Here is a 144,179-nt window from a genome sequence, read left to right on the forward strand (position 1 = left end):
CACAAAATGCCAATGTGTGCAGGTAAGTGTGTTCTCTGGTGCCCGTGTCCTAATCCCTGGTGGTAAGGTGTGTGGGGTACTGACTTATTGCTACATCACTGAGTCACCTTAGGAGCTCTCCAAAACAAGGAGCCCAGAAACTGACAGGCATATATTGTTTTCCTTTAGTTCTCCTACAGAGATCAAAGTGGGAAATGTTGTGGTACCCTCAGAAGACTGATTTGATTTTTGACTTTAGCTATTGGTAACCTGGATTTTACAGAGTAGATTACTACTCCCTCTCCCTGAGAGAGATATAAAGACATTCCATTGGTTGTAACATCTGATTTATATTCCAGGCATAATAAGGACCAGAGATGGTCTGTTTCAATAGTAAAGAACCCTCTTTTCTGAAGGCATCAGCTGTGAGCTACCCTGCAGTTACCAGGGAGAGAAGAGCCTTAGGGTGCAGAAAGGGAAGAGGCAGACAGAAAGAGAAGGAAAAAAAGAGACTTTCTCAGTAGTGTTGCAGTCCAAATTTCTCTCCCTTCCACCATACCAAGCTGTTGTTAGTTAATTATTTGTTGGGAAATACTGCATTCCCATAGGCCCTGTCAGTGTCATCTTTGTCCCTTGTAGTTTTCTAGTAGCTGCTTTTGAGGTTTCTCCAGTTGTTGCTTGCCTCTCAATTTTATAGATGAGAGAGCTGCAACCTGAAACATTAGATATTTTCCTCTTCACTCCTGTTGCTCTGCTGTGTAGAACTCTGCTCCTAATAATGTACATCATACTAGGAGGCATCTTGCAGGTGTTGAGGGCCCTGCCAATGACGTTTGTCATCCCCAGGGAAGTGCTGCCCAGCCTTGTGCATCCTTACAGATTTTGGGGAGAAAATATACTGCAAGTGAAAGGTCAAGAAGGAGCAGCTGCAGCAGGCTGATAGCCAGCTGTGATAAGAGATCAAACTCAGCTGAACAAATGCCAACATCCAAACAATGTGCAAGCAGCAGTTCATGGTAAGCCATGTCAAGTAGAGGGAACTCCTTTTGTCCTGAAAGTTCACTTGATCTTGACACTAGTCTTTAATTCTTTTCCCAAAATTGTCAAGTTTCAGGTCTGTCATTTTCTATAATGAACATATTCTTTTCCGAGCAGATTCCAAGGAACAGGAAGGTGAAATTACTGTGTCAGGAGGGGACTTGAGAATCATATGAAAGAAAAATCAAACCAACAACCAAGGAACCTCCAAGCTGATGATTCCAGTGAAAAAGCAGCTCTAAGTTGTGCCAAAGCTTAGCGTAGAGTTGTAAATTTCAAATGTACCTTGAAATCTCCTTGCTTCCTCTGTTTGGAACATGGCCACTACATTTGCTTTGGAACCTTTCATTTCCTTTAAAACTGTTTTCAAAAAGTGACCATATAGAATCACAGCTTTTATAAAGTGGTATGGAAATGGAAACTCAGTGCTGTTTTGTCTTCACAATGCTTGTCTTTCCTTGTTATTCCCACAGAAATACTCAGAGCTAAATTTCAAAACAGACCTTATTGTCATAAGATAATGTATGTAATTTCTAGCAGCCTGCTAGCTGTGTCTTTTCTCAAATATCTCAAACAGCTGGTTAAAGACTCTGGCTAGCAAATTAGAGTTGGGGATGCGACCACACTGTTCCTGGCTGCACAGCTTCTGAGAGGCAGGAGTCCAGCCTTAATCTGTGTCCCCAAGGGGTCTTTTGGCAAAGTGCACATTTTTGGTGTGATCCTTCCTTACTGGGTATGAGAGAATTGATTATTATTTTATTTAGTGAAATTTTAAAGGTGTGAACACATTGTTTGGTTTTTGTATTCTCATTCCACATAAAAACAGCTTCAGAATGAAAGAACTGGTGCCTCAAGCCAAAGTTGAGGTGAAACTGGAAACCTCCTGAAGAGCAGACAGCAGTACAGTTTAACACCTAATGGTGACAAGTAAGGAGCCTTGGTTTCACAAGGCTTTTCCCCCCATTTTTTCCTACTTATGTCTATATGAGCAGGTAAGGGGAGTCCTGGGGTAGAAGTTAGGGAATTGTCCTTTGATCATTGGACTGCCAGCATGCTCTCAGGCATGATTTTGGTCACTAGTGACCAACATGTGTCTCAGTAGTACTCTGATATGATCCAGGCATGTTATGGCCCAGGATAATTCCCGATAAATAATTTGAACAGGAATACTCTTTTGTGGGAGACAAGAGAGGCAGATGGGGTATGGAAGGGAGGTGCAAAGTGTGGTATAAAATCTGAGTCAGAAAATCCAACTTTTGTGTAGCCTTTGATTACCAGGTTTATGTAAAAACATCTTGTTTGCTTTAGTAAGGGACAGGTCTGACTCTTAGCTGCATCTTCACCTAAAGTGACTTCATCAATCAACTCTGTTATTTGCAATGACTTTTCTTTACTTTCATTTCACTTTTTTTAGAGCTCTAGTTTCTTTTCATGACCTCCTTTCCTTGAAGTGCTGTGCAGTGTTTGCCTCCATGTCCTGAACAGCAATCAGCTGGTTTACAAAATTTGTAGAGACCTGCAGTGAGGGCTGGTCCCCTTCTCAGCAGCCATGGCAAACCATTAGCACAAGCAACAGTTTATTAGTCAAGACTTGCCAAAAAGGAAACTGGGCTGTTTCTTAAAACCAGTGTAGTCACAGAGACCAAGAAGTTTCACCATCTCTTTCTCAGGGTGTGATGGTCAACATCTGTTGACATCAATGGAAAGATTCTTCATTTTGAAAGAACCACTGAATTGGACCATTACTCAGAAGGAAAAGTCACAGTTATTAAGTCACCCACGCCTTTTCTTATGTTTTCCTTGGAAATCTGAACTGTCAGACCTTCTGAGAGTGATCGTGTCTTAGGCTGATGCATAGACAGTGTCTGGTTGGTTGGTACACCCCTGGTCTGCTGCTCTTGTTGCTTAATTCTGTGTTGGTGCATTCATGACAGAGTGCTAGCAAAGAAGTTGCACAGTTTTCATGTGAAAGTCCCAGTATGCAGTATTGTTTGCACTTGGGACACATGCAGATGTAATTTGGAGATAGTTATAAAATTACTAATTCTTTTCCAAAGATGAAGTTTCTTCTGAGGTGGCAACTGTGATCTGCTACCCACCTACATCTCTAGCAACTAGTTTTCAAGTGCTAATCTGTTTTGCTGGATGCCATCCAGGCGTGGCAGTTGTGGTGAGAACTGAGTCAGAATCTCTGGTGGCTCTGAATTGTGAGATGTGTCAGAGCTATACCACAATATCCCTCACTTCTCAGAAAAAGCTTATGATGATCTCTATAAGGGTCAAGTCCCCATTTGAATCCCAGCAGTCAGGCCTCCACTCCACATTTGTGCAACTTTAGATCTCATGCTAGATTTCCATTATTTTCCCACAAGGAGAGCATGAGGAAAGAATATGAAACTGAGAATGATACTGTTGAAATGTTTTGTGTCTTAGTTGTGTGAATTTCCATCAACTTCACTGAGATGTGGGAGAGGTGATTGGTAAAAGCTGTTAAAATGCAAAGATAAGATGAGCTGTAACCACCTCTGAGTCACTGAGCAGCAGGGTCAGCAGCAGAGCTCTGTTTTTCCAGCCAGTTTAATTAAAAAACATAAACTATCTCGGTTCACTTACTTCACCCCAAAGCCTTTGCTATAAAATCACATAGCCTAGGCTTCCCAGAAGCAGAATTTTTCCTCTTTACTAGTTCTCTGTTGGGAAAAAGACCATAACAGATTTTTACTGAAGGAAGAAGGCAGAGATGCTACAGTGCAATTTGAAAAAGCCTGACTAACCTGTGCCCTACCCTTTTCTACTCAGCTAGAATGTGCTGGCCTCCTCTAAGGGCTGTGGGGTCCTGCTGGAGGAGTCAGTTGTTACTCTCCATGCCCAAATGATCCCCACTTGGAGTACGTGAGCTCCAGAGGATTTTGATATGTAAGAAGGGCTGAGAAATTCTGGAGTCTCTATAGCTCCCATTGGAAAAGAGCCACTGTTCTCCACTGGGGAAAAAGGGCCTTCTGAGTTATTGTTGAACTGCAGTGGCATTGGAAGAGATTTGCTTGCACAGCTCTTTTCACTGGGCTGTGCTCTTCCTCATCTTGCAGTGTATTTAGTGAGTTTCAGCTCCTTGGATGAAGTGGAATAACAAATGGGATTTGCAGTCTGTCACAGAAAGGTTACTTCCAAGACAGCTTTTTTATTCTCTTACGGAAAAGGGAAAAAAAAAAAAAAAAAGAAAGAGTTTATTTTTCTCAACTTTGGTTGAATTGGTACCCACCATTTGAGCATTCAGTCTTCCAGGGTTGCCTTTATATTTTTACTAATTTCACAGCCCCCTCCTTTCTCTTAAGTTTTTAGCAACCAGGTTCTCCTCCTAAGAATGTGACTGCAGGGAGTTTTGAACTTGAAAAGGCAAAGATCTATGATGATTCACTATAGTCTTTAGAAAATGAGACATCAGTGGGAGCTTTTGATTTTGGCAAGTCTTTAAAATTAGATGCTTTTTCCATCAGTAACCCAGATGCTACCCTTAATCTAACTGCTCTGGGATGCTCAGTGAGCCAGTCCCTGCTGTCTGAGAACCAGGACGGGATTTTTAATAGTAAAATCTCTCCCAAGGGCCTATGTCATGGGACAATTTTGCAATTGCACTTGAATTTAGTGTAACAGCAGAATTTCTACTGAGAGTGTTTTTACATTGTGTTGAAGGTATCCTCACTGTTGGTTCAGTTTCCCAGTGAAAATCAAAGTCAGGCATGTCTCTTTATTTTAAAATATGTATCTGAATTTGTTTAGGGAGCATACACCTACTCATACCTCAGCTATGAAGCTGATAGTACCTTCATCAGCTTTTAAAACCAGGTAAACATTTCTGCACCATGACAAATTATGGCAGTGTAATAGTAATAATTTGAGGTGGTGGAAAATCCTAGGAGATTGCTACTGGCTTGTATTTGGAACAAGATGGAATCCATTTTATTGCCAGAATTGTGTTTAGCAGCATCAGGTAAAATCAAAAGAATACAGATGTGGCTGTTGAAGATGTACCAGGGGAAGATGAGTGGTTGGATGGGTGCTTGATGCAACGGACATGGGAAAATCCATGGCAACTAATTTGACCAAAATCTGAGTAACCTTTTGCCCCATATAATGGCAAGACTGATGACAACATCAATAAGTCAAAGAGTTCCTTGTTGTTTTTTTATTAGTGATAAGAAGAAGCAATAATAACCAAACAATTATATGCAGGACATGTATGAACTAGAGAATATGTGTGCGTACACCAACACGGATGCACAAATTAGGGTGACAGATTAGTTAGCAACTCTCTGGCAAATGTAGGTCAGTGTCCAGAAGCCTTGGTCTGTGAGTCCTCCTGAGAGAATATTCTGTTCTGAATCACCAGCCAGGCCTTTTGCTTCATCAGGGTTAGTCAGCTCTCTCAGCTGGTGCTCTGTGTCAGGCCTTGATCATCTGTTTGTGATAAGAGGGATGGAAACGCCAGAAGGCACTGATGAACTCCTCAGAAGCAAGCATTCTATTTCTGTATAAATAGCCCTTGCAATAAAGGGAAAAGGAGGAGAAAATAAAGCAAATCTGTTATACAGTATCAGCAAAACTGTTGCTAAATAGAATGTTTTTGTGAGCAGTCAGCAGATGCTGAGGCTCAGATATCAGCTTACTGACTGTGTAACAAATTACAGTCATAAGACTCAGTTCACTTTCACCACCTTCCACTTGTTTTGATGGCAAATAAGGATCTAGTTTTCAGGGGGTCGTTTTAGGGATTTTTGTTTGTTTTGAGGTTGACTTTTTTCAGTGAAAATTCATATTCCCTTCTGTCATTCACCAGACTGCAACTTAAGTCAACAACAGAGATCTTTGCAAAGACCTCATTATCTTTTTCTCATTTATTGGTGTGACTTTGCCCTCTCTCTACACAGGTAAGTTCCTTAAACCTCTTTGCAGGCTTTTGTGTTTAGACTCTTGCAAGGGCAGCAGCTTAGTCAATGTAGCATATAGCTAGACTAAATTTTACAATAAATATCTTTTTAGGATTATTTTCTTTCTACCCAATGTAATTTTGGGGCTCTGTGGATGTGTGTGACAGTCTTAACTAATAAATTCAGAAAGTGATGGTTATGCCTGAGGTCCAATGAATTCCTGTTGTCCAATTGATGTTTAAGCAAGTTAGTAGAAAAAAAACTTCCATTGGGCCCAGCAGAATTAGACCAGGCCCTACACCTTTGACAAAATTCACATGGCTTGAAGAGCAGTGAATAAAATTATAATTTGCATTTTCTTGCAAAGCTGGAAAAGGAAAGCATACTCTCTGCAGCTACTAAATGGAGTTTATGCTGAATTGTTTCTGGTTTGAACTGTCAAGGGAGAACACAGCACACTGGCTACACATGGATCTAGTCAGTGTCTGCAATAATCAAGATAGACAAGATTTTACTCTTTCAGATAATTACACTTCTCTCCAGACATCTAAAAGAGATAAAATAAGATTAGAGAGACATTTTTCAAGGAGACCTTTTATCCTTTGTAGCTCTAATTTTAGGACAACAGCTCTTTCTGATGAAGGTTCTAGGTACCGCTGCTGTCAGCTGAGAGATGCTCTTATTGAGCAGAGTTTTTACTGTGCTCTGGGTTATCTTCTATTTTAAAATGATCTGGACCAATGACATTTGTGGCAAACTAAAGCAACCTGCAGAATCCAGCCTACAAAGAATAAGTAGAAGTTAGCTCACAGAGGTCTGAAGTAGATCACATTTATATATATTGCATGCCCTGCCCAAGTATATAGTTTAATGTTAATAGAAATATTTATTAGCATGGTAAAATGAGTTGAATTAAATAAGTTTGGAGGTTCAACTTGCTGTTTTCACATACAAGACACAACCAAATGGGAAACATTCTGCTAATTTTGTGGCTGACACCAAGCTGGCTGGTGCAGTATGCTAGAGGGAAGGGATGACATCCAGAGGGACCTGATAGCCTTGAGAGGTGGGGCTGTGTGAACCTCATTAAGGCAAACAGGGCAAAGTGCAAGATCCTACACCTGGGCTGGGTAATCCCCAGTATCAATACAGAATGGAGGTGATCAAACTGAGAGCAGCCCTGATGAGAAACACTTAGGGATATTTGTGGAAGAAAAATTGAAGGTTAATCAGCACTAAGCACTTGCAGTCCAGAAAGTCAAGCCATTCCTGGGCTGCATAAAGGGAGGTGTAACCAGCTGGCTGAGAGAGAGGATTTTCCCACTCCTGTTTTATTCTTGTGAGGTGCTACAAGACAGAGCAAAGGAGAGCCACAAAGTAGGTATAAATATATAAATCAGAGGGCTAGATCATTAGAAGGTTACAGGGAGAACTTATATCATCCTTCCACTTCCTGAAGGGAGCTTTTGAGCAAGACAGAGACTTTTTATAAGGGCCAGTAGTGATAGCACATGGGGCAATGGTATTAAACTGAAAGAGAGTGGGCTTAGATTGGACACAAGGAAAATATTTTTTTATGATGAAGGTAGTGAGGGACTGGCAAAGGTTTGCCCAGAGAAGTGGTACTGGAAGTATTCAAAGTCATGTTGAATACTAGATGATTTCTAAAGGTCTTTTCCAACCTAAACCATTCTATGATCCCAAGTTTCTCAAGTTCTTGTTGCATGTCATTGGTCCAGAGCATTTTAAAATAGAACTGCAGGCAGTAAATGGTTGGGAGGTTTTTGTGAGCTCCATGCTCTTGTCACACCTTAGAAAACACTGAATACTTGAACAGCATTCATCTTCTTTTGTAAGGCTGCATTTAATTTGTAACATCTGGTGGAAATAAGTAAATTCCTTTTAGATGCTTTTGAAACACTTTGCAAATTTTCCAATATTGTATTATTTTCCTCACTTGTGGCATATGTGTGACTGCAGTAAATGAATATTGTGTGTTTGGGATAGAAACACTTTCCTGTTTTATCTGAATGGAAATTACTCCTATGTCCATGTGCCTTTTCAACATGAGGTAGTTTATGTCTAAACAGCCCACTTCCATAAAGTGTCTTATTAACTGTTTTCCTATTTGAATTTTAATTATGAATTACATTACACTCCAAATGTACTTAAATAGATTCTTTCAAATGTATGGATGAATGGATGAGAGCTGCCCTGTTCCCTCCTGAGCCAGGGAGCTCACCACCCTGCAACCATGTGGGGCAGCTCTCCAAATGCAGGGCCTGTTCCTCATGTTTGCATGGCCACAGGCTTGACTGACCTGTTTGTTCAGTGGAACAGAAAATCCCCTGAAGCACACAGAAATACTTGCACTCTGTTTGCACTTTGCTGCACTATGAAAACTAAGGGAGAGAGCATGGGGATGCATTCTCAGCAGGTGAAAACAGGCAGGGCTCAGGTGAAAAGAGGGGTGTTTTGCTCTGCAGCTGCTGTGGGGTTGCCACTGTCCACTAGGATACTGAACATTAAACAAAATCTCAGAGTAAATGTAAGGGCGAGTTTTTAGGGAAAGCTATCATCTTACCTCTATTTGTTACTAGTGAAAGACTTGTGGAAAACAGATAAACATTTAGGGCACTTTCAGAGAAATGTTTTTGTGCTTGAAAACTTATCTATTATCCAGTGGCTACAGTAACTCCAATTAAATATATTATTTCTCTTAAAAGAATTACTTGCTATTATATGCTACAGCAAGTAAAGTGATGTTTGCTTTAAAACAAGTGTGTTGAGAGCCAAAGATGAATTATCAGTTATGCCTCTTTCTCTTCTGCTTTGTATGTGGGAGCAAACTTGCAGGCAACATTATCTCTAAATTAAAAAAAATGTAAAGTGACAGGTGGAAATCAGGGCTGTACAATTAAATCCTCATTGGAGATCATGCTTTTTACGTGAACTTGTATGAAAACAGGTTTGGGATCCTCATTTCAGATTTTTAATCAAGAATGAATTGCAAGTGGTACTTGCTCAATTGGACAGAAACAATATTCTTGGTTGTCTGACAAAGGCCTCGGTTAAGCAAAGTGTGTAGAGTAAATTACTGACTGCATAATGCACAAAAATATTCAGCAATATTCAACACAGCCAATGTTTTGACTCCTGTTTTAGTTTGATCTGATCCTGTGAGATACTGAGCACAATGAGGATCAGGTGCCCAGCAGACAGAAGTTCACCATATCAATGGGCTGAGGGTTTTATATTGCTTTTGTCTCAGTGATACTGAGAAGAGCTTTCAGCATCTTTGATGCACCACATCATGCTGAATGGTAGTGGTGAGTCAAGATTCTTCTGTCTCCAACAATATTTGAGCAAACCTGGATAAAATTAACAGGTTCCAGCTGCTGGCTCAGCTGTGGCCTGCAGGGAGTCTGCTGGAGCCCCCACTGCCAGCTCCTCCCTGTTTATACCTAATGCCTTCCTATCTTCCCTTTGCCCTGCCTTCCTGGTTTTTAGATCACAAATGTTGTCTTCCAAGGTCTGTTTTGCAGAAATATTTCTCTGTACAGGAAAGTGTACTAAATAAAGTTGCCACTCCAGCAGGGGACATTAATTTAGTAATAGCTTGTTACCCATCTCCATTTGGATTCTATCTAGGACTTTGAGACCTACCCTCCCACTGAGAAATCAAAAGCAGCTGTGATCTTTCTTGACACTCCTGGTGTATAAATTTTGTCAAAAGTGGCAATAAGTGAAGGTGAGCAGGGCTGGAGTTCATCTATCCCTTTGTCTTTCTCACTGGAGGGACATCTGCTCCCAGGAGTTCTCCATCACCACCTAAGTTTCGTCTGCAGTTTGCCAGGCAGTTCTGGAACATGCAGCAGGGACAAGGGCTGAGGCAGAGCAGATCTGCTGTCCTTCAGCACAGTTAGTAAGTGCCAGAATTAGTTTACACACTGTGATTCCAGCAGAGGAAAGAACAGATCTGAAAGGGCTATGGATGCAAACAAAAATGAAGACCAACATTTTCAAACACAGCCACTGCATGCCCATGGACTTACAGCAGATTTTTGGAAGTATTCCATGTTTCATAATCTCCAAAGGGAGCAATGTTTATTGAATGAAACCACTCTTTTCAGCAGTTTTGTTCTGTAGCAGAAGATGTAACTTTTATGCCTGTATTTGTAAAGGCTGGAGAATAAGTTTAGCTGCACTAAATTCAGTAAGGTTTTCCAACATAGGAGTTAGAACCAAAGAGGGGTACCAGCCAAAGGACCCTCCTTGGTCCGTGTCTTCACACTAAGGACTTTGGAATCCAGAAAGCTACAGGATGCGTGGCTGCAAAAAACTTAAAAATTGTAGTAGCTTTTGATTCTTTCAAACCCAAATTTTACCCAGGACTGAACCACAAGATAAGAAGACACTAGGATATATATAAAGGTGAGATGTGAGGGAAAAATATACTTGAACTGCTGGCTTTTCTGAAGAATTCATGTGACAGGCTCAAGATGTTGCTAAGAATACAATAGGAATTTAAGGCAACTCAAGAATCATATGAAAACCTGAAATTCAAATTAATTAATGCAATACTAGATCTTATTTTAAAAAATCTTTCAAATGAAAAGGTCTGCAAAAACATCCTCAAGTTACTGCAGTGTAAGTTCCTTTCCCAGATAAGTTTGATCTGGTTCACAGCAAATATGAATGTTAATCAGGACACTAAAACATATCTGCTTAAAAAATTTATTTTTACTTTGTCTTTGAGCCTTTCCATGAAATAAGTAAAAAGGGAGCAGGAGGACAGATCTCTTACAGAGGTCTGAAGGTCATTCTAACACAAAATCTGCATGGTTTTGTATAATTTGCAGCATTTGAGCATCTTCCAGATAATTGCTTTTTATTTTGATTTCCCATGTTCTAGGAAATAAATACCTTTGTGTGTTTTCAGGTGGTTTTTAATATTCTTTTCTTTTAATGTGAATGTGCAGTAAATTCAAGTCCAGTAGAGGTTACATTTAGACGTGAGACATCAGTTAAGAGGCTGCCCAAGGTGGAAGGTGAGTCTGTGGCCCTGGTACACAGTTTTTTTGCTGAGCTGAGAATGCAACGTCATGGCAAAGGTGGTTTGGGATAGGTAGGTAATTCCTTTATCAGAAAACTTAAGCCAATCTCTTGAAGTGCTTTGCGTAACAGGACCTGAACTTAAAGTGAACTTTGATTCCTGTTAAGAAGCTGCTGCATTGAGAAGATAGATCCCTGGGAAATTGCATCCGTACTAACCTAAGTTTTCCAGATGACTCAGTTAATTTCTGCTCTAAATCTTTCAAAAGCTGTTTCTTCAGTAAGCTGATGAAGTCTTGTTCTGGAGGTATGCTGGACTCACTACTAGAACATGATCCAGACTCATATATTCACATTAATAGTGAATACTCTTTATCTGAAGTTCTCCCTACTGCTTTCTTGTGGCTTCAGTTTGACATCTGAGAGCAAAACACACAGAAAGCCTTTAGTCTCCCTATTCTTATATAATGGATGACAGGTAAGCTTTCAGTGTAGCATATATTACTTTGGGGGGAAGCTTACATTAAATGATTATGGCTCCTGAAAATTGAAACAAAACCTCTCAGTACCTGAGGAAATAACATGCCTAGCCCTGAAACAGGAAATAAGAGACTATCCAAATGCAGATATTTTTCAGTGAAGTACAACATTATATTCATCATTTGAAAGAAATAATCCAGTATTTTTTCTTTCAACATGTTCTTTTCAACATGTACTTTTGTTACTTTTTGCTTGGCCCGCTGTGTATATTGGTTTCAAGAGTTTTCGTAGAGGCATGATTGTGCAAAACCTGGACTGTTGAAAGCTGTTACTTCTGGAGCAGACCATTAATATTCCTAATGGATGTGAACAAACTGATTATGGGAGAAATTCTAACACAGCAGAACTTCTTCTTGAAGATGTTGTTCTTTTATACATATGGATGCTATAGTCGACTCTTTATCAAGGGGGATAACTAGATTGATTTTATATAACTTGCAGCTCTAAGACAGCAAATATTCATTTTTAAAAATTCTCTGATGCTTTTTGCCTGCAGTGGGTGAACATGACAGAAAAATAATCAATCTTCACATAATTTCTATGAAGTGATCAATTTGAATGTTTAGCTTTAAGCAAGAGAGCAAAAACATTGAAAACTTGAATGATATGCTCAAAATCACAGAGTGGCCAAGTCTGAAATCAAGACCTAATCTAGGTTAACTGACTGTGCTGAGACCCCACTAGTCCTCTAAGAGAGGAGAGATGGAAAAGATTTGCAGACTTGGTGGATATTCAAAATGAGTTTTGATCCCAAGTTCCCAAGTTTGACATCTCAAAAAATTTCCAGGTTTGAGACTTGTGCCTTGCAGTGTGAAGAAATAATGAACTGGGATCGGTATGAACAGAAATGATGTTGTTGTAGGATCTATCTGTTGCTCTGCTGGACTATAATAACTTTTGTGTGATCTGTGTTTCAGTGCCCTACTGACAAGTGAAAACGTGCACAAATCGTGAAGGTTATTGCAAGTACAAATGAGCAACTGTAGAGAGATTATTCGTTGCACCCTGCCACAGCTCAAGCACAGAATTAATTGGGTGCAGATGCTGAACAAATGGTTTGAGTTTTGTTGCAGAGGATGATGCTAGTGACTGCTGACATGGGGAGTAACCACTGTGTCTGCTGGACTGAACATTGCTTGAACAAAAGTTCAGACTGATGGGTTTTTTGCCATTTTTGATCCACTTCATTAGCAAGGTAGCTAGGCAAGGGGATCTTTTATGCCTGGGGCTGTGCCACAGTCACTTTGCTTATATCCTCTAGCTATGAAAACTTGAAAGAGAAAAAGAAAATGGCTTTTGTTCAGCAGTATGTGAAGTGCTATTTGTCCTGGAGGGCTTCTCTGGTGTTGAAATACTGGCTTGAGACTTTCATCAAGACACAATGTAAGTTATTGCAAAAATATCCATAGGCTTTGAAATACTCAAAGGATTTGTAAAGATAATATATTGATATCAAAGATTCTTTCAAGCCTAGCTTCCAAAATAATCAGGTATTGTTGTTTATATGTTATAAATACTGTAGAAGAATATTATATGTTTGCCAAAAATAGCAGTGTTTAGGAAGCAAACCTTTTCCTTACATGTACACTTGATAACATTAGCCTGAAAAGTTAATTTCAAGATAACATCACGATGATAATTCCTATTGGACAAAGCATATCAGAGGGAGAGAAATAGAAGCTGGGAAAACAACTGGGAAGGAATCAAACTAGAAAACTTTCTCAGCATCTTCTGGATTGGGCAAGTTCAAGGCTGTGGTGAGAGAGAGAAAAATGGAGAAAGAGTAGCAATGACAAATGTCCTTCTGACAGAGCCAGGATTTTACTTGGCACAACCAAACCTGCTTCATCCCACAGATGGGGGCTGTGGAAAGCATCTCTCATGCTGGCAAAAGAAATTTCCTTCATGGTATGTCTCTCCTTTGTGTAGAGGCATATGAGATATCCTATGCCTCAGCCTACATCAGGTGGAGGAACTACAACTTACAAAGTCTCTACTGAATTAGTGTAACTATATGCAACATGCAAACCAGGAAAGGAGTATAATGGGAGAAACAAAATAGTTACAAATGTTAAGGGATATGAACACTGGAAGAAGTTAATTGAAAACTGGAAGGACCTGATACAATCATGAGAAAAGAAAGAATAAGTGAATTAAATGGAAACATCAGGGTAAAACCAGAAAATATTTCAGAAGAAATGTACAAGTATAGATAAATATATCAAAAGGACACTTACTGCTTCTCATTAGAAATGTGTTCTGGAGTACAACTATGAGCTAGTGATGCTTTTAATTCTTTCTAAGGCATTGAAAATTCTGTGGGATGAAGAGACATGGTGAATTGTTGAAATACTACCTAATGTTTATTCTGCACTGATTCAAAACAAGCCTTCCAAGCTTAAAGGAAAAGACTGCTCATCACTGGAAGCTGTAAGTGGCCACATGTGCACTCATCTAATGGAAGGAGAGAAGTGTGTCCCATGCTTCTGTAGGATGCATGGCCAAGAGTAATCCTAAGTGTTGTAGTAAGCAAACTCCTACTATGATTGCGGTGGTGCTCCGGCATTTTAATGGCAACTAAAGGAGTAACCTCATTTAGGACCCATGGCTCAGGACCCATTCCTAGGAACAAAAACAGGACAATACCCATCATTGTTGGTTATTTTTTCTCCCCATTTTATCAGCCTCTGGAGACTAAACTGCTGAAAGTGCTGTTGGTCAAGCTGGCAGACAAGGGGGCTAATGGCCTTCAGCCGTGGTAGCTGGTGGGATCCAAATGAGCATATGATGATGGCATGGCAATGGTTTCCAGCTCTGTGAAGGAAAGCTCCTGCTGATTTGGAAGTTCTCCTTGATGAACACCACATGTCTATACTGAACTTTCTCTTCTATTTATTTTAAATTTCCTATGAAAGTAATTTCTATGTGAAGGAATAAAGAAACTACGTGCTTAAAAAGAAAATTGAACCGTAGTGCTCAGAAGTATGTTTATTCAACTGTGAAGTTCACTGCTGAAATGGGGATTGACAGACGTTAGCCATATTTTATCGCTACTCTCATGAATGCCAGGACTAGAAAGGCTCAGGAGAAGCTGATGCCAACAGTAATCTGAGCCATCAGCCCTCAGCTGAACATGTACTGAGAAGATTTATTCTTGCTTTTCTTTCATTGTGCTTATTCCAGACTTCCCACAGCAGGCCTTAATGAAAAATATTCCAAAGTTCAGTGACAGTTCCAAGTAACTGACAGATGGAACAAAGTTCACCAATAACTTTATTAAGGAAGAGGACACCTGAGGTAGGGTTTAGGAGAGATGCAGGTGATTCTCTCTGATACTGCAATCCTCAAGACCTTCTCTCAGCTTGCAGCCAAAGCTGGACATGTTTACTCTGTGTTGGCAATCCAGTCTCTGACTTTCTAAGCACCCAAAATTTGACTTCTTCCCTGTCCAGAACAACTTTCTTTGTGCTAATAGTACTTATGGAGCAAGCATTCCATGCCTAAAACCTAAGGAGATGCCAAACTTGAGCAGCTTCCTTCTGTCTGCCTTGTAAGTGTGGCTGCAGAACCTGGTGGGAAAAGGGCACATCTGTCCCAGGGTGGTCTCAGGCACAGCGTGCAGCAGCAATGGGCTTTGCCCTCAGGCTGCCACTGTGTTCCTTTAATACAGCAGTCCAGCCCATGTGCTTCTCTCTCTGCTTGTGAGATACTTTGTCTGACAAGGGTGAGAATTGCAAGGCAAACTTATTTCAGGTCAGGAGAAAGCTTTCCCTCTGTTACTATGTCCCTTTGCCTATAAATAATTAGACATTCATTTTAGCATGTGAACTGTAAAATGCTCTTTAATCTCACCAGATGAGGATTAGCTGAACAACCTACTAGCTCAGGGTAAGGAAAGTATCCAGGAGTGGTTCTTAATAGAAGGGACTTTTCAGTTTGATGTCTCTTCACGACCTATCCCTGCTATCTTCACATGAACACGCACACACAGCCATCTGATCAATACTCTTGATTATTACTTTGATTAAAATCTTGAGAAAAGTAGAAAGACTTAAAGATTCCCAGTCAATGTTGTGTTTAGCTGCATAGTCTGTCCATGTTCTCATCACATAATGTTCTGCCTCTGATAAAGAAGTAGATACAACCCATCTGATTGATTAATGGGATGTAGTTACATATAATGTTGCTATAAATGTGTACACTGAAGCAGTCACAAACAGCATAATATACAAACAAGTTTTTGTTAAAGGAATTTACAAATAACTTCTGTTAATAGACAGCAAATGCAGGTAAAATTCATTGAAATAGTGATTTATTGCAATTACTTGATTTGCTTTTGAATATATTTATATGCATATGCAGAGAGAATGTGGGATGTTATGAAAGAGGGAGAAATAATTCAGAGGGTTTTTTTGTTTCTATAAAAACAAAGTCTGTATGCAAGCTTTGGCGGCAGGGAAAAAAAGAGAAACAAAGAGCAGAACTTCTATGTTTTCCAGAAGTGCCTTGACATATCAGACCTGATTTACTGCACCTTACAAGAACTTATAGGGAAGGTTGGAGACATTCTTTTCCCACTGGGGAGTGCTGAATGGAATTGCTGTGGAGTACTGCTTTCATCAGTACTCAGAAGAGTGATGTTCACTACCACTGGCTGAGAGATGCTGCTTCTGCTTGAGAGGTAAGGTTGCATGCTTCTCCACCTCTCTGGGAATCTTTCTACTCTGGAACATTAGCTGTGATCCAGATTTTATGAAAATCTGTTTAATGGCAGTGCAGAGAATGAGTTGCCGAGCCATTTATAACAGCCAAAATAATTCAGTTGTGACCTCTTTGTGTTCCCATAAAACTGTTTTTCCCTCAGCATCAGGAGATGAGTCAGCAGTAGTGATAACAAGACTTAGAGAAATACTGGAAAAAACAAGTGTCCCAAGTACTTTGGCAGTGAAAAATTAAGCTTCAAAGTGATTTCTTCATGGAACATTTTTTCTCTCTCCAGGACACCAAATTGACTGAGTATATTAAAGAAAGAAGAAAAAGAGGGAGAGAGAGAATGAAAACAGGACTTGGATGATATTTCTCAGTGTCTGCCAATATCTAACATGCTTTTGGAAAAGTTGTGTAACACAACCTACCAAGAGAGCCCTGTTTGAATAGAGGCTAGTAATCCTTTCTATTTAGTGCTGTTTGTGGTTTTGCAGGACTGACCCACAGGGCCTCATTTTTTGACTCGTGAAACAGGCTGTATTTTTTCTTAAGCCTATAGGGATCAGGAAGTTGTCCTCTGAATACATGCCTGACTAGAATTTGCCATCAGTTTACCAGCAGCTCTATTATTCTTAAGCCTATAGGACACTTTGAATGATGGAAAACCTTGAATGTTCTCTTTTGTGAAGGAGAGTGTTTGCCTCCAGTGATCAAACATACGGGTAGAATGTCAGGGAACTTGCAATATAAAGTGTTATGTTTGAAATAATTTAAGTGAGGACTGTTGCAAAGGGTTTCTTTTCTGTTTTGCAGTGTTTTCAGTTAGAAAACACTGAAAAACACTATAGTTTCTTTAGATATTTTAATCTACTCTGCATGACAAATTAAAAGTAGTGTTGCACAATGCTTTTCATTACAGAAAAGTGTCAAAAATGTAAATTTTCAAATGAAGGAATATGAATTCTAATATTGAACTACTTTTGTTTTCATGGCCTTTAGGTAATGGCTGTGAAGAAAAATACAAGGAAAATCGTTGAAAAATATTTGTTTTGGGTCTTCTTCATGACAATGAGACACAAAACTGAGGAGGCAGGTTCCTATGTGTTTGGAAGTTTGTGTCCAGGGACTCTCCAATACTGATACCAACACTGAAAACTGCTGCCCGAGTCTGAAGCAGGCAATCTGCCTTCTGAACAACAGTTTGGCATGGGATGGGTAGTGGTAGTGGGTGACTCCCTTCTGAGGGGAGCAGAGGGCCCCATGTGTCGGCTGGATCCATCCCACAGGGAGCTCTGCTGCCTCCCTGGGGCCCGGGTATGGGATATCACCAGGAGACTCCCTGGGTTGATTCAACCCTCTGATTATTACCCACTGCTGATACTCCAGGCTGGCAGTGATGAGATTGAAAAGAGGAGTGCCAGGGCAATTAAAAGGGACTTTAGGGCACTGGGTCAAGTGGTTGATAGGGCAGGAGCACAAGTAGTGTTCTGCTCAGTCCCTTTGGTGGCAGAGAAAAAATGAAAGGAATAGAGGACCCCACATTATCAACAAGTGGCTCAAGAGTTAGTGTCATCAGCAGAATTTTGGGTTCTTTGATCTTGGGGCAACTTTTACAGCACCTGGCCTGCTGGAACTGGATGGGCTCTATCTCTCTGTTAAGGGCAGAAGGATTTTTGCTCAAGAACTGGCAGAACTCATTGAAAGGGCTTTAAACTAGGTTTGAGGAAGGATGCAGCTGTGCTCTCTGGGAACAGGCCCAAGAGTGATAAGGCTGAGTTAGGGGTGAAATCAGTAGCCCAGTTGAGGTGAATGTATGCATGCATTCAGTATGGGTAACAAACAAGAAGAGCTGGAAGCCCTGGTGCAACAGCAAAACTATGATGTAATTGCCATCATGGAAATGTTGTGGGATGACTCAGATGGCTGGAGTGCTGCACTGGATGGCTACAAGCTCTTCAGGAGAGACAGGAAAAGAGGAAAAAGTGGAGAGCTGGCCCTTTATATTAGGAAGGCTTTAGATGCCATGGGTATTGAATCTAATGAAGACATAGTTGAATGCCTATGGGTAAGAATTAAGGGGAAGGCCAACAAGGCTGACATCCTACTGAGAGTCTGTTATTGTCCACCTAACAAGGGAGAAGTGGTGGACAACTTATTCTATAAGCAGCTGGAGAATGTTTCAGGATCACCAGCTCTTGTTCTTGTAGGTGACTTTAACTTACCAGACACCTGCTGGGAACTTAACACAGCAGAAAAAGAGGCAGTCCAAGAAGTTCTTAGAGTGTGTGGAGGACAACTTTGCGTCACAGGTGGTGAGTGAGCCCACCAGCGGAGGGGCTATGTTAGAACTGTTGTTTACAAATAGAGATGGGCTGGTGGGAGATGTGGTGGTTGGAGGCTGCTTGGGGCACAGTGATCATGAAAATACAGAATTCTTGATATTTGGTGAAATGAGGAGGAATATCAATGAGACTTTTACATTGGACTTCCAGAGGGCAGACTTTGGCCTATTTAGGAGAGTTCCTTGGGAAGCAGTCCTTTAAAATGAAGGGGTCCAGGAAAGGTAGGTGTGCTTCAAAACAGAAACCTTGAGGACACAGGAACAGACTGTCCCTGTGTGCCGGAAGATGAGTTAAAAACACAAACATCCAGCCTGGATGGGCAATGAGGTTTTGAAGGAACTTAGGAATAAAAAGAGGATGTATCATCTTTGGAAGGAGGGTCAGGTCTCTCAGGAAGTATTTGAGGGGCTTACTAGGGCATGTAGGGAAAAAACTAGGGAGGCCAAAGCTCAGTTCGAACTTCATTTGGCAACTTCCATAAAGGATAATGAAAAATGTCTTTACAAATATATCAATGGCAAAAGGAAGGGTAAGACCAATGTTTTTTCTCTACTAGGTGCAGGAGGGAACTTAGTAACTGCAGATGAGGTGCTTAACAGAAGGTGGAGGTGCTTAATGCCATCTTAGTCTCAGTCTTTAGTAGAAAGACAGCTTGTTCTCAGGACAGCTGTCCTCCTGGGTTGGTAGATGGTGTCAGGGAGCAGAATGGTCCCGCTGTTACCCAGAAAGAGGTAGTCAGAGAACTGCTGAGCCACTTGGATGTTCATAAATCCATGGGACCAGATGGGATCCCTCCCAGGGTGATGAGGGAACTGACAGATGAGCTTGTGAAACCACTCTCCATCATTTACCAGCAGTCTTGGCTCACTGGTGAGGTTCCAGATGGCTGGAAGCTGGCCAGTGTGACGCCCATTCGTGAAAAGGGTAGGAAGGAGGATCCTGGTAATTATAGACCAATCAGCCAACCTCAGTACCCGAAAAGGTTATGGAACAGTTTTTACTGAGTGCCATTACACAGCACTTGCAGGATGGCCAGGGTATCAGACCCAGCCAGCATGGGTTTGGGGGGTAGGTTGTGTTTGACAAACCTGGTCTCCTTTTATGACCAGGTGACTCACCTGCTGGATGCAGGAAAGGCTGTGGATGTTTGTTTGGACTTCAGCAAGGCCTTTGACCCTGTCTCCCACAGCACACTCCTGGGATAGCTGGCAGCCCATGGCTTGGACAGGAGCACTCCTTGCTGGGTTAGGAACTGGCTGGATGGCTGGGCCCAGAGAATGGTGGTGAATGGTGCTGCATCCAGCTGGGGCCAGTCACCTGTGGTGTCCCTCAGGGGTCTGTGCTATAGCCAGTTCTGTTCAATATTTTTATTGATGACATGGATGAGGGGATTGAGTCTTTCACTGGTAAATTTGTGGACATCAGTAATCTGGGAACATGTGTCGATCTGTTGGAGAGTAGGGTGGCTCTGCAGAGAGACCTGAAATGATTGAATGTATGGGCAGACTCCAATAGGATGAAGTTTAATAAATCCAAGTGCCAAGTCCTGCATTTTGGCCACAATAACCCCCTGCAGTGCTACAGGCTGGGGATGGTGAGGCTGGACAGTGCCCAGGCAGAAAGGGACCTGGGGGTACTGACAGCCTGCTGAACATGAGCCAGCAGTGTGCCCAGGTGGCCAAGAAAGCCAAGGGCATCCTGGCCTGTATCAGGAATGGTGTGGCCAGCAGGAGCAGGGAGGTCATCCTTCCCCTGTACTCGGCACTGGTGAGGCCACACCTTGGGTGCTGTGTCCAGTTCTGGCCCCTCAGTTTGGGAAGGACCTTGAGATGCTTGAGCAAGTCCAGAGGAGACAACGAGGCTGTGAGGGGCTGGGAACACAAGCCCTGTGAGGAATGACTGAGGGAGCTGGGAGTGTTTACCCTGGAGAAAAGGAGGCTGAGGGGTGACCTTATCACTCTCTACAACTCCCTGAAAGGCGGCTGTAGTCAGGTGGGGGTTGGTCTCTTTCTCCACGCAACCACTGACAGAACCAGAGGACACAGTCTGAAGCTGTGCCAAGAGAAATATAGGTTGGATATTAGGAAAAAGTTTTTTACAAAAAGAGTGATAAAGTACTGGAATAGTCTGGCCAGGGAGGTGGTGGAGTCATAATCCCTGGATGTGTTTAAAAAAAGATTGGATGTGGCACTCAGTGCTGTGGTTTAGTTGAGGTGTTAGGGCATGGGTTGGACTTGATGATCCTGAAGCTCTCTTGCAACCTAGTGATCCTGTGATCTCTGTCCTGAGGTTTGGGGCCTACCTGCCACCCAAAGCTACTGTCTTTACAGTTTCGCTCATGTGATTGACCCACCAGAATCCCCTTGCACAGGCATAGGTTGGGCATGGTCATATCACACCTCTGACAAAAATCTTGTCAGGTCTTTTGTTGGCTGGTTTATGCATGTTTGAATCTGGAAAATTGTGCATCCAGTTGCTTCTGGAGCAGGTGACAAAGGATGACAAAGGTAATTAAGGGACTGAAACATCTTTCTTACAAGTGCTGAGGGATCTGAGCCTGTTTAGCCTTGAGAGAAAATGGCTGGGAGGCATCGCATCAATGTCTCTGAGTATCTGAAAGGAGGGTGCCAGAGGATGTTTCCAGGCCCTTCTCAGTGGTGCCAAGCAGTAGGCCAAGATGCAACAGGCAGACACTGAAGCACAGGAAGTTCCATCTGAATATGAAGAAAAGTTTCTTTACTCTGTGTGTGACCAAGTACTAGAACAGGTTGCCCAAAGGGGCTGTGGAACCTACCTCTCTGGAGATGACCCACTCTGGTTCCTTTCAACCTGACCCATTCAGCGATTCTGTAATCTCTGCTCTAAGGTCCCTCTGGTGCAGAATTTGCCTATGCTGGTGCTCTGTGTAGTTGGGATAAAGGAAGCTGTGTGGTACCTATTTACAGAAATTTAACCATCCAGTAGACTTTCTTGGGATACACAGAAGAAAGAAGAGGCTTGGGGCATTCTTGAAGGTAGGTGGCAGCTGAAATGGGGAGTTGAGACTCCCTCTAAGGGTGAAAAATTGACTATTTTTAACAGACTGCAGAAATTATTTGTTGCTGTGACTCTAAAAGGTTGTTTATTGTAGTAATGAGTCTAAAAGAAGATAAGTGTTTCATTCCCCTCAGTATTTGCTACTTGAAAATAGTAAGTGAAAAAGAAGAGCGACCATTGGTGTCTTGTTTTATTGTTCTGGCTGGCACTGTCCTGTGCATAATGCTCCAGAATCTGACTGGACACCAAGCAAGTCTTTGCCTTGAACCATTCTCCTCCTAGTCAGGAGGTTGTCTGTCAAAGTAGCTGGGCTTTGGATGAAACCTGCTGAGAGGAGTATAACATTCCAGCTTTATTCAACCTAGAGCTGTGAGAAATATTCACCACAAAACCTAAAACTTTTCAAGGAAGCTTATGTTTAATATCAAGTGCAGAGAGGGATTTACTGTTGGGTCGGATTCATGTAAAACTCTACTTTTGACATACTTTTGACCTGAAACCTGACAATGCTCAGATGTTTTGACTGAAGTTACTTTGAGGCTACAAAGCCAAAAGTTAAAGAAAAACTCAGAAACTGTAAAGGTGGCATGAAGGGCTCAAACTTAACCCCAAATCTGCTTCAGATTTTGTGCTAGATTGAGCTAGGTGCTGCTTAGCCTTTCTGCTTCCAAGTAAACAGCAGGCACATCATTAAGGTATTGCAATCTGTTGCAAACATGAATAAAGACTAGAATATTGTGAAACTTGAAAATAATTAAATAATTTTGTATTCTCAGAAAAAAGTCATGAACTATGAGGAAAGGAGTGTTACTGGTGGTTTCCCCAAAGGTTTGCTCAAGGGCATGGTTTAGAATCCCAGCTGAGATGGAGCTTTGTTGGATATTTAATCTGAGTTGTTAATTGCTTGGTGTTGCCTTAGCACTGTCCAGCCATCTCAACCTTTGATGGTGAGCACCAACTTGGAAATAATCCCATGCAGTGTATTTTTGTCCCCTATTTTAAAAATATTTTTTTTTCATCTTGTATTGCATTAGGAATGACTAAAAAAGATCAGCACACAGCAACAGGTAGTAGGATTTGCTTAGTTATTTTGCTCAGATTGAATTTAGTGGAAAACCTCTATCAGATGGAGAAGAGGCTGTGTTGCATTTGCAGATGAAAATATTCTTGGGAGAAGAAAGCTTTTCTCTATAAAAGTGTTACTGCAGAGGATCAAACAAACATTCCCAACTCTTTGAATAGTCCAAGTTCTGAGAGCTGTAGTTCCAACAGGCTCTAGGAAAGAAGTCAGTCATGCACATGTATGTGAATTCTCTCACATGACTAGAAGCAAAGGAACTTTGACATGCCGAATCCTAACCTTTTTTCAGCAAGGAATTTTCTGTCTGATGACAAAGAACCTCTTATTCTCTCCCCTGCTGACTCTTGCTGCTTATATTCCTCCCTAATTGGAAGTTGCAGTGTAGATGTGCAAAAAAGGATATGCTTAGAGCATACCTCAAGGGTGAGCTGTCTAACCAAGGAAACGATTTCATCCTGTCTGTTGTGAAAAGAGCCTGGTGCTACAGAACACCTATTTCATTGCTCAGCAGGGCAAAATACAGCAAGGAGAAAAGACTCTGAGTGCTGAAACTGCAATACATTAATATTCATAGTTTCTGTTGCAGCATTTTGTAGTCTGGTAGGGAATTATTTGCCTTTAAATTGGATAGCTGAAGTTCCAGCATTCTGTTTTCGTCACTGCTTCAGATAGCACTGTAATTGAATCACTGAAGAAAGAAGACATGAAATTCCAGACTAGATCCATTGCTTGCTGCAGAGTGGGCTATGTTTTCACAAGGTTTCTATCATATACCTTGCATTTTGGACTCACAGGTGCACAAAGGGAATTACCAGCTTTCAAAGGCAAGAGTGGCAGTCTTAGCAGTGCTCTCTGCAGGGGGACAGTGTGGTTTGTCCAAAAACCTAGCCATCCGGGTATAGGTGGCACCTTCAGCATAAGTAGTTATGTTAAATCCTGAATGTCATGGTGCTCCCAGAAGAGCATGTCTAAACGAAAGAATTTCAAGGTCTGTCTTGCTGCCATGAATGCCACATTACTACCACAAATGTGGCACAGGTTCAATAAGTATGATGGACTTCATTCAGCGAATTTTAGTGTTAGAATCATCCCAGCTAAAGCCAGTGGAGGTATTCAAGTGTCCAAAATTAACCATATGCATATTTATTATGTAGCATTTTGGAAAGGTAGAAGCATAACTGAACAAGCTCCAGATGCTCTGTTTTCTTGCTGACATTGTTTGTAAGTTGAGAGTAATATTTGTCATCAAAGACAAACAAATGGAGGATGACTCACTCTCACCCTTGCTCAGAGGGGAAGAATCCAAAGGGAATTTGATTTCCCTGTTTAGAGAATCCACACAAAGTGAGGTGAATTCACGTTTTTTTCTGAAGCTGTGAAATGCAATCCTGTTTAAAAACTGTTTTTCTGCAACTATTATTATTTAAGTCTGAGGTTTCTACGTGAAACACTGTTGAATTTTCTCTCACAGTGAGAATCTGAAGGAAAGGTTTGATATTATGATTTTTTTTGAGGAAATACACAATGATTGCAGTCTCCATATATGTTCTTTCTCAGATCAATAAAAAGTACTTTTCAGATAGTGGTAGCACCTCAACCACAACTTTCTGTGACTTAAGCCAAGAGCAAAAGATAGGTCCCTTGTAAAGTCAGTGAATACAGTGCAGATTAAACAACTTCTTTACCAGCCCCACCTCCTCCTATCAAAACCACTGGTATAATAATAATGACGGCTTATTTTTTTATGTTCTTGGTGTCTTAGACTGTTTTTACAGATAGTGAAATATGTGAGAAAACTATATATTGAGCAAAATGAATAAAGGAAAATGGAAGATTGCATTAAATGGTCATCTGGGTAAATAAATGCAAGTTGAAAGATTCAAGTACTGAGCTCCTCAGAGTGTCTAAGAAATAGCTTTCATTATTTTGTATTAACTCACCTTCCCTGATAGTTAAAGCCTTGCTCATTTTGTTGAATACATGAGTGAACCAAGCTTGATGGATGGGGACAAATTAGCCATAAAGAACCTCATAAGTAGCAAAGGGCCATTAATCCTTCACAGTTTGAACTTCACTTTCGGCATAGTGAGTAGGAGAAATTAGCTCCAATTAATATCACAGATCTTTTGATCATTGTCAAATAACTATTAGGACCTGAGTATCTCATGATACTGAAACAACACCTTTCCTAAGATATGTGAGCACTGAGCCTCTCCTGTGTTAATCATTGATTTTCCCTGAGCAGAGAAAGAAGTGTTGCTGGTAGTTCTCAGTACAAGATTTGTCATGGGGTTTCACCAGGAAGGAAAAATAGCTGGATTGAGGAACTAAATGCTGAAGGGATTAAAAAAAATGTGGGGATGATCCTCATGAACTTCTGGCCAGCAAGAGAGAGTGAAGGAGGGAAATGCTTTACAAGAAAACTTTTGAGTCACATTTTCTGAACTGCACAGCTGCACACAGTTTGTGAAAGGATGAGATTTTGCTGCAGAAAACTCCAGTGTGAAATAAGTCTGGATCAGGGGGCTGGCCCACTGAGTACAGTGCCCACTTCAGTCATGTAAAACCTCATGGTGGGTTCCTATTTTCAGTGAAAATTTGGTTTTGATACTTTCATCATAAGCAGCACATAGGGAGGTTCAAAGAAAAGTTAAGCATTACAATATTCAAACCAAATCTAAGAAAACATGCTTCAGTTAAATAACATATTTGAAATATATTTGACTCTTATTTCTGATTTTCCTCAGGGCAGTATTAGTGCAATAACAAAACAGGTGAGGCTGAATGTTTGATTGAAAAAGTTTGGGCCTTCAAGGGCTGATTTACTGTCCAGTGAGGTTCTGCAGGCTGGTCTTCCCAGGCACAGCAGCTCCCAGGTTTGGAATGCTGAGGAAAGAGCCTTGGAGTGCAAAGCAGTCCAACTGCAGCCCAACATAAGGTCACAACCAGGAACATATGAGATGAATAAATCTTTATTGGGCAGGACTGCAAAACATTAGGTAATGGGGCCAGTGACAAAAAAAAGAACTTAGTCTGAATCATACTCTAAAATGTTCACAAGAAGAGTTCAGGCCTCTAGCAAGGGGCGAAACTCCGAAACTTGTGTTTCTGGTGCTGAGAGGAAAAAAAAAAAAAAAAAAAGAAAAACCAAGCTAAGGGTTTCTTTGGCTTGTGTAAGTGCATGCATTGTACACATCTACAGCATTTCAGTCCACAGGAGCTCATGATATTTTCTGTAGTTGAGACTGGATGCAAGTGCTAACACAATCCTTCTTACTTCTTTTCCAGCTTCCATCACCATATCTGTGTTCTGCTGCCTTCTCACCATCTTTCTCACCTACAGATGGAAAAATCAAGTTGAGAAAAAAAAACAGAAGAAAGAAAAACCCCAACCTATCACTTCTGGGGAAGTGTTTCAGTGCTTATTTTGCCCCAAACTGTGGTTGATAGTTAAAATATCCCTTCTCCCTCTCCCTATGGGAACTGAAATTCTGAGAACTCTTTGCTCACAACAAATGAAACACTTAGTTGTGAATCATGTTGGAATTTATTTTAGTGTTAAATTGGTTTGTGCCCAAGGGAGATGATTACACAGTTTGAGGGGCTTGCAGTCCCATTTATTCAGGTCAGATACCCAAGAGCCTGTGGGCTAGAAGGTTGTGCTCCTTTTGGAATTCATTACTTGAAACGTATACTATGAGCTATTTCCTCAGAAGAAGGACCTACCTCCTGTAAGGGAGGAGAACTGCTAAGAGGTAGTGAGACTTTGAAGAGAAGGCAAGGATGTCAGAAGGAATTACTCCTGCAAAGTGGATCCAGACCTTAGGGCCACAGTTGATCCATTTTAATGATCTGTGTTGTGACTGCTGCTCTGCCCAGGGTAGGGACTGATCCAGAAAAACTATAACTGTAGCTACAGTACGACAAGTATTGAACAGGTTTTACATGTTAGAAACCAAGAAAAGTAATTTAGTGCACATAAAATTTATGGGATTCAATACTAGCTGATGAGATGGATACCCCTGGATGGGGATTGCTGTCTTCCACTTACTTATCAAATATGAATGACATTTAATACAAAGAGCTCTGATTATGAAAATCTTTATGTACCCAGAAGTAAATTTAAAGTACTGTTTGACTTCTATAGACCAGCAATTCAGGATGTCTGAATGACATTAATGGTTAGAAATTTGGATGCAGAGGAAATGATTTTGTACTGTACAGATATTAAGCCTAGATGTTAAGATATAAGCTCATGTACATAACCTGAACACTGAGATTTCATAGCAATCTGTTCTACCTATTTTACTATGCATTATTGCTGTATAAACTACTGTGTTTGGATCAAACTGAGCAGAAGCTCCCACTGAGTCTAATATGATTTGTACACTTTTATTCAGGTAGCCTCACTTTTAGTGTTCTTTAACAAATTATAGCAATATGACTGACAAGAATGTCCACATACACATCCGAACTTAATGTAGACTTAAACTAAAAGTAAGCCAAGGAGTATCTAGATGAGCTGGGGAATATCCTTCAGGACAAAACAAAGGAGACCCACATGTATCAGACTGGTGCTATAGATGCCTGCTTTTGAAATGATAGAATACAATTAAATTCTTGTCTCTAACTGAATTTCTAAGCTCTTCTCCACCAATAATATTTTATCCACTATTCCTTGTACTGTTAATTATCCATTTGGACAGCTTCTGTAGCTTCCCTCTGCACAATACTTTTAGTCTCTGGAATATTTTATTTTAACTTGGCCAAGATTAACTCATCTTTCTGTGAAGTTAGCTGTAGTTCAAGGAACAATCATTCATGTGAGTGTGATATGTCTCTTTTCTGTGCAAGATGACCTTGAATACCTTCACTGGCAACATTCCTGGGAAGAAGCAGCAAGTTCATGTCATGTAGCAACATATTAGTTCGTGGATTCATCCTCCTTTCTGTGCACATTGGATGGGTGTGTAGTGTTCTCCTCTGGCATGTAGTTTGCACATTAAAATCTCTTGGGATTAAGACAGTGAACTCCTTCTCAGGAGGAGGGGACATGCAAGAGAGATGCTGGATTTCATAGTCTGCACAACGCATTATTTCAGCTGGAATCTGGAAGACTAACCCTTTATTTCCAGGCATGAGGAACGAGTTTGTAAAAGGGACTGAAGGCTCCCAAGGAAGGCTGGAGGAATAGGTGAGAGAACTGTCTGCCTCCTGACATGATGCAATACATGCAGTTGAGACCAGGGGAAAGACATATTTATGACAGCGAGTTGCTTCCACTGACTGAACTTCTGCTCTGTGGATCACTAGAGACAAGAAATACTGGACGTCTCTCAGCTGTAGCCCAGATTCACTCACTACAGGCAAAACACCCCAAATTTTAATATTAAGGAGACTTTAAACAGGCTGGTCCTGCAACATTTAAGCAAAAACTATAATTGAAGTTTGAAAACTAAGCCCATCATCAATTAATACACCATCCCCTTTGGATAGCTAATATCAAAATGAGCAGGACAACACATCATCTGTACAGGGACAGGGAGGCCCAGCAAATTTACCAGGAAAACCCTAGAGGAGCTTTGTGACAACAGAATTCCCCTCCAGAAAGAGCTGTTAAGGTGCTAACAGAGGAATCAGATTAAAACTGAAACAACACAATTTAAATACTTCTATTCATGTTTTACTCCATAGTGTTGCATCAGTAAAATGTGAATGCAAGATAGGGATTTAGGAGTGCAGAGGTAGAGATTTTTTGAAACTGGTCTGGAAAGTTTAAAAAACAAACTGTATTTTCCATTTAAATAAGCCTATTTTATTTCTTTATATAAAAATGTTTCCCCTGCATTTACAACAAAGCCAAGAATTACTAAACTGCATAAATCCTAGCAAAAAGCAGCCAGTGTCTTCCATTTCCCTCCTTATTTTAGAAGAAAGCACAGCCCTGCATTCCTATCTCCAGACAGTGTGACATGAATCACAGAATTGTTAGGGTTGGAGACAACCTCTGGAGATCATCCAGTACCTGGCAAGGCAGGGTAACCTAGAGCAGGTTACATAGGAACCTGTCCAGGTGGGTTTGGAATTCTCCAGAGAGCAAGATCCATGAACTCCCTGGGCAGCCTCTTCCAGGGCTCTGACACCCTCAATGTAAAGAAATTCTTCCTCATGTTGAGGTGGAACTGCTTGTGTTTTATTTTATGGTCATTGCTCCTCATCTTGTCACTGGGCACCATTGAAAAGAATCTGTCACCATCCTCTTGGCACCCACCTTTAAGGTGTTTGTATGTTTTGATGAGATTGCCTCTCAGTCTTCTCTAGACTAAACAGGCCCAGCTCCTGTTGTCTCTCCTCATAAGAAAAGGATACTCGTCCTCATGAAGACACATGATCCATTTCTCCTTCCACCTTCTCTAAGGCCTGATTTGCTTTGTGAGAAATTCTGACTCATATTCAGTCTGAGAGAAAACTTAACGATGTAATGATGATACATGCAGCTATATCTTCTGCATTGTAAGGCAGATGAGGGGAAAAAGTTGAGAACTAACAGACTGTCCTCTGGGGTTTCACATCTTTGCTAATTTTCTAGGGATTGATAAAACTGTTAATGACCTTCTAGGCTCTGCTTTTTGACATTTACCCGTATTCCTGAGCTTTGCTCCTTTTTTTTTCTACTTGACAAAAGTATTTGCTGTATTATTTCAGTTGTTAGGCTAAAATCTCTAGAACAGGTGGGTAGAAGACTGACTAGGATTTGCACCCTTGCATCTTGCTGATGTAATAAGGGCAAAATCCCTGTTTAGCTCTGTCACAGATCAGGTATATGTCATCTGTAAAATGTTTAGATTGTTTCTGTGTCATGGGATAGCTCCTCTTTGAAACAATCTGGTCTTCATAAAGCATGTTTAAGAGAGGTTGCACATTAAAATCTTCTTCCCCAGGCATTTGTTCCTTCCTCTGGAGTGCTGCTCACAGCTGCCTCAGTTTTGTTGGTGCAACTGTGTTTAGGGTTGGAACAGAAATGGGGTTGGGGATGGAAGGAATGGCTAATGAAATGAAAGGCAGTAAGGATAGGAATGAGTGCCTGTAGGGAGTCTCCTGTAAGTGGAACTACTAACAAAAATGCTTATGGACACTGGCATTTGTTTTGTTGAGCATGGCACTTAGTAATTTGAATCCTTTTAACCAGGTTAGGAAAATGACAGATATGTGGAATATGGATGCTTAGGTGGTGGGAGGAAATGCTTTTGGCAGCTTTGTTCTGCAAAGGTCCTGTAACTTGACATTCAACACATCTGTGAATGAAAGGTTTCCAAGAAAGATATATGGCAGTCCTGTGAAAAGGAAGTTAAAACATCTGCTGGTAGAGGTCAGCATTGGCCCTGGTAATTTGGCCTCTATCAGCTGGATGTTTGTTTCAGTCCTGTTGCAAATACTACCTGTGGAAACAGAGTCTGAATCATGCAGTGTAAGCTGGTCCTTGCAAGCCTTAGTTTGGATGGTCCTACATGTTTTCAGTCAGTTTACTAGACTGTCAGACACAAAATTATTACGTTTTACAATAATGTTCACTTCAACTGCAAGGCTCTATAATATTCTCATCTGCCAATGTTTTAATTACAGGGTCTCATTCACTAAGGGAAACTAAAATTAGAAGTGGATGAATGGATTTTGATATGAAGGGGAAGATTTGCTTTCTTTTTTTTAATTTTGCTTCTTCCTTTTCCCAAGGAAATTATATTCTTGGGAGAACTGCAAAACCAGAAAGACCAAAATGGCCTCTCCTCAGCCATAGGGCGGAGAAGGCTTTGCAAACCAAGGTCAGACACAAAGAGATGTCTATTTATAAGTGACAAAACACAACATGAAAACTGAGAAATGGTTGATGTACATCTAGAGAAAGGATTCAGGAGAGAAAGGCAAGGAGAGAAAGGAAACTGCGATTTGTAGTTTTGTCAGTGAGGAGTGAATGAATATTTGTGCAAAGTAGGTCAAGAACAGAAGAAAACTGTGGTGGTGGAAGGATTGGGTGATGGGGAAGGGTCTCTCAGTCTGTAACTGATGGGGTTGAGGGATGCCAGTGTTTCCACAGAGCTGAGCGTTCAGGGAGGTCCCATCATGCCAGAGTCTTCAACTGCTCCTTTTGAGAGCTCTTCTTAAGTGTGCACTGAGTCTCACCTTAGGTTACAGGGTGAGGGTTGTAGCTGCCAAACCACAAGCACAGAAAGAGCTGTGAGAGAAGGGAGGCCTGAGCAATCGTGAGTTCATCAAGATGGGGACTCAACACTGTTGCCGAGTACACCTCCAAAATGGGAAGAAGAATGTTCCTTGTACACAGCTCGTAAGTAATCTCTGGTCTCTGTCTTTTTGGCAGATTAATCTTGGAGTAAGGATTGATAATTTTTTTCTTTTTTTTCTAGATATGTATAGCTGTTCTGAGAAAGGTTATTCTATATGAGACAGTTCGGTATCATTGATATAAATTGCTTCTGTGTACTGAATTACTATAGATATTAACCAGAAACTGAGTGATTCTGCTGATGACAAAATCAGCTCCCAGAATAGTTTTCCAAAAGCAATCTTTCTCTGCAGACTCTTGTCTGCAGCAGCACCAGGGGTCACTGGGAGTTTTGTGTGTGTGTGTGAAATGTCAACTTGGATACCATGTTCACAACAAGTTTTGTCACTTGAAGATGAAAAAGGTTCAAAATATTGCTTTTGTTGGGCATCTCTCAAGTAGGTTAACATAACAATTTGCAATATGCCACGTTCATCCAGACATTTGATACCTCACCAAGTTTAAATGAAGAGAGGCATGAATCCAGTCCCTGGAGCTATCCTGTCCCCCAGACTGAGGGAAACTGAGCTTACGCAGAGTATTCACCTGAAAATCAACCTGCCATGAGGCTTTGGGGTTTGAGAAATTAATGGCATTGGTCCTTATGCTTAGTATTTTAAACTTAGGCATGCATAGCACTCTACAAAAACAAGTAAAGACAAATGTGAGAGAAGCAAATGGTTCGTACCTTGGAGAGTTTATCTATTCAGTTTCACAGAAATATTGAATGAATTTCTGCATAAATCTGAGTGCTCACTGAAGAGGTAGGCCACAAAGAACCAAACAGAACTAACCTCGACCAGAAAAGCATGAAACAAAAGGTAGATAAAGGTAAAGGTAGATAATGTAGTTACACTGGAAATCAATGCAAATACCTATGTGTATGTGCAGCTTGGCGTTTATGTTTGTCTACTTTTAGAAATTATACAAGACAACGATATTAAGAAAGGACACTAGAGGAAGGGAAAGTGTGAGAATTGTAATCTCAGAAAGCAGATGGAGGCAGAAAGGTAAAAGGCACACAGAATTATGTTAAGAAAAATTTAGGGAAAATCAAAAGAACTGAGGGAAAAAAATAATTGCAGTTATATAGGTGTCAAAAGTAAGAGAAGGCCTGTGTTTGATGGAAATGGTAGAAGCCGCTTATGACAAAAAAAGTCCATTTGGATACCAGACAGCCACAGCTTGTGATTTACACAAACTTGGAAGGAATACAGAAACTTAACCCAAACACAGTAGCTGTCGTAAGCGATGCACGGCTCTGGAAAGACAGCAAAACTTAAATATAAATGAACTGAAATGAGGTTAAATGCTGGCATAATTGTAACAGCAATTCTGCCTGCGGTTTGCTCGAAAGCAGCGCCCGCAGTCAGAAACTCAGATGACGAACGTGTGATACGGCTCACGTGATTCACACACATGGGATGCACGATGTAGTGGTCAGCACACACGGATCTAGGGTACCTGCAGCTCTACCTTGACAATTTCTCAGCAAATCTGGGTGGATGAATGTCTGCTAGTTATGGTTAGAGTCTAACTTCCAGTCCAAATATTTTTTTTAATTGCTTATAGCATTCACAAATAAATTGTTTTCAGCTGCAACTTCCTCCACTGAATGCTTATTTTGCCAGATACTTTAAATTAAATCCATGAGTCTACTTAAGGATTTTTCAGTAATGGGGGAAAGAAGTGCCTTTTCTTTTACGATCTGCTAAGACCAGTTCAGCTTTAGAAGCAGAAGGACACATACTGAGCCTTGCAAGTGAATTGAACGAGTTGACTAATACCTGCACTGCACTAATACAATGAGACTCCTGTGGATTTTCATTCAGTGGGATTTGCCAATTCTCAAAGAAACCCCTGGATTTTGTATGTTTTTCTTCATAAAAATGTCAGTGACAAAATCTTATCTTTTAACTGGGAGATCTTTATTCTATAATTTAAGATAGAGCATAGCTTAAGGTTAAAAATTAAATGTTCAATGTTTTTCTGCACTATTGTACTAGCTTCTTTTTCTGACACTTCCTTTATACAAATTATAATTAAAAACCCCCAACCAATGAAAAAACTTCAAAAAATCCCCAGAAATAAACCTGAAAAAAAGAAACAAGGAAATATAAAGGATAAAGAAGAACTATGATTTTCATTAACACTGTTTTTGTGAGCTCATGAGATTATCCTTATATTCACGCTTGCTGTAATACCCGTATCTATGAAAGGGAAAGCAAAAATTTCATGTCCATTGGTCTGACTTGAGTAGTTTGAGAGTACTAGAAAAAAGAGTGAAAGCTGTTGGTGTGAAAGATAAAAAATGCAACGTATCTTTCAAAGGATGGCTGTGCCAAGCTGTTCTGTATCTGAACGAGATAACCGAACGAGATAACCTCTTGTCGAAAATAAGTGTTAAGTTATTGAGGGTTTGCCATTAACAGTGCAAAGAACTTTTGGTTCTTTGGATTTTGTTTGTCCCAAGTCTGAGAGTGGGAAGGCCTTGTCTCTGTGAACATAAGGGGGGTGCACAAAGATTTCAGCAATGACAATGAGGAGCAATGGTGCTGTGAGTAACTTCAGGTTTCTGACTGTCAGAGAGTTAAAATTCAGGAACATCTCTGTCTTGGAGGCTAATGACCTAGTTATGAAGATGGAGCTTCATAAATATCTGGAACCATTTGGCATGGTCAGCTGCAGTCGCAGACAGCTGAGCCCAGGGGAATCCTTTCCACACTCAAGTTTCTGTACACTGGTTATTGTCATGTGAAGTGCCACTGTCCTGTGGGTTTACATGTGTGCTGATAAGTGAAGAAGACAACTATATTTTTGATTGTTTCAGAAAATGCCTTTGGTTATTACAGAAGCCATCCACTATCCCATTTCCTAGGACAAACTACAAAAAAGAAGAAATGGGGTTTTGAAAGCATCTTGTGTTCTGGTATATCAATGAATGTTGATTCTGAAAAACATTCACATTTATAGAAACTTCTATTTCAGTTTCTTAGCATTCAAGCTAGAATAAATGGGAAAATATGATTTTTTTTTTTGCCCATCTTACTTTGTTTAAAATGGCTACAGGGTACATAGTTGGAATGAAGAACCTTTAAAGCCTCTCTTTTTTTTCTTTCCCTTTATTTGTAAGTGGTCTCCTCACAAATCTGAGAAAACCAAAGGAGTGAAAACCATGTCACGACTATGGATGTGATATTCCAACATCCTGAAAGCTGTTTGGCTTTAAGTTCCTTAGCTGAATGCTTTTATGTCTTTGCTCATGCAAGCCTGTTCCTCTGCATACCCCTTGGCTTGCCTGCGCTCCTCTTGAGCTCTGCCCACTTGTATTGAACATACAGAGACAAATATTACAAATGGATCTTTCCTGTATCAGTTCATTATTATACATTCAAGTATTCAATCTGCAGTGTTTCCAGGATACAGTTTGACTTCCAGAAATCTTTTGATCTCTGAAGACACTCTTAACATGCAGTAGATTTGAAGTACTTTATGCCAGTCAGAGAGAAGTGTGCCCCATGAAGGAATCGGCCTTTTCCTTGCACTTGCAGGCTCTGCTAATACTGGAAATTACACAGTGCCGGAAGACAGACCCAGGCACTAACTCCATTGTCTACACTGTTAAATTGTTTGAGCAGTCCCTGGAATGGTTTGTCCCTGGGCAGTCAGCCCAGGCCTCTTCCAAACAGTTCCTGGGCATGTTTTGAGAATTAGCATGGGCCAGGCACCATGCCTAACATGTAGTTTGGATGTGGGCACCCTTATTTGGATGGTAATAGACTTCACTAGTGCCAGATGGCCTCAGAGCCAGAGGGAATAAACACAGCCTGATTGCATATGCTATGTGCTCGTGCAGAGGATCTCTTGTGCTGTAAAATGATAGCTTGAGTTGTGTGTACGTGCGCATCTCCATGTTAAGAAACTGTAACCTGAAAGACTGGATTTTACAAGGGGCAGCCTCCGGCTGGGACTTTGTGGCATCCAGGAAGACAGAGTGGGCATTATGCAATCCCTGTATTGCTGAAAACATCACAGGCACAGATCAGACCCTGGGACCATATGTCCAATGCACCATCTCAAATGGGCGCTAAGTATAAACTGGCTTTAAGGTCTCCTGGGCACCCTCTGGCCTTAAGACATGTTTATGTCTCTTAGCTGTTCAGACTGCCTGAAATAATACAGGGTCTGTGTTACAACCCACCAGACGAATGTTTTTAGCATACAAATTAGAAGGTGTATGTTTTATGCTTTAGGATGTGGTGTGTTCAAAGATGCAGCATCTACTAGGATGCTGTTACAAGGCTGCATTGCTGGGAGAGAGCCAAAACAAATGTACCCTTGACCATCATGAACTGAGAGCAGCTCCTATGATGCCCAGGCACTGCCCAGCAGAATGCTTGTAAAGTAGTCCAAACCAGAGGTGAGAAGTGACTTCATGGGGAAACTGATCAGGGGTCCAGTGTGTGGTTCCCACACTGGCCCTCTCTTACTGAAAAGTACAACCATACCCCTTGGTGCTGGGTTCATGGACATGAGATCTTAATCTCTTGAAAAGTCCTGCAGGTTTTAGGTTCTCTATGAAATCTCTGAGCTGAATTACTTTCTTATATGCAGAGCAAACTCAGATAGCAGAATAGAGATCTGTGCATTGGATTCCTTTGTTGTTTTGTATCATTACCAGGGGCTCAAGTAATAAAAATTGTCAAATGCTGAACAGTTTAAATCTGCTGAAAAACACATGGATGTCCAGGCCTGTAAGGGTGTCTGCTGAGTTATAACTGTTCCAGTTCCACTGCAGGGTACCAATAAACTCTGCTGAGATTTGCTTTATCCCCAGTCTTTAAGTTATACAGTAGATCATATAAATATAGGCTTTTATGTTCAAACCCTTCTACCATTTTGAAATTTTGGGTTTATATATAATGTTATGTCTCCCTTTCTTTTTTTTTTCTTTTCTTTCAAAATCACAAATGTGTGTGGAATAAGAAACCCTGCTACAGTATGTTCACATTAAATAAAGAACACTTCAGGAAAACCTTCTAATTAAGGAAAATTGAGAGGATAGAACCTATTCTGGATGTGAAAAAATTAATGTTAATAATTATTATAATTAGCAATGATTAGTCCTATTAGCCCTTTTTTTAATCAGTAGTTTTGGAGAATATTCAGGGATAGGCATACAAACAGTGACAGAGCACAGAGAGTATGTATATGAGAGAAGCTTTTTGTGATTAGAGGCCACTGTAGTACATTGCAGTATTGTGCATTGAGCAGCTTGTTTTAACTTCAGCTATTGAAGATGTCTCTGGGAATGGGCAAATCCTTTGCTGCTCTGAATTTTTGTCTTGTTTTTCAGGTTAATCTCAATATGTTATTTGAGAGCTGATTTGTGAGGTACACATCTCAATTTGGTGGGGGAAAGGGAGGTGCCTGGAGACAGTATCTTCTCCAGCTACAAATCAAGACATGACAGGGCCAGCCAGTGTCTACAGACAGATGTGGACAAAGAGGAAAACATAGTTAATCATCATGTCAGAAAGAGGTGTATTAATAATATGAGATACATTTTCAGTACTTGTTTGGCAGGGAAAGGTGACAGGTGGTGTGTGTGTGTTATCTGTCAGCAAGAAAATAATATTGATACCTTTTCTGATAACAGAAGTGGTCTTTTGGGCTTTTTCCCCCAACTTTTCAGTATGGCTCATCAGTATTCAACTTATTCTTGCTTCATAGAGGGGATTGTGAAGAGTGAAGTCTGAAGTTCAAAGAAAAGAAGATCTTTTTTACTGAAACAGGATAGGTCAGGCTACCTTGAAAAGAATCTGGATTTTCAGTTCAGAACAAGTTGGACAGTCTTGGCGGTACCAGAATGAAATATTGCAGTCTTCAACTGTATTTATTTGGCTAAAGAAGGTTTACACGGTTTCAAGACAACTATATAACAGAGGGAATGTGAATACCTCTTCCATGTCATATACAGCAATTGCCAAATTTCCACCACTTCTGCAGGAGTGCTAGCAGTGCCTTGGAAATACTTTTTAGAAATTTCTGATGTTGCTCAAGAATAACACAGCATATATTAACTTGGGCAGTTTTTCATAGTCAAAGTCACCTGTAGATGCCAAATGCAGACATTTATAGAAATGCTGGAGAAAAGAAATGGCTTCATGACCTAAATATATCTAACCTGTCAAGACTCCTTCTTATACACCTTTTTTTGCTATAAAAAGCTGTCAGGAAAATAGCCTTTGTCATCTTCTTAAACAGTGTGTTTATTTCTGTTTCCATGGAAAAATAGTATTAGACTGGTATAATGGGCACTTGAGGGTATGTACAGGAGTTATACTGCAGGCATACAGAAGTATTTGCTGGTGTGCTCTGAGACAACTCTTAGTTGAGTATTTATATTAAGCACTGCTATATAAAAAGAAGGCACCAGGCATTCCACTGAGAATGGTGCAGGACTCATTTCAGATGCATATTTTACCCTCTAAATGCCTGCAATCCGTGGTGGCCACCAGAAATAACTGCCCCAGTGGGCAGTTGAGATGTAATCGCATTATTTCCCAAGAACAATTTCAGTTTCACAGCCTGCACAGTCCTTTGGTCATGTGAAAGCTGTAGACCTAAGTATTATCATTTTACAATGTTTCATGTGCAATGAAGTCACCACTTTCTCATGATTCACAGACAAATAAGCAACCATCTTGTACTCACACTATCTGTATTATCTCATTTTCTGTTTTACTACTCTCTATTTTCACACTGATCATGCATCAGCTCTGTCTGTGGTGATGGATCATAGATTTCAATCACTCTTTGGCTTACCACTTCCTTCTTGTCCAACAAATTGAAGTCTTTAAAACAGAAGGCAGTTACTTATGAAATCAAGTGGTTTAGCTTTGTGGATAGTCTCAGTTTTATGTTGGTGCATACTGCAGTTGGCTTGTGAAAGATTAGCCTAACTGTGACTTGACACATTTTATTTGTGATGTTTCAAACAAAGAATAACACGCATATTTTAAACAATATATATGCATTTCTACTTCTGTGTTTGGTTTCAACTTCTGAGACTTCATTATGTTTATAAAATTCAGAACTTTTTTTCTCTAAAATGATCCTCCTTTAAAAAAGTTAAAAAACCCTTCCCTTCCCTTCCCTTCCCTTCCCTTCCCTTCCCTTCCCTTCCCTTCCCTTCCCTTCCCTTCCCTTCCCTTCCCTTCCCTTCCCTTCCCTTCCCTTCCCTTCCCTTCCCTTCCCTTCCCTTCCCTTCCCTTCCCTTCCCTTCCCTTCCCTTCCCTTCCCTCCTTTTTTTTCTGAATAAGGAGAATAAATTTGGACAGTAAGATTATATAGTGACAGATGATAGAAAAAAATAAATACATTCATTTGCAATGTAACCCAACTTCAATCATGATAGTTACAAAGAGCAAGAAAAAAATTGTAAACAGAAGCTCTTCTTTCCTTAATGATTCTCTAGATATGTTTAGAAGGTGCAAAAGAAGGCTTTTCTGACTGCAGCTTCCCAAAAACTTATTTTGCTTGAAACTAATATATCTAAGAGGAAGAGTGCACAGAGAAGGGTAAAAAAAGCATTTTTCATAACTTTAGCTAAGGTTCATGCCCACCGTCGCATGAACTGTCATGTTCCACACGCATGCAGTGACATCCACAGTCACTGCACCCCACTTCCTGTGCTTTGAGTACTGCCAGTCCTGATAACCAGTGTGAAACCCATAAGTGGTGGGAGGACTCAGAGCTGACTTCAGTGAGAAGAAAAATAAGGGGAGGTATTAAAAAAAAAATTAAAATAAGCTGCTGGTAGGAAACTGCTGATAATTTACAGGTCCGCTATAAAATGCTGGCTATGGCTCTGGCAGTAGCAAGCAGTCCTATACAACACTCCCTATACTGGGAGGTGTTTGATAATATGCAGTCAAGTGTTAATAATTGTAAGCATAAGACGCATTTCAGTCACAAAACAGACCCTGTTATACTTTAACTCTTCTTCCTCTTTTCTCCAAATGAGATAATGATCAGAATTACTCTTCAACAAGAAAACCAGGCAACTTGGTGGCCAGACTTGGCCAGAAGTACTGGGGGAAATCTGTTGTTGAAAGGATGAGTGTAACAGAAGTGCTGCCCAGGGTGCATGGGGCCATGCTGGGGGACATGAGGTGATCAAAAGGGAGATAATCATTAGGTTTTTGTAATCTTGGTACAAGGTGGGAATGATCCTTAAGGAGATGATGAAAATGACAAATGTAGAAATGGGGAAATTAAAGTGACAGAAATACTATTTCAGACGGGTATACTTTCATAAACTGTCAGTGGAGGTGGTTGTGAATTTGGCCCAGCACTTCCCCAGACTGGTTTGTTGTACTGTATACGCTTTGTGCCAGATCTGTCTCTTCTTCATGCCTGTGTTTTCGATGTTTGATTGGCACTCAAAGGGTGCTTGCATGAAGTTGATAAAGCTTGTTCTTTCTAAAACTCACTCCAGTATTACATTGCACTGGTAGCTACCTAAAGTAAATCTTTCTAATAAATAAATAGACAGCTCTCAACAAGGAGCTAGAGGTATGGTTCAGGTGGGCAGAAAGGAGTACTGACAATTTGGCATTTCCTCCCCTTTTGGCATGGAGGTGGATTCCTTGATCTGAAGCTGCGCACCTGTTTCCAAACAGACTTAAAAGAGGGCATGAAGATCTGTCCCCCCTGACTGCTTGCCAGCACCTCTGGTACAGTGCAGAAAGGTGAGAAGGGGTGAGTTAGACCCACGTGACTGAGTTTAAGTTACTTCTGGGCAAAGAGCTGCAGACAGCTCTCTCTCCCTGCAGACATGCACCTCCTGTGAAGCAAGCCCAAGTGCGACCGTTCCCTGTAACACCACTTGCTACAGCTCTGCAAAACCTGTGGCTAACCTCCAAGCTTCAAGAGCTGTGTGTTTTCATCATAACCTCCAAGCTACAAGAGCTGTGTGTTTTCATCATAACCTCCAAGCTTCAAGAGTTGTGTGTTTTCATCATACATTGTTGTAAGGCAAGATTTGCCTTTGTCTGTCAGAGCCATTGCAGCCCATTCTGCAATTTGGGCTGATTTGCTGCAGATGAATTTCTGGGAATACTCAAGCTTCTTTTTGGACCCTGACCTTTTTTTCAGTTAAATTACTAGAAACCCCCCTGGCTAATTTGGTCTTTCTAATTTCAATAATCAGTTCTCAACAATTTGTTAACACAGTCATGGTTAACAAGTTTAATTTACCAATATATGTGTAACTAACATGTATAGCTCAGCATCATTTAAAAGTGCTAAGTACAAAGGAGTACCTAAGTAGTGATGGTGGTGTTATTTGTCTGGAGAGATATGCAGCTGCCTTCATTGATATAAGAATTATTTCTTTCAATTTTTTTTCATAATTAGACAGATTAGTTTGTAAACTTCTTATGTTATTTATGCCATGTTATGTATATCCTGAGGTTTTAATAGAAGTGAATTGAGGGGTGTTTCTTGGTTGATGTGCTTATTCATTTGTTTGTGTTTTGTGTGTGTGGTATGCTTTTTTTTTGTTTTGTTTTGGTTTTTTTAATCTTCCTAGATGTTAAGGTGTGAGGCAGAATAGCCAAATTATACAGGAGTAGTATGTCTCCCTGAGTAGCATGTGTGCTGGTAGGGCACAGAACATCAGGAGTGGGAGGAGAACAGGAACAATGCTTCAGGAACAGTTTTTCACCTTAGCAGTGGATATAAAAAAAGGCACTCCTGCTGAGCTTAGATCTATTCATTTCACACTCTGTATCTTTCTGGGTTGAGCCTATTAACAGTATTATGCCTTTTCAAAGTGAGATTCTTATTTACTGGCAGATATTTAGGCTTAAGTAATTTGTGCTGTCTTTATGTATGTGTCTACATGGGTGACACAGTCTATAACCAATTCCACAGTCCATAAGTAATTGTCACTGATTTGGCTACTAGTCTAGCAGTTAGAATTAAAAAGGACCTAATGAAAATAAATTTTTGTTAATGAAGCTGAGCTAGTTGGTTGGTAACGGTTTTATGTAGCTCAACTGTGCATGAAGACATTGGTGGGAAACTTGCCCTTGGAGCAGGAAAACAAATATCTTGTGAATAGTTGCTTAGCAGTCTGTGGGAGCTGTCACTGGGATGAGGAAAGCCCAGCAGAGCCCCATGGATTTTCTATGGCAGAAAGAAGAGGTACAGAATAAACAGTCTCTAGAGCAAATGCCAAGAGGTTTTGTTTGCACTGTTCCCATATGAAGAATCCTACCCTCATGCTCCCTGTGGCAGCTTCATTTGGCAGTCCAGCACTACCACCTTGTTCTTATATTGTCCAAAGCCAGTCCCATTTATCAGCCCATCAGAGAGGAAGCAGATAATTACAGTTTTTGAAAGCAGGGGCATTTGTGGGTGTTGCAATGAAGGGAGTCACTGGTTAGTCAGCAGTGTCACCCCTTTGCTACCACAAGGCAGAAGCAAGCTGTCTGTGCTCCCGATGCAAACACAACTCAGGCCCAGGGATGCACTTGACTTCTCTGGTAGCATATCAGTGTACGATTTTGTAGCATCAAGGTCGTAGCATCCAGGAAAGATGAAAAGCTTCTTTTGATCCTCAGGGGAGCACACCAGGACAAACCCTTTCCTGTTTCTCCCTCTCTCTCTCTCTCTCTCTCTCACACACACACACACACACACACACACACACATATTTCTTGAAAGAAATGCTCTGTCAACTTTGACTTTTATAGACATACACCTGAATTCCAAAAAGATAAAATGGCAGCATTCATCCACAAAAGTGACCAAAAAGAAATACAATCCAAGAAAGGTGCAGTTTTGCTTGGGAAGTGAAAGTTTCTTTTGGAAGCCACTATTTCTCTTATCTGTTTCTAATGTACTGATGCCTTGGCAGAAATTTTCCAGTTCCCTTTAAGGTATTGCAGGGATCTGGCCTTGTGTGATAGTTTTGACCTCAGTGGGAATTAAGGACTCTCAATAAATCATTAAATCATGTCCTTAGAGAAAAATATTCTATCTTGCTAAGCACCCAGAAAGCAAAACCAAAGACTGTTTTAGAGGTGAATTGGACCTGGGATATAAATTAAATCATCATCCCATTTTTAATGTAATCCATTCCTTATCATAAATCAGGGAATGTATTTCAAGATAATTACCGATTTTTGAAAAGGTTAGTTTTAGGAAAATATGACACAACAGTCAACTAACAATGACACTTAGGAAAAACAAAATGGATAACCTTAATTTTTTAAAATAGGGAATTTAATTTTATTGGTCTGTGTTTGTCACTGTAACAATATACTTTTTAAACACACATTTACAAAATTAGCCTGGAAATTTTATCTCTGCTTTCCAAGAAGGCTCCAACTCAGGAAGTATCTGAGCCTGGACTTTTGGGTAGCTCACTAGAGTCATAATGGGCATACAGAAGATGTCTTTATCAAGGTCTGATTGTAATTACATGTACATTTTATACTTTTAAAGCTGGTTAGGGCAAACCTGTCTTTGGACTGGCTGGCCACAAAGTTGGGTATGTGATTCCCTGCTTAGAGCATCTGAGGTGGTGGTAGTGATACATCGTGGGAAAAATGTGTGCTTGAGACAGAGATGAGTGAATGGGGAGATTGATGGAGAAAATCTTCATTCAGTGAACTAGTTAATTGCAGAAGAAATTGCTGAAGATCAAACTTATCAAAACATGGTTGACTATTTGATTGTATAGTGTGAGGTACTTCCATACCTTAAGAAATGTTTGCTGCTCTAACTGGCATGAGCAAAAATGCAGCTTTAGTCTGAACACTGTGAAGAAGACTCTCTTTTCATCTCTATGCCAACCACTGAATGGAAAGAGACTTTCAGCAAAGTCTTGGCAAAGGGCCTTTATCTGCTCATCACAGCTAATTAGCAAACAAAATGAGTATATACTTTGGGAAAAATAATATCTCCATTTTTCTTATAAGACTCAGTGTTTAGATTGTTTCCTTTCATTAGTCTTAGACTTTTTACCTAGGTTGTCCTGTAGGTAAAGGATAATCAAGCTGAATTTCAGCTGGGAATAGTTTTTTTGTTGTTTGTTTGGTAACATTTTTGGTTGATTTTTTTTCTTTGTTTGTTTGTTTGGGTTTTTTTTCTAAGTTTTTATCCATGTGTGAAAGTCCATTTCCAAAACTGGCTTAGAATAACTGTTCTTCATGTTTGCCACCAGTACAATTCACATGAATGGAAGTTTAATCTTTGCTATGTTCATGAGCTTCCTCTCCTACAGTAACCCATGGATATTTAAAATACATCTCCTGTATGTTAGAAATTGTAAATCTTGATCTCTGTTGCATCTCCAGGACTGAAAGCGTAATTTGATTCCTAAACCTGTGTTATTTGATGAATTGTATAACCTATGTGAGCTGGCTTTCCAGTAGGGATTTGATTTAGTAGCTTGGGAATTGAATGAGCTCTGAACCTCACAGACTCTCAATTCTTAAACCCAGGCTCTCTATAGCCCCCTGCCTTTCTTCAATTTTGTAGAATTTTTTGGAGCTTCAGATTTGAAATGACATAAAATATTTGTTTAAATCTTTCCAGTTATTAGACATCGTACTGGATTTACTGAAGTAGAAGGGTAAGTGCTAGTACTTAATCAGGGCAACCTAGCTGTGCTGGTGCCATGGAAGTGAATGAGTTCCCAATAGGGGATTTAAATTAAAAACATTAAGTTTCAAAATGAACTAGATGAAGTCAGGGGATTAGAACATAATTCTTTCAATTCTGGCAATTTAAAGAAAGAGAGAACTCTTCCAGAGGAAGGAACTGCATAATGCATTGATGGGCCATCAAACACTAATTGCAGGCTATTAGTTAAAAGTGACACCTGGAGATTTAATACTGGGTATTTGCATGCAGGCCACAAGATGAAGATATCTTCTGAAATGTGAGTGGAGGTGAATTTAAGTCAGCAACCCTTATTTGGTATGAATGCAGCCCACAGTATTTCACTGGAAGTGAAAGATGGGTCTTCAAGGACATTCAGGGCACATCTATTCAAAAGGTTCAATCATGGTTGTTTCTTCACAGAGTGGGGAAATGTCACAACCACCCATACCACTGAATGTTTCCCTCTGCTTATCACCTGGGTGTCATTGCTCTCACTGACGGTTTTACAGACTGTTCAAAGTATGCAAAGATTAAAGAACGTTACAGTCACATACATTTTCAACCACTTGGGTTTTCCCTCTGCACAACTCCTTTATTTTCATGACACCTCTGCAAGGGCAGCAGAAGAAAGCATTGGCAAGAGGACTGACTCCTTGTGATCCTGCAAAATATAATGGACTGCAGACACTTCTCAGTGACAGTAGAACTCCTCTGTTTGGTTATTCTGTATAGCACTTATGCAACTGTTTTCAACCACAGCTGTGGAGTTACACTTTTTACTATATTTCCTTTGTATTTTTCATAATATTTGGTAGCATGATGTGAATGCCAGTGTCCAGTGAGGCTGATGAGAAGCACATTTGTCCTGCAAACCAAAAACTAAACCTATTTTCCATCACATAGCTGTTGTTACGCAGCAATGCACATTATAGAAAGAAATACAGTGGCTGGGAAAGACCACAGATAAGAACAGGCACTGCTGAGACATGAAAGCAGATATTAAGCCTTGACCTTTTGTTTTGCTTATCATGCCAACGGAAATGTCATTGTCTTGAGTATTTATAGAACATGGACTTAAGCTTTGAATCTCTTTTATGTTTTTAGTGAGTAATGGTGAGCATCTGTCACCTGCTGCTGAGGACGAAACTGCGAAGTCAAAAGGAAAGAAACAAGTGTCTACAAAGACACAAAAAACCCTTGCTTCTTGTTTTGACTGTCTGACAATCATGTGAGATTTTTCAGTATCTTCAGTAGGATTGATGTATCAGGAATTTTTTGGGACAATACAAACTGGTTTTGTTTTAACCAATTATTATTTCAGAAGGTGTCTTTGGAGCTGCTCTGGGGTAAAGGGGCTGGGAAGGCTGAGTATCCAAAAAACCTGGCCTTGTGACAAAGCCTGGCAGTTGCTAGTAATTTGAAGGCTGGAAAAGGAGTGCACTAAATTTCTGTAATTTAAAAATATTTCTATACTTATTTTTTGTCATGCAGGGGCAAACTGTTAAAAGGGAAACATGTTCTGTAACTGCCTTGAATGCTCAATATAGCAGTTTCAAAATAAATGACAGTAAGTTATGCATAAAAGCTGGTTGAGCAGAGGTTATATTGAAGAAAGAATGTTCATCTCTTTCCATCCTTCCCTTCTTGAACTGTTGCTATGCACTTTAGCTCATCTGTAATTTTTTTATCTTTGTGTCAGTCTTTTTGGGTCAGCAGTTCAGTTGTTAGGACAACAAGACAATAGGCATTTTTATTCCAGATTTCTGTCTCCATTATCAAGAACAAATGCTTGGAAAGAGTACAAAAAGCTGTGCCATATGATGTAACTCTTTTGTAAAGATAACTTGAATTTTTACTATCCTGATTAACTTTATATATCATCTACAAATTCATGATTTATTCAGTAGTTATGTATGACTCTATCGAACAGTTTTTGTTTCTAAATAATTCCTGAGATAATTTCTTTATATTATGCCCACTCTCAGTTTTTAATTAGTTACAAACATACAAGTAACCTCTCTGTCTTCCTTGTATCATGACTGGTTTGTTTCTTGAGACTTGATGGAGAGGTGCCTTGTGAACAGTTTTCTGAAAACTCATACAATTCTGTAAATCAGACAGTCATTGTCAATATACCTACTGACCCTTCAGTGAATCCTAATATCTATGTATATATAATACCTATGACTTGATTTTCTACTGCAAAAGCTGCTGCAGTATAATCAGGATATCAAATGTTGAGCAGATTCGTAATTTCTAACAGCTCCGTATGTACAGAAGTCAGACTTTCCTGTGTACATTGCTTCTACCCTGTCTCAATCCCCCTTTAAAGGAGGTTTTTTACAGCTGATACTCTCTATTCCTGAGGAAGTGTTAGTCAGTAGGTTACCACTACAGCAGAAATTCAGTAGTCTCATAGTTTGAATATAGTACTACTTGGTGTTAAATGCAATGGAACCCAAGTGATTCTTTAGCATTTATTTTATCAGTCTGTTCACAAATGTTCCCTACTGACCTTTTGGTGGTTCACCAAACTTGACCCTTATAAAGCAACTGTCTGTGAATCTCTCTAAGCTTTTCTTAAACAAATATGGATAAAGAGAATTCATCTAACTTTTTCGTTATGACTTTACATTTTTTTTTTTACTTCTATTAGGTCTGTGGACTGTACAAATTTTCTGCCAGGGTGGAAAGCAGTTCTTATTTACTCAAATTAATCTTCAAAATCTGTTTTCATTTGCCTTTTATAGTTTTATTTGGTTTTTATCTGAATTTATCTTTTCTGTTTCCCTTCTTCAGATAAGTCTTCTGTTTTTTGGAGGAAATCTTTCCAAGTTTAAATGCCTTTGTTTATTGTTTTTCAGTGGTTCTGACTTCTATGTCTTCCTTTTAATTTGTTTTTAACAAGCTTCTTTTTTTGTTGTTGTTCTTTTTTTTTTTTTAAATTAAATCTACTTCATTTTTCTAAATGCTAAATTTGAATATATAGTAGTCATAATTACAGAGAAACTTTTCAAAAGTAACATTGCAAACCACATGTCGTCTGGTTAAGACTAAGCCAAATTGCTTCTTCACTTGTGGGTTTTCTGAGTAGTAAGTTTAACAAGTGGTCATTTTAAGATATTTAAAACTTGTACCTCTATATCATTTCTCACAATCACATTCCTTCAAGTTTACATGGGTATAATTGAATTCTGCCATGTTTTTTTGTTTGTTCTGCTCTGGTAGCTTCTCTGTCTAAGCAGGTTAGTCACATCACTGCCCTCCTGGCTGGCACTGCCAAGACTCCTCTTAGGGCAAGACTGTTAACTGTGCAAATGGCTGTGTACCTTCCAGATGCAGTTTGCTTGCCCTATTTTCTTCATTTAACTGTGTCTTCTCCCTGTCACAGGGAGCCAGAGTGCTTGGGTCAGTGATCCAGAGCTGGGACAGGTTCCAAAGGTTCCCTGGTCCTTGTCAGGCGAGGCCTTTCTGACCAGCCCAGCAGAAAAGCAGGGCAGCCAGGAGGGCACCGTGGCTACCCCAGCTTTGGGCATCTCCTTGGGGAAAGGGCCAGGTGGGCTGTGGACCCATCGTGCTGGGGAGCCAGGGACTGGCCCTGCTGTGCTACCTGTGGGGCAGGGACCCACAGTCCTGGGGGCCTGGGCAGGGAGAGGAACCCCAGGGATGGGCAGGGACAGGCAGGGGTGTCGGGGACCACGGGGACCTGGCTTTGGGGCAGAAGCTAATTTCACTTTGTTCTTCCTTCACAGCAGCACTTTCTCTGTTGCTGGCAGTGCTCTAGCTCAGGAAAGGGTTTCATAGTTAAGAAAGCAATATACCTTGTTACACCTACAGTGAGATTTAAATATTTCCTGCCCTTTTGTGTGTGCTGTCTGCCATTTATTTGCTTTGCTGACAACCATGAAACCTTCAACTTTGGCCTCCTTCACTCTCTATTGATTCCCTTCTGAAATCAAACTGGCCTTGGTCAATATAAGATACACAGTAAAACCCTGAACAGCTTTCTGCTCTTACATATATATGGATTATTTCGAAATAGGAAGCTGGTGGGAACCAGAGGTTTAACAAGTGCACATAGTACTGAATTTAACTTGTTTTGATATTTTTTCTAGAAAAAAACCCTATTTTTTCCTTGCTCTATGCTGAGGAAGAAAGATCTGTTCCAATTTTTTAAAAGACATTTAGTGATAAAAACCATACTGTTTAGTAGGAAATTGCAGTTTTCACTTGAAGTAGGAAAATCAGTTTTTGTATGTAAACTGACAATAAATCCGACAAGCATATGCTTGTTTAGACATTGGAGAAATCTGTACTGCTTTCTAACAACATCATGTATCAGAAAAGGATGCCCAGCACAGCCAGAGGGGTTCAGATTGTGTAAAAGATAATAATGTTCTTCTCTGTATTTCAGAAAACACTGTGTGTAAATTCCCTCACTGATATGTTTAGAAAAGTAATAGTCTTAATTATCAAGAGGTTTCTTTTCTCACATAGTGTATTTGAGTGGGTAATCATCAGATGCATTTTTGATTATGATCACATCTGTCCTCAGCTGTGCCTCAGCTCTTTGCTTTTGGCTTATTCCTGAATGTTCATTCTTGAATCAGACCCTGTTTAATACTCTCAAGGTCCCTGCCTTGGGGAGTGAGCTGGATAAGTGAGCGCACCACAAAAATGGCTCTTTCTTACATATAGAAGTTATAGCTCATCTTTCATGCCTAATTTCCCATGGACCCTGAGAGTGTTACTTTGGGTTCAAATGCAAGTTATTTTAACAATATTTTAAACCACACTATTTAAAATATATTGTGATGAAGTTCTATTAGCATTTCTATTTGGTAGCAGCTGTTGGTGAATTTTACTGTTTCCTCCTTTTTTACAAGCAGCTTTGACTTTGCCTAGTTCTCTAGTGAAATTATTCTTCTGCTGAAGTGACAGAATTAGCATAGTTCCCTCAACATTTCATTAAGGTCTATTAAATACTTCCCTCTAATTCTATAATGAATTGTGAGTTTCATACAAAGAGTGCCTAGGTTTCCAAGGGAGAAGTTAGAAGCTGGCAGTGCAGGGTTTTTTTGCTTTTATGACAAAGGCATAAAGGAGCTAAAGGCATCCCTATAACTGAAGAACAAGACAATGCCTTTTTGGCATGTTCAGTTCTATTAACTGCTCTGACAGACTGTCTTATTTCTGGAAACATCAATTAGCCCTATCTGTAACATGGTTAATATTTAAATATGTTTAATTGGAGAGTATGGCTGAGGCAAGAAATGTCTTGAGGGTCTCCCAGGATGGATGTCAGTAACACTCATAGACTGTGCTTGTTACTGTCCTTTGAGAATTCCTCATGTTTAGCACATGAAAAAACCACCACTCAGCAGCAGCAGCCTTGTCATGGTGATATTCTATGTAGCACTCTATGAGCTTAGAAATTTCTTTGGCTCATGGAGAACTGCATGGTTATGGATAATGGGAGGCTTAAAACTCCCTTGGTATCTTTCAGAGAATTATTTTAGAAGAATTAGCTATTACATATGTACTACCTGAGAATGGAATAGTCACATCAGCCTCACCTCAAAGACAGGACTGTCTGTAAGCTGGCATTCTTACCTATTATATACAAAACTTCTTGTTGACCTTTTCAAAGAAATCACAATTTCCTAATATCCTGATTCAGCTTTAAAAGGGCAAATATCTATCAAAAGACTGTATAATTTTCAAAATGTTTGGCACCAAAAACTCCATAACTTTAACTTCAGAAAATATATTATCAGTAACAGTTAATTGAAGGAAAAAAACATAAACAGAATTTAATAGAACTAAGTTCTTGTTACAATTGTATAAATTCAACAGGTAATTTTTATTATTCCTCCCACTAATGAAAAACACTACATACTTCCAAAAGTGAAACTCATATAAGAAGGGCTAGAAAGAAAAGGAAAATCTGACCTCATATCTTATACTGCCTCTTCTTTAACTTAGAAGTGCCAAATGCAACATTGAACTTTTTCTTGATGTGGGTAGAATACAGGAGGTGAGGTGAAGGAAGAAAGTAGTGCTTCTTTCTTCTTGCTGTTGCCATAGCTTCAGCATGCTTTGATTGTAACAGTGCTGCAATTTTTTCTCCCTCACAAGATATTTTTGTTTATAAAAAGAAAAGCCCTGGAAGATCACTGTGTGTTTATTTAAAGTGGAGATGATCTCCAGAGATCTTTTCCAACAGCAGCCACTCTGTGATACACTCTCCTAACAAGCCCATTTAGAAATCAGCTAATTCCAATATTCACAACCTCACTTCAGCCTGTTTTTTGTTGCAAGTTTATAATTTAGGGATTTCCCTGCAAAACACATCTTTTCCAAGCATGTTTTCAATGATGTGCCTATTTTCTGTCTAGATAGATAAAATCTCACTGTATTTGGCATCCATTTAGTCATTTGAATGGGAAAGTTCAAAATTCAGTACTCTGGAACATAACCCTCAAACGCTCAGTTTCCCTCCAAACCCGAAACAAAATGTCTATAGCAGAAACTTGACTGGGTGTGGGGTTCCGGAACATAGAGCACATTGTAACCTTTTCTACAAACTCTGTTTCATGATTCAGCATGCTGAGGTCAATATTTTACAGTAATAAGCGCGAAGATGACCCCAGTTTGCGTGGACTGCATTAAATTTGGGCCAAAAGAAAGGATCAGTGAACCATATAATTACATAGAATTGGGATTCACTGTATGGTGAGAGGAAGGTTTCATCAGAGCTCCTGAAATGAAATCATTATGCATTCTTCTCTTTCCTACAAGACCATTTATCTCTGCAAACAAAGTACTTCACTGACATATTTACAAGGCTGAAGCTGGGTGTGTTCCTTGGTAAAGATGCACTAAACTCCATATAGGCAGCAGTAACCAGGCCATCTTTCATTTGGTTTTGACCATGGCATAGAGGATTAGGTTGTGAAGAATAGGAGAGCTGAGTGTTGAAATCTTGGCTGCTGCTGAAGCTTCTTAGTGGCACCACAACTTGCGGCAGTTTCCCGACAGAGCTCAGTGCTCGGCATGTGGCTGAGTGCTGTGGCTTAACAAGTTATCACCATCAGAAGTGAGCAGTGGCTAGCAAATTGGCAGGGCTGCTCTCATGTTTTGAAAACATGAATTCTCTTGCAGCTATACTTACTTCTGCAGCTCTTGTTTGCCTGGCTCTGGGTAATTGCTAGTTGGGATGGTTCCACCTATGCTCATTGTGAATTTGGTTTCAAGATGAGCAATAAAGTTTAAATCATTGACCTTGGCTCCAAATTAGAGGATGATTTTGTAAATTGTTCTCTTGCTCCCTCACCCATTTAGCAACCTCCTTAACCTCTTTGGGCTTGATTTCCTTGAAATGCAGAGATAAACCTGACTTTGTTTCCTGATGGTGGAGTAATTGGTGTGTTGGTCTAGGATAATTCAAAAATATTTTTTCTTTTGTATCACTGTTCACGGAAACCTTCAAAGTTGTTTTTTTCAAATTTATTTCTCCATTCAGTTTTTGCCTTGTGTTCTTTTAACAGGAAAATATGAAAATACGTCTTAAAAATATGAGAAAATATAAGTATCTACTTGTTTTTCTCTGACACAATTCTCTATCAGCAGGACTTTGAATTACCTCCCCCATCTTGCCCTGCATATAAATCAAAACTGGTCCCATTCTCTCCTACCCTGTCTCTCTGTTGCCTCCATAACCATTTGTTTTGTTTCTCTGAACCTTGAACACACATTTCTGTATTGTAAAATGAGTCAGATCAAAGTGATTTGAAGATTTCTGAGGGGCAAAAAGAACCTTTTCAACAGCATCTCCTGAAGATTTCCTCATTTTGGCAGTGAGAAGAAATCAAAGTAGCAGTGCTGCTGGCACTAAAATGAGCTACACGGAGCTTGTAAGCTTGAAGTATCTCTATCCAAGATTACAAAGTGCAGATTAAAGCTGCTTTGTTCCACCACTCTCCTTCCCCAGAATTGCTCTCTGTTTGTATAATTTTCTATTTACACATCTGCTTATATTAAAGTTACCTTTTCCTTCTAACTGAAATTTCCTTGTTGTTTGTTACTGAGAGATTACAATCCAACAAAATGTTTTTGATGAACTACTACTATTTTGTCTACTGTTTCTTTTCTGGACAATCCTTCATCTAGAGTAAATGGGGACAGCTTTGCTGCTCCTGGTGAATCTGTGTTACTTTGTGTCGCACATGATCACGTTTTCAAGCTTGTTCCTCACTCCCTACACACTACTTGGCCTTACACTGGTGTAAGAAGAAAAGGAAGCTCTGGCCATGGAAAACTATTTCTGTAGTTCTCTTTTAAGAGACAATTCTTATATATATATATATGTGTGTGTGTGTGTGTGTGTGTGTGTGTGTGTATGTGTATATGTATATATTCAACACCTCTTGATACTAAAAAGAATATTTTTAGGCTCTCAGTGTTGGCAAACATTACTAACAAGAAGTGATACAAGTTCTTCATATCACGGGCTGCACTTCCCTCTTTATCTTTCCTGTGTAAGGCCAACTTGCATGCACAGGAATATCATTATTATTTTACTTTGGAAACTATTGTTAGCTAACCAAATGCTAATTGTAGTAGTTGTACCTGTTGGATATGTTGAGAGCTTTTCCTTGCTGTCAGCTTTTTCTGAGAAATTATACACATCTGTTACAATCAAAAATAGGTAGGAAGTTGTGGGGTACAACAAGGCCCAGGCAAGCCTTGTTAATTTATCTTGTTCCTTAATATTCAATCTTTTTCTGCACTCTTTTGCTATGTACATATCATTCCCGTTTTGAAGGTAGCTGAAAGTAGTTTTTAAAACTGAAGATGCTGACTTTGCTAGAAAGCCAAGGAAAGAAAAATTGCTAATATTGCCACAGTAGTGTCATTAATGATAGCACAAACACCTGCATGGCATAACATAACCCTCCTGAAGGATGCAGTCAGCTGGGGTGGCAATGGGAAATCAGCAAGATGAAGTCTAAACGTGAGGTGTGTACTGTGCTAAGCAAATAAGGAAATTTGATTTAAAAAATGAAGAATAACAACAACAAAATGTTCAAAATGAAGCTGGAGTTTAGTAACTAGTTCTCCAATTCTGTTGCAAAAAAGAAAAAAAGGCAACTTTTACTTTAGTGTCTGTCTGATGAGAATTTCACTTTCTTCCACTTAGAAGTGGCAAAGTCTAATCTTGGAAGGCTTTTGCCCACTGGGCTCTTAGAAATGGAGAGACAACTTAGGTAACAGCAAAAATTTAAAACACAATTTAGGGAATGCTATATGAAAATACACATTGATATAACTGGATTGCAGCAAGAAGGTAATATACTGCTTCAGCAATCAGACAAGCAAAGTGCAACCAACACAGTAAGTATAGGTACTATTGATGATTTAGAAGGATCTGTTCAAGTCTAGTCCTCAAACAGTTCTTGTATTAAACATCTCTAATGAACAATAAGCCCAGCAAGTCACAAAAATTTTTCAAGGGTAATTCTAATCCATTGCAACAGCCATAATTTATGGGTTATTTTCATGTGCACATAGTATTTTTATTTTCACGTTGAAGTTATGAAATTCCTGCTAAACTGACAATGCAAATGAAAAAAAAAGGCACAAAATAATAACTTATCAGAAATAAGTACAAGGATAACTAAGTTGTTTTCTGTGTCTTAGTCTTGCTGTGCATGGGTTTAGCACAAGGACGTGGAACATCACATCTCATTCTCAGCTGTGGTCCTTGCAGAACAAGGACACTGCAGTGAGCCATGGCAGCAATGGAGCAGCAGCAACACAGAACTGTGTTTCCTCTGCTTTGTATGTTTAATTGTACTGAATTTCCTCTCACCGGTCTTTTTGTCTTCCTTCATTTTGATAAGGTGGGGAACCATCCCAACTAGCAATTACCCAGAGGTGGTTCAAAACACACCCCTCATAGTGAAAGCCTTCTACTTTGCCTCCAAGGTGTTCTGGCACTGGTCTCGTATGGATGTTAGGACTGCCTCTACCTTCCTCTTACCCTCCAAAATTAGAGCATGCTTCCCAAACCTCCTGCATCTGATCCAGCATTCCCAGTGCCTGTGACCTGTCAACAATTTTTACAATTTCTGAGAAAATTTCTCTGATTAAAATCTTTACCTCAGCTTGTCATGAGTACTTTTATAATCTGTGATATTGAATGAGTGCATTTTGTTTTCCTATGGCCATGATTTTTGTAAGTACAGAGTAGTAGGGCCTGTGTGCAATTTCTGAGTCATGGTAGTGTTAGCCATTATATTTTGTGAAAATGCTGTCCCAGGACTCATGCTGGCCTGGGAACCCATTTACCCTTAGTCAAGTCATAAAAAGGGTCCCAAAGAACATGTAAAAATTGGATGGAGAAGGTCTTAGTAGAAAAATTTAATTTCCAGTAAGTTTGGAGAAAATTAAAAAAAGAGTTTCTCTTTCTAAAAAATTCTTTTGAAAAATATTCACAGCATGGGAGAGTGTATGAACCACTTACGGAAATAGCTTGCTGAGCAATTTGGGACTGCATTAAAGCAAGGATTAGTGGGAGGTTGTAGACCTGTGGTGGTTGCTAGTATTCTTCAGTAAGTCTGTAGCATTTTCTCCACTCAAAATAATTAAACTGATGCAAGAAAAAAGGAAGGAAATCCCACTTCTAAAATGAACATACTACATACACAAATCATTGTGGGGCACTGAAAGAGCAGAAGTGGTCTGAGTAACCAAGTTAGATTAATCTGCTCTAAAGCAGCAGGTTTCAAGCTGAAGGAAGGTCTACTGTTGATGCAGACTAATGGTGATGTTAATACAACCCAAATTTAGGGCAAAAAAAGTATGCAGTGTCCTGAATAGTATTGATATGGTTTTAATTTCTATTGCCGGTGTGTTATTCATCCTTCTATTTCCAGTATAGAGTACACATTGAGTGAACTTTTAAGAAGGCAAATAGTTTGAAAGAAGGGGAAATAAGACTGCTTACTGAATTGTCTGTGCTGTTTCTCATATTCTGACTGGGCCTGTTTTGACTTTGGAGCCATTATCCTGTGCTCAATTATAACTATATAAATCTGAACATTTACAGGATGGAAAAGACAGATACAATACTAAGAATAAATGTAAACTCACAGGACAGATTCTGTGAGTGATGCTCACTGGGTAGGAATTCCCAAAGAATGTTGTGAATTATGTGCATCTGCCTAAATCTGCCTGAACAACCTCACCCTGCCAGGAATATTTTAAACTCTGGGTTTGCTACATTTCTGCATTTCTTTAAGCAGACAAAGATGACCTTTCCCTACTTAAGATAATGGAGCATCAGAAGTACTTATGAAATTTAATAGGAGGCATTTTAGGGGACTAACAATATATGAATAAAGGCATCTTGCCTTGCCCATGTAAGGGGTTATTTCTTTTATCTAGGAAAGTACAAAATGATAAAATTCACTCTATCATTTCAGAAAAAGGATAGTGTCAGGATTAAAATTAGAAATGAAAATGAAAAACTGCTGAATGGTTCTGAAGCTTTCACTACTACAGAAAAATATTTAATTCCTGGAACACCCTTGGACAAAGTACCCTGTAGTTTTAAAGTTAAGTACATTTACTGCAGTGGGAACAGAGAAATTGTGCCTATGTGTGTTTTTCTTTGAACTTCCTCAGCTGTACTGAAAACACAATATATGTCTCTGGTAGAGTGACTCTTCCATTTCATTTTTATGGGTAAATCAGTACCCAAAACCAATGGCAAAAACTAGTGATCTTGTAGATGAAGAAAACGCCCTGTAATTTGCTATGGGCATCACAACTCTTGGGATTTAAAACTTTATTCAAAAAATATATGTATTTAAACCCAGGATCTCCATAAAAAATGTTCAGACCACATGTAGACAAATGCTGACTAGACAATTTACCACATCCTATGTAATTCACAAATCTAAAAAGACATTTACTCCTTTTTTTTTTACTTCCTTTTAAATGTATTTTTCCAAAAAATGCCGTGCTTCTATTTTTCGCAGTGAAGCATTTTTTTTTGGATATGACTCTAGACATACTGTGATTTGAAAGCAACAGGTACATTCCACATGTCCTGCCAGAAAATCTATCAATTCCCTAGTTAGTGTCACTGCTGGAAAGACCAGGCTAAACAGAACAGCTCAGTGAGAATGGACTAGCTGTGCAGGGGAATCTGACTCTTTGGATGGGAGCAGATCACTCAAACTAGATTAAAAAAATAGAAAAATCTGTGTAAGGAAGATTTTGGGTGTCTGGAGACATCTTGCCTGAAGGCTGATGTTTTTAGTTTGACTGAAAATCAAAACTTTGCCACACAGGTACCGTCAGAGAGACACAAGACACATTGTACTTTGCCTTGGAGTCTTTGTATGTTTTATCAATTGGCAGCTTGATGTAAAAAAAAAAAAAATGCCTCTAGAAGAAGAGTTTGGAACTCAGGTTTTCCTATTTCCCAGAGAGTGTCCTCAATGGTTTGGCTAGAAAGTAACATTCCTGGACTAGTAAATATTGAATTCCTTTACAAAGGTGGAACAGCTCCAGTAGAAAGAACTAAACCCACCATATTTTCTTCAACCCCATGTAGTCTGTAGATCTGCTATGAGACCACTTTTCCAGGCAGTAGAGGAGGAGGACTTAAACTCTTTTCACAGAACACAGCCTAGGACCCAGGGTTCTCATAGTCTGTGTTAGTGTGTTAGCCATGGACTTGTAGGTTAAAGTAAAAAAAAACCAACACAACCAAAACTAAAATAGCTGTCTTGGCATGTTTTAAAAGAAGACTATAAGGTTAAGCTTTCAAGTCTCAGGGAAGGATTTAAAGAATCATTTCTCACACTCTCTCGTGGTCTTGTGTTGGTATTGTGCCTCTGTTTGGCTCCCAGTCCTCCTGCAGATTTATATAAAAACACTTCCCTATTAAATAGGAAGACAATCTAATGAAAAAAGGCTTAAAAAATTCTGATGTGCTCAGTGTTTCTCTTGTTCTTTCCTGGCAAGGTCTGTTTTCAGGCCTCCAAGTTCTTTGTGCAAAGTTTATGGGAAAGATGTACTGACTACAGTAGCGAATGATCCCATCCAGGATCAGATAAGGGAACTGGACGTATACAAATCCATGGAGACTGCTGAGGGAGCTAACTATCCTCTTTGAAAGGTCAGAGCAATTGAGGGAGGTTATAAAAGTCAAGCATCGCACTTATCTTCAGAAGAAACCAAATAAAAGGGCAAAAGGGACAACCAGGGGAACTACCAGCCTCACCTCAGTCTCTGTGAGATTGTGGAGCAAATGATCCCAGAAGTCATGTCCAGGCATATGAAAAAGAAGAGAGGGAGCAGCCAGAACAAGGCAAAAAACATGTCTGGTTGGCCTAATTGTGATCTTTTATGAGAGGAGGGAAAAACAGTGGATGGCCTTTAACAGTCTCTCTCCGTAGTATCGATGCAGTTCAGCCAGTTGAGATAAGGACTACTTGTGAATTACAGCTGGGTGAAACCCACCTGAACTGCTGGATGCAAAAGTTGTGATTAGTGGTTTGAAATCCAGCTGGCTGTAGAGTACTGGTGATTTTCCTAAGGGGTTATACTTGAGGCTGACACTGCTTAGCAATCCTCATCAGTGACCTGGGCAATGAGATTCCAGCTCAGAAAGGTCACAGACTACAGAGGTGATTTGGGGGCTGCAGGTCAAAGCCACCCTACAGCACCCTACAATCTGGAAGGGTGGCCGGATGACCTCCACAAGTCCCTCCCATCCTAAAGTAGTCTGTGACTCCTTTTCACACCAGGATTTCCACAAGTGTGGTGCTGTGAAATGAGAACCACCTCACATAACTGAGATGAGGCTCATTGCTTCTGAAGGGCTGCATTTGGCTAAGTGGCAATCTAATACCATGCTGGGGGGACTATGAAGGTAGCTGAGAAAAAGTTACATTGTAAAATGTAGTATTTCTGCATGTGTTCTCTTAAATTATTTGATGAAGAAAATGATCTCAAAATCCCTGTATATAGTCAGGATACAAAAAGAAACCTAGATCCCCATTTCCACATTGTTAGAAAGAACTGCTTAAGAGAAAAATCAATCTTGCAACATTTAGAGACAGAGCTGACATAAAAAGCACCTTAAATCAACCAGTGAGGGTTTTTTTTTTTCCTAATATTTCAATGCTTTATTGAACTAGTCATATTAAATTATTTCCAGAAAATATAATTCAAGAATGATCTGACCAATTTTGAAATACGTTTTATTTTAAATGCAATGACTAGATCATACTTAGACGCTCATAAATTATGCTGCTTCGAAAGGGGCACATAAAGCATCAAAAGGTGCTTAATAAAAAGATTATGGTGTCTTGCAAATGAATAGTTGGGTACTTAATGTCAGGATGAAGAATGTAGAAAGTATGATGTAGAAAATATTGACTATTCATTGAAATTAATGCTCATGGCCAAGTGGGTACTATTAAACTTCAGAAAACAATCTTTATAGTTTTTGAAACTGTCTCATCCTGAAAGATCATAACATCTTGGTGATTAAATGAAAATGAGATTGTAGCTATATAATGGCAAGCACTATTGAATTAACTTCTAAAAGAAATTCACTAAATGCTTAATATTAACACTGGGCTGAGAGAAATGCAGCTGCAAAGAATTTCATTGAAATGGCAATGCTCAAACTTTAATTTGATTTTAATGGAAAATTTATGAAAGACAGCTATTAAGACTAGATGGGGAGATGATCACTATCATTCTTTTATTAGTATAACCCAGGGGCTTAATTTTCCTTAGCTCTTTAATTGGTCTTTCAAATTCTCCAGTTCCATGCTCTGCTTCCTAAGAACATGTGTTTATCTAAATACGTTTAGATGTAATCTGGATATGGGATTTTCAAACCAACAATTTTGTTTTCATATTAAAACACTCTTTATTTTTACATGAAAGGAACAAATCTATTTCTCAGTGGTCATTGTCAAATTTATTACCGTACTAGAAGTGTGTATGCCAATTATACCAAGAGGGTTATTTATATTTTGAAGTTATGTCTGTTGTCTAGGATGTGGGGAACTGGCCACTGGCAACCAGTCAGAACCATTTAAGGGAAATATTTGCTCATAAGTTTTGAACTTGGAAATTGTGGGTTTTAAACATCTCATTCATTAATTTTGTTACTGATGACTCAAGACTTACTAAAATTTTTTATTCCCACATTTATTGAATTGTGCATTGTACCCTTTTTTAATGACTGTGTCAGATTTCAGGGAGATGTCTGCATGAAGTGTTCTAGACACTATTTTTCCATGCTTAAAATGGTAAAAATTAAAAAAGGCATTTTTGTTCACTGATGAGAAAAAAAATGGTACAAGGAAAACCAGATATTTAGCATGAGCAATTTGTGGAAATGTGAAGAACAATATAAGATACAGAGCTATGTTGACTTTAGTTAAAGAGTGAAACATTGCCAGCTCAAAGGTGAATTGCAGTTGCTCATATTTAGCCTGGGACTGCAGAACATCAGGCATAGCATGGAATTCCTGTGAAGTGGATGTGTTTGCCCGACTTACGGAATGTGGGAAGGGCTGTCTTTTAATGTAACTAACCAGCTTTAAAGAACAAAACTGGGATATTTTATAGCACATAAGTAACTGAAGCATAGCTGTTCCTCTCTCCATTAATACTAGCTGACATAGCAAGTGTTCCCCACTTCACATGGTTTGAATGTGCAGAATTCCTCCTTAATGAAAGAGTTTGGATTCTCTCCTGCTCCTCCAGAGCTGGCCATAGTCCTTGCTTTCTTAAAATAAACCCAGCTAAGTAGGGTTGACTAGCATGCATCCTTATGAGAGGGAGAGCTGTGCTCTTTTGTAGTGACTTGAATTTATACACTGCATAAATTATTGTAATGCTTTGCTTTCTTCTTGTACCTTTGTATTTCTTCTGACACTTCTGCTTTCAATAGCCTGTCTTTTCTAGGAGACTAATCACGCTCATGTTACAAAATTCTTATTCACAGCATAGAGTAGATTTCTACTAAAGAAAGATTCTCAAAGAATAAATAATGTTCCAAATCAGAAAACAATTTATGAGTTTCAGTAGTGTAGACTGGGGAACTTTAAAGAAAAAATTTTTAAAAAATATTTTTATTTTAGGAAAAATATCTGTTGAAAAGTCCTTTGAAATTACTGTTTAATGCAGTTCTACACTCAGACACATTTTGTCTGTAAAGTGGCAGACATAACTCTCTGCCAATGAATAAGGAGAATGACTGCTATAATATGTGTTTCCCTGGTAACTAAATTGTAATTATTCATAGAAATAAATTTAAAGGCCTTAGATAAGCAATATTCAGAGTATTTGCTACAGTTCTACCATAGCCTAAATATAGATGATGAAGTAAAATTGGATTTAGCTGGATGTTGTTCACACCTCTTGGGTATGAAGAAAAATGGGTGCAGTTGCATTTTTTTTGGTAAAAATACTTGCTCTGAATGTAGCTATCTGGAAAAAGTGTCAGCTCATATCCTAAGAGAAAGCAGGAGAGTTGAGTGTATGATGTGGGGCAGACAACAGAACAACGACTTGTGGAAATTACTCATAACACACAAAATTGAGACCATTTAGCTGTAGTTATAAAATCTGCCATTTGAACTTTTGTGTGAAATTTGCACTCCAGCTACCAATAAATCAGTCTGCATTTCCATCTTCTTCCAACTAACCTTCGATGAGGTCATCCAAAAAGAGATAAACAACAATGTTTCATGGAAGTGTGTGCCTCTCTTGTTGCAATGGGAATTACAAAATGAGGCATCTTTTAACGATAACTTGAACATGGTATTTCTTTTTTATTTTCCAATAAATGATGACTTGGAAGAAGATTTCTCAGTGGAAGCCAAAAGTAGAGAGTAAATGATATTTTTTTATAATATAATGTACATGCTGGTTATGTGTTTGGGGAGGACTTGGAGTTTTTAAAAGAACATTTACAATATCATAGTGCAAAGTTTGAGAGACCATTAAGCAAATTGGAAATCTTATACATGGAGGAAATATTATGTTCAAGGCTTCAGTGCTTGCTATGATTAGAGTGCTCTTTGTGGGAGATTTGTTAATATTTCTTCATCCTGGACACCTGCCAAGCTTACGGCTTTAATGCTCTGAGACTGAGTCACGAAAGTGGGGACTGACTGCTCAGAGCTTCTTGATTTGCCAGGAGGTGGGTGTGGGAGGTAGTATGCATGTAAGAAAGAAGAGGGGCATGAAAAAATAATCTTGACATTATGTGATAACCTTTTGTTTAGAAGAAATAAGCTCATGGCTTCGGGTCATTTATCTATTTTCTGAACTTTCCAGCAAAACAGATTTTAGAGATATGATGTCTTTTCTTGTTTCAGAAAGAATGTCTCTGTGTTTGGTGAAAAAAACAAAGGGCTAGAAAAACAAGGATTAACACATCACAGAATATAGATAACTAAATACAGCATCTGTTCCTGATAATTATCAAGAGAAATGAATAATTTTGACATGGACAATAATTTTTTTTACATTCTTTCATTTTCTAACCACTAGAAATCTCTAGTGGATGTCTGCAAAAACTGATTTAAGCTTGCTGAAAATAGATTACATTTTCTGGATCACGTTTTATGGATCTGGAGAGTCCAGCCCCAGAGTGTCTCTGAAGCATATGCTCAAAATCATTAGACAAACAGAAACTGCACAGATAAAAATAAATAAGAGCATTTGTGAACTTCTTTAGCCAAATTAGATCAGCGTAATTAGGTATTCAAACTTTCTTACAATATAGGAGGAGGCTAATACATAAAGCTTAAACACTTTTGAAGGGGCAAATAGTAACTTGTGAGTTTGGAAAAATCTGCTAAAAATGGATATGGCTGCAGGGTTACACACAGAGCGCTGGTTCCTGAAGTCATTCAAGAGAAGAAAAATGTCTGGAATACACCCATCTTTTGTATGTTAACATTCACAAAGCCTGACTAGTGCAGACTTCCCAAATACTGTTTTTCAGCTGGGAAATGGGGACTGAAGCCCGGGGAGCTACTGCATCAGTCTCGCATAATAGAACTTAACACACCTGTGCTTCAAGTGGGCTGAGGACTAAGAAGCAGAGGTTATTCTAAATTGCTCTCAGTGCTGGGCTTGCCTTTGCCCTGGTGGTCACTGCCTGTGTTTATTCTTCAGCCATTTTGTCCTGCTCAGGAATTACAGTGGAGAGCACAATCTCTTAATGAAAACTCTCTGGCCTTCGTGTCCTGTGCATGCTTGTGTCTGATTTAACACAGCTACAGGAGGCTCAAACATAGGTCTGGGAGGCTTGAACAGATTCAACTGTCTATCAGGATTGCATGAAAATTGACTTGCCCATGACTTTTTTGCGTGATTAGCTCCCTGTTCATATTCAGAGATGGATGTATGTAACTGTGTAGGATGGTTTTGATTTATGGCTGTTGATTCTCCTGTGAAAAGTCAGAAGCTAGTTACCCAGAAAAAAAAACATTATGTGTGTAAATGGATGTAAAAGGCTCAGATCTCTCATGGAGAAATTAATAAACTTTGGGAAAAAATATGACCATTAACATTATACATTTTTATTTAATCTAGAAAGCAAACTGTAGATCCATTTCATTACCACATCAAAATGATTTTTGATCTCTAAATAAATACCTGGTATTTAAAGGCATGAAAACTAATAGCAGTAAGGAAAATCGTTTTTCCCTTCAGTGGAGTGAGGGCAAATGGCATGTCCAGAGAGCCAAGGAATGAGCTCAAGAATTAGATCCTAGATCATCAGTTAGCTGTTAATTTGCTTTCTGACAGCCCCAACCACGTCTCTCCTAGACAGCACTTCAACATGGTTAATGTCACGTTCCACCATGCACACTGATCCCAACCATTGATATGAGTGAGATTGCAGCAAAGTTAGCTTCCTTTATCCTATTCAGTCTTCCACTTCCCCCCAAACCTCATCACCATCAAACATGTCCTCTTGCTGGAGCCAGGGCATGCAGAACACTGACCCCATCCCTCTCATTTCAGAGACTTTAAATGGAGAAGAGAGAAAAAAATATAATTGTCTCTTAAGAAGTCCCGGTCCCAGCAGAGTCATGAGTACAGTGCTGTAACACAACGTGCCTCTTAAGCCACACTACAAGACCTCACCAGCCACAGGAGTCTCTCCCTATTAGCCTTTGCCTCTGCCAACATTTCACCTTCTGGAAATGTTTTTGTGCTTTTTTAGTTCCAGATGACACATGGCACAGCACAGATGGAACACTGGGCTAGGTCTTGGACTGCTGTGGTGATTACCTCTCCAGACACAGAGGGTACTGAAGTGGCTTTGCCACTGATGAACATCTCGGGTCCTGACACCAGCTGCTCTTTCCTTTGCATTATCCACAGATCACTTGCATGGGAAGTAAACTCCCTGAAGAGTTTTTAACAGAGGATGTGGCATGATAAATTGGTGCTCTTCTCTGATGATTTGACATTTCCAGAGCCTGTCTCTGCTGGCTGCTTGCCTTTCCAGGTGTTTTGCACTTGAAGGAGAAATAAGACTCCAAAGAAACCCCTCAGTTTCCAAGAGTTATCATAATCCTCTTAATACTCCTGAATTTCAGTGTTATGTCCTCTCCCTGCCTGCCTGCCACCATACAAAATCCCCAAGTGTTTGTAATTCAGACATTATTTCCTGTTGGGCTAGGAGTTTCAAGATAGCCCGACATGAGGCTCAATAGCAATAAAGAAAGTTATGGAAGGTTATGGGGTATTTCAGAGGAGCGGAAGTGCAGTGATGTTCACAGATGTTATTGATTTAATCTTATTTATGAATTGTAAAGAATCAAATAATAATAGAGCAGAAACAATTTGCTAGTAAAGAGAAAATGGTATTTACCTAACCATCTGTTTCTATACTGCTTTAAGCGATTTGCAGTGAATCTGGAGGAATCTGTTCTTCTGTAAAGCAATGCAAGAATTTAGTCTTTTCCATCAGAGACTGAAGAACTGGGGACATACTGTTACTGTTCCTTCCGGTGTTAGTCTGCCAGCCTTTACCCCAAGGTAAAGTCTCATTTTTCTTATTTAATTTTTGGAGACATTGCCGTTGAAATGCTGCATTGGCCCTGTCTGAGTCACATGTGATTGCAGCTGGTCAGCATATATATGCATGAAGTCACTCAATTTCAGTAGGGAATTTTTAGGCTGAACCCTGCATATTATATATTAAAAAACAAAATCAAACCAAAATGAAAAAAAAAAAAAAGGAAAGAGATAAAGGAAGAAAAAGGAATAGAGAGAGAAGACCTAAAATGTCTCCTGAATGCCATTATAAGATGAAGGTTTATTTGAAGGTTCTATAGACAATAATGAGGACTTTTATTTCCATTGTACCTTTTGCACTTTAATATAAATAAACATTGCCCTAAAGCAGGAAAGGAAATGATTCTTCCTTTTGATGGTCTCTGAGGTAAATCTTTCACTACATTGCCCAACTCTCTTTCTTCCTTTTGTTGTTGTGAGTTTTTGTATATATGTTTCCCAGGCAAATATTCCTACTTCTCAGGTTAAGACTTTTGATTTGTCTATTGTGTGACAGTTTCCTGGTTTGGAAATCATCCATCAGCACTGGGACAAGGGCATTTAAAAGGAATTTTCTTTTCCACTGTAAAAAATGTGGACTCAAATGCTGCATTTTGCAGTTAATTCTATGAACGAGAAAAAACTTTTACTTTTAGGAATATGAAGAGCAGAAAAGATGCCAATATATGTATGTAAATATGTGTGCATATGTATATAAACAGGCACATTATATATATGTATCTATACTAATGTAAAGGCCTATTTCTCCTTTTATAGGAACAAAGGAATTCTCACATGGATTTTATTTTATATAACAGTGGCACTGTTACAGCAGCTTAAAAAAAACATTGAGGCCTTGACTGAAGTGTTTAAGCATCTGAGAAGCATATTGAATTCACAGGGCTTCTTCACATACTTAGGGTCTGGCATATATGTAAATACTTCACTGTAGCAGGGTCACAAGACCCCAATTCAGACCTTATAAAAATCAGTTGAAAACTTCCTTTTGATGTTAAAAGCAGTTGGATGTATTTGCAGTGTGTATTTTTTATGCTAATGTGGGGTGAGCCAGCCATATTGCAGGAACATTTGGTACACGTTAAAAGTCTTGGGTTTGTGAGCAGCAGCAACCTTATACCAGCAATGTTTACCCAGATTGATGAAAAGATGTGAACCAAAAGCCATTCCCAGACTGGCAGAAGGCAGGGAGTGCCTTCCAGAAGAGGCAGCATGGAATGAGCTGTAGCTGGGGAGCTGTTGGTGGTAGCAAAGGGCACGGTGGGAGCCCACAAGGATGGCTGAAGATGATAAGCTCATTCCTTGGATGTAGTAGGGAGACAGCTGTGCTGTCACACCCCATGTACACCTGGGAGTGTGGGGTAAGTCCTGCCACAGGGAGCTGACCCCAGCTGGGGAGGAAGAGCAATATCCATCCATCTCAGAGACTGGAACTTGGCACCCAGGCAGATCCAAATTTCTGGAGGAGAAACCACATGCTGTGAGTTGTGCAGTGTAACAGCAAATGTAAAACTATTGCTGCTTTGACACCAAGCCTGCTGAGAAGGCTTTGTCTACAATTGTGTTAAATTATCCCAAGCAGACCAATTTATCCCAATTTAGACCAATTCATGGTCTAAGTTTCCCATGCATCAGAGTTGAAGGGCATTGGCTGAGAAGATGCAACGGAGGAGAGTGCAGAGAGGCACCCTTGGGAGATACACTGCGTGCGCCCTTTTAATGTGAGCTTGAGGAGCTGAGTGGAACCTAGAAAAGTGAGGTGTTATGGTGTTACTATGCCAGCTCACACTCAATTGTTCCTGAAATGCTGCTTCTAGGCATTTCTTTAGCAAGAAAATTTACAGAAAACATGGAGAGGGCAATGCAGTTGTAATGGATATGGTTTGGTAAAAAATGACAAAAATCACAGGTAAATAACTCCATAGGGACACCTAATTACTTATGGCATTTGAAGGAAATGGATTGCAAAGATTACCAGATGAGTAATCTAAGGAGATAAAAGGAGGTAATTAGGAATTGGAACTGCCTGAATATTTTCAGAATTTCAATATGGGGAAAGGAAGAGATGAAAAATCATCCTATTTTGACCTGTTCTGTTGGCAAGGACAAATGTAACAGAGAGGAATATTTAAGCTGGCTGATATAGAGAAAGTCTGTTCTGATCACAAGACATTCAATAGAAATAAATGGAAAATCCTTTGCTCTATTGCATTCAAAGTAAGACTCAGCAAAATTGAAAAATATAATGTATGGGTAAGCAAAGAACGAGAAACAAATCAAACTATTTTAGAAGTGCTTGATATATGTAGTTGATTAAAGAATCAGTTAGGTTTCTGTGCATTCATTTATGTAAATTCTAGATATCTTTCCATTTATATATGCTGGTTAGTACAGTCAGGCTTTTTTTGTTTGTCTCCCCAGGTTGAAATTCAGCCTTAGTTAATGCTTGACTCAGGTGTGTACAGCACTCCTTTGGGCTGAGTATTTCTATTTTATCCTATATGACCTCTGTTCCTGTTAAGAGAACATCTGCCTATCTCTTTGATAAACAAAGCACCATTTTCTACTGTCTTTTCATATACAGAAGTGTTCTTTGTCTTTCATTCTGCCTCTTCTGTAATCTCTCCCTTCTTGTACTTCAGTTTTATCTCAATGCTTTATGACAGCCTAGCTCTGACTGACATAAAACCAAGAATTAGTTTCCTCAACAATCTTCCTAAACATTTTGCTTCAAAAGATGCACTAACATATAATTTGATTCCTTTTTTGTTCAAGGCTCAAAATTTTTTGCCTGCATAAGGGTGGGACATAGGAAGGTCAAAAGACAAATGGATATTGCTCACTGGGCAATTTTTTAAACCAGAAAACCTAACCCAAAGGTTGCCCTTGCCAAAATCACAGGAAGACTTGGCAGCAATGACATGTGCTCCCTGCTTGTATGACATCCTCTTCCAGCCTCTTCCATCTATCATTGACATGGACCCACAACATCCACCGTTACCATCCATCTTCTGGGCCTGTCTAGTGCTGCTTCTTGTTCCTGTCTACAGCTCAGGAACTATTTCTTAATTATTTCAAGAGTCAGTTAGCTTAGCTGGGACAGTATGAGGTATCTGGTAGACTGACAGCCTCAGGTGGTGATGTTGTGCAATGTTTGCTTAATTGCCTTAATATAATTATGCTGTTTATTCTGTTACTCAACTAGAAAGGATATGCTGTTTGAAGATTAGATATTTGGTTGATAAGTGGAAAGATAAATGTAATAATATTGCCAACTAGAGAGGGTAATCTAAAACTGCATTGACTAAAGGACAGCTATGCTACATAATTTTGCTGACTGGGAGCAGGAGTTAACTCTTTTATTACCCAGATGTGTTGAGGTGAGGAGGGCTGGTTTTCCCATCCTCTTTCTCCTGGGTGCAAATGTTAGAGGTTCATATGTGTTTGTATCAGGTCTGTCCTGGTTCCAGCCAGGATAAGGTCCGTTTTTGCGGTAGCCAGGAGAGGACATGGCCAGGACCTGGAGGTTATTCTATACCAGCTCATGTCATTTTCTGAGGATGGGGTCCCTTCTGGTTGAGTAAGTGTGGCACGAAGAGAGAGAGGTCAGGTAGTGCCAACTCCCTCTGTCACTGATATTACTCCTGTTACTGTTTGTTTTATTCCATTGCTCTTTCCAGTAAATTGTTCTTATCTCAATCTGTGATCTTTACCCTTTGTGCCTCCAATTCTCTTCTCCATCCTGCCACAGGGGAATGAAAGGGGGGAGTGAGTGAGTGAGTGAGTGAGTGAGTGAGTGAGTGAGTGAGTGAGTGAGTGAGGGATGCGTGGTTTGGAATGCTTCAGTGGGAACACTAAAATGAAGAATACTATTCCTAAATCACAGCAGTCTTATTTAAATGTCTTTTTTGATTCTTATGCCAGCACACAAAACACTGCCAGAGACAAATAAATGATCCCCCTTAAAACTCTGTGAATCTTGGGACAGAATTTACCAACTTCAAGCAAAAGAAACAAGTGAGTGGACATGGGATTTGCTCAAGATGAGGCTCAGAGGCCATTGTGAAGGTGGGGCTGGAAACCTTGGGTCTTTAGTTCCAGGCATCTGCCTGTATTTGGCAAGGGAAGATTTCTTGCAGGATGTTGGAAGATTTCTTGTTGGAGGTGGGATGCATGCTTAACAATTCCCAAGTCCTAAACATATTTTCAGGTATTAGTATTTAAATAATTAGCATTTAAGTTTTGTGAACACAAGCTGCTTTGGCAAGGAAAATGCTATAGAGCTTCATGGCATTCAAGTGAGATTTATTCTTCTAGCATGAGGTACTAGTAAATTGGCTGTTGGCCTATCTAGCTTTTTGATAATGACATCATGATTGGTAAGTCTGACTACCTTGATAAGAGCAACAAATCTGAGCTCAGAGTTTCTCCTGATGTTTCTGAAATACCCAAGTGGATTAATTTATGCTTAGGATGTTCAGTTCTTTCAAGGGTGTGCCATTAAGTATGCTGTTGCTAATGTAATGTCAGAGGCCTTAGAGCTAAGCTGCAACTTTTCATGAAGCTTAGAACTCCTGCAGCTTTGCTCTGTAAGGCAGGTGGAAGGTCAGTGGTCAGAACAGAGAGCCCTAACCTGCTGCTCCTGTCTTCTCACACGTAGGCAAAATTTCATTGGGGGAATTAAGAAAAAAATAAATATTATATTTTGACCTTTTCCATTAGAAATGACAGAAGTCAGAGAAGGAAGTTCTTTATGTTGCTTTATACAGAGCCATCATCCTCTTGGCTAATGCCCTCCCAGGCTGCCCTCAGGACAGCAGTGAGTTATATGCTGGCTGCTGAACTAGTGAAGGCAAACAAACTTACCCATGCCTGAGAGGAGGGACAGCAGAGACCCACAGGAGACCCATGGTGCTTTGTCATGCTCCCCATGCATCTGGGTTAACTGGGCCCTCTTGGTTTCTTTGCTGTGCAGCTGACTTCTTCTAGGATGGGAGATCAGCTTTGTAGGCACTGAACGAGAAAAAGCACCGTGGTATCAGCAAGACTCTTCCAGCTCCTGGGTGGGGAGGAAGGGGGAGACTGGCAAACAGGGAGGGAGGAAAGTCCATTTCCAGATAAGCATGTTGAAAGGTTGAAAACAGGGAGAAGTGTGCTTTTCTGCTCAAAGTTTACTTATTGATAGGGACTTGGTTCTTGGCTGCTTCTGCTGCTTGGTGCATATGTTTAGAATTTGTAGAGCTTTATGTTCTGCTGTAGAAAATTATAATGTCAAGTGAGGAAAAGGGTTAGGTTTTTTATCATAGCAGCAAGAAGAAAGTATCTTTTATAATAGGGAGATGAGAATATGATTACTAAGCCACAAAACCTACATGATACAGAGAGAAGTGTTGTACATGAAATTGTTTGACCCTAAACTAGATTTTAGTAACACTTGGATTTCTATAAATTATGATTTCAGTTCTTGTTATCAGAAAAAAACAATATACAAAATCATATCAATGGAAGGGTATATAATTTGTTTCCCAGACACATATTTCCCTTGATGAAAGGTACTGTATTTTAAGATGAAATCCATGATTATTTTGCCTTCCTGGATCACAATTTTGGTCATAAATTCAGTAAATATTAAGATGGCTATCAAAAGGCACATACATTAAAAACTCTCCTTTGGGCATAACAGGTTTGACTGATTACACTTTAACAAACATCTCTGTGAGAGTATGGTTTAGCTTTAACCAGTATTTTTAGAATTATGTACTGTTAGGAAATTCATAGAAGTTTCTTTTATAGCGGTTTCCTAAGGTTAATAACATGATCAGAATTCTTGTTTTCCCTCTCCTCCTCTGTAAGGCTTCAAAGAACTGGAAGTATCCTTATACTGATAAACAGCATAAGATATTAATGCAGAATGAAGACTAAAGTTTTAAAGTCTCATCCCAGAACGGCATTAGCAAACCATACAAGACTGGTGTTCATACTTCTCTACCTCTTTCTTTATTACAAAATTTTGGTAACAGATGAGTTTTAATTATGCTGTGTCATAGTTTTGGATCAAATTTTCAGCTACACTTTCAGACATCATTAATTAATGTTTTTCTATGAAACCAATGAAGCTGTATGTCCTGGGGTCCACATTAAGTCACCCAAACACATCTGGTGCCACATGAGATACTCTCAAGGAGCCTGCCTGGCCTCTGACTACTCTTGCAGATGGGTGTCTGCTTTCCTTCCATGGGTCATGTGTCATATCCACTAGCTCAGATGGCATCTCAGGACACTCCACACCTATGGCCAGTCAACATACCAGTCCTGCCCCAAACAAGCTTACATCATAACTTTTTTGAGATTGCAGAGAAGGAATGAATAGATTAAAATACATGTCACTGCTCTTCCAGTGATTTTTTATTTAAAGACACCTGTCCCTCCAATTTATATCCATTTTGACCTGACAGCCATTTCTCTTACTTTTCTTACTCTTTAAAAATGCATTTTGTGGGTAAGTGCTGGCAAAAAGCCTGACCTACTATCACCAAGTACTGCCATCAAGTCTGATGTATTAAGTGTCTTGGTAAACCTGCAAGGTTAATAGGGAAATGCTCATAGCTGTTTGTATCATATCCTCATTAATCTGTAATGTTGGAACACAGAAAAAGCTTGGGACTATTTCTCAGCAGAGTGCATAGTAAGGATTTTCTTGCCTTCAGTAGAGCAAGAGGAATTAATAGGCTTTAAAAATACTATTCATCTTCTCTTCTGCTAACAAACATATTTCTGTGTTGCCTCCTCCTACTCTCTGTGAAAGATTTACTGTTGAAATTGCCAGTATAAGAGAATAGCTATCTTTGCCTTTTCTGAAGATGAGTAGAACCAGAAAATTAAAAGAAAAGTATTAATAATTAAAAGATACAATAACCTCATCTGATTGATGGGAATTCCTTTTTTCCCTAGGAAATGTGGAATAAACTATGAAAAATTATTTCATACCTTTTCTTTTCATACCCATATACTTTTGTAATACTAACATCGATTGCTACAACACCGGATATTTTTCCCTTTCCGAAAATATATTTACTATTTCAGTTTACCTAGATATTTGGCATCACTGACATCCTGGAGAAATAAATTCCAAGATCAAGTTGCATAACAAGATTTATATCTGACACTTCCTGACACAGGTAAATGTCTTGTTGCTCTTATTCTTCTGACAAGAAATGAAAACATAACTTCTCTGAAGCTTTTCGAAGGCATATGGTTCCACACTTTGTAGGTCTTCCAGGTGTAAAATTTTTGCTATTTCAGTGGCTATTTTCTTTCATCTTTCTCCAGGTCTTCTCTAACTGCAGAATCTGCACTTGTACTGCAGGACCCATTAATGCTAAGTACTTCACTGTGGTATATTTCACTGTTATTTTTTTTCTCCACTATGACTTCACTCTGGATTTCACTCCACTATGGTTTTTCATTCACTAGTTTCCTGGTTTATAGATTACTATGTAACCTGGGCTTTGTATGTGAACTCATCAGGATCTTGGCAGAAGTGTAAAAATAGCATATTGAATAATTGTTGGAAAGTTGTCACCAGCAGTTCCCAAATGTTTTCTCCAGCTGATTTATTAAGATCCCTGAATGTGTTCTGATATCTATTTACCTGGTTTTGTTTCAGAATTATAACTCTGAAATGTGTATTAATAGTTAATTTAGCATTAGCCAAAGAAATTTGACTATGAAAGAGTTAATAGATGATGTGTGGGTAAAATTCTGGATTTTACTTATGACGTCTGAAATTTAGTGGTCCTAATTTGTTTTAAGCACTTAAAATCATACAGCCTTGCAGAGTTCTGGCCATCTTTGCTAATAAAATGAACACGGGTATCTTCGTCAAATTAATTGCGAACACTTTGTTCTCAACCATAAATCAATATTAACAAATCCCTGAATTAATCTGCAGTTTAAAGGAGTCAGGCACCCTGTGGTTGCTGAAGGATGCCTGTTCCTGCTGGGAAGCAGCCTAAGGTTATGGTGGTGGGAGGGGCTGAAGGTGGAAGGATGGTATCTGCATGTGAACACCAGCAGAGACACATCTCTGAGTTACCCTGCTTAGCAGAACCAGCAGGCATCCATCAACAACAAAGAGATATTCCAGGATCACACAAGTCTGAGAGCAACTCTGGCTTCCAATATGGGTCCAACTGGCCGTATTTAAACACTTGTCTAAGTCACATGAACTGCACTGGGGTGGTTCCTTTATTTTCTCTGCATTCTGCTGATGTTCTTTTCAGGTTTGCAAATATAGTTCAACAAATATTAAATAAGACAACTGGAGGAGAACTTCTGAATTTTCAAGGTCTGTTTTCTGCTATCACAATAAAAACATTTTCACCTTGCTGATTAATGGCTCAAGATTGAAACCAAATTAGTTTTCTTCTATTATAATTTCTATAGAGTATCAGCCTTTAGGTTAAAAATTTTTATCTGATTCCTTAACATGCTTCTTTCACAGCTAGTTTTGATGAGCTGAGATTACTTCTGTGACTGGCCTGTTTACCTTCTGGCACTGTCAGACAGCAGTCCTTATCTTGCTAGTCAACCTGCTGAAAAAAAGTACAATAATTTCTATGGCCTTCTCCTTTTGGATTGACTCTTCACTTTTCAGACATCTCAGTAGCCTTCTCTGCATCTACCCCAGCTACTATTCTTCCTTTCATAATCAAGGTATTTCAGATGAGAGCCTAATGAATATTATTAGTAATTCAGAAATGGAAATGACTATTTTGTTGCATTCTGGGGTTGTATTTGGTAAGGGGTTTTTTTTGGCTGTGTATTTTTTTGGTTGTTTGTTTTGTTTTGTTTTGTTTGGTTGTTTTTTTTTTTTTGGTGTGTTCTTTTAATGTTGTTTTTCACAATTGTCTAAAATCAACAACGCAAATCTACCCTGAGATCAAGCAATGTATTCTTCCTCACCATTCATTTCAAGGTATAATTTGTTCTTTATTTCTTTCTGCTTAAATTATTTTCCCTTTCAAAACAAGAAATCCAATTTCTTCTATAGGGAATCTGTTCAGATCCTTTCCTGACAATACATCCCCAGTTTGTGTAATTTATCTTGGAATTGTTTAGCTTGGAAAAGACATTCAAGATTCAACATTTAGCCCAGCACTGCCAAAACCCAAATGCCATATCTGAACATCTTTTAAATACATCCAGAGATGGTCTCCACCACTTTCGTGGGCAGATTGTTTCAATGCTTGACCACTCTTTTGCCGAAGAAATTTTTCCTAATATTTTTATATCTGCTATCAGTAAAAAGGGCCTATGCAGAAGGGCCTATGCAGTTTGTGAAATCATATGTATTCAAGGAGTTATCTAGAGATCCTCTAAAGAACATATTCTGCTCCTCCATCTAATCATCCATGCATCTAATAGTCAAGGATAAACTATTAATAGTGAATATTTGTTAGTCTTAGTAATTCTTTGCAAATTATCCAGAAAAGGATGATGATTCCTAAGACATAACATGCATTTTTTTACTTAGAATGAAGGTTAGGATGTGGCTGAATGCATGGCTTCTTTCAAACTATTCCCTACTAGTCCTAATTTCTAAGGAAACAGTGAATTAAGGAAATGAGAATTTGGTTGTTTGCTGTGGTGGCAATTCTTTAGAAGGTGAAAGCATAAAGAACGGGGGAAAAGGATTATTTACGAAAAAAAAAAAAAAAGGGAACCTAGAAGATACAGGAATGGATTCACCTCAAGAGCCAGAAGGGAGTGTCTGAAGTTGCTTTTTCTATAGGATAAGAGAGAAGAGGTTAACAAAAAAACACTTTGGAAATGCCAGGGAGCAGGTCTTGGATCTTGTGACAGAGAGTTTAAGAGACAGTATTGGAAGTAAGGAAAAAAAAACAAACCTGACTTTGACACTGAACTGTCACTGTATTTTACTAGATTTTGTCTAAAAAAAGATTTGTTATAGTGTATGCATAGAGAATGGATGATGGATGTTCTACGATGTCCAACAGGTTTGTAGGCAAACAATTCCTCTTCACAGGGGCAGCCAGCTGCATTTATTTTTGTTTCCTTTGCTGTAGTCAAAGCTGTCCTTGCAAACCATTGGAACCCTGCATGTGTTCCCACCTGTTACGGGGACCCCTGCAAAACCTCATTTTCACTTGTCCAAGTGCTCAGCAATGTCTTGATGCCTTTTCTCTTGAAATAAACTGCTTTGTCTCCTCATCCTGTGTGTGTCAGGATGTGTGAGTGTACATTCTGACAACACCCACACCGATGCATGTTTGGATAGTAACGTGAGACTCTTATTTAGATGCTGCGAACCCTTCAGGAGTGTGGCTTGTGCTTTGTTTGCTGAGCCATATTTAAAAGCGCTTTCCAAGACCTTGAGGAACAAGTAAAATTGGCAACCCTTCCTGCAGTTCTCCTTGCCTGTGGCACGCCTTGGTTGCCACAGCTTTGCAGGGTGCCCAGGGAGCCCAGTGGCAGCGAGGTAGAGGGACGGACGAACAGCAGTGCAGATTTTGATTTTCCATGCTCAGCACTGTAGTCACAGGGCATTACAAATGGAAAATAGAATGCTGCTTTCCTGTTTCTAAATGCAATTTTTATATGTTTAAAGTAACTTTATACCTGGCTACAGCTTTGCAACAGGCAGGTGATACGTCAGAGTACCAGAAGCTATTGTCCTGTAGTGAACTCTCCCTATCGCTTACTTGAGCCGAACAGTACACACTGCATGACATCAGCAACCCAATGACTCATACACCAAGATACCATAGGTGTGTTCCTATATCCTGGAGATCAGAAAAATCCCACGCAGAAGACTTGGCTTGTTTTTCCTATCTTGTTATGGAAACTGTGTGCATAGGCTCTAAGAGCATTAAACAATTGTAAATGAAGTATTTCTGTTTCTTATCAGAAGATAAACTGCCTGTTTAAAAAAGGTGTTGCCAAGCCCAGGAGAGCCTCTTAAAAGGCTACAGGCTGCTGATTGTAGCTGTGTAGGGGGCAATGTTGTATATAAAATATTTAATATTTCCACAGTGAACACTCGTAATACTGATCGGGGGGAGAGTCCAACTAGTCTGAAGCATTGGACACACCTGAAGATTGAACAAGATCAGTAGTTCTATATATAGCAAAATGTCTGAAAAGGGATGCAAATTGCCTAGTTGCAGGGTGACACTACAGCTCCTCCTCCTTCTACATAAATGAAAGTACAGATAAGGAGTATTTACAGGCAGTTTAGAATTTCTGTCTCTAAAAAACAGCAACAGGTAGTTTCAGTGAAGGCATTTAACAAAGCACTTTTTTCCTCAATTTTCTTTTACTTTAACAACTTCTTACACATCCCATTCCAATTAATTTCTAGGATAATGATTTTCACCTGCTTGCCTTTTTGATCTCACTGATAACTTTTCCATGTAATACTTGGTTTGGTTCCTTTTCATGGCAAACAGATAGGGAGGAGGCATTAGGGTGCCTGCTGAAACAGGCTGGAATGGTTCCACAAAACTTCAGAAGTAAAAACAGGAAGAAAACTTGAAGGTTGAGTGTTGTGGATCATTGGTCACCCCTCAAAATACTTGGTGGTTTAATGAAGGAAAGACTTACTTTATTATCAAAAAAACTAAGGCTAAGAACCTTATAAAAACTCAAGAAGTTTCTGGAATTTTCTATTTCTCATCAAAAAAAGGAAATATACATAGCCTTTCATATGGCATTTCAGTATTCCTGTTTCTATTCCCAGCTGAAACAGAGAAAGATAGAGTCACAAACAAATTCAGAATAATGGCAGCATTGCAGTAAGGGCGTGCTGGATCTCACATACATGATCTACACTTCAGGAAAAGTTTCAAAAAGGAGGAAGTAAATGAATTCTGCTGTTACCTGGGTCTGCTACATCTCATGCTCTATGGTGCTTTTGAGCTGTGAATGACGGGAGCCTGTGGAAGCAGGAGGTGCTCTGTTTGTGTTTGTATTTCCATGGCAATGCAACAAAGTTGTTTGGTCTCCTTTCCTTAAGAGACCTGCCAAATCACTCCTCTTTATAGAGCAAGCTGGGAGAAGGAATATAGTTGGCATTCTTGTGGAAAATGTATCCTTGTTTCAGCTTCATGCAAGTTGTAGATATCATTCAAGTGTTTCATGAGTATTTTTAATTACTAAGGATTTAGTGTAATTTTGTACTGATGATTTACATGCTTGGTTATCTGAACTGATTCTTGCTTCCTTATGCAGAAGAAAGACAAGAAAGAAAGAAAGAAAGAAAGAAAGAAAGAAAGAAAGAAAGAAAGAAAGAAAGAAAGAAAGAAAGAAAGAAAGAAAGAAAGAAAGAAAGAAAGAAAGAAAGAAAGAAAGAAAGAAAGAAAGAAAGAAAGAAAGAAAGAAAGAAAGAAAGAAAGAAAGAAAGAAAGAAAGAAAGAAAGAAAGAAAGAAAGAAAGAAAGAAAGAAAGAAAGAAAGAAAGAAAGAAAGAAAGAAAGAAAGAAAGAAAGAAAGAAAGAAACTTTCTCATTTTTGTGATGTAGGATAGATTGGGTTGGAAGGGACCTTAAAAATCTAATTCCAAAACCTTGTCATGAGCAGGGACACTTTTCATTAGACCATATTGCTCAGACCTCAATCCAACCTTGCTCTGAACACTTACAGGGATGTACTTGAGTATAATTCTGAAGATTCAATAATTTGATATTTTTAATACTGAGATTTCTGGATGTGAAAGCCCTTTATAAGCCCTGCTATAAACTTGCAAGACAGGACTTAGACTGGGAAACTGAAGTACCAGAGAGGTGAAGAAGATGTTTGCAAGTCCCTAATATTTTGAAACCTGATGACAATAACTGTGTTGGGGGAGGTTTTACTGGGTCCTGTAGACCTGTATGCTCCCTGGCCCCTAAAAGCAGATCTGGGGGACAAAGAGGGGTAGTGGTATCCATAGATTTGACCCCATCTCTCAGCAGTTCAGTAACAGAATTCTGAAGAGCCAAAGAATGCCAGGAAAATAAATCTATCAGCTTCCTCTCCTCCTTCAGTTGCAGAATATGTTACATAAGTATGGTGATCATATAAGGCAGCACAGTAGACTTGCACAAAGGGAGGTCACACCAGGGCGTTTGTGCTTTATCCAGGCATTTAACAAGCACAGCCAAGTGAGCAAGGCTGCTTCCTCAGCTGGCTCAGGACAGCTACACTCTTGCTGTGACCTATCCTGTTTTCCTTCCTGGGCTGCTGCTGAGGTTTTCTAGAATCCTGAGTCACGTGTGTGTCTGCTCTGGCACTTCAGGTCTCATACAGTAATTGCTGTGTGCATCTGCTAAGGGCAGAACTGCAGCATGATGAACAGCTGTGATTAATCTGGGATGTTAATATAGGAGCACACTGGCTTTAGAGCTGACTTATTTAACAGAGAATCTCCTGGTGTACTTCTAGTTTGATATTGAAAGTGATTTGGGTTTGACTGAAAGCCTAGCAAAGCCAGCTGAAATCTTCCTCTGGGTTTCAGTGTATGTGAAGGTCTATATGAGAATGAAAGAAAAGAATTTAAAATACTGTATGGTATTTATCTGAGAGAGCTTAAGTGCCTGAAACCCAGAAGCTGAGGGTGTGAGTCAGTTAAGGGATAATAAGCAACTCCTCCTTGTGCCTTGAATGATGGTGTTACACTTTATGATGGCAGGAACAACATGAGAAATGAAAAAAATAAAATTTTATCTGATGTGTGAAATGTCATGAGAGCAAGTATCACATACCATAAGTATAGCAATAAAATGGATTTACTGACAGAAACTCTCAATTTCTAGAATTAAAAGGATCACATTTTTGTACAAAACAAATATGAAGTAACTTTTGTGTTAGAAATATTCATGACTGGTCTAATCCCAGGCAAAGAGTTGTATCCTTTATTTTCTTGCAATCCAAGTTTTAAATAGAAAAGTATGAAAATTTATTCCTCTATGTCTGACACTTAATAATTTAACAAAATGCTGTAGCTGCCATGAAAGAGGATCCTATGGAACATTCATTTATAAAACCAGACTGATTAGCTAGCAACTAAGTGCTTACAGGAAAACATTGTTTTTTCAGCATTTTACTGCATGTTTTGGGTGCTCACTGAGAACACACATAATTACAGTATTTTTCCCCATGACAAGGCTTTTTAGAAGAGTAGAATAAGAACAAGATTTTTAGAATATAATTTTTTTAAGATCATAACTCAAAATTCCGCATGAGAGCTGTAAGAGCATAGCTACAGAGAAAGTGTAAGTTAGGGTTGCAGCCATTACATTTAGATGATTACATCTAATTTTTAATGGCATTGTTTTTATACCACCATTGTTTTGCCTTTTTGTTCACTTCACACAATCACATGTCCACACTTTAATTCTTAATTAAGGTGAGAGGGAATCCTAAGTAATTTGAATGCAATTTTTGTTAGACAGTCCTTCAGACTTTCTGTCTTGTGCCATTATATTACTCCTATGGAGTAGCATTTCTGTGTGGAAATGGATCATGGAAGAAGCCCCATAGGCTCAGCAGGTGATCAGGGGCCATGTAGTAAAATTGCAGTCCCATCCCTGAGTGGATTTCAGCTAAAGGTTACAAACACTTGCCTAAGCTGTAGCTTTCCTACAGCACATAGCCCTGATGACATCATTGGGTCACTTGCTGGCACCATGTTTACATGTAAAGTTATGTAAATGTCTAGAACTTTCAGACTCAGAATAGGGCTTGTTTTGAGTGTCTGAATCACTACCAGTACTAAGTGGAGCATGCAGAGTTGGACTGAGTTTGTCCAAAGGTGATGTTGATTATCCCTTTAGTTTTCTTCTCTGGAGACCCAAAGAGAAGAACCAGATTTTTTTTCTGTTGGGATGTCATCCCTGAATTTTCAAAGCTCTGGTACTCGCTCATACCCAGTTTCAGCCTGGCCAGTTGTGAGGTTCACTTAGTGAATTACCAGCTTTTTATCAGCTTGGATTAGCATCAGAACAAATTGTATCAGCCTTCCAAGGATCCTAGAGAGGAGTCAAGCTGGGCTGTGTGCACCAATATTGGTGACAAACTAGGGTAGCCAGGAAGGTAAAAGTACAAAATGCCTATAAAGGCAAAGTAAAAAATGTATCTTGCAAAGAGAAGTTTCTTCTTACTGCAGAAGTGACATAGTTCTGCCTAAAGGCCTTTTCTCAAAACAGAATTTTCTATTTCATTTAAAACAGGTATTACATACAAACACAATATTTATTGTGGATATGCTCAGGGATAGTATGTATTTCAAAGCTTAAATTAACAATATCTCATGTCTTGCCCTAGAGGTGATTCAGAAACAGCAGATTTATTTGATCAAATAATGCTAAATTATTGTGTTCGTTTCGGTGAAAATATTTCATGCTTATTTTGGGGAAATATTATCATATAATTTCCTGGATGTATTTAGTTCATACATAGCAGATATTTTTAAAAATAAATTTTGAAGTTGTTTGTTTTGCTTGTAAGCAATTCCCACTAAATCAGATCCAAACCAAATCTACTCTTTCCCAAGAAATGGTTCTCTGGATAACAATATATTTTAAATCTGGAGATTAAGATTTGATGACATGAATGGAAATATTGCTGTTAATGCAATTTGGCATTTTAGACTATTTTTTAAGCTGTAAAAAAATTGAAATATTGGAATCAACTAGAATATAATATAAAAAATAGCATCACATGGACTGCATCACATGGACTTACAGAAAATTTATGGATGAATAATTTATGGATGAATTTAATTAAATATAATAGGAGAAAAATCTGTATTTTAAAAATGGTCTTTGAATGGAGATTTCAGTTAGATTTTAATGCAGTCAAGAAAGATAACTAGAAAAAAAGATTATTTTTACCTCTCTCTTAATAAACCTTGCTTCTACTGATGCCCATGCGTGACATCCTATTTTTAGCTGTCAGGGAAGCAGTGAAGCATATGCAGCAGAGTGGAATGCCCTGTTCCCATGCCTGAGTCTCCATATATAGCTACTGCACTCACTATTCTTCCCTGGCTCCCACTTTGAAGGCTTAACTTGAATTTTCTTGTCAGAATTGCCTCATCTGAGAGCTGTCCTCATAACAAACACTCAGGCAGCTGCTTCTTCATGGCATCCACCTTCCCATGAGGACCCACAAAGGCTGAACATTGACTAACCTCAGTACCAGTGAAAAGATGTGCAAAAATCATGTGCAATGAATCTTCAGCCATCTTTCCTTTTCCCCCCTGCCCCCTGCTTCATCTTGGTGCTGGTACTAAGTACGTCTAATTTTCTTTTCTTGTTATTTTTGGAACCAAGTTTCAGACTTGAGAGATCGCCATGCACAGGAGATGTGTTTTGGCTCTTCTGCCAGTTGTGTTCTGTGGATGATTAGATCAAATCCAGGGGCTGCCAGATGACTAATCAATTTATTACAGAATAACAAGGCTCACTGGAGAATTAACAATGTCTTTATAGTCTCCCCTCAATGAATTGTCTGGAATTTTCTTAGCTTACAGGACAGATAATTTTAAAATTTTCCAGTGTTACTTGATTTTAAGAGAGTTTTAAAACCAACCCACAACTAAAACAGCCTCCCCCAGTTTCTAGCATTTAGGTCTTTTGATTTTACTTCAGAGTTAAATGCCATCATTTAGAGAACATTCTGCCCTGCATTATGTGGTATTTTATGCTTCTCTGTGTTGGTGAAACTGGGAGTGCTGGTGTAGAAAGACTTTGAAGCCTAAGCAGTGGTGGAAGTATGATTCAGATGGTTAGAACTGTGCTACTCAGAGCACTGTGGCAGTACAGTCTGAGACCTGTAGAAGTCTGTATTTTTCTCTCCTGAGCAGGGCCAAAACTTATGTAACACTATGTATGCAAAAAAAGGACTATGATGCAGAAGTCACATGTCGAAACCAATGGTTCGGTTGGCTCCTCCCAGTGAGTGATATTGCAGCTACACCCTCACCTTAGTGCAGCCCAGAACTGGATGATGCAGTTTGCAAGTTTTTTTCCCTGTGCTGACTTCAGACTGGCTTCATCACACCTAACTTCAGAAGTTAAAAATTAACTGTCCAAATCCAGCCTAGCTGTGCAGGTCTCCCTGTGCAGATAACGAAGAGAAACAAGACGTTACTGGTTTTGATTCCTGATCCAGTCACAGGCACAAGTTTCACTGCCCTGAATGGTCTCATTTTCAGAAGCACCTGGTTTTCCAGGATTTTTTGTGCTGCAGTGGGGCAGATGAGTGCAGCTGGTTAGACATGATTAATCTTGCTTATCATGCCATTCCAAGCATTCTCCTGTGCATGAGCCAATCTCTCCCCTGCACCAAGGCTGGAGCTGCTGTTTCTATTGACAATTTATGCCCCCTGCATGCATTGTATGCAAAAAGAGAGGCTAGGCAAGGCAAGGAAGTATGGAAAGACCCTTGAATGTTAGGAGCATATAAAAGGCAAAGGCTGACATGTTCACTCACAAATCCAGAAAATAGCTGCATGGTTTTAGTTGCACTTGTTTTTGTATTTGGATCAATTCCAGTCATCATCTTGGCCAGGAACTGTGTCTGATTTAGATGTATTTGCTGCGCCTCTGGAGTGTAAAATAAATATTTTAAATAATATTTAGCTCCATGTCACAGCTCTATGACCAGAATGATACCCACAAAATACTACTTTCTGAAAACATAGCTTAGTAGCAATTGGATTTAAACACTTTCAACAGCTGCACTAATGACCTATTTTAAATAAAGCCCATATTTCACACAGCAGATCTCAGTCTCTAGCTATGCCAAATTCAAGTCACTTTGCATTCACAGTTTTTCTCTGCTTTTTTTAAATCTCAGAGAGATTTTTTTAAATCTCTCTGTGGGAGAAAAGAAATGTATTTGAAGTTTTCTTGTTAATAACTCTTATTTTCATCTGCAGGGCACTGGCTGTTAGCAGTTTCTGATCACTTAGTGTATTTATATAATATCAATATTAACATGAGATTAGGTAGAAAACAATTGTTGCTGAGTGACTGTTAGTGCAAATTGAATTGTTTGTATTAGAACAGTATGAATAATGTATTTGGTGCGTTGTTAAATTGGACTGCTGAGATAGGGGAGACATTAGCAGGGATCTGCATGTGAAGCTACACCAGAGTCTCCATTTGCAAAGGTCTTTAACTCATGCTGAGCACAAACCCAACTGTGCTTTCCCTGTGAATGTTAGAAAAGCTCCAGACATTACTGCATGATGGTAATATTACTAATTTAGATCCTAAAAAAATATTTAAGCATGCTCATCAAACCAAATCAAACCATACGATGTAGCAGACAGACCTCATACTCTGGACTTCAGTCATGAAGATGAGTTTCACATCAGAAGCCACGCTCTGCCAGTAGAACCTACAGAGATGCTGATTGCCATTTAGAGTCTGCTTATCCTTTCCCAACCTCAAGCCAGAGTGCTGTGGCAGGACTTTGTCATGTTTTTCATTTAACTGGTGTTAGTGAATGTGAAATTGAATCGGTGGTTTGTTCCTTTAACTCAATTACTAGATCCAAATAGTCTTTTTACCACAAAAGAAAATGCTAATACCAATAGGCTACACAGCAGGGGCTCAAGGCATTCTAGGAAGAGCAGCTAATTATCACTTTCTGGGTATTATCTGAAACAATGCCCTATGTATTGAATGATGGCTGGATTCTGTTTGGTTGGTTGGTTTTGGCTTCAGTTTCAATAATCAAGAGCCCAGTTCTCATTTCATGCTACTATTCACTTTCAGGAGGGTTGCTTTGCCGAGTAATGAATCTCTGATTTATAGTTAATGAGAGTCAGACTCACCATAGCATATGCCTTGTATTGTCCTACTATAAAACACCTGATTACAAAAGACACTTTCCCTTTCAGCTGGTGTCATGGGTAGGTGACTACTGGGTTCCTCAGCTTATGGTTCTGCTGATATTCAGCATAGTTTTATCATTTTGCATATCTCCCAGAAGAAAAAGGAAAGAAAATAAAAAATTAATATTGTAATTTTCCAGTATTCTACTGGATTTGATGCTACAAATGTTGATTTGAACTACAAAACATGGCAGCATCTTGTTCTGTAGTTTTTAAATGACTGTGATTTTTTTCAGTACTTTGAGGGTCACATGATAAAACCCAATATTTTAATGCTGATTTTGAATGTTTGGCTGAAAATCAAGTGTTTTTTGGAAGCAAGAGAACAAGGGCTTTGCAGAATTCTTGTACAATGCAAGGGTAAATAAAAGTGGTGGTTGAGTCAATATTTCCTTTTATTTTTCTAATTTATTCAGTGTATAAACATAATCCATGAAAAACAGACTAAATTCGTATTCTTCTCACACAAGAATTTCTGTTCATACTTGTGATTATTCTGTATCATCAGGAACTTAGCATGAGAGAGTTGAAAATAATAATGCAGACAAAATTCAGACCCTTCGTGTTAGTGTATCATTAAATAAGAGGCAGGTGGAGATGATGAGATCTTAAATTCCTTTGAAGATAATTTCTAGTGATAAAGAAGCAGAGTTGTACTACATGTGCTCACACTTAATTTCCTAATTTGCAATAATAACCTGGAAGAATTCTATGGAATTACTGAAATCTTCCTTTCTTGGTTTCTAGTATTTAGATTTTTTGGTTGTTTCTCTCACTTTTAAACTCTAATATTTGTGAAGGAACATTTGCCCCAGTGTTTCTAGATCCATACACCAAAACCTACCCACAGCAGGGTTTTGGACAGTAACTTTCACCTCTTGATGACAGTACTTATTCAGGAATATGTATTTACAGCATCAGACAAAACAAGGAGAATTGCCTATGATATGTATCCTCTGCATAGAGAAGAGAGGGAGTGAAAAATGAACTGCCTAAAAACCCTAAGGTGCAAGTACAAGGACTAGAGAATGAGGCAGGGAATATGTACATCTGGCCAGAAAAGGCAAAGAATACCTTGCTCCAAACTGACCATATGGTTCAAGGAGCTTGGATTTAAAGTGCAGCTGACTTTTGAAAGATCTGTCTTTCAAAACCATGGGCTGTACAAGGAGCAAGGGCAAGCTTTTCTCCATGCTCTCCACCCGATTTAGGTGACATGCCCTGGTCAAAAATCTGGCTCTACAGAAGTTGGTCTGGACCACTGTCTTCCAGGCTGCCAGGATTTCTCTTCCTGAGCTTCTGTTTCCCTCCTCAAATGTTTTTGGTTTTTTTTCTTGCCTGCGGTTTTCAACCTGACCAGGGCACCTACATGAGGTGGTGCTGCACTGTGGGGACAGCACTTGCTGGCTTTTTCTCTCCTTGTGCTCTGGGGTGTGGTGGCTGCCTGTTGAGTGCTTGCAGTGAAATGATCTAACACAAGAAGGACCTCTGAACAGAGCCCTGAGGTTCTCCTGTAAAATTAATCTTAAAACCAGTTCATATGTGGATAAACTTTAAAAACACACCGAGAAATAGAAAAGCCATTTCCTTGGTTCTGCATGAATCCTACTCCCCAAAGGTGACAGAACACATAAAAGAGCCAGCAACACATGAGAAAAATGTCCTGAGGAGGAAAAGAAATCTTCTGTAAATCTTCACATTCAGCAAGTTGCTGTTTAGTTCCTGTGTGAACAATTAATCTTAAAACAAATATTTGGGCAAGGGGGGATTGGGCTCTGGGAGGTTTCATAGCTAGGTTGAATGAAAACACACGCTGCCTGACTTCTTCAGGCCAGTATTTCTTTTCCACCCTTTCCATAAAAATAACTAAGAAAAAGTATCTGTTACAATGACCCAGGTTTTGCCATTCAAACCTCCCTAAATTACAGGCTTTCCCTCTGAGACCATTTACAATGAGGTATATAATGCATGGCTGTGTTACACCCTACTGCTCCTTGAGTCCAGCCTAACTGGTTATTACTACGTTAAAATGTAGTGGTCTGCTTCAAAGGCTTTTCTATAAATAAGTATCTTCCTTGCTGGGCAGATGACAGTCCCTACCAGTAGCTCCTGTGCTAACAGCTCTAGTTTTTAGCTCTTCAGCTGAGCATGGCTTGGAGCTGCTTTGAGTAGCCTGTGAATGGCTGGTAGCTCCAAGGTCTTGCAAAACCTAACTAGGATCAGACTGAAAATCAATAACTTTATTACACTGCTGGTCCTTATTCTGGTTAGTATTTCACTGGGGGTATTTTTTAATTTCCTGTTATCTAAACTCCCTGTATTTAGTTTTAGATAGCAGAAGAGAGAGGGCACAACTGTTCTGCTTGGGACACAAAGGCTGTATGCTGTGCTTGTTCTGCCATGAATGCCCCTATCCAAGCCAACAGAGAAGCCCCACTGGCTGTAGGAAGCCCAAGGTACTGCCTCAATAGCAGGTAGATTCTGTCATATCTTGGCTCTGTTCTGGGTTATGCTCTATATATGTGTATCTAGTCCCTGGAGAATGGCATAAAGCATAGCCAAAGAGTACATAAAGCTCCTGTACATGCTGCTGTGCTTTGCTGTACCCCAGCAGTCAGCAGAGCCCTCTGCTCTTCCCTTCTGCTGCCAGCTCCACCTGGAATAAGAACTCAGCCACTCTTGAGAACCTCTTCCAGTGAGGGATGAGTGCTGCCTCCCTTTACCTGCCTGAAGTCATTCCCCCTCTGAGTCTCCCAGGCCATTTTTGAGTAAAACAAAATTGGTATCCATTAACCATCAAAAACATGTGAAATAAAAATCTCTCTATTTGAACAAGTTGACCATGACATTCTATTTTAACTGTGGTCTTTAGGGAAGAGGCCTGTTTGTGCTGTGCGTAGTAATTAATGGACTTCTGATTATTGCAGGCTTTATGACTCTACAGTAACACAAAAAATAAAGGGATATAAAAGTATAAACAATATGTGGCACTGTTGGAAAACAGTGCTTTCCATTTTCAAGCACTACAAAACAAAAAATACAATGTAACTCCTCTTCTGGATGCCAACTCACAGTAGTACTCACCTAATGTGTCAACCATAAGCTGGCTTTTCACAAGACTAAATTACTAGCATTGAGAAATTATTTTAAAAGAAAAAGGCAGCAAATTATTTGGTCCTGGGACTTTTTGTGTTCATACATGCCCTAATTTTTAGGCTTTCTATTTTCAAGATTTTGTCTGCAGTGTTGGAGTGAGGAAAGAGGGATCCAGCATTTTTTCTTATAATTGCATAACTCAAAAGGCTGTCTCTTTATTGAAGCATGAAATATTTCATTTCAATAAGAAGAAAATAAGCCACAGCATAGTTATGGAAAGAGTACAGTGCTGCCAGCTGTGTGAGAACAAAACTCATGAAGCATATCCTAAGAAATAATGGGATTGCTTTAAGATTTCATGAGAATCAAAATATTTTTTTCTTTTTTAATTGCTCAAAGGTTTCTGAAGTCACTTCAGACTCTCAAGCGTTCTTTCAAAACTGTGAAAGCTGGCAATTTAATGAAGGACACTTTCAGTAGAGGGTGATTCTTCAAAACATTGAAAAGCAAAAAAATTAATGATAAAGAGATCACTATGATCTGGTTGCTTCAAGCTGCTCACTCTAGATCTTTATTGTCATAAATCATACCATCTTTCAAATTGTTAGGAAAGCATATCATGGCAAAGAACCTTAAGAAACCAAGTTATTGCTTCAAAGGATGCTAAGAAAAACCATGTATCACAAGTCTTCAGTGGGCTAGACAGAAACTGTCAAATTGACACTGGAGTTCAATGACAGAGAGAAAACCAGTGGTTTGTTTGTTTGTTTTCTTCTAATTGAACTTTGAGTACAGTTCTGTGTATTACTTTTTTGAATTTTAACAGTTTTTTTCTTTTTTAATGCCAACTAGGATCTTCTAACTAGTTACATCAACTTCTAACACAGTAACTACTGTACTTTTCTTCAGTTTGTACTGCTCCATTTATGCTGTGTGAGCTACTATGGGGAAAGCAGCTTCCAAGGAACAGGAGATTTTAGCTGCCTCTAAATTACTGGAAATGCTCTGCTTATATGCCATAATGAAAGGGTACACATACAGGAGATATACTTCAGCAACTGCAATCTGCTGCAATTATAGCAGATACAGCTACACCAGGAGACCAATTTAAGCGAACAGCATTCAAAACACAAAGCTAGACAGTCCCTGGGGAATTTCAGCTCTTTTCTTCTGTAAGGACTAGTTTTCCCAGACATCCATGGCCCTCCCCTTCCTCCTTCTTTTTGATCTTGGTGAACCTGTCCCAACTTATAGATGAAATTTAAAACTAAGATCTTCATCACTTGTGGTCACTGAAAATCACAGGGCACTTACAGTAAGAGCAGGGTTCCAGCTCCTGCATCATGGACACATTTCACTGGGAATAAAAGCATTTTGGGGCTCTTTTGGGAGACCCCTTGTGTCAGGGCTCTCCAGGCTGCCTCTGCCCCACACTGCAGCCTTACAGACACAGCAAGCAGGGAATGGACCCAGCCTGGGGATGCTCCACTGAGCAGGGGCCTTGTGAATTTGATTCAATTAGTGAAAAAAGTTATTTCTGTGCAGATGTACATTGTGTACTCATAACCACTAAAATTTCTAATTCTGCAGGAAGGAAAGGATCTCCAGTGTTCACAAGCTCCTTAAAGAAACTTGAATTTAAATAAAAAAAGTATTTCACTGTGGCCCCTTTGAACTGGTGAAGATCTAGAAAAGTGGACTTTTTTGACACAGACAGCTTCCACAATTTCTAACTTCATTGGGCAATCATAGCCATTTTTAGTTTTTGATATTTTGAATATACTGTTCTGCTACACATAAACAAAAATAATTTTCAAATCACTCACAAAAAGATGATTTATTTGTCCATGAAAGCATATAGAGATAGAAATTTTATGCTAAAAAATTGCCTTGTTGTAAATTGTGAATGAGGGAAAAAAGAAAGAAAGCCTTAAAGAAATATATGTTTTGACAGACATTTACACATAATTCAGAAACAACTGACAGGATCTTGTTCAATTTTTTAGAAGTGTCTCTGGGCTGGGACCAGATTTAAAGAATTTTTAGTCCCCATAGTGAGTTGTTTTTCCATAATGTTAGGAGGATGTGAACAAAGGGATTATTATAACAGTCACTGTCAATAAGAAAAAGCTAAAGTATTTAGTCCCTTTAGGGGAAGAAAGTAATATACTACAGGATTTTGCTACTGCATTTAACAGGTGCAAGAAAGGTGTTTCAATTTTATATAATTCTCCTTCCTTCCTCGGAACTGAAAATATGCTTTTCTTATTTTATCTGCTTGTTCTTTTATTGCAGGATTATATTTTCATTACTGGAATTTCCTGCTTATATGGTGACATGCAAGCCAGGATTGTCTTGGCTGTTACCAAACTATTTCATTTCTTGTTGAAGAAGTGCAGAACAAATAGTGGTTAGAGGCTGGTGTTGTGCTGCTCATTCCCGCACATTACTTCTCTTGGGAATTTGTCTCCCTTCAATACCACAAGGTCTGAAGAATGTCAGACTTTTCCTACCTTGAATTATATGGTTGCCTTCTTGTAAGATACAGAGTTTCTAGGTAAACTTGGCCATATTGCTTTGCATCTGAGTCTTCTTTTTGTCTTCTGGATAAAAATTACCTCCAGTAAGATTAAAGGCAATTTTTGCAGCACAGGAAAAAAGCAGCACTGCCTTTTTGTTCTTTTCCATGTTTATTTTGCTGCCAGTTCTGTTTGAAAATGGTCCTTTTTGCCAAGGCTACAATTTTGCTAAATGAACTAGTATTAATACTATGCTTTGTTTATTTGCACAAGTGGAAAATGAAAGATGGGAAATACAGAAATAAAAAGACAGTATGAGATAAAAACCATGAAAGTATCAAGAGAAATGTGAAGTTTAGCCAAAGCATGTACCCCACACAATCATTCAGCACTTTGGCAGCAGGTTGGCCCTTGAAAATCCTCCTGAGGTGCCAGACCTTCGGGGTCCCTGACAGAGAACTGACCCTTGCAGTCCTTCAGCTCGACTTGGGGTATCTTGAGGAATGAGTTTCACTGGCTGCAGCGTTGAAAAGGTGTTGTGTCAGGCTGGACAGGGGGAGCAAGGCCTTGCAAGTGCCATCCAGAGCTCTGTGAGACCAGCACAGGGAGCAAGTGGCACAGGTGCTCCTGTCTCTGTTCCTGAGCAGGATACTGAAACAGCTGAGTTTGTTTCTGAGGAGCTTGTTGCCAACTCCCATTTCATGTGCCTCAGTGAGATTCTGAGAGCTACAAAAGACTGGACCACTTCAGCCAGGTCCTCATCCTTCAGCATGCTGCTAGCCAGGAAATAATAAATTAGACATGGCTCAATATGGGATTCTATGACAACTGAGGATAGGAATCTGTCAGGATCTTTTGCAAGCTTAACAATATGCTAGTCACCACTGAGGGCTGCAGAAAGAGCTCTTCATTTTTTAAAGCCCAAAAGTCTGCCATATGGCCAGCATAAACTGCATGCTTCCTCCGTGTGGTAACTAGCTGAAAATCACAGATTTATACAAAAAATGCAAGGTGGGGTAGTCCAGCCTCCTGCTCCAGGCAGGAAATTATTCAGGGCCATGCTGAGTCCAGTTCTGAAAACCCTTGGGGATGGAGACAGCACAGACTATCTGGGCAGCCTGCCACATTCTTTGACCACCCTCGTGGTGAGGAGTATGTTGTCAGGATTGTTTAATAACTGAAAAATGTATCTCTTAACTAGAGAATTTTCTGTAAAATGCCTTCTTCAGAGTGTGGTATTTTTTGAGAAAAGGCAGTCTCAGAAAGCAAGGTTATTTAAAGAGTTTTAACCAGTGGAAGTTTCCTAAACATGAGGGTTAAATGGCTTTACACTTCCATTTTCTTCTAGGCATTGTACATACATTTCTTTTATTTTAGGGGAAGAAAGCAGTTTATGACACCAGAGGAGTGGTCTATAGGTGGAAATAGGACTGTAAAAACCACGTTGTCACAAATCTCATAAAAATGTCTGGCACCACTATGAATTCAAGTGCTTTGGTTGTTGTCATCTATGTGAATGCATGTATTTATATAAATGTACACACACACACACATATATATATATATGGATGTACATATTTAAATCCACACATCTGTAGATTTTTATGTATATATTTACATGCATATATACATATATCTATATATTCACATACACACATACATACATACATATATATATATAATATATAATATATATATACACACATACATGTAAATATATATACACATACAACAGGTCTGCCAGCACACATTACAGCTTATTCTGGGAAGTAAAGGCACCATGGGCAGACCCAAAGACTACCAAGACTGCAACCAGTGTCACTTGCCAGCACAAGACAAGGCAGGAAGGGTAAGGGACATTGCAGACAAGCAGTGCAGCAGTGCCTGGAACAGCTCAGTGCTCCATAGATGGAGGTAGGCTGTTTCTTTCTCACATCAAATAAGAGCTGTGGGAGATGCTTTTGGGATTTATCACCTTGGCAGGAAAAATGTCACCCAAAGGGAATGTACTCATAGGTACTCTGGGTGACCAAGAAGGCCAATGGCATCCTGGCCTGGACCAGAAATAGTGTCATCAGCAGGGCCAAGACAATGATTTTCCCTTTGCACTTGGCACTGGTGAGGCCACACCTCAAATCCTGTGTTCAGTTTTAGGCCCCTCACTTCAAGTAGGACACTGAGGCGCTGGAGCATGTCCAGAGAAGGAAAATGGAGCTGGTGAAGGGTCTAGAGGAGCATCTGAGGGAGATGAGGGTGTTTAACCTGGAGGAAAGGAGACTCAGGGAAGACTTTACTGCTCTCTATGCCTCCCTGAAAGGAGTCTGTTTCCACCTGGGGGTCAGCCTTTTCTCTTGGGAACTAGTGACAGGACAAGAGGAAATGGCCTCAAGCTGTGTCAGGGGAAGCTCAGGATGGACATCAGGAAAAATATCTTCATTGAAAGGACGGTTAAGCATTGGAACAGTCTGCCCAGGGCAGCGGTGTCAGCATTGCTGGAAATGTTCAATAAATGACTGGATGAGGCATTTAATATGCTAAATGCTATGGTTTAGTTGATGTGGTGGTGTTCAACCAAAGGTTGGACTCAATGATTTCAGAAGTTTTTTCCAGTGTTAATGATTCTATGATTCTATGATAGAAGAGCCACATGGTAACTACAGGTGTGAGTGTGATGACTGTCTGCAAAAGCATATGGCCAATAAAGACACCTCTGGTGTCATGCCAGCCTTGGGAAGAGTGTGGTGGCATAAAAGATTATAAATACAAGCACTGAGACACAAACAGAATGACAATGGGCTGAAAAGGCTCCTGATGCTGGGCACTGCCATCCACACAGCTGCCATCACCTTCTGCCACCTCTCCTCTTCTCTCTTCCACTGGCCAACAGTGCCAGCACCATGTGTTTGGATTTTTCTACTGCAGACTGAGAAACAGACTGGCTGAGAAATAATACGCTCCTTTTTTTTTTTTTTTTTTTTTTTGGCTGATTTATCCTTAATGGTTTTCCCACCTGGCCCCCGTGGGTGCTGCACAAGCAGTTGTGCTGGCAGTGGCAGCAGAGAAGCATGAGGTGGTATGGGCAAAGTCTGTGTGGACCACTCCTGCAGGCACACACATGCATGCACATTGGGATCTCCATCACCAGATGGAGAAAGGTATCCTTCACAGTGGTCTGGGAGAACAGTTCTGGGCTGAAGGATGCAGATGAGCATGTAGGTGCTGCTTCCATGCCTTCTCCTCTCTTGGTTGTGCATGAGCTGCTTTGAGCTCTCTGATCACCATCCTGAAAACACAATTTATTCTGGACTGAAGAACAATCAAAGCAATATCACCATTTCCCAAGAAGATTCATGGCCATTTTATGTATGAGATAAACAAATCTGTATCCATAATTTCTCTTCTTGACTTTTCATTGTTTCAGCCAGAAAGCAGGCATCTAAGAAGCGGATATAAAGCACTGTCTGCCTATAGCTTGATCTCAAACACTGTCTTTCTCTTTAAACTTTGCAAAAGGGAAACAAGTTCATATTTATCATCAGTTGAAAGCTCAGCTGGAAGTGAAACAAATTAAATTTAATGAGGACTGCTTTAATTCTCATCATTACTGTCTGCTCACTGTTGTAAAAAAGTTTTACAAGCCCACTTAAAATGCTTAGATTAACTGTCTTTATTACTTTCGTCCAGGCAAATCCTTTTATAAGGCTAATGAAACTGCATCCCTTGGTATAAATGTAGTCATGACTTTATTTCACATGACATCCAGCTCTACAGTATCACAGCAGTCCCCAGCAGGTAAGTTGATATTAATTTATTTTTGTACTGTTATTGCATAATTGTGATATACTGGAATGTTAAAAAAGTTCCTCAGCTCTGCCTAAAAGTATAGACAGTAACTTTCTACAAAACTCATCACTGATGACATGAAATAGCATTGCTGCTTGTCAGGAAAGAGGCTGCAGTTAAATTTCTGTGGTTGGACGTTGCAATCCAGAAACAAAATTCTATGTTTCTAATGGGAATTAAAGCTGTGTGACTAAGAGGACCAGGTGGTCCCTCACAGCAGAATCTGGACTATTGTTTTTTAGATTTAGGTTTCATGCCTATCCCAAATGTTGCCTGCTAGTAATTTCTTCTGCTATTGTTGCTTAAGGTCATCTATAAATGCAAAATGTTTCTCAGTGGGTACTTAACAGCAGTAACCTAGATAAATATTTTCATTTACATAAACATTGTCTGAACAATTCAGAAAGTGTAGTAAACAGTCTCAAATCCCAGAAGCAATCTAGACATTGCAAGAATTACATTGTTTTTTGGAAAAGATTGATGTTCTACGTTATTTCATTGGTCATAGTCCAACACAAGAGGGTGGACTGATGAAAGAGATGCTTAACATGTCCAGGGTTTGTGTTGCTTTCTTTTTTCTAACTGTGCTAATAGCTGAATTTCCATTTGTTTTTCAAATTTTTTATGTACTCTTATGCAATAAAAGATAATCTAACTGGACAGGCGCAAACAGTGGGGACCAAATGGCTTTTAAAAGCAAATCCAAAACCAAAAAGCCTCTCTATAATTGTAACAAAGTACTAAAAAGGAATGGAATTACTTTCTGCCTACTGAGAGCACAAACACTGTTATTTCATTGGGAATAGATGGCCTTTCAGAGTTCGGTAAGTTTGCATGTGCGTAGCTGCAATCCTCTGTTTTGCTGTATATGCTCTTCATGGAGGAAATTTAGCCCTGTGAGACCCATTGGACTCAGGTCCTTCACCTGTGCAATGCTGCACAACAGGTCTATGCCAGACCCAACCAGGCTCCAGGCATTTCAGACAGGCTAAAACTAACAAAAAATACACTAAATATGGGGTGTGGGTTGTTTGCCTTAGTTAACAGTAACATCTTGTAAGATCAAACAAGAAAGAGACCCTTTCTGTACACAGACAGCTTGTCTCCAAGGATTTAGCTTTGTTTCAGAAAAGCACGTGTATGTGAATAGATCCAGAGAGGTCTTAGATCACCTCCGAGGCAATCTCTGCTGGTTGTTTGTGTGGCATGAGCCCAGCGTTGCTCTTTGCAGCTGGACACGGCTGCCTCCCCCTCCCTGCCCAGCCTGAAGCCTTGCAGATAATGAGGATTAAATGGAATAGGTATGACTGAATATGTCTCTGGCACAGGTTCACTGACATGCTGTCTTCTAGGGCTGCCACACCAGCCTGAGAAAGAATGAAATAAATGTGAAGAGGAGAATATCCATTACTTGGAATACCAGTGTTCTGTTAGAAAAGAAATCCAGCATCCAGCCATTGATTGCCATTGCCTTTTCATGTGTGTTCCATGCCTTATGCTCTGTGTATGTTTTACAGACACAGCATGTGTGTTGAAGCAAAGCTCTCTGAGCAATTGCACTGTTGCTGTGATCTGTTTATACTGAATCTCAACAACTAAGCCTTCTAATCCTCAAACAACTATTTTAGCCAGTACTGAAGCTGTTCAGAATTAGTTGGCAGCATTTGTGTAGTTCACACTCGATTTAAATAATCATTGTCCTACTTTAACTCTCCCATATGAAGACAGTACAAATTCACTCCAAGGATGGGACTGCAGGCACATGCCCACATGTATGTAGCCTAGATGATCTTCCTTCCAGCTGGGGGTTCTTCTGTGCTCTGTCACAGGACACAAGCAGGGATTAAGCAGGGGCCTTCAGAAGTTAGGGCTGTCTTGGTTTTACATACTGGGTGGTTGTTCATTAGCTGGTGTCTCTCAGTTGTTCTGCACACACAAGTGTAGGTACGTATTTTGTCAGCTGAAAGAAGAAGCACATTTCCTCCGTTTTTGCTTACTTATTCTATAAGATTAAGTGGATGTTTACTGACCTGAATATCCTACAGTCCTTTTTGGAGGAGATGCTTTTTTTTCCTCTCCCAGTGAGTATAGCAATTCCTGCTTCTGACCGCAGCAATTCCTGTCTCACAATCATTATTTCACTGGTTTGAAACAGCAGCTTGTGAGTTAGCTTCCAAACTTGTACCCAGGAGGTACTTCAAATACTTTCAGATTCCTCAGCTTTTACTGGGTTTTGCCTGCTGACTAATATAATTGTGACTTATTTTGAGTATTCAGTGATTGCCACAGGATTTTCAAAGACTGACTGACCAGATACTATAAACTTATATCCATACTAAATGCTAGGAAATAGATTAAACATGATGATCTTTAAGCCTGCTTTTGACACTGTCTCCAGCTAGTGAAGGAGCTCAGGCCCAGCTGCAAAATTATGCTAGTACACCTTTCTGATGACAACACTACCAAGTTAACTTCAAGGGGTATAATCCATCTTTCCCAGAGTAATTTCCACCAAATTAATTTCCTGCATCATCATATTGTAAAGAGACAGGAATCTCCTTATTCACAAATTGCTTTGAAGATTCTGAATACGAAGGCAGCGAATTACACTCATTTTATTGCTGAAGTTCAGCAGAAAAGGAAGGTCTTTAATCACTCTTAAAAAATATTTTACTGTGTTTAATTTTGTGTAGCACTCCTTCCAGATCTCTGCCATATTGTTCAATGTAAATCAATAAAATAAATACTTGATGAAATAAATATTTAAACAGAATGGGTGTAGATGGGGCAAGAAAAAATCTAATTAATTATAGAAAAGGAAGAGAGAGAGGATGAGTTGTTTCAAAAACAGGGGCAGGGATTAAGACCTAGGAAGGTCCTGCACAGAGTTTTTCAAGTTGAATAATATTCTGCTGCTGTGTCTACATCTGAGCATGCATGCTTAGGGAGCAGCAGGGACAATGTGATCAGTTCTGCATGGCTGAAAGGGAACCTAAGCAAAGAACAAAATTTTCCTGCCCATCATGTATTTGCACATTGGCAGCTCTACCGGAGGCATCCTCTGTCCACATCTCTGTGCAGGATGAGACAACAATCTCCAGTCCTTCTGGCTTTTCCACTGGGAAAAGCAAACTGGGGAGTGGAAAGATAAACTGCCTAGGGCTGCCCCATGCCAGAGTAGAGGAGACTGCTGCTCTGTGCCTTCTTTTCTTGAGGATCTCCCTGAGTGCCACTGGACATGTGCACAAGAAAAGGCAGCTGGTCATTTCCAGATTATTTTCTGTGGCCTGTTTCTGTGGCACACTTTACATGAGTGTCTAACCTGACAAAGGCAGGCTTAGAGGACAGCATGCTGAACTGAAGAAATTAATTTGGGAACGGTAAAATACCTTTGAGCTTAAGGTTGTTGTCTTGTGTTATTTCAGAGATGAGTTGTGCCTTATATTCCCAGCATTGGTTATCTATCAATGTTGAACAATTATTCAGAAAGGCGTTTTGAGTCTGCTGTCTTGCTAACACCCACCCCCTCCCCAGCTCTAACAATCAATAGCCTGCTGAAACTGCTTCTTCTGGACTTTTATTGCACATCTCCTGACCAAAACACTTAAATACTAATTCAGAAACATCCCAACTAAACTGTCATGACACTCAATAAAGCTACATTACCACAATTTTGTCAGGACTTAGAGTCGTTTGTCAAGTGGAATTAACTGTTCAGATTTTAGAATCACCCAGATAATATTGTAGTGGAGAAAGGAAAAGGGGAGTTAATCTGTGTCAGAAAAGAATCACTTGTGGGAGGTCACTGCTGTTCTGCACACTGGTACTGTTTCTACTTGCTCCAAAAGAAATTATGTCAACTACCGTCAAAATACTTATGCTCTTACTGAAATGTGTGACTTTTTACTAAGGCTGAATTATCTCACAATTCTCGTTTTTACACTGTCAGTATACTTCTGCAACTAAAACAATTTCAGACACCCAACCCCTCTGATCCAGATTCTAAACTGCACTGTTATGCCAAGAGGAAAATGCTGGACAAATGCTGCCTTGAAAGCACCAAAAGGGCCATTGCAAAAGAAGTTGCTGATCCACCTTAAAATTTTATTTGCTGCTTTAATTACACAAGAAGTAACTAAATCATGGACTGAAGACATGCTGCCTCCAGTGCATAGCAACACTGTAAGCCCTTTCTACATTAGGGTGAAAGTCATATAATTAATTTGTCAAGGAAAAAACTTATCAACAACCAGAGTTTTTGGCTTGCACAAAGTCACACTGAAGTGTCTTCTCTGCCTGCTGAGCAGCAGGAACACATGGTCTCCATTACTGAAATCCTGGGCCCCTGTGTCAATCTAATATCCTGGTCCAGGCAATTTTTGCTCACTTTTCTGATTTTAAGTGCCACCTTGGATCATCATTTCATTTGAAACTCGGGCATGTGGATGATGATGAGACTCCCTTCAGTGAGTTCATTCTCAGCAAGCTCTCTTGGTGACCACCACTTACCCTGTGAAGACTGCTCTGCCCTGTGCCTTGAGAAGATTCTCACACTCTGTTCTGAATCCTTGTTTGGCAAAACCTCCCAGGGAACAGTAGGAGTTTTAACCGAATGAGGTTTCTGGGATCAAACCACAAATAAATTATGTTTGTTGCCTTGAAGTCATATGGTGCTTGTCTGATTATTTTAAAATTAAGAGTTAAGACTGAATCTGAGAAAGAACAGGACACTAAATTATCAGTGTAGTATATAGAAAAAAGACCAAGATTTCCAATGCAAAACTGCACTTTTTATTCTAGTGTTTTCAAATGAATCAGCCTGAATCTTGGCTCCAAGTGGTAAAATATGCCACTTCGAGCTAATGAGCTTCTAGTCTCTACACTTGTTTGCTACCTGGCAAGCAGGGAAGCCTAAAGCATTAATTAATGTCCTTGTGATATTAAGAGGCAAATAATAAAGCAGCAAATCAATTTGCAGAAGTGAAGACAAAAAGGCAGTGGGGAGCATTGGAACAGTTTTGGACGTTCCTATGGATTTCTGTAAAGCTCACAAGCAATGCTTTGAAAAAGCAGGGAAAGGAGAAAACAATTCTGGCCTTCTTTTAGTTTTGTTTGCAGTCTCAGACTAATTATCCCATGTAAGCAGTTCATTTAATAGAGGAGGAAGTTAGGTCTATTAAGTTGCCCAACTACTTCAATGCTGAATTTATTGCAATGTTTGTTTTAAAACAGATCTGCATGTTTCATATAAAGTACTTCCAGATTTGAGGTTGTTACTTTCCAAACAACCCCAAACTCAGCTAGTTTGTTACATATTTAAAATTTAGTTGGGTTTTGTTGAAAAGTTTATGAGAACTTCTCCCGTACTCTAAATAAAGCTGAGCATACAAGTGAGAACTGGAGTTTCTGCCTCGGCCAAAAGTTACATCTATCTGAGAAAACAGAGAACTATGAACTCTGCAATAAAAGGCTGATGAGGTTCTCAGAGCACAAGGTGTTTCCTTATTTCTGACCTTTTTCTCATTGAGTCTCTCATTGGCAAACAGGGCTTAATTCAGGTCAAACACAGCCACCATTAACTGTGAGAAAATTGTGATAGTCCAGATTTCCAGTACAGAGGCTGTTCTCTACCTGATGACCCATATTCCCTAAAACCCATATGATTTTTCTCCATTTCCCAACTTGAAAAATGACCATAGGTATAAACATTCTGAGATCTTTGACTATCTGGGAATTTAGATCTTTGAGGAAGTTAATGGGATTACCCAAGGGATGAGGGACTTACCCACGTGAGAAGAGGTTTAGGAGAGCTATCCCTTAACTCGGCACTGATGATCTGCATGTGCGTCAGGAACAATTCAGTTTGCATTACTCCTACTCAGCCACTCTATGACATTAGACTTTAACAGGCTATTCTGGGAGAAAAGGAGTGCCTAAAATGGCAGTGGTTTTTACTCTGGTCCTACATCCCTTTGCCAGACTGCTGGTGTAGTGTCAGTCCTGCAATCCCACGAAGCAGAAGGAGTTGTCCTCTTTCTTGTCCCTAAATATCTGGTCATTCTGTGGCTACAGCTGTAGTTCTAGCACCCACAGCAACTTCTCAGGCTAGAAGTTTACACTGTTTATTTTAACATTTTTAAAAGTAAACCTTTCTCTGAAAGAACTCTAAAAAGAGAAAAATGTGGAGTTTTCTTTGAGAGACAATATGAAACGTCTTAGAAAAGAAAGGTTGAAAAACCCTGTTTCTGTTAACGATATTTTGTGAAAACAGAGTAAGAATGAATCAGAATTTTAGCCAGGTCTGAGTATTCCCATGTCAAGTGAACTTATGCACTGATGTTAAAAGTCCAAACAGAGGACTGCCTCTGATTTGGTGTCTGAAAATAGAAGCATTATTTTCTGTACTACAAGCAAGGTCACGCCTTTTGCTGCCAACATGTTTTTTTTTTAATTTTCCCAAATCTCTAAAATGCTAGAGTACTACAATGTAAAAGCAAATATTAGTGTTTTAAATAGATGGATCTATCTATTTAATAATTTTCTGCTGTGCAAATACTTGTGTTACATATAATTTTAAATACTTAAATATTTTTTTAAGTTTTATTTTCTTAACATTTTGCAGAACTGGCTGTTTTGGTAGTCCTAAATAAATGTAAGCTAGTACAAAGCCCAAGTGACAAGCTAGAAATGCCAAATATTTGGGTTTTGCCTGGGGAGCCCATGTTTCTGTGCACCTCAGGGTGATGATAGCCAGATGCTGAAGACAGAGTGCAACCCATTCCACATAAAAGGTGTCTATACCTTGACCATAGTTCAGAGGCAAGCTGGAAACTCCACTCTGCTCTGAATACCACTCCAGCTCATCTTCCTGGATACAGAGGGGATAATTCACTACTTGAGGCCTTGACAGAGTCAGGCTCCACACAGAGAGGGGAGAACTTCATTCTCTTAGAGTTTACTCAAATTACTAGTAGATACTCATTATGACACAGAAAACATAATAAATGCTGAAGTCTATGGGGATGCACGCAGGTATTTGACTCTACAGTGGGGGTAGAGGAATTTAAACTTCTAACATCCTCCAAATTTGTATCTTGACTACAATTCAGCCTCTGAGTAGACAAAGAGATGAATTATCCTTGTGTCAATCCTGTTCCCTTTGGTCACACTATTAGATACCACTGCTGTCGGCTGTGCAGGCAACCTTGGCACAGACATTCAGGGAGTAAAATAGGGAAAAAGGTGTGGAGAATGACTAAATACAGCAGTTGTTGCACCAAATGATCCAGCTGCCATGGTTTCCCATGAAGGATGAGGCTGCACCGTATCAGGAGGAGGCAAGGGAAAAGAAATAAGGGAGGTTTGGCAAGAATATCCTATTAAAGCAGTGCTTTTTTTGCAGAGCTGTAGTACAGTTTGTTTCTTTAAAACAAACTTTAATAGCACTCTGGGAGAGGATGAGGGTACTGAAATGGTGCTACCTGAGCTGTGAGTGAAGCCCTGCAGGTGGCCACCTATCCTCAGCTGGGGACTTTGATCAGCACCTGCAGCCAAGGTCCCAAACAGGCATCTGGTTTCAGCACCACACAGTGTGATCGTCACCTCATCTGAAGCATTTCTGAAATACTTTGTTTAATCATCTTCCAGCAGCTGCTTTAAAATTGTTTCAGAAAATCAAAGTAAACATCCCTTTGGAGCGAGTGGGTTCATTCTCCTGGATCCCAGGGAAAACAAGCAGGAAGAAAAGGAGCTGGCTGTAGTGCTGCTGGCTAGGCACTGTCAGCCCAGCCCGGCTGTGCAGCACCTCTGCATTGCTTTTCAACAGCTTGGCATTCTAAAAGTCAGTCCAAAATGTCCAGTTTTACTGACAAAATTTTGCAGAATTTTAGCTTTTTGTGGTCAAGGACTGAGCACACTGGTTTCTACTTCACAGTTCCATTTATATGGAAGATATAATGCAGACATGTGATTCTACAGCTTTCATTATGTCTGTCCCTGTTTTGGCATACAATTTGATTTATATGTTATCTTTTCTCATCTGTATGTATTTTCCCTTATACACACACATTCTTATTAGAGAAAACATGAGGATGATCTATAGTTTAACGAGGCAGGATGTCAAGACATTGTATAAAAAAAAAAGGAAACAAAAAGGAAAAGACTTAGCAGAATAAAGGCGAGATTTTTTTTTTCCTTTGGTGACAATAAAGGGTTCTGACATATGGCTTCTATCCATGGGAACAAATATACTTAGCCTGAAAAATCCCAGAGAAGTCTGTGTTACCAATTTCAATTCAGATGAAAAAAAAAATCTTCCAGAAAATAAGCAAATGTCCTGTTTGCAGTGCAACAAATGCCTACAGTACTAACATGAATTGTGAAATCACTGGCTGTGACTGATCAGAGTTCATTAAAAATAAATCTTGGCCCAGCAGCTTTAATAAACAGAATGAGCAATAAAAGCAGCAATGATTCACTTATTTCCCGTGCAGAAAACTGTCTGATTTTGCATATTTTACTCACTCAAAGGATTTCTGCTGAAAAAACCTACTTCTGGCATCCAATGTAAAAAATTCAAGTCTCACCTATCTGAAGGAAAGAAAGAGATGGGAGGCAGCAGTTTTCTCAATCCTTCCAAGCCTTTAAAATATAACTTTTTCTAGAATTTATGTTGTCATTTAAGACTTTGTGGGGCAGAAAAAAAAAATCAAAGTTGAATTTTTTCTTCTGCCTGATGAGGAAAGTTTGAGAACACAGGTATAAAAAGAAGGCTTTGCTCACTCTCAGTGAGGACACTCCCATTGAGAACAACTCTGCCTGGTGGTTGAAGGGCTGTTCATGGGGAATCAAGTGCTACCTTGGCTGGAGAGCTCACCATAGAGAGGAAAGCCAAAGCAGTTTGGGAAATAGAGACTGAGTAACAGCATTGTGTATCCATCTCATTGGGCCAAGGAAGGAATGGATTAATGACCTGTGCGGTAAATAGAGTCTGCATTTGAATGCTCTATCACATATGTAGGCTAAGAAAAATCAATGGAAGAGGCATAGAAGTTAAGAGCACTGTATTGCTCAGAGGCATGAGCACCATGGTGCTAATGCTGCCCCAGAAGTTGGCTGCTGAAGTGCTCAGACCTCCACCCAGGATGGAGTGGCACTTACCAAAGCTGAGCACAGACTGGACACCTGCAGTAGTGCCACAGATCTAATCTGGCACAATCTCCAGAAATCTAGCTTGCTGCTTCCTGGCTCAGGAAAAGGGGAGCAGGTAGCACATAGGCACAGCACCTGGGTGAAAAGGTCACATGCTTCCTCTGTATTTTTCACTGTTATTTTAATTTTTTACCTCATATAAGAGGAACAGCAACTGGACAAAATCAGCCCCAGAACATGATGACGTCTCTGTGTTATTTATGGCACACACAATGCAAAACAAGTATGTCATCTACTAATGCTGGCTCTTCTCTGGCACTGGGACACAGAGAACAGTGCAAGTGGGTGGACCTTGCTGGTATTATGGAAGTCCAGTTACAGTAAAACTGTCCAGAAAGCTATGAGAAGAGAAATTGATGTGGTTATTAATATTCTGCTCCTCCCTGACATCTCTTTCCTTCCCTGCCACCTTCCTTCCCCATTGCTGTCTCCACACAGTTGCAAGTCTGATTGCACTCTTGAGGAGCAATAATCCCCACTAGAACTCCTCTGAACTGACATTTCATAGCTCAGGAGCCCAGTTCTTGAAAATTATGATGACAAATGTCTATCAGTAAATACACTATCAACAACAAGCTCCTCCATTAAACTAAGCATGCAGAAAAAGCTGAATATTGGCATGGAAAAGCCAGCTGCTCTAAGCCAAGATCATGCAATTTCCAGTCAGCCTTTATCAGACAATTTCCACATTTGGGTAGGGCCAGTGCCAAATCCACTGGGGAATCAAAGAGACAAAGGTGTAGTCATCCTGGTCTGGAGCCCAGTGGCGTGGGTGGAAAATCACACACTGGTCTCAATGTCCTTTGTAACATATCTGTAAGGGGGGAGGAGCAGAGTACTCTGGGAAGTACTCTGGTGACCTTCCATCATGGCTCTGGATTTGAGGGAAAGACCTTTTCTAAATCAAAGCACTTGCTGTGCAAGTGCAAACTCAGAGTGTGCGTGCAAGAAGTGACGCCTGGAGGGTATTGGTCATTTACACCCTAAGATAAATGGTCTTAATAAAGTGACAATGTTTACTTTTCCTTTGCTGAGCAGAGCACAGAGCACCTTTGTGAAAGGTCACTGAGGTTAAATAAACTATACTTAGTCACAAAACTTGCAGCTAAAACCCAGGGCTGCTCCTGTGCATGAGATGGGGTCGTTGTTATCCTCCTGGGTATAATACCTTGTGTAGCTTATTGTTTTGTACCTTGTATCTCTAATTAAAAAAAGGCAAGTAAACAAAAGGCTCATGTGAGGCTGACACAGGTCAACAGATGTGTTGAAGGGTTTGTATATTCTGATGACCTTTCATCACTGGGGTTTCTCACATACAAGGCTTTGAGCCAGAACTGATCCTACAACCCAGCATGTGCCCAGAGGGATACAACACTCACCTGTTTTCAGGACTTCTCTTTTGAAACCTGATTTTCTTTGCTATTTTCATTCATTTTCTCATAAATGACAACATGTTGAGTAATAAATGAGGATATGTCTTGTAGATTTGATAGTAGCAGCATGCCACAATTATTTCTGTGCTTTAAGCTAGCCAGAACAGGGGTGGTTTTTTTAGCCTGTAGTCTCTTTAGCTGTATGGCCTACTCATTTTGATTTGATGAACATTACAGTTTACCTACTGTAGGCCTTAGATGAAGGACAGTCCATGTTTGTCAAATCCAAGGAAGACTGTGGGAAGATGATAGAGACATGGCTGTGTTTTTCCACACAACCTATTATGGCAACAAGCACTCCCCCGTAATGTTTGCTGACAGATGTTCAAGGCTTGAGAAAAAAAAAAAAAATCTGCTTTCAGCTGATGGCTTCACAACCACTTTTGAAATAAGTGTTAGTTCCAGGCTCCTGAGTTCATAAGGGCAGAGAAACGGCAGGAAGAAAACAGATGAACGGGTAACAAGGGGGAAGAACAAAATGGGAAAATAAAACCTTGGTGCTGACAGAGCTGACAAATGTAATATCTCCTGGACAGCAAGGAAGAAAAAAAAAATAGAGTTGGATGTGAAAGAGCTGGAGCAGTGACTTTCAAACAGCTGTGTGTATCTCTGAAGCTAAACCACCGTGGAGGTCCAAACTCTCCACCAGGCCTTGGACTGAGTATTTAGTTGCTATATATGTACCCCAACAGTGCTCAGGAGGAGCTTGGGGTGGATATCCCTCCTCAGGGCATTGAGAGGGTGTCTCTGAGGCATGGGCCATCCTGGGGCAAGATGAGGACCTCTGCTTTTGTGGAGCCTGTACAACAGTTTGAGCACAAAGGGAAGTGTCTGGGGAGTTGCTGACACCGGTGAAAGGTCTCCCATTAGCTGATCCAATTTACGAGTCCTGGCTGTGGCTTGGGGCATGATGCAGCCCAGCCATGGACAAGAATTTCAGTGTGCAAGGCCTGGATAATCATGGATGGCCTTGCTGGAATGAACAAATTCACCAAGCTGAGTCCTGCTCGTAACAGTGGGAATGAGGCAAACAATCATTTTGAATGTGAGGTGCTGCATGAACCAGGCACGTCAGCAGACTTCAGTCACTTCTGAATTCCTGGCTCTCTCCTAGGATTGGTGTTGCATCTGACATAGCCAGGATTTTCTCAAAGCTATTAAACTTTTCCCACCTATAGCCGGAGCAACTGGAGCCTGGAGGGGAGGATTAATCTCAAGCAATGAGACTTCATGTCACTGACAGTGTGTTTGGGTTTGTTTTTTTAATTAGGATGACAGACATATGTGTGTAGGAACTGGAAATGTTGCGAGTGTGTCCATTTCAAAGCATGGTTGGAAAGGTTCTCTCTGCTCATGGACAGACTGTAGCAACACAAGGATGATCCCTTTCTGTTTTTACTTCCTTCTTCCCCTATCCCAAGCTGGCAGGAATGACTGGAAAGACTACTCAGTCTTTCTCAAAATTTCCATTACCTGGCTTTGTCTTTCCTTCTTCCTTCTCATTTTGCCATCTCAGATATCTACAAAAAGGTAAAAAAAAATATTATTTAATCTGAAGTTCAAAGTAAACTAGCTGTGCTATCATCTTGCACATATCCCTATCTTCTCAGGCAGCATGGGAGTATTTGTTTACTCACTGTTAGTGTTGCAGTGATTTGTATGTCTACTTTAAAAAAAAAATCGAATCAAAGGATTGATAATATACCACCAAGTAGCATTCCTCTTTGTAAAGTTGCATCCATACCCCAAAATGTTACATGAGTAGCAGACTCTGAAGATATGAAATTCTATATGACTAAAAAAAATGTTAGTTTTCAGCTCTAACAACCCTTGACATCACCTGTTTAAAGTTGCATATATATTGTTTCTGCACTGCTATTATGAAAGAGAGATTAATTCAATAAAAGATAGCAGCACATGGGTTTTTTTCATATGTGCAACACTTTTTACAAATAACATTCTCTAAAAGACAGGCAAAGTTTATAAGTTTTCCTTTTCTGTGGATGAATCATTTGGCCATTTGAAGAGACTGAACTAACAGGAATTCCAGTAGCTTGAGCCCTGTATACCAGACAGAATGACAGCAGTGCATAACAAGAAGGAGTGTATCATGTGTGTGCATCCCTCCTCTCAGAAATCCAGTTCTGGCATATTAATACTAGACAGGAGCGAAAAGTTCTGGATGAGAAACTATTCATCCCATTGTTTCTGTGGCTGTGGAGGTAATTGTGATGAATTGGTCTAGAATATTTTTTGAATTTTCTTTAATTTTGGCCCTACATTTTTTAATTGACTCTTTAGCATTTTATTAAAGGGTACAATGTTTTCCCAGGGTGTACTGGAAGAAGAATGTCTCAAAATGGAAAAACTAAGTACATTTTCCATTATTTATGCCATTGACTCTGCAAACATAATATGTAGAGCAGAACTTTGGCAGGTGTTAATCGGTATATTTTCCTTCACACCAGTAGAGCTGCTTCAGTTTACACCAGCTGAGAATCTGGCTCTGTATATTAAATAAAAAAGTGGGCCTGGCTTCTTGATCTTTTGCAGTAGACTCAGAAAACTGTTCGTTATTGAGCTTGAAAAGCAATCTCACTTTTCAGTATTGGCAGCAGTCTGAAGAAATGGGAACATGGTGTGCTGAGCTCCTGGGTAGAAGAAATGTTTTCTTCCAAACCATAACAACCTTTTTGGCTATCTGAAGAAATATGTTTAAACTTCCTTGCCAAGGAAAGGTGGGACACTAGCCAGTTACTACAGGAAGGCTTTGAAGATGGAGGGAATAATAAAAGGGGGGAAAAAATTAAAGAGGAAAATCTTCTTGTTCCCAGATGGGTAGCTAAGGTGTAACCATTCTTCTTTCTGCATTGGGATCAGAAGCACAAATTGGCCTGATACATGAAAATCAATTTTTTTTTTTTGAGTTCCTTGTCTCAGATGTTGTGTCTGGTTTTTACGTGACTGCAAGGTTTTAAAATACATCCAGTTAGTTTCCAAAAGTGCCTTCAGGTGGTATTTCTGATCTGTACATGGTTCTGGACCAAGCTCTTTGAAAGTTCATGCACACTAACTACAATTTGCTATATTTGCAAACTATAGTTTGCACACTATAATATGATTCACTATCAGTAAATCAGTGAAACCCTGCCTGTTATTCCTGACATAATGAGGAGAAGAGGCAAGACACAATTTTGGGGAAGAAATCAGGGATTCTGGGGGAAAACAGGAACGTAATTTTAGCAGAAATATACAAATGCACATGTGCATTAGTGATAGAAATTGCAATTTGCAAACAATTGCTTTCGGAAAAAAAATAGTGAAAACTTAGGTGGAAGTTGGAGGAAAATTGGAGACCTGTAGAAATATATGCACACTATTTATTTTTTCTAATCCTTACACAAGCTTCTTTTAATCAAGACAATTACTCAGGATAAGCTCAGAGGAGCACTGGTTCCTACTCATTGAAACATGAAACAAGGCTCTCATAATGTGAAGCTCCTGTGAGATCTTAAGGTTACTAAAAGTGAGCTTTATATAACAATTTGGGGGGAAAGGATATAAAAGCTTGATGGGTTTGAATGTCAAAGTCTGGTGTCCACTGACTGTGCTTAGATGTTGCAATTGCTTGTTTTGGAAGGAATGTACTTTTGAGTATACTGAGCACACTATTTTAAAGACTAGATCTCTTTTAATAAGCAGTATTTTTTTACCCCAGAATTTTATTATATCAGACTGATCTTTAAACTATGTTTTCTATAGTTTATATGTATAACTATAATAACTATGTTATTAGAGTTTGACCTAAACTCCTAAATAGCTCTATTATGTCCAGTGACCTCATTCTTATCAGGTTTACAGGTCAGTGGTGAATTAAGCAGCTGGCTTCCTGCTAATTAATCCTATTTAGTTAAAGAACTGGTAGACTGAAGAATCTTATCTCTGTTAAAAGGAAGTTTTTACATGATTGGCACCAGATTACTGTTATGAATGACAACCCTTTGCAACTCTGCAATACAATACACGAGCAGAAAGGTAGAAGAGCAAAAAAAGAGGACAGCATACAAACACTGTCTTGTTCTTCAGGGTTTCCCTATGACATGAATTATCAGAATTATTAAAGCACCCAGATGGCACTTTGACATTGCACAGTCCCTGCCAGGTGAGTCCAGGTGTCTTGTCAGAAGCCCAAGTCTCCAGCTGGTGTGACTGTAGATGGGACAGGCAGACAAAGCCAATGATATATTTCTGTACACAGTCCTTGTACCACTCCAGAATAGCAGTGGCCTGGCAGAATTGAAACCCACTGTGTGTCAGGAAGCCTCTACCAAAATGTCTGATATTGAGATTGCACAGCTTGCTATAACTTTGAGGCCTCAGTGGAGCCTTTTTTATGTCAAGTTTTGAAATCAGTGGGCTACATTAACTAAAACAGAAGGTGAGACTTTGTGGAAAATACCTGTGAGTCCAAAAAGAATAGTGCATTCAATAAGTATACATGGAAACAGCAGAAATGTATTTGGTGGTTCTAGTGCACATTGGGTGAGCTGTAAATGCACCAACAGGTTTACAGCTGCTTCTCTTACATTGCTTTTTCTGTTTTCTTTTTACTTTTAACGTTTCACCACTGTTATGCCTTTCATGCCTTATTGCTTGGTCTTGGGTGAAGTGGGTGAAATGTGTGACAGGCAGGGTTCACCCTGCCCACAGGCATATCTTAGGAGGGGGGCAGAGAGGGAGAGGAAGAAGGAGAAGGCAGTGTTTATAAATGACCTTATTTTTACTGATCTTGATGTATCACATGGAATTTGCAGAACTACGTCTATGAAAAGTACACATTTAATGGGACAGCAACTGGCACAGGGGAGCAAGATTAGCTGTTCTGGGGACTGCTGAACAATGGATGTATTTTTGCCTGGGCTGCTCAGAATAACCCACCTGTGCAGATCCTGTGTCACCCCTCCTGCAGGCTTTACTGCCCCGAGCTGCCAGTGCCCTGGTGGCTGCAGCATCTGCACACCCCGGCTTTGAACAAAGGCTGGGCAGGTGCCACTCCCAGAATGCTGGCAGGAACAAGAGGGGCTGTAAAGATGTGTGTTCACTCTGGTCAGCATGAGGAGGACCAGGGTTGGGGAAAGCCCCTAAAAGCTAAATAATTAGAAGTCAAATAATCCATGCAGAAGGATTATTAAATCCTGGGTCCACTCCTGGGGCACTGACGTGTTTTCCTCTGTTGGATAGTAACAACAAACCTAAACACTTGTGGTTTGTGCCACTTCTTAGGATTAGGATCAGAATACTAAATCCTTGGTGGATATTTCAGATGGAATAGGGCAGAAACTGACAGATGTCTAATGGTGACTGCTGCATTTGTATTATTCAGGGTGAGTAAAAAGTTTAGTTTTAATATTTTGGACATCTCAGACACCAAAAGAAGATGTATGTTAGCTAGCAAGAGGAAAATAAAGCACAATTATTAAGTAAAAAGGATTAAATTAGGACTTCAGCTCCAATAAAACTGTTTTAAAGAGATAAACATTCCTCATTTCTGCTCCAAATGATCACTGCTGGCTAAAGAGTGACCAAGGTGTCCAAGCACACAAGGCCCAGGCCTTAGGTAGCCATAATCAAAAACAAAAGGTGACAAGGAACTCTTTACCTGGGTTGTCAGCAGGCTGACTGTAATGTAGCAAGCCTCTTAATGTTAAGAAAAGGGACCAATATCTGAATGCAAAATGATATATTAAATTACATATGTTTTGTGATGAACTGCTAATGTATTCTGGTGTCCAAAACTAGCTTAAGGAGCCTCTTTTCAACAGCACAAGAGATATGTGAAGTAAATATCTTCTGCACTAAATTTGCATTGAAAGACCAGAGAGAGTGTCATTTCTTTATACAGGAATACAAACACATACACCAGAAAAAGAGATGATGAACAAGAGTGACTTAAAATACATGAAAAGCTGTGGCTGCTGGGTGACTGTTATTTGTCTGGGCTGTGTTCTGAGGGCTACAAACATTTTCCTCATTAGTGGGTACAAAAGGTTTATGAACTGCTCTTAAACGTAGGGCATTTGTGCAGCAGTAAAAAGCAGGAATTCAAAAATGGTCTCATCTAAAAAATCAATTTTTGCAAAAATGAACAAACTAACAGGAAATCAGATTCTTGAAATTTCATCAGCATCTTTTCTACATGGCTGGAGTCAGTCAATTCTGCCTTTGAGGACTTCACATTCTACACTGTATGATACAGCCTAACATGTGCACAGTACAATTACTTTGAGCTAAGCTGAGCTAAGTATACTCAAGTACACTTCTGGCTTTCATCATGTGCAGTTAAAGCACTGACCTATTCAGTTCTAAAATGAGTGTCTGGGTGTTTTTTCATGCTTCTATATCCTAAGATGATCTGTGAAAATCAAAGGAGTCAGTTCTGCATGGCTCCCTACCACACAGACTTACTGAACAATCTATTCTGGAGCTCATGTACTTCCAAAAGACCTCTAAGCCTTAAACCAACTGACTGCACATTTACTGGCATGGTTATTTTTAATTCTCCACCTCATTTTGCACACCAGCAATAATCTCATGCCTGGTAAATTGGGATAATCTGGCTTAAAAGTTCAGCTGCAGCCATGTTAAAAAGACCAGAGGAAATGATAGCTCATCTCTGGAAAATGCAGCCCTTTGGAGTAATGCCAGAACTCCTTAAAAACAAATCAGCTCAGGATTACAGTTTGTGAGAGGCAAAATGGCGAAATCATTTCCAGGCTGTGATTTTGTCCCACTACTCCCATGCAGCTGTTAGCACGGAGCAGTTTTGCCCATCCCTGGTTTTGTGCATTCCCCAGGTGTGGTGTTTCGAAGAGCACATGGTAATTCTGTGCCTTTAGCACATGAGCATGTAAACAATCAGAGGCAACCACCGCTGAGTAGCTGCTGGAAGCGCTGCAAGAAGGCTCCTGGCACTTCCATCCCAGTCCCCGGCACGCCGCCCATGGGAGAGAAAACGTAGGAGGAGGCAGCCAGAGATGAAAGCTGGCGGAGCAGTTGCAGCTGCTGTGAAAGCAGAAATGGCATTGGTATTTTCCTCAGCTAGATCTGGGTTTCCTCTGCTCCTGGAGACCACCTCTCGGAGCAGCCCACTCTCCTAAGCCTCAGGGCTTCTTCCTCCATCTGCCTGCTCACCTGCCCTGCTGCCTGCTTTGGGCTTCTCTTTGACTTGTCATGAGGTCAGTGGAGACACAATGAGGAATTCCAGTGCCCCTGGCTCTTCACAGGACTGGCACAGAATGACATGGGGCTTCTTTGACCTCTGGGAACAACCAGGGCAAGTGTGGTTAGTAATTAAACACAGAGCTTCTGTAAGACTGAAATTTAGGTGAAGAAGATGGTGAGTGATGAAAAGCTGCACACTTTGATTAACAGGAACACCAAGTGACTTTGCCTGCAGGGGATTGGCTGCTTTTAAGAGGTTCCTAGTTTACTTATAAAGATGATGTGGTTTAAGACAGATGCTGGAAGGATGTGTGCAACACCAGTGTTTATTGGGCATCTGCTGCTTAACAGCAATCAAGGTGCAATTGTTCAGAGCAACAAAGAGCTGTAAATTATGTAGTGGATATTAAAATCACAGACAGATAAAAATGTATTATCTGCCTCAAGTGGGCACACAGTGTGATGGAAGCAGCAGAAAAGGAATAATGCACCTCTGATTCCTTGCTGTGGATTATGACGTTGGATGGCTGGCAGAGCAACATCTACCACAGGGAGCTTTTTCATATGAAGCTGCCTCATCAGTGGGCTCGCCAGAGACACAAGACTCCTACCAAAAACATGTCCTCAGATTGCTGGGAAGACACTGATGGGGAATCAACCCTCTCACATAGAGAAATTCTGTGCACCACCTCAAGAAATAATCCAGGGTTGTTTGTGGGGTCTTCTGTGTAAAAGCACATATTGTCTCTTCATAAAATTCTCTGTATGTAGAGCCAAAATAGTTCCCCTATTATTCTAGTAGGAATCAGAGCAACATTTGGCATGTGGAATAGAAGTCTTTCTCTGAGGCTCTGCATTAGTACAACAGGTCTCCAGGGCAAAGCAATATTTGGAATTCAGTGGCAAATAAAACAAAAGTTATGCTGATAAATAAGAACCTTTGGGGGTAAATTCTGAAAACAAAGACTATTCTTCAGCAGTGGAACAAGAAATAGACCTATAATATTCACACACCACTCACTCTGGTTTCATTTACCAGGTCACTTTGCAGGACAGCTCTTTCAGATGCATAGTGGTACAATCACAAGAAATTTCTTAATGTTGGGGGAAAAGACTTGAGGAGGAGTCTGGACTGCAAGGGAGCTGAGGCTGTTGCTCAGGATAAGATTAGGTTTGATATGAGTAGGAGGCAAGCTCAGGGCTCTATTTCAGAAGGACAAAATTTCACAAACTGTTCTCTGCATTTTGGCTCAGATAAGCTTAGAGGATTTTCACTGTGATGGGCAACATTTAAACATCAGGGCTGGAAAGGAAGGTTCCATTCCCAGTTCAGTGCCTTTTTGCAATCCCACTGTGCTGAGGTTACACACTGTGATGACTCCTCCTCACTCCTTAGCAGAGCCCACCTAAAGGTTTGCATGTCCAAGGAACCTGTCCAGAAAAAAAAAAAGAGAGCTAAAAGTACTCTGAAGTGCTACAACTAAGAGACTTTTTGCACTCGGACTTCTAGTCTCCGACCTTTATCCTTGTGAGGGCTTCACAGTAAAAAAAAAGAGCATAAATGTGACAGTTGCCCTTATTTTGGTGTTAATGTTATTTGTGCTGCACTATTTTTATCCACACACAAAGCCAGCTTACGGTTCAGAGCTCAGCTGGGCTATTGCTGAGCTCAGCAGGACTGAGGAGCTGGAGCTGCTGCTCTGAAGAAGAGGCTGCTCCTGCCTCTTGGGAAGGGGGCAGCAGCTGATCTCCAAACTCAGTGGGAGCTGGCCGTGGGAGCTGGCCTGGTCATTTCCCAGACAGGGAAAGGCTCCTGGCTCCTGGGTCTTGCTGATTTCTGAGATCTTCAAAGGCAGTGAGACCCATGTCTTGTAGCACAGCTCAGTCAAGACATCTATGCTCTGGCAACTGCTCCTTAGGGAAGCAACAACTCTCCCATCTGCACAGCAAGAGTCTGTAGGTCTCTCTGAGCTAAAACTGGGTTGCAGCTGCTGCTGTGCCACTGCCCATCCCTCCCAGCAGTAAACAGTGCTGGCAATGCTCTGATGGTGCTCAGGAAGGGCTGAAGGAGCCCCAGGGTCCTTGGCTTGCATTGCACAAAGATTGGTGGTAACTTGCAGATGTGGTAGGTGATGGCTCTTGGTGCAGCTCATTCTATTTGGGATCCTGCAGGGTCTCAGCAAGAGAACTGGCAGCAAAGATTGGAGCCTTCTCCTCATCAGAGGTGGCTCTCTTCCCTTCTATTGAGGTGGTGGCAGGGCATACTGCTACAAAATAAGCTGCCTAAGGTACTATCTTGTATAATTTTCACATTCCTGAAGGAAAAATCCTCCATGGGAAAAAAAAATCCTCTTTTTTTTTGGCACCCATGACATGCTTTCCTTTGTAATTAGGGAAAAAAATTGGTTGTTTTGTTTTGTTTGTTTGTTTGTTTTAATACCCTGCTTTTGCTTTGAAATGTACTTGATAAATTGCCTAGTTCATTTTTTCTCCGTACTCTGACTAAGCACTCGTCTCTGTCATCATTTTACTCTTTGAACTTAGTGTACCAAAACAGTGCATGGTATGGAGAAGCAGGTTTTCCTGTGAAAGAAAAAGAAACACATGGAAGAAGAAAGCAGTGTTGTAGTTGGTGCTGTGGCAAAGTATATCACTGTATTCTTGTTTCTGAGAGCAGTGCAATTCCAAACCAGGTCCTTGCTCCAGCTGCCATCATCAGCATAGAGAGAGCTGAGAATAATTGGTGATGGGGAAACAAGAAAAAAATTAAGAAGAAGAAGGAAAAAAAAACCTGAAAAGGGACAACTTTGCATCTCACAATTCTGGAAAAGCCAAGGCAGCACCAGGATTCAGGTACAATGACAGTGGTCACTGGCCCAGCATGGTGGCATTCCATGGGCACCAGCAAAGTTATTGCTTACTAAGACATCTGACTCAAACTGTGATTTTCCAGCCATCAGCTGCCCTAGTCATCCCTTGTAAGATGCACAAACAGACTGTGATACTCTCCAGTTCTTTGCTTCTTTGGATGAGTGATCTCACACCTTTAGGTCCAACAGAGTTTGGTTGTGTTCCCACTTGCACAGTCCTAACATGTTGGGTTTCATTCTTTCATCTTCATGGCATTTTGATTCTTTGCCTTTAAGCCAAAAATCCATCCATAGAACTCCAGATAACCAAAATCTGCTCTAATATGTGTTAACAGTTATATATTGGCTCTAAACTATTTTTGCCTCCCTGGGAAGAGCTAGAGATAGGCAACCCTATTTAAGAGCAGCCTGCTACCTTCTGCAGACTTGGGTGAGATGAAAAGCCATGTGGGATCACAGCTAAAGAATTCTTATTGTGCCTCTATGCAGGTATTTGTCAATGTTACTTCAACAGGGAGTTTAATAGGAGGATCATCAAATCTGGAGATTATATTTCACTTTTTTATAGGTGCTAAGAATAGTATTCTGGGAATAAGCATGTCATTTCAGTGTACAGTAAATTTCAATGCAAACACTCCTGTTCTGTGCAAACTTGACTTCTGACTAGGAATATAATGCACATTTTTAACAGTGAGGTTAATTGGGTAATAAGCCACATTTTCAGTAGCAATCCAGTTATTAATTCCCAGCACTTATGGACTGTAATCTAGACTGAAAGGTATCCTGACTCCATCAGGAGTCATAGTCCTGGAAGTGAAAGCACTTGGTAAAGCAGCATTTGTTTTGTAGTGGGTGAAACTACATTATGTCTTTGACTCTGTGAAACCAATTCTGTCTGAATGAACAGTAACCCAATTTCTGTTAGTTCACATTGAGTATTTTCACTCTTCAGTTTGCTGTTCCAAAAGCAGAACAGCTTGTTTAAATCTGAAATGACAAGTTTCTTCATCTCCCCCAAATAAAAGGCAGAATGCTGAAATCCAATAGAGTATTCCCACAAGAGCTTAATGCATTGTAGGGTAAACAAAACATGGAAAAGTAAAATCAGCATAAAATCCTAGAAGTCAGAACCAAAAGGGGTTGCATGAAAGCATGAGTCATGAAACATTGCAGGGGTGTCTTTCCTATGGGGGTAGAAATACTGAGGCTTTAAACTCTCCTACACACCAATGAAAAATGTGGCCTCTTAAAAAAAAAAAAAAAAGAAAAAAGAAAAAAAAATGGAAAAAGAAAGTCTTAATCTTGACTTCCATATGACTAGGAATATCTAAGATCGTGTATAGTTCATTTTTATCGCATTTCAATCCCAAAGGCTAACCTGGGCAAAATCATAACAATATCTGGGTGTAAAACATAACTGAATCTGAGAGCATGGCTATTTTTTAGGCAGGTGACCTAGAGAAAAAGGACTTGACAGGACCACACCATCCTGTGCTTTGCAGGCTGGGATGGCTGCCAGCCTGGCATGGAGGAGATGAGAGGTTTGCCATTTCCTGTTCTGTTTCAGCACCAGCTCTGAAAAATCCTACTCAAGAACAAATGCTGATGGGTTTGTCTAATATAAGTTACTGCAATGTACTGTTGTATTTAGGCTGTGAATTTCCTAGATGAGGCAGGAATAGGTCTTTTGATAGATGAACCTTTTGGTACTCTGATCTCTTGACTTGGCCAGTGGCTGTTGCAGCAATGCACATGTTGAATACTACTTTTTCATTTAACACGCTCTCAGCAGCATTGCAAAAAGCAACTGGCAGGCCCATCAGAAAATTCTGATAATTTGGCCTTCTTCAAACTGCACCTTTTCAAAACATCACAGTATTTAGTCCAAACATTGACTTTTTTCCCAGGATGAGTAAAACATCTTTCCAGTAAAATCTGGCAGAAGGAAAATAAAACTAATAAAAGAGAAGTACTTTGAAAGCACAAAGATTTCTTTTATTTATCTTTGAAAGATCATTTTCTAGTATCTCTGATTTTCACTTTATTCAAAGTACCTTTGTATTGACTACTCCAGCAGTTGATAATTCTAGTACTGATTCCTTGTATTGATTATTCCATCACAAAATGTCAAACAAGGAAATAAATTTTGGAAATAAATAATTGTGAATTATAGAATATCAAGACTATTTTGTGCATGCGTGCAAGAGAAAGACAAAACCCTTGGGAAAAAGAAAAAAAATCAGATTTGAATACTTTTGTGAGAAAAAAAATTTAAAAAAAACCCCAAGAAACCAAAACAAAACAGAAACCCAAAAAAACCAAGCAATAACACCAATAACCAAAAAAACCCCCACCAAAAAACCCCACAACCTCAGCCCAAAAACAAATCCCAAAAAACCAAAAATAAAACAACCCCAAAACAAGAAAACCCCAACAAAACCCGACTTTGAGCTCTGCTTCCACACCCATGCTCAAACTTTGCCCAGACTAATTCTGAGGAAAGATATGAATCAAACAAAATTTGGAATGGATTGCAAGTGTGTCTGGTATAGACAACACCTTAAGAGTTTATTTTGAAGGCACTTTGTTCTGTGCTATTGTCAGTAACAGTACTAGTCCTTTTGGTACTCAAAGGTATTTCCAGCAAGTGTCCATTTACTGTTTTCATGAAACTAATTTTCAGATTGTCTGAGGCTGGGCTCTGTTTGAATCTGATGACTTTGTGTTAGTTCCCAGGATTTCCCATCCAAGCCAAGTTCTCTGAACTTTTGTCCTGTTGGCTGATGGCTCCTTGAGCTCTGCCTACTCTCTGGTCTGGGGCAGCAAGCAGCAGAGAAGAGCTGTGGCACACTCAGCACCCTGGTGGGTTGCCCAGCCGAGCCGAGGGGCGAGTGGGAGGGAGCCAGCAGCTGCACATGGGGTGATGAGGAGGGAGGGAAAAGGGTACAGCAGCCTGCATTCTCCAGAAATTTGGTATCTGGAGCTGAGTTGATACATTCACATGCTATCTGGGTGGAGAGCAACTATGAATATTCTTCAGTCCTATAGCTGCTGTTTCCGGCAAGATAATTGTGTAGCAACACAGTGAATAACATAAAGAACTTTTCCGGTGATTGCTGCCCAGCAATGTCCTTCCATCTCAACAGAGAACAAAATTTAGGTCAAGATCTGATTTTTAGTGTTTTAGTTGCCGTTGGCCTCTGTATGAGATAGGGCAAGCCAGCTGTGCTAAGGCACTTGTGAGCAGAGACAGGAAGAGCTGCCGTGCCAGGCCTGGGTGGGAAGCTGCAGTGCTGCTGTATCCCGCCAGCATTCCCACTGCAGCCAGGGCTGCCGAGGGGCCCCAGGGCTCCCCTGCACAGCCTGCTCATCCACACTTGACACACTTCACATTCAGCCACCTGCAAAATGGGGCTCTCGATGTCCATCTTGCTACAGACTACTGCTTTTTTATTATTATGAACATCTATTTGCAGTTTTAACCTTGTCAAAAGGATGTAGGGAAAATCAACATGATGGTACCTGCTGTCTGTCTCTCCAATAGGAATAACTGCTCTTAACAGATGGATTAAGAAAAAAATAAAGGAAAGGACGAATGACATTACCAAACTTTTCATGACACAACTGTGATAAAATTGTGCTATATCTTTATTTCTGAACTCCTTCTGAGGCTGTTTTTTGGAATTCCTAGACTTTGTTCCTGTCAAACCAATCCTGGCTGCTGCTTTTAATGCGTAGTAATGATAGCAGCAGTGATATTTGTGAGGTTTTTAACAAAAAACAAACACCTCTGTCCGAGTTAACATTAATTTTTGGACTGAAGTAGTGTTTCTGCTCAGAAGTGAATCCCCTAACTGTCTGTAGGTAACACATGCTGGCAGACAGCTGTCACACCAACTCATTTCCTCTTTGAAAAAGCTAAACTGGAAGTTTTCCCCTGCTGGGCACCAAACAGGAACCAATTCCTAGACTAGGCACAGACGAAGAGTCACAGTTTCTGGCTCTTTTTTTCTGCCAGAAAGAGCATGCTCCTGTTTTAGGCACCATGACTCGGGCAGAAGGAAGGCAGAACAACCTTACAGTCACAGTTGATGTAGTTCAGTCAATAAATTACTTAAATTCCTAAATTCAGCAGAGCTCACCTGGAGAGTACACTCTCTGCTACGTGGCCAAGCTGAATGAAGAGCTCACACTGAGGACTTTATTAGGCAAATATACACAAATGCATACATGAGAAACACATTTGTTGCTATTAATTTTCATTTGTTCTAGAGCAGGACTGAGAGTACGGGTGGGAATGAAGGGACTAATTGAAAAATATTGTGCGAACATACAGAAAGACATGATTCACATCACACATCTTGTGCTCCTACTAATTGCTTGGGCAGCATAAACAACCTGAATGAGTAATACAATCAAAATTCTGTCAAATAATTACTGCTCACACCGACAATTTAGAAACTCCCACCTTTTCCTTCCAAAAGTAAGTTTGTCATTAAAGGGACAGAGAGTGCTCATGAGCTGAATTAATGTTTTTATTAGCAACAGCATTAGCAGTATCAGTTGTAATTAGAATAATCTCTGTAACTCATACAAATATTTCTAAGTTTCTCATAATGTAATTCACCTTAATTTAATTTCTTGCTACAATTCTTAATGATTTCTACTGATTTAAAGTGATGAGGGCTTTCACATCCAAGTAGGATAGAGGAGCAAAAATCTATAATGAGTATATATCTTAGGTAAAGTACTGCACCGATAAGACTTCTATTTCTCTTCTATTTACACAGTTTACTTAAAACAGATATATATAAAATACCCTTTATCTGGTGTCCATTAATTAAGGGAAGATAAGTGAAAAGAACTGCACATCAGAGCAAATAATTCCTAATCTATACAAAGAGGGTAATGATTACCCTCCTTTGCACATTTCTGAACTGAAAAAATGTAAATGCAGTGATTCTGACTGAAAATTATTTCCTCTCTTCTTTCAGTGAGTGGGAGGTGATTTGCAGGTGCTTACACTGAGAAAGGCAGGTTGAGGTGAGGAGAGGGCTTGGCTAGCCCTTCTCCTTTAGCAAAACCCAGCAGTGTAAAGGTCTTCCTTCTGAGATTGCATTCACCTTGCCTTTAGTAAATCAGTGTTCTCCACTATGAACTTCTGCCCATTTTTCAAGTGGGCAAACGATAGCAACTTAAAAGAGGTCAAAAGTCACACTTCATGGGGGAATGAAACAAGATCAACATAAAATAGCTTTAAATCCTACTGACCAGCGTAGTGAATGCACTGGTACATTCTGCAGTATTCAAAATACTGCTAAAATTTCATTTCAACACGCTGAGAAACACAAGTTAAATGAAATGCTGGTTACTCCCAGACAGGAAATTGTCTCAGTTTCTTGGAGCTGGCCTTGCTTAATATGGGATGAGACTCCAAGTCTGATCTTTGTCCTTGCTCTAGAAATCAGTAATCCAGCTGATTACTGATAATGGCAATTTGCTTATAAATAAGGTGATAGGTACCCCTTTTGAAAGATTAAATCGTGTGCCCTAGTGAACTGTGGTTCACCTGAGTGATGCCAGTCTGGGAATGGGGTTATGTTTTAACCTCTCCGAGCTTTCCAGTTGCACAGGGAGGGCAGTGTCGCCTCAGTGCTGCAGGCAAGCAGTGCCCTTGGTGGGCCTCCCGGGAGCCCCTGCCCTCGGCTGTCACCGGCTGGGCCCCAGGAGCCCCGGGGGAAACGAGCAGCGCCTCTCTCCTCTGGGGATGCATGGTCGGTGTGAGATGGAGAGAGTGGGGGCTCCAGGGGCAAAGTGGGGGCTCCCTGTGCCCAGCAGCAGGAGCCAGTGGCCCAGGCTCCCAGCAGCCAGCTGCAGGCTCCCCTCAACAGGCTCCCCTGCCAGCCGGCCGCTTACTCTGAATGTTTATTTTATATAAAGGAATAAGCTGGCAAACCCTATTCAATATGCTGGCAGACGTGCAACGTTCTGCTTCTGCTGTTAAGCTGCAGTCCCTTGTACACTTCGTACTTTAAAAGCTTTCTACTTTCTTTTTTTTTCCTATAACACATTGACACAGAGCAATACAAACACTTTTATCGCCCCCTGAGCGGCACGGGGAGGGGGCGGCACTGCCGCACGACGGGGCCCAGGGCGGAGTCACCCCCGCTCCTTGTGTGCCCCGGCGTGAGGAGCACATAGGGAATGGAGGCAACGAAGCCATAGGGAATGCGGGCAATGGATCAAAGCCCGAGCCGCCCCCGCCCCGCCCGGCCCCGCGGTGGCCGGCAGGGGGCGCCCGTGCCCTGCGCTGCGCCGGCCGGGAGCGCCCCGACGGGGCGCGCGCAGCGCGGCGGGACCCCCGCCCGGGGTGTGCGGAGGGAGGGGGAGTGCAGGGTTCGGGGCTTCCCGAGCGGCCCCACACCTCTAACCACATCCCGGGGCGGGAGAAGATGGGGGCGCGCTAAAAATGGGGGGAGGGGGCAGTAAGCCCTGTCGGGCTGTGTCGCCCACTCCCCCGTTTCGGCGAAGTGCTCGGTTGAGGGAGCTGCGCGTCACGTCGCTGCGATCCCCCATTAGCCCCTCCTGCCGCGCGTCACAAAACTGCGAGCGGTGACGCAACACCGTCCATGACCCCCCCGTGTCCCCCAGCACTGCATCCTGCCGCGCAACCCGCTGTCCATACCGCGCTGGCGTGTGCGCGCTGCGCCGTGGGGCGGTGGCGGCCCCGGGTGCTGCTGCGTGCTTCGAGTGTGTGCGCTTAGTCTTAAATAGTATGTATGCATTTTAAATAGTATCTGTCTTGAAATAGCATCGATATTCATATAGTATCTATATGCATTTTAAATAATAACTATATGTTCGTGTATGTACGTAACAGGTGAAAAACAAGCAGATGCATTCATCGTTATTTAAAAGAAAATGCAAATAAAATATATGGGTATGTTTATATAATATGCTTGTCTTCCACGTCATTTTTACAGCTCCGCGGTTACCCAAGTTGTTCTCTATAAGCAGGATGCTCCTCTGGAAGGCACCGTCTCCTCCGTGGTCTTTGAGATGTCTTTTTCCTCCCGTCGCCGGCGAGGAGGGCGGGCGGGCACGGGGGAAGGGGCCGGGCCGGGACCGGGCAGGCACGGCGTGATGCCGCTGCTCTGCCGCAGGCGGCTCTGGAAATCTCGGTCAGGAGCCGAGCAGCGCAAACCACACGGCCCGGGATCCTCGGCATCTGCTTGGAGAGGGGCTCTTGCCAAATTCCGTCGCTCTGGTATGAAGTTTGGCTGAGCCTGGGATGACCGAGAATGTCGGGGGGGGCGGGCGGGGGGTAAAAAGGCAGGGGAAAAAAACCCGGGAATGAATGGCAGCGCGGAGCTGGGTGCCCCTGGGCGCGCATCGAGGCAGGGCAGGAGCGGGAGGGGCCGCGCCCCGTTCGGGGCAGGGAGCGCTGCTGCACTTGTTGCCTGCCCGAAGCCGTGCGGGGAGGCTGCGCTGCGCTGCGCGGCTCCCCCAGCCCGGGGCGGTGCGGGACGGCCGCGCTGGGCGCTGCGGAGGGGCGGGCGGGAGGGCGGCCCGCGGGTGCGCGGGTGTGGGCGGGCCGGGGGCACCGCCGAGGCCGGCCATGCAGATAGAGGGGGCGGGACGCGGGCGCCGTGACTCGGAGCCCCGGAAGCGCGGAGAAACCCCGTATAAAAACTACTGAGGACCTTTCCCGGCCAGAACTACGAAAGCTCCGGAGACGGCGGCAGCCTGCGGCGGCAGCGAGCGGGGCGGCCTCTTGGGCGGTGCGGGGCGGCCTCTTCGTCGGCGCGGGGCGGCCTCTGCCCCGGCGGGAGCGCGGAGAGCGGCGCAAGCAGCGGCGCTGCAGGTCGGGCGCCTTCCCTTATCGTGCAGCACCACCTGGCTCCGGGGGGCTTTTTCTCCCCCCACCCCCCCATTTTATTTATTTATTTTTAAATCTGATCAATAGGTGTGTCCCCCCGCTTCCCCACTGAAAGGGACGGCCGCAGGGGAGCGGAGCTCGGGCGCCGGTGCACGCAGCTGCTGACCGCTGGCTTTTCCTCCTCTTTTGCCAGGCGCGGAGAGAGAGAGGCCCCGGGGGGCCGGCGGGGAGCCGGAGCGGTGCCTGGATCCAGCCCGGGGAGGCGGCGGCCGCTCACCATGGCAGACGATGAGAAGGCCGGCGGGAGTTCCGCGGACGGCGGCGAGAGCGCGCACTGCAACGTGCTGAGCTGGGAGCAAGTGCAGCGTCTGGACCGCATCCTCAGCGAAACCATCCCCATCCACGGCCGCGGTAACTTCCCCACGCTGGCCATGCAGCCTCGGCAGATCGTCAAGGTGGTGCGGAGCCGGCTGGAAGAGAAGGGCATCGGCCTGCGGGACGTGCGGCTGAACGGCTCGGCCGCCAGCCACGTCCTCCACCAGGACAGCGGCCTGGGCTACAAGGACTTGGACCTCATCTTCTGCGCCGACCTCAAAGGAGAAGCCGAATTTCAGACTGTGAAGGACGTGGTGTTGGACTGCCTCTTGGATTTCTTACCCGAGGGGGTGAATAAGGAGAAGATCACGCCTCTCACACTCAAGGTAAACCTGACCTCTGCCCAGACGCCCGGAGCGGGCAGGTGGGAGCGCCTGCCTGCGGGGAGCGGGCGCCTTCCCCCTGGGGATGGAGTGGTGCAGCAGCTCCCCCCACACCTCCGCGACCCACGGGAACCCCGAGCGATTTTTATTCACCCCACGCTTAAAACCGAGGAGGAGTTTACAGTGAAGCGCCCTGCCCGGGGCTCTTCAGGATTAATTAGCTGTTCTCCCTCCCGGTTGATTTGCTGGGAGCGCTGTTTTACCTGGGGCGTGTGCCAGGCGCTGCACACCTCTCTCCCAGCCCGGCTCGGCGGCAGCTCGGTGTGCCGGCCCCGGTTCCCGGGTGCGCGGGGAGCGTAGATGGATTTAACATCTGCAAGAAGGAAACCCCGTCTGCAAGGCATGCTTCCAGCTGTGCTAAGTGCCCCAGTGGGGAGGCATATTCCCTCCTCTAGAAGACACTTCGCTTGAGTTGATTAGGCTGAATCCAAATCCTTCCAGATTTTTAGAGGGATTAATTTTTTTTAATACAGGACTTACTTATGGAACCTGCACTGGTAGGATTGAGGGGAATGAACATTTGCTAACTTGTTCTTTGGGAAGTAGAGAGAGAAGTGAAAACCAATAAATCAGATTTCTTTTTAGATTGTAGGAGTGACCTTCTGCATATGGGTGCAGGCATATTTGGCAGATGTGCCATGGACTTAGTCTGTAGATGTGTTTAGAAGTGACTGAACAAGGTAGTGTTGCTGTATGCTTCCCTTGCATGACACAGTCCCAGCAGAACACCCTCCCTCCCCTGTCATACCCTTGCAGTGACAGCATTTTGAGCTCTCACATTAAGCACTTACTCTGTGGTTTGTATCTGCAGGCTCCATGAAATCTTTCATAAAATGCAAATGTCGGGGGGGGGGGCAGCTTGGGAGGGGTGAAGACGCAGTGAAGGAGAAATTTCTTGGATCTTTGTCTTGATTTGCTCATTTTGTCTTTCTGATTATAGGAGGCTTATGTACAGAAAATGGTAAAAGTATGCAATGATTCAGACCGATGGAGTCTTATCTCCCTGTCCAACAACAGTGGCAAAAACGTGGAGCTGAAATTTGTGGACTCTCTGAGGCGGCAGTTTGAATTCAGTGTCGATTCCTTTCAAATCAAGCTGGACTCCCTGCTGCTTTTTTATGAGTGCTCAGAGAATCCGATGACTGAAACTTTTCACCCAACTATCATTGGCGAGAGCGTTTATGGGGATTTCCAGGAAGCCTTTGATCACCTCTGCAACAAGATAATTGCCACCAGAAACCCAGAAGAAATCAGAGGAGGTGGTCTTCTGAAGTACTGCAACCTTTTGGTAAGGGGCTTTAGGGCAGCCTCTGAATCTGAAATTAAATCCCTGCAGAGATACATGTGTTCGAGGTTTTTCATTGACTTCTCAGACATTGGCGAACAGCAGAGAAAGCTGGAGTCCTACTTGCAGAACCACTTTGTGGGATTAGAAGACCGCAAGTATGACTATCTCATGACCCTGCACGGTGTGGTGAATGAGAGCACAGTGTGCCTGATGGGACATGAGAGGAGACAGACTCTGAATCTGATCACCATGCTGGCCATCCGGGTCCTAGCCGAGCAAAATATCATCCCCAACGTGGCCAATGTCACCTGCTATTACCAGCCAGCCCCATACGTAGCAGATGCCAACTTCAGCAATTACTATATTGCCCAGGTTCAGACGGTGTTCCCTTGCCAGCAGCACACATACTCTACTTGGCTGCCCTGTAATTAAGACCTGAAGTTAGTAGACCCCGTGGAGAGAACTTTTTCTAAGATGTAGGAAGGGGTGACGGGTCCCTCTGAAATGGGGTGTTTTGTGCAATGATGATCTGCTCTAGTTTTCAAGCTTGGGACAAGCTTGTGATTCTTCTAATAATTAATGGGAGCATGATCAAGAAAGAACCCCAAAATAATTGGATCCTACCCCAGAGCACAAGAGGCCTGTCATTGAAAGCAACCAGCTTCCCCTGAAATAAGTGAGGGAGGAATATGCTTGATGACAATATGGGTTGGCAATATCTGCTCCCATAGCTTTGGCATAGAGAAGGTGGGAAAGCCTTATTTTCTTTTATTTTTATTCTTACTCTAGAATGGGATCTGCAAAAGGGAGAATATGAAAGAAACAAAACAAAACAAAAAAAACAACAAAAGAAAAAACTTCACAAAAAACAGTTCTATATATATTCAGGAGTTAAGAGTTAGAGGCATAAAGCAGAGATAAGCTGAATAAAGTTGTATATTGGAATTACTGCATTTGGGGCTTGCAGCAAGTGCCGTCTATGGATTGACCATGTAGAATGTATAGCTTGCTTGACTAGAATGCTTTACCAGAAACAGCTTGCTCCAAATGAACAGTAGTGGATTGGTACAGTTAGAGAAGCAGAAACATGTACGATGACAAAGTCCATTATTTCCAGCTGTGTGCATGCCTCACATTTTAAAAATGTGAGAATGCTGGAAAACCAGCTGTGGCAAGAAGTATATACTTAAGGACCAAAGATTTCACAAAAAAGTTATCCAAGCAAAGAAGATACAGTAGAGTATATATATATAAATATATATATATGTAAAAGGAGATGTTCCTATATTTGTACACACCAATAGTAATCAAAAGTGCCTGATGCCTTCATAAAATTTGAAGTGAGAAAAAATATATAGTTTTGTGGTTTAACCATGCATTTTGTTTTATCAGGGACACAAGGATAAAAAAAAAAGCAAACCAACCCATAAGCTTGTGAATAAGTGGTGGAGGAAATGCCCTATTTTTTTTCTTGGCAAATACCTGTATAGAGTTAATGTTTTGTCGGTGTGCTATTATCCTAGGTCTGTGTGTGTATGTGTGTATATGTTTGTGTGTGTATATATGTACATGTCATTGGTGTATATCTATATATATACACACACAATATATATTAATGTGGTCTAGGAAAATGTAGCAATTAAGGAATGTTTAAATAAAGTACTACTTGTTTTCCAGTTTGCAACAGGATGTCATAGGACAGTGGGCACCTTGCAGTGAAATTTTAACCCACACCTGAGAAATTTGGAGTAAATGAACCAGTCAGGATTAAGGTGGGATTCAGATAATGTCTTTGGTTGCAAGAACAAGGATTACAGTAATTCAGTGGGTTGCTTGTGAGCCATAATAATTCCACAGATGGAGAAACATATGACTAGCTGATTTTTTTTAACTGTTTTGTACTGTAATGCCATTTTGACATTTAACCCACTAATATTGTGACTGCATACCTCCATGATGTGTAATTTCAGTGGAACGTGGATCAAAGATAGGTTTATTTAAAACCCCTGACAGCTAAAGAATATTGTATTAGTTGGTAATTTGAACACTAATTGTTAATATTTAAAGGAGTATTTTTAATAGAATGCATTATGCATTCCAGGACCACTAGAATTTAGTAAATGTGAAATGAACCCTTTTTAAGAGTGTTGCACGATTGCTGAAAATTATATTTTATATATATATTATATATATATATTTTTATGCAAATATTAAACATCTTTGATCTGGTTGTCACACTGCATTTACAATTTTAGTACTGTACTTTATTTAAATGGAATCACTTTACATTGGAACAATAGCTATTCACTTTCATTTCCTCTCCCGAAAGACCAGCAGGGGGGAAAAAAACCAACCTCCTCCACTGCTGTTTTCACTTCAGTGCCATCTCTGAAGGTGTTAAATTCTTTGCTGTGCTTTGAAAACCTAATGACTAAGTGACACTTGACTCTCATAGTTTGCTTTTTCTTTCTGAGGGGGGAGAAAAAAAGAGGGAGTTCAGGCTTTTGAACGAAATCCGTCTGTGCCCTGCCTGGTCACAGGCACGGTCTGGCGTTGGAGTCAGGGGCAGAGAGAGGGAGAGGACTCGTGTCCTGGCAGTGTATTTTCCCTATGGAGTGAGTAAGGTACATCTATTTTTGTCGCGCTTTGTACTTTTCACTCTGCAGGCACTTTAATAGGAACCCGATTTGTTTACTGAAGCACCTTCCTTGCGAGTCCTTCAGGAAACTCAAAAGCTGGTCCATTGCCATTGCTAGCATTGACGTGCAGACCTTGTCCCCACCTTCCCTTCCTTTGGCGCTGGCTTCTGGTCCCAGCGAGGTTCCCTCTGGCCCCCGGAGGCTCCGGGCTGGGTGCTCCTGGCTCCCCGTACCTCCTGCTCCTGGCTTGCTAGCAGAAGCGAGGGGAGGGCTGGGGAAATAGGATCAGCTGGTAATGTGGTATGTCTTCTCTCCCACAACTATTTGTGGCAAATAAATGACTCATCCTCTCTTTAAAAGGGTTTGAGAATCTATAGCTGTGCCACAACCACAGAATGCTGATAATACATGATACAGTGCTGGTTTTCCTTTGACGGACCCTTTTTTTTGCCATTGCTTGAAAGAAAGTTTTGAATTACTTCCTCTCAGCTAAAATCTAATTGTGGGTTGGGTTTTTTTTTGATTGACAGCAGCTAGTTACCTTGTAGTGCATACAGCCGGGCTCTGAGCTAAACTGCACCTTTTGGCATTTGCATTTTGATACATATATAATATGTTTTTATATATATTATATAGGTATTCCAGATCTGTTTTGCATATGTTAATGATGAAGTGGTGGAACTGGTGGAGCTTAGTTTTATTTGTGACTGGCGGCTTAAAATGTGCCTGGTGTTAGAGGTGGGAAGAAGGCATGAGTTCAGGCCAAGAGTAAAATAAGAACCCCTTTTCAAAGCTGGTTTATTTCTGTGGTTTGCACACCTTTCCCTCCATAAAGTCTGACTTCTTTTTAACTATTTTTCCCCTCCTCTTCAGCACACTGGTACTTTTAAAGTTAATAACCGTGTTCTTGCTTTGTAGACTTGATCTGTCCCATCCAATCAGCCGTAAAGTTAGAGCTTGTGCTACAGAAGACAGTGTCCCTTTTAAAGAGCTGAACTGATTAAAGACATTGACCTGATTACAGTAAAACTGTTTGTGTCACCACTGAATTTCCTGCTAACCAACAGGGCGCTAAACTTGGTTAAATGTAACGATCGTGAAACAACCAAGAGCTTTTAAATGGGATTTTTCTTCTTTTTTTTTCTTAGATGTAGCTGTCCTCTCAAATGCAAGAACATTTCTCCTAAAAATAGAAGGGCAATTAGAAGACCAAAAAGATGATATTTTTCTAGTTTCTCGTATTGCACTTAAAGTATTTTTTATCTTGCACAAAGGCCTTCACACAAATCCTCTAAACAGCTCTTACTACTAAATGCTTGGTTTGTGTCACATCAGAAGCTCCTACCGGTTCAAAAAAGGCGCTTTTTTTTAATTGTGAAAATGAAGTGTGTTGGATGAAACTGCACAGAAAAGGAAAAATTGTATTTGCATATTCAGCTCCTATTTGAATATATTCTTTTGTATGGTTTTCTTTATGCAGAAAATTTCCCTTGCAAGAAAGAAAATCCGTGTACTGTTTTGCTGTTGTAATAGTGGTTTGCTAACAAAATAAATAGTAAAAAAAAAATGGCCTGCACATTTCAAGACATCTTGGCTAAAGGCACTGCAGGCTCCTGCAGTCTGTAGGAGTCTGTGCAGATTTGCTTTCCCTCAAATTTCCTTACAACTGTTGCCTTCTGCAAGGCATCCTGTTGCAGCAAACTGCTCCTTGGATTGCTCTTTTGGAACATTTTGACTATAGGCTTTGTCACAGACAGAAAAAGAGCTGATGGAAAACAGACTCTAGAGGGAACAGATTGTGAATTTTGTTTACAGCATCCAATATTTGGATTTTTTTGTAAATAAAAAGAAGTTATTTTTTTCTATTGATTTGTGTCTGCTGTCTTCCATGTCTGAAATAGCTCTGGCTTGCTCCTACTGAATACCAAGTTCGCTTTCATTAAAAGAGGACAAGGGCAGCACTTTTCTGAGAAGAGCATCATTCGGCTGCTTTCCGATTGGAGCGCAGAACATTTTGAAAAGCCCTGCCTCGTGCCAGCTGAGTTTGGCTGGCTGTACTCAGCTGCAGAGGAACCTCCCCAGCCACTGCCAAAAATAAGCACTCCAGCACCGGTTGGGCCGTGCAAATGGTCCGAAACACAAAAAGGAAACAGCGCCATGGAAACCCCACGCCCTCACTGCCCTCCCAGTGAAGGTCACGGGACCGGGCATTTGTGGCTGTGGCTGTGATCAGTGCACCACCCAGCTGGCAGGAGTGGGGGGGTCCTGGTGTCCTTGGGGCATTCTGATAGGGGCTGACATCTCCACCTTGCCATTTTGGTTGGTCTGTGGGGCAATGGTGTGCTGCTGCCTGGGTGTAGAGGTGGTGCTAGCTGTGGGGTGGGTGCTGCAGGTCCTGAAGCTTGGGGCACTGCTGGGGAGAAGGAATGCACATGCCTGATTGATTCAGCTGCTGAATCAGTCCACTTCTTCCTGCAGATTCAATGTTTACTCTTCTTCCCTGCCCTACAATGCTGCCTTTGTCAGCAGAGGTATTTTCTGTTTCTGTGTTTACAGGAGAGATGCCTCAGTAATGAAGGCTAATTTCCTCAAAAATCACTTCAAGGGGATATAAAATATTAATTTACAATGCTCGTGGCAATAATTTTTCAGTCATGGTGCCTCAGACTGACCTAAATTTGAAAAATAGTGGCTGAGTCTGCAGTATGTAGCTCTTACTAGGCTTATTCATATACTGTGCTGGTCTTGGAAGTCTCAAACTGGCTCAGTGGGAGTGTGAATTTGCTTATTGTAATGACGAGTGAACCTGTATTCCTCTACAAAAAACCAACCAAACAAGTTGGTGGGATTTCTCATTTTTCCAGGCACAGAAGCAGCCCCCTTGCTGAATGCCAGGTGCCTTCTGCACAGTACCTCTTTTGAAATTAGCCTGGCCAGGAGGGGGGGATGCGCTCAGCATCCCTGTCCATACAGCATCATCTTTCCTCCCATGTTACTGCCAGAAAAGGAAGAGACACATGGCCTACCCTTTCTTCCTGTTAACTTGCTCAGTTTGGAGTATTTCAGGCAGTTTGACAAAGGCAGCTACCCAAAGACACAGATGAAAACTGGGGAGATTGGAAATCATCTAAATCGAAAAGCCTTTGCTTGTATATCAAAGTCAAAGCCCAGATAGATGCTCTTACACTTGGAGAGAGTTAATTCCCATTTCTCTGCTTAAATCTGGGGGGATTTTTTGGAGAGCCAGCTGAGTGGAGTGTTGTGAGTCCTCTTTCCCAAACTGAGGAGGAGCGTGATGCAGACACAGCCAACTGAATGCTCACTTTAGGATGTTGTGATTTTCTGGAGGGAGGAAGCAGTCAGTACTGAAGAGGAGGGAGGGTAAAAGCAAAGTGGGACAGTGGAAATCACCTGAACAACAACACCTTGGAAAGCTGGAGGACACACTGATAGATTACAGTAGAAGAGGAGAAATAGCTCAAGTCTTTAACTTCTGCTCACCCTGCTAAAATAAGTCAGATCAGAGAAGCTGTCACTTATCAAGATAAGTTACAGTCTGCGGTTTTCCTTGGCTGCAGCAGCACATATTTATTTTATTGCCATAGAAAAATTACACAGGAACCTCTTTACTCAGGAATGAAACTGAGTTTCTAGTTTTTATAGAATTATTTAGGTTGGAAAGACCTTTAAGATCATCAAGTCCAACCATTTACCCATCACCACCAAGTCCACCACTACATCATGTCCCTAAGTACTACATCTGCTTATCTTTGAATACCTCCAGAGACTGTGACTCCACCATGCTTCCTAGGGCAGCATGTTCCAATGCTTAACAACTTTTTTGGTGAAGGAATTTCTTCCTAATATCCTACCTAAACCTCCCCTGGTGCAACTTAAGGCCATTTGCTCGTCTCTGAACCCTCTGCAGAGAGTTTTGTAGAAGTTGCATGCACCTTTTTCCCAAGGGTTTGTGTGGATCTAGTCATGCCTTCCTGAAGCTGCCATCAATCAACCTCCTCCCTTTTATTTATGTGTTTTTAGTAAAACTCAGTGCATGTGGCTGTATGAACTTAGATAAAGCACAGCTATATGCTGTTGCATTGGAGCTGGTGTAGTTTTGCAGCAATGCCCTGAGTATCAATAGATGTGTGTCAGGATATCTGCAATGGCACTCTAGTCTGCACAAGGATCAAGAGCACAAAATCGAAATCTGTACATTAGAGAAGAAATATTCATTGTTCAAAAGCCTGATAAGCTACAAACAGACTCACCTCCTACATACTTACATAGCCTTATGCTGTCCAGAGAGTGTGTTTTGTAGATGCAAAATTTCACTATTTCATGTGGCTGTTGCACCAGGATGAGCAATGACAGTACTTGCCAGAAAGTTTTCTCTTTTACATTGTTTGGGAAAAACAGCTATGTCCTAAATACACATCTAAATATTGGGCACACAACATGGATATTCCCCATGGTGAAAAGATTCCTTAGATTCCCATAATGGCTTTGAGGGCATAAATTGCTGGTTTTTAAGAGGATATTGTTCTTAAACATACTTTTCCTTCTGTTGGACTTGGGGGTGAAAATGTTTTATGAGTGAACAACTCCCCTTAGTTAAATTTTGTTCTTGAAAATGGAGACATCCAGAACAGCCAGCAGTTTTAAAAAATGGAACTCTCTTGTATCTAAACTAAACAGGGTCTCTTCTCTGGAGTTCCTCCCTTGCGGGCTGTAGAACAGTGTCCCCTCTCAAGTCACAGCTAAAGAGAGTAGACAATGAAAGTGCTTTGGGGACGTCCAGCTCATCCTCATCTGTGTGTATGTGGTCACCTCTCTGCAGTGTGAACAAAGGTGATGAGGGGTGCCTGGAGCAGGAAGACAGGCATTCCTGGGGGAGATGTACACGGCTCTGCGATAGGTTTCTCTCAGGGAACGTGTTCCTTAGGGAATGTGTGCTTGAAGAGGATTCACGTCTGCAGTAACTGCATGGCCGTTGTTTTAACCATGACTCCCTTTCTTGGCTTATTCCCTCAATCCAAGATATCTGTGGAGTTCCTGCAGTACATTCTGATGTGGAACAGTAATTGCAAGGAAATCTTTCTGTAATCACAACCAATCTTAATTTAGCTAATGCTTTGAGGAAAGGATAAAGCCATGGTCCTTTTGCTTTTTAATCTTTTGTCCTTGGGTAGCTTCTCACAGTTTCACTTCTGCGTTGCTGTTCTCTATTACTTTTCTGCTGCCTTCTCATCCTGATTCTTGCAGAAGAAGGAGGGACCAGCACCACATGCTTCTCTTCAGACTGTCAGTAATTCTGCTGGTCTCTAGTGTTTGAGAGCCGCTGATGGAAGGTCGGTGCTAGATGGGTCATTAGGTGAGGTTCAGCAAGAGGAGTGGAATATCTCTGTGCAACCACGTCTCCTGGCTATCTTCTGAAATGCTCTTCAGAAATATTTGAAGCCAAGCTGTCCACTAGCAGTTCTTCATGACAGGGGAATTATTCATTCAGCCTTATACAGTTACTTGAACTTCTCAAGAAGTGCAGAATAACAGTTAAATTAGTTCAAAATTTATTAAAACAACAATTATGGTTAAATCAGGGGGAAAAGGCACTACAGGGCACTTATTAAAATGTCAGCATGCAAACTAGTAAGAGAAGCTCTTTCTCAGTATAAAATACTTCCTTGACTGTATTGTTTGGGTTTCAGCAGGCTGTTTATACACTTTGCAAACCAAGCACTTGGATTTGGGTTAAATTACCCACTGAAGAAGGGTTTGCTTATCTTGTTCCTCACCTCAGTCTTTGTTGTTTGGGAAGCAGCAAATACATGACTGGGGTCTGCTTTGCAAGAGGGGTGTAAACTATGACTTGATTGATTTATGTAAGTGCTGTTTATAAGTAAAACCCTATAAATGTCAGCCAGTGGCGGAAGTGAAACCAAGAGTTTGGGCTTCCTTCTAACCAGCTGTGAACAGTTCTTTTGCATTTTTTATGGAACTATAAAATTGAATAGTGCATCTTCTGTAGATGGAGCTTTCCAACATGCTTTTCATTTCTTCCCAACCCTCTGTCACCAATAATGTCAAATATTTAAGACTGTATTTTCTAGTCTGGTAAAACCATTCCTGCCTGGTTTTGCTGAAGTCATGGACCCCTGTGGGGTCACACAGAGGCATTTGTGCTGTGTGCTAGATGGTTTGGAAGCAGCCTCTCCTTTGCTGCAGCCATCATTGCTCTTTATATATGCGATGCTTCATAAAGTTATTTAGTCATAGAAGTTCCAAGAACTTGAAACTAATCAGTTTTCCTCCAAGCCTAAACAGAGACAGCCCTGGATTTGTCACCAGGATCTTACAGACACAGCTTGCCATGTGCCATTTGCTGTGCCCAGGAAGAATATTTGTATCTGATGATTACAGCATCTACCTTGGATCAGGCTATTGCTGTTGCTCTTATGAAGACAATGCATTTGGCCGCAGAGACTCTGCAGAGCTGCACTGATGGCCATCCCAAAGGTAATCTATTAAGAGTTAAAAAACAGCTTCCAATTCTGGTAGGAACTACTGTCAGTGTTTCTGAGAAATGCACACACAGTATGGGCTCAATGCTGAACATGATACATTTGTTTTGTGGAGTTTTGTGGGTAGACGTGTTTGCCACAGATCATCTGTTTCATCACTTGCATTTTAGTTGTCATGGGTGCATGTGATCGACCAATGCACATGGAAGTGCTCTTTAAACTCTGCTCTTTGACTGCTCAGAGGGCATTCTCTACAGCAGAAAGGTACCCAGCAGATATTTTTCACTGCTAAAAGCTCCATCTTTGATGTCAAGATATTTTCATGATAGTCTTCCCTGTAGGATAAAGAGTTTTCATCATCACAGAATGACCTCCCACAGCAGGGGGAACATCCATGAGTGACAGGAAGCATCTGGTGAAATTCCAGCCAATGCATCAGACGCCTAAGCAGAAGCTGTGGGGTCAACGGACCTTCCTTTGGCTTTAGCCAGTCTTTGTATGCAGAGGTAGCAGCTGCCTCAGTGCTTGAGGAGGCATGTGAGGAACATACAATGCAGATTTGGTAGCTGAGCTTGACCTGAGCATTACTTGCTAAGTCTTTGTTGTTGACTATTTGCTCTGCAGTAACAATCAAAGGGCATGACCAGCTTAGGACCCATTGTACCAGGCACTGTGCAAACACCCCTGTGCAAGTCCTGTCCCTTAGAGCTTCTCTGTGTGGAAATTTCAATGAGCTTATTTTTTAGCTGTCCCACAGTAAGTCAACTCATTTGCTTAAGGCAGGCTCTTGCTTTTTTAAGAAATGGAATATAACCTGCAAAAATTGTTCCCAAAGAGGCAATTTTCATGAAATATTACGGAATTTGTAAATTTGTTCACCTGCTAAGTCTGTCATGTCATAATCTCAGTTTGCCTTCATGAATAACTGAACTCAGTTGTTCTCTTAAAAGGCTGTATACTCGATGTGATACCTTTTTGTCAGAGACCTGAAATCAGTTCTATAGTCAATGCAGACACAGGTGCATTTCTCTTCCCTCCATCTTGAATTTCAATTACTTCAGGAGGTGAAATGAAAACACTGTGGAGTAGTGTGCAGGGACATTAAATGACTGCAGAGCCACAATCAGCAAACCTGCTGAAGAAGCTGAGCCCACAATTGGAATCTCTTGAAACTGAGCTTCCTCCAAATGAGTGGATGTCTTGATTGAGCTTATTGCTTTTTATTTCTATACAGGTGATACAATTTTTTTTCTTTTAGGCTGGCCACCAGACAAATGCATGAGGGTACAGGAATTTCCTTAACAAGCAAAGATTGATCATTTTGCAGGGCTGCCTGCGTCAGTCAACTGGTGAATCCACATCCCCATAATACTCACTGTCATAAATATACAATGTCCCAGGCTTAAACTGATTGAAGAGAATCATTATCCTGGGACCCACAGTTTCCCTGAATGCATATTGATTGCTTCCTAAAGATATCAAATTGCAGTGTTTGGAAAATTTTAAAGTGTTAAGCTGTTTATGGGCAAAAGTTGCTAGAAAGAAAGTTTAGTTATGGAAGACCACTGTATATAATGAGCTGAAGGGAAGGGAACCTAATAACAGTCCTTTCTGTAATTCAATAAAATATTTGAAACTCAGCTGTAAGTCTGTGACTATGGCAGCTCCCACAAGAGCCTTGGACTGTGGTCATGGCATAGTCTGTGTTTTCATCCTCATTCCCTGTTTTCAGGGTTTGTATTTCAGCTGTAAAACATCCATCACAAATTAGGTGAGTCCACATATGGCTTAAACCCACAAAAGGCAAGAAATTCAGACTTAGAGCTGGAACTCCCTGTCCTGCCCCCCTGACAGGCTCCTGCACTGTGTCATGCTGCCAGTTGGGAGAAGTGATATCCTCTGGGCTATCTCCTCCATGCAGCTCTTACTAATAGGAGCTATTTCTAAATATATAGTCCACCTCTTCCACCCCAAAGTTTAATGCCATGCATTACCAAAAGTTTGCCTCATGCCTCTAATGTTCTGATAAACATTAATGGGCATTTTCCATGAAAGCTTGGCAATAAATATAGCAACTTATTCAAATATGAACTGTATTTACTTTCTGAAAGACATATGGATTTCTAAACAAATCAATTTGTTAGGTATAATTTAAATACCATGCCAAGAAAGACCAAAAGGATAATCTTTTTTTTGAAAAAGTATTTCAAATGTTGCTCATTTTAGTTGTGCAACAGACAGAGACATTATTGTTTGGAAAGGTTAGGATAAGACTTACTTATTTTACACCAACAATTTTGGATCCAGCTTTTCCTAACATAGTAAAAGCAAAAATTGGCAAATCTAACCAAAAATCCCACTGACTTTTTGGGAAGCAGCTGCTTCACTAATGAGAGGTATGGCCAGTCCACTATAGAGAATGTCCTTCTCTTACTGGTCCAAGCTGACTTTCCCAAAGACCAGGGACAGCTCATGGCTCAGACTCTCAATGTAGTAGGAGGCTAATGTCATTTCTACTCTCTTCTTTGACAGATGAGAGCAAAAATCACAGAGGATGGTGAAGGCCTTCTGCCCTGTTCCCTTGAATTTGAAGGAGGCTTGCAATAGAAAGTACAACTTACTATTTTGTTCTTCTCATCACCCCAGAGCTTTGTGGGCAGAATCCATCCTCAGTTTCCAGAGCCCTTGCAGGATGCTGGCAAGAAGAGCTTGGAATGAGTGTGGTCAGGTAAAGGGTCACCATGCAGCTGGCCTTGACCTGTGCAGTAGCCACAGTGCACAGCTAATTTGTTGGACGTGAACCAGTGGAAAAGTGACTTATGAAATCCTTTTTCAATAGATCTGGATTATGCCAATTTTCTTACAACGAAGAGCTGGATTTTGATGGAGCTGTAGGAAGAAACAATGTGTTACTTGAGGGGAATCCAGGATATGGGATGTCCTACACTGCTTATAATGGGACCCGAGCTGGCCATGGTTTTCAGGCAAGCCTGCCTGGGCTCTTTTCTTATGCTGAACATAGAAGACACTGCAGTGTCATATGTGGCCCACACAGCACTCCAGCAGCTGCCCCCATGGCAGGTCGTGCTTCTCTCATGCTGCCATGATTTTGGATGTAGTGACCAGAGCAATTCAAAAACACATCCTCCCATCTTTTTTCACCCTGTTAGGGACTTGAAATAAAAAAAAGAACACCCCCTGGCATGTAGGGAAAGAGACCAAGGGAAATGGTGGTGGTCTGCCATGATGCAGAGCTGAGGGTCTCAGATACCATGGAGAGCAGCCCTGGTTGTGGCTGACCCATGTCAGGAGTGGAGATGGTGAGTAAATTGAGAGCTCAATCAGGACAGCAATTTTTGGCTCTGGGATGAAACCTCAGAAGGCAAATGGGGACAGAAAATAGCTTGGGTTAGCAAACGAAAATTAATAGAAGGGAAAGAAGATGCAGAAAATTGGTACTGAAACAAGGGATTTGAAGATAATTAATTCATATTGTCTGTCTTAGCTTCATTTGAGACATTTTATTACATCTTAAACAGAACAGATAATTTTATTGTAATTTATTTTATTATTTTAAAATATGCTTTTTATGCTATTTAAAAAAAGTCAATGTAGAAATAAAAAATCTGATTTCCAAACTATAATTATATGAATTCTTATGACATTTTGTAGGCTAAGTATTTATTTCAAGTTGTGGGCAAAATTTATTTTGAAATAGCAAATTTTTCTGACAGCAAGTGCATTTCTATATGCATGCACACATGTGGTAGTAAGAATATAAAGATTGGATTATGCCTTTTAAGACTTTTGTTTCTGCTTTTAATTATATGATTTAAAGATCAACTTAACTAAGGTCTATTCAACTGCAGTTCAGTGACTTCTGTGAAAAACCAAGGCTTTTCACTGGTTGTCTCATGCTCAAAAGAAGGAAGCATGTGCTAACAAAGCTTTCTGTAAAGAGACTTCCTCTGCTCATCCCCAAAAACTGCAGAGTTAGCATATATAGCCTTTCCCACCTCTGAGGGGATCAGTCCCAGGAGGACTATGAGTGAAAACCCTCTGTAAAGTTTCTTTGCTGTTCAGTCACTTTCAATTTACCTTGAAAACCATAAAACACAATTCAGTTCATGTATCTGGTGGCAAAGCTAGAGCAAGTGTATGTTCCTCATTAATCTCTTATGGCCTAAACTTCCTCCTTATTTAGTCCTCATATATTATTTTCATTTATTTCCTCATTAATCTCCAGTGGCCTTCTTTTTTGCAGCTGGATGGCTGCATGAAATGCTTTTCTTCCTTCTCTGCTAAACCTAGAGTTTTGACACTGAAATTTAATTTTATGTGTCAAGTTGATTTTTTCCCCAATGTGTCTTTCATTCATAAACCTTTGGTTATCTATTTTTAAGAGAAAAACCCCAAACAAACCTCAAAGAGGAAAAATATACTTCCAATAAATAATCTGGCACTGCTGCTGTAAGAGAAAGTTAATCCTCACAGCTATTATTATGTCTTCAGATTTTTTCTCTGACATTTATTAACTTCTCATGGAAGGCAGGGGGGATTTCTTTCCCCAGCAGACACTTCCCAGCTTGCTTTTCAGGCCTCTGAGTTCTGGCAATAATCCACAAAAGGATGTCTGCTGTCACAAAGACCACATCAGGATTTTTAGCTTCCTAGGAAGAAATCATTATGTCTGTGGAAGCATTACCAAAGAAGTGGCAAAGATTTTGGCCCCCTCCCTCATGATGCTGCAGACCTGCTGTGGACCAGGTTTTTTTCCCCGCTGATGAGCCATGTGGTCTGGGGAGTGTGCAGAAATCCACCAAACCCTGAAAGTGCCTACAAGTGGCTGGCACGACCATTGGATAGCTCAGCTTCTCCCAGGGCTCACAGCCAGTTGTTGGCAATCCACTGGAGTGCAGCAGGGTGCTGGGGAGGTAGAGCAGCAAAAGGCCTTTAAATAATCTGTTTCTACACCTGGGGGTGCCTGGTGTGCAACTCTAAAACTGTCAGTCCATGTGATCCCCTTAGCAGAGAAAATCATAGAGTCAAAGAAGCAGGGACTGGCCTGTGTTGGAAGGGACCTGAAAGATCATCTCGTTGCAAGCCCCCTGCCACAGGTGGGGACATTTTTCACTTGATCAGGTTGCTCAATGCTCCATCCAACCTGGTCTTATACACTTCCAGGGATGGGGCATCCACAGCTTCCCTGGGCAACCTTTTCCAGTGCCTCACCACCCTCACAATAAAGAATTTCTTCCCAAAAACTACTCTAAACCTACCCTTAGTTTGAAGCTGTTCCCCCTTGTCCTATCACTACATGCCTTTATAAAATATTTTATCTCCATCTTTCTTATAGGCTCCCTTCAGGAATTGGAAGGCTGCAATTAGGTCACCCTAAAGCCCTCTCTTCTCCAGGCTGAACAATCCCAATTCTCTCAGCCTTTCTTCATAGGAGAGGTGCCCTCTAATCACCTTGGTGGCCATCCTCTGAACCTGCTCCAGCAGGTCAATGTTCTTCCTGTGCTGGGGACTCCAGAGACTCCAGATGGAATTTCCCCAGAGCAGAGGGGCAGAATCCCCTCCCTCGCTCTGCTACCCACTCTCCTTCTGATGCAGCCCAGGATACAATTAGCTCTCTGGGCTGCAAGTGCACGTTTCTGGCTCATGTCCAGATTTTCATCCACCAGCACTCCCAAGGCTTTCTTGGCAGGGCTGCTCCTGATCTGTCCACCCTCCAGCTTGTATTGATACTGGGGGTTGCCCTGACCCAGGTGCTGCACCTTGCACTTGTTGAAGAACATGAGATTCCTATGGGGTGGAAAGAGCCAGCAAGGATGTTCTGCAATGTCCCCTTACCCAAAGGCAGGATCAGCTGTTCTTAAACTCTTCCTGATCGAGCTCTCACAGCAGGAGCAAACAAATATCTAACATATTTTCTCATAGCAAGCCCTTCAAGCTGGATGGTAGAAAATTGGTTCATGTTAGCTCTTTTGCCCTTAGAATCCTCTGCCCCCCTGGCTGGCAGCTGTAAGCAAATGTCCCACACTGCACTGCCAGGGCTAGGCAGAAGGAGATTGTGCTGGCTTTGGCTGAGATAATTTTCTTCAGAGTAGGCAATACACTATGTTTTTGACTTCTGCTGAAAACAGTATTGATAGCTCAGGGATGTTTTTATTATTGCTGAGCAGTGCTTGCACAGCAAGGCCTTTTCTGCTTCTCATCCCACATTACCAGAGAGGATTCTGGGGGTGCACAAGAAGTTTGGGAGGCAACACAGCCAGAACATCTGACCTCAACTGACCAAGGAGCATTCTATACCATGTGGTGTTGCGCTCGGCATATAAAGCTGGGGCAAGAAGGAAGGGGGAAAATGTTCAGAGTGACAACTTTAGTCTGCCCAAATCCCTGTTATGTGTGATGGAGCCCTGCTTTCCTTGGGATGGTTGAACACCTGCCTTCCAATGGGAATCAGTTCCTGGGTTTGCTTTTCTTGAGTGCATGGCTTTTACTTTCCCTATTAAACTGCCTTTATCTCAACTCATGAGTTTTCTCATTTTTACTCTTTGGATTTTCTCCTTAATCCAGCTAAGGAAAATGAGTGAGCAGCTACATGGGGCTGAGTTGCTGACCAGGGTTAGTCAAAACATGACAGAGATCCACCATGTTCCAAAGCTGTCAGAAAATTAGCATTTCATATCTCAGCCTAGCAGGAAGCAAGGTGTGCTGAGGATGGGTACAGGGGGGGGAAGGGATCAGTATATCTCATCAAGACCTGCCCAGGAGGTGAGGAGTGGAAATATTTCTGTTTAAAAGGTTTGTGCAGCAGATGCCAAAAGAAAGGATCAGCAGAGTGAGAACTTCAAGCCAGCAGGTCTGTTTGCCCCATGGAATTGCAGCGCTTCTGGAGCCCATGGGCTGTCTCAACACTGAATCTGGAAGAGGCTGGTTTAAGGTAAAGGCTTTTTGCTTAAGGCAGTGAGAAAAAGTCATGGGAGAAGTGACATCAGGTGTGATTGCAGAATTTTTGTTTCCTGCCACCCCTGCTGTGTGGCTCTCAGTGTGCAGCTGCCTGCCAGCCTGGCTGTGCACCTGGGCAGGGCTGCAGCACCTCTCACCCTGAGCTCCCTCTTCTCCAGGAGAACACCAAGAGATGATGCAAAATCTAAGAGCTGAGGATTGGGCAAGAGAGACAAGTTCTGGGAAAGAACACTGCAGATGTGAGGCTTGGACTGATAACATCGTGGTGACTCTTGTCTGGGTTTTTGTTCTTTTGAACTATGCCAGTGTGAGAATTGGCATATCAGAGCTCAATCCTGCAGAATTGCTTCATGCATACAGTTATGGATACAGAGGATTTGCTGTCTGCATTGCATCCTGCTATTGAAATTGCTTTGCAATGTGCTCTACATTGCTTTGCATGTATTGTCCTGTACACCTTTATTTTAAAGAGTAGTTCCTTAGATACATCCCAGATCTAGACCATTAGCTCCTCCAAAATGGTGCAATAAATTCCCATTCCTCTTCCCCTTTCCAACAGTTTGCACTTTTTGTTGTTTTTCTGCCTTGAAATGATTTTTTATAATTTTCTCATTTTTCCCATGCTGCCCAGCAGAGCTGAATAACAAGCCCCATTCCTCCAGTTCTTTGCTATGTCCTGCATAGTGTGACCTGTTGGTTTTGGTGTGCCTGGCAGTTTAATGTTCCTCTCCCATTTGTGTTGGGTGGCTACTGTTGCTCCAAACAGAATTTGAGGTTTTTTGGTTTTTGGTTCTTTCCCCCAGTTCTTCCGTGTTGTTCTGTGCTTAGGGGATCTCTTGATGTAAAAGGACTGTAATTAAAGAAAAATTATTACAAGCCCATGAAGAACAAGGTCCAGTGAGGAGTGGGTGCAGTTTATGATGTGTTGCAGAGGCTTATCTGTGACATGCTTTTCACGTTGCATTTTAACTTCCAGCTACATTGGCAGCCCCAGACATGCAAGGGATTTTGTTTGCCTTCTCCTTAGATGCTTGAGGGAAGTTTGAAAGCATCATGGAGGAGAATTAGTTCATTTCTGATATGCAAAATGCACATTTGACCTGTCGCTCCACACACAGACTTTGACCCCAAGAACCAAATAACCAACTACCTATTGAACAATAACAGGTCTGTGGAGTCCCATGACCCCACAGAACAGGACTAAAGCACGGAAACTGTTGGAAGGGCATCTTACTCTCATAAAATCTCTTTTCTAGATCTGGGCATTGTCTGCACATGATGCTGGCTTTAGCAGGGAGAGTAGAAAAGAGGAAGAAAGAATAGACAGGTTTTTATTGATACAAATCTAACTTTGAGAGCCTGTTCTGATCACATGGCATCTGTAGTCTTGTCCCTTTTTAGGAAAGGTTTGATGGAGACTGTTTCCAGTGTCCCCATTTCTTTGGCATGGTTAATGGGTGACAGTGCAGATTTTACCTGAAGCGGCCCTGTTCCCAGTCACTCTCCTCCTGTTTGCCACTGGGATCAGATTACCTTCTTGCTACTTTTAACTCCTCAGAGATTTGTTCTCATCTTTAGGCCTTGGCTGCAAACAGTGCAGGTTATACATAAATTGTAATGAGAACCACAGAAGTTTGCTCACGGTAATACAAATGCAAAATTTAATAGGTCGTGAGACACCAAAAACCCTCACAAAAAACCTTTGAGAGTTGCCCACTTGTCTGGAGTTTCTACCAATAAAGGATGTCTTAAATCCCCTATTCCTTTTCAAGCTGACTACTCAGTAAAAACTATTAACACTTTGCTGTACTTCACATCAGGGAGCCTGAGAGCCAGACTTTGTCACATCTGGGACTTCATGTGCTGTCCAGCAAATTCTTTTCTTCACAGTGAAAACCGAGCTGAAAATTTCCTTTAGACAGCTGAGTGTACTGGAGAGTATGATATAATCCTGAGGTCTTCATGGAAAACTGATAATGGCAGCAGGTGGCATTACATAAGAAAATGTGAAAAACTGAGCATCACTAAAACCTGTAAATAAAAGTAGTCAGAAATTTGAAAGATAATAAGCACAAAACTTAAACTTGCACAGAGGCCTGTATTTGATTCTGTAAATTGAATCATACATGATTATAGAATTGCCCAGAAATAACAAGTAGCATGTTGATGAGAAAATAGAATGTCACTAAAAGCAATCTCTAATTTTCACAACAGAAAGAGAACTTAATAAGAATAGAAAATCTGACCAATGATTTACCATTGTTTTGAATGAGACTCAAAACTGCTTCTTGTTCTGCAATTGAACCAAAATCCATTGTGGTCACAGCACACTGCTCTCAGATTCCTCTGCTTCCTCACCAACAGTGATGGGTGTCCAGCATTCCATTACTTGTAGTAATCCTGGGAATCTCAGCTCCTCCAAGATGCCCACAGTTTCTTCTAAGATTAAAAAAAAAAAAAGCAATTTGTGACTAATGTTTGCATGGTTATGTGCAAATTTGATGCACAATTGTACACAATTTACTGCACAATTGTGCACCAAACATACTGAGGTACTTCCAGATCTCAGTATGTTTGGTGCACAATTGTTTCCCTTTAGTTGTCACAATATCTTTGTGCTCCTCTAGCCCCCTGAGAAAAAATACATTTAATTTCTACACTTTTGCTAAGAAGGAGTTGGAAAAATCCTCAGGATTTGAATATTTCACCCAAAAACCTACTGGACTCAACTGGTTTTGACTGTTCTACTCTACCTACCTATCCTACATAGGATTGCTGGTTGAACTCCTGCTCTTGCTCACAGTGTTCATGCAATATAAAGCACATACTCCCTTATGTAAGGTCAGAACATTTGACATTTCTTCTGAGACTGTAAGGAAATAAAATCAAAGCACCATGTGATTCTGTAGACTTTCTCCTGGTGATTTATTCAGTGAGATACTGACCATCATCTGCCTCATGGATGGATATGAGAATGTTTGGACTCACTTGCCATCTCAAAATCTGGATCTTTAGCTAGGGTTTATCTAAATATATGAATCTTAACCATGTAGAAAAAAAGCTCTGTGTTATTTCTCTTTCCTTGTGATCTCAATGAACTTAAAATCCTACTATGAAGAAAGGAAAAAAAAATGCAATCAGATTTTATATGTTTCTCTAGGATAGTGCCTTTAATCGGTAGCTGAATTTTTTTTTGAGGCTGAATTTTCCAGCCATGTACTCCACTGCGGTACCTTAAGTTCCACATTCTGAGAAACTGAAATAAAAAGCTGAAGACTACTCATATAGACATTATTTTTTACCCGTGAAGTCACTGATTTTTCCACATTAATGACAGGATAAAAGATATCGGGCTTCAATTCAGATTATGACAGTATTTAATGTCTTTTCCACATACAACTTCAAACTAGGAGAAGACTTCCTCTCTTGTTTTCATGGGAATTTTGTGAATTCCAGTATGTATATTTTTCCAGCTGTGGTATTTTATTTGAAATTGGAAATTGCCAATTGAAATATCACCTTTCCCATGGAAAAGTTGCTCATACTAAATCTTAGCAACATAAATTTATTTGAAGCACTCAGGTTAGATGGTCTCTACACATAAAGCAGTGTCCTGAAATCTGAAATCATTCTCCATAGAAGTCAACACCTGGATCTTGGCTTGTTTCCCCATAGAGAAATCCACCACTACAAAGTTGAAGGACAGGGAGGAGTGTGTTATATCTTTAGTCTAAGGTCACTCAAGGTAAACCTTTCCTTTGTAAACCTATCTTCTGACTAAAAACCAGCTCTGTTGAAGCATCCACCTGGTTTTCGTGGGAAGTACTCAATAAAAGCAGCTACTGCTGTATTCATGGGCTTGACTTTTTATCTTCGGTCTGGAAATTGCATCTGGGGAAGCAGTTAACCAGGGAAAATCGTGGCCTATATGATACACTATATACTATATAGACTATATGCACTAACTTTCCTGTTAAAGAGAAAGTTTGTTACTGCCTACAAAAAATAACCTAGCACTTTCCCTACTCCAGTCGATCTGTAAGTGTGAGATTCTTGAATGTGGTTACTCCTGTGCTCCTGTCATGGGGTTGTCTTCTTCTCCAGCTCCTCTTGTTCCACTACAGTAGCTCAGCCTTGTCTTCTCTTGCTGCCTGGAGCCTCTGGCTAGGCTGGCCAAGAAATGATGCTCTTCCCACTTGCTAGGCTGCCTGTCTGGTCCAGCCTTGGCTCTCTGCAGCTTTGAAGTCTGGCAGGTTTCAGGGGCTATCTGGTGCAGCCCATGGTGACATGGGGTACTGTCCCTAGCAGCAGGAGTCTCAGGCCAAAACCAGTTCAGCTTCTCAGTGTCTTGCTGCAGAGATCCAATCTCTCACAAGGGTGGAACTGGAGTGTGTGCACTGCACTGCCTCCATGGGAACTGAACTTCTGCAAAAGCAGTGGCAGCCAGGCTGGGTGGAACCATTTGTTGCTCCTAAGCTAAACAGTGAAGGATACAGTGCAGAGGTGCTGCTGTATAAAAGTTCTGGTTATAAGTATTGGTATGATCCTGGTAAATATTAAATACAATGTGTGCAGTGAAGTTGAAGAACAATTTTGGTTTAACCAGAACTGGTCTGAGGATTTGGTGACTGCTCAGGAGCAGTGCTGTTTTCCTTCATGTTCAGGCTGAGATATTTGGTTGCATTCAGCACAGCAGATGCTCTCAGATGGACTCTGCCTTCGTCTGAGAGTCAGTAACTTCAAGAAGCTGAGGGCTTTGCAGTTTGGGTGTCTCGACACTAAAAGGCATTGCCAAAGAAGAACACATTGAGAAATTTTGGTGACAAAGGTAGGAAAAATAATGTCAGATCTACTGTTTTATGACTGTTCCAGCACACAGTTTTCATTGATGACTTCTCCAGATGGAAAATATTTCTTGCTTATTCAGTGCAGCATGTCTATGCATATGTTGCATATACATACATGCATACACGCCTATACATATATATACAGCAACTTTTATTTCCACTGACCACATCTCTAATTGTTTAAGCTTCACATTTTGTAAGCAGGCAGAGCACAGACTCCCCAAATGTTCTTTTGCTTTTTCCTGAAGCTCTGCTGATTGTGCATACAGAGCACAGAAATCTGACAAAATTTTTTCACCAC

At 40.7% G+C, this 144,179-nt stretch overlaps 1 protein-coding gene and 1 long non-coding RNA gene across 4 annotated transcripts; one reads left to right on the forward strand and one right to left on the reverse strand.

The window, feature by feature from the left end:
• Positions 1–5,204: 5,204 nt before the first annotated feature.
• LOC136554099 (uncharacterized) lies at positions 5,205–75,866 on the reverse strand. 2 transcript variants are annotated; one of them, XR_010783280.1, is made up of 4 exons: positions 75,772–75,866; positions 68,737–68,883; positions 25,981–26,040; positions 5,205–5,556 (listed from the first exon to the last, which is right to left on the reverse strand). It is a non-coding gene; the product is annotated as an uncharacterized lncRNA (long non-coding RNA). The 2 variants fall into 2 exon arrangements; XR_010783281.1 differs by lacking the exon at positions 25,981–26,040.
• Positions 75,867–120,099: 44,233 nt separating this feature from the next.
• On the forward strand, positions 120,100–127,397 carry TENT5A (terminal nucleotidyltransferase 5A). 2 transcript variants are annotated; one of them, XM_066547388.1, is made up of 3 exons: positions 120,100–120,235; positions 121,041–121,548; positions 122,546–127,397. In XM_066547388.1, the coding sequence occupies exons 2-3, from the start codon at positions 121,126–121,128 to the stop codon at positions 123,323–123,325; spliced, it is 1,203 nt and encodes a 400-aa protein (XP_066403485.1). In that variant the 5' UTR covers positions 120,100–120,235; positions 121,041–121,125; the 3' UTR covers positions 123,326–127,397. The 2 variants fall into 2 exon arrangements, with proteins under 2 accessions (XP_066403485.1, XP_066403484.1); XM_066547387.1 differs by lacking the exon at positions 120,100–120,235 and adding an exon at positions 120,805–120,832.
• The last annotated feature ends 16,782 nt before the right edge of the window (positions 127,398–144,179 follow it).

Source organism: Molothrus aeneus, chromosome 3, assembly GCF_037042795.1.
Source record: "Molothrus aeneus isolate 106 chromosome 3, BPBGC_Maene_1.0, whole genome shotgun sequence".
In the NCBI taxonomy this organism is placed as follows: Eukaryota; Metazoa; Chordata; class Aves; order Passeriformes; family Icteridae; genus Molothrus; species Molothrus aeneus.

Excerpts from the sequence above, each read along its gene's own strand:
- TENT5A (XM_066547388.1), top strand. The coding sequence starts at position 121,126 with ATGGCAGACGATGAGAAGGCCGGCGGGAGTTCCGCGGACGGCGGCGAG. Across the intron at positions 121,549-122,545 it reads TCACGCCTCTCACACTCAAG|GAGGCTTATGTACAGAAAAT; the intron begins GTAAACCTGACC and ends TTCTGATTATAG.